The 139,132-nt window shown below is 49.8% G+C and overlaps 8 protein-coding genes and 1 long non-coding RNA gene across 17 annotated transcripts; 1 reads left to right on the plus strand and 8 right to left on the minus strand.

Annotated features, from left to right (window-relative positions):
* Nucleotides 1-4,466: 4,466 nt before the first annotated feature.
* On the minus strand, nt 4,467-8,524 carry LOC307180800 (uncharacterized protein CXorf49 homolog). Of its 3 annotated transcripts, XR_013825785.1 has the most exons (6): nt 7,091-8,524; nt 6,255-6,411; nt 5,662-5,738; nt 5,302-5,394; nt 4,728-4,769; nt 4,568-4,623 (listed from the first exon to the last, which is right to left on the minus strand). XR_013825785.1 is itself a non-coding variant. In XM_079911301.1 (5 exons), exons 1-4 carry the CDS (start codon nt 8,357-8,359, stop codon nt 5,314-5,316), a joined length of 1,584 nt encoding a protein of 527 aa, XP_079767427.1. In that variant the 5' UTR covers nt 8,360-8,524; the 3' UTR covers nt 4,492-4,623; nt 5,302-5,313. The 3 variants fall into 3 exon arrangements, 2 of the variants coding, with proteins under 2 accessions (XP_079767426.1, XP_079767427.1); XM_079911301.1 differs by lacking the exon at nt 4,728-4,769 and having other exon boundaries at nt 4,492-4,623; XM_079911300.1 differs by lacking the exons at nt 4,728-4,769; nt 5,302-5,394 and having other exon boundaries at nt 4,467-4,623.
* Nucleotides 8,525-19,225: 10,701 nt separating this feature from the next.
* On the minus strand, nt 19,226-23,219 carry LOC307180494 (uncharacterized protein CXorf49 homolog). Of its 3 annotated transcripts, XR_013825748.1 has the most exons (6): nt 21,827-23,219; nt 20,991-21,147; nt 20,398-20,474; nt 20,038-20,130; nt 19,464-19,505; nt 19,228-19,359 (listed from the first exon to the last, which is right to left on the minus strand). XR_013825748.1 is itself a non-coding variant. In XM_079910806.1 (5 exons), exons 1-4 carry the CDS (start codon nt 23,096-23,098, stop codon nt 20,050-20,052), a joined length of 1,587 nt encoding a protein of 528 aa, XP_079766932.1. In that variant the 5' UTR covers nt 23,099-23,219; the 3' UTR covers nt 19,226-19,359; nt 20,038-20,049. The 3 variants fall into 3 exon arrangements, 2 of the variants coding, with proteins under 2 accessions (XP_079766932.1, XP_079766933.1); XM_079910806.1 differs by lacking the exon at nt 19,464-19,505 and having other exon boundaries at nt 19,226-19,359; XM_079910807.1 differs by lacking the exons at nt 19,228-19,359; nt 19,464-19,505; nt 20,038-20,130; nt 20,398-20,474 and having other exon boundaries at nt 21,080-21,133.
* Nucleotides 23,220-33,963: 10,744 nt separating this feature from the next.
* On the minus strand, nt 33,964-37,957 carry LOC307180144 (uncharacterized protein CXorf49 homolog). Of its 2 annotated transcripts, XR_013825688.1 has the most exons (6): nt 36,565-37,957; nt 35,729-35,885; nt 35,136-35,212; nt 34,776-34,868; nt 34,202-34,243; nt 33,966-34,097 (listed from the first exon to the last, which is right to left on the minus strand). XR_013825688.1 is itself a non-coding variant. In XM_079910281.1 (5 exons), exons 1-4 carry the CDS (start codon nt 37,834-37,836, stop codon nt 34,788-34,790), a joined length of 1,587 nt encoding a protein of 528 aa, XP_079766407.1. In that variant the 5' UTR covers nt 37,837-37,957; the 3' UTR covers nt 33,964-34,097; nt 34,776-34,787. The 2 variants fall into 2 exon arrangements, 1 of the variants encoding a protein (XP_079766407.1); XM_079910281.1 differs by lacking the exon at nt 34,202-34,243 and having other exon boundaries at nt 33,964-34,097.
* Nucleotides 37,958-39,286: 1,329 nt separating this feature from the next.
* Nucleotides 39,287-45,678, plus strand: LOC307180495. The gene is made up of 3 exons (XR_013825749.1): nt 39,287-39,377; nt 42,109-42,237; nt 44,904-45,678. It is a non-coding gene; the product is annotated as an uncharacterized lncRNA (long non-coding RNA).
* A 2,765-nt stretch (nt 45,679-48,443) lies between these two features.
* LOC307180596 (uncharacterized protein CXorf49 homolog) lies at nt 48,444-54,440 on the minus strand (the record flags this gene model as incomplete). The annotated part of the gene is made up of 7 exons (XM_079910971.1): nt 48,444-48,577; nt 48,682-48,723; nt 49,307-49,352; nt 49,619-49,695; nt 50,225-50,381; nt 51,057-52,612; nt 54,416-54,440. The coding sequence occupies 6 exons, from the start codon at nt 54,438-54,440 to the stop codon at nt 48,683-48,685; spliced, it is 1,902 nt and encodes a 633-aa protein (XP_079767097.1). The 3' UTR covers nt 48,444-48,577; nt 48,682.
* Nucleotides 54,441-63,181: 8,741 nt separating this feature from the next.
* Nucleotides 63,182-69,347, minus strand: LOC307180597 (uncharacterized protein CXorf49 homolog; the record flags this gene model as incomplete). The annotated part of the gene is made up of 6 exons (XM_079910972.1): nt 63,182-63,432; nt 64,016-64,061; nt 64,328-64,404; nt 64,934-65,090; nt 65,766-67,519; nt 69,323-69,347. 6 exons carry the CDS (start codon nt 69,345-69,347, stop codon nt 63,392-63,394), a joined length of 2,100 nt encoding a protein of 699 aa, XP_079767098.1. The 3' UTR covers nt 63,182-63,391.
* An 8,738-nt stretch (nt 69,348-78,085) lies between these two features.
* On the minus strand, nt 78,086-84,056 carry LOC307180598 (uncharacterized protein CXorf49 homolog; the record flags this gene model as incomplete). Its single annotated transcript, XM_079910973.1, has 6 exons — nt 78,086-78,336; nt 78,920-78,965; nt 79,232-79,308; nt 79,838-79,994; nt 80,673-82,228; nt 84,032-84,056. The coding sequence occupies 6 exons, from the start codon at nt 84,054-84,056 to the stop codon at nt 78,296-78,298; spliced, it is 1,902 nt and encodes a 633-aa protein (XP_079767099.1). The 3' UTR covers nt 78,086-78,295.
* An 8,712-nt stretch (nt 84,057-92,768) lies between these two features.
* On the minus strand, nt 92,769-97,234 carry LOC307180496 (uncharacterized protein CXorf49 homolog). 3 transcript variants are annotated; one of them, XM_079910809.1, is made up of 6 exons: nt 95,382-97,234; nt 94,550-94,706; nt 93,944-94,020; nt 93,632-93,677; nt 93,007-93,048; nt 92,769-92,902 (listed from the first exon to the last, which is right to left on the minus strand). In XM_079910809.1, the coding sequence occupies exons 1-5, from the start codon at nt 97,062-97,064 to the stop codon at nt 93,008-93,010; spliced, it is 2,004 nt and encodes a 667-aa protein (XP_079766935.1). In that variant the 5' UTR covers nt 97,065-97,234; the 3' UTR covers nt 92,769-92,902; nt 93,007. The 3 variants fall into 3 exon arrangements, with proteins under 3 accessions (XP_079766935.1, XP_079766934.1, XP_079766936.1); XM_079910808.1 differs by having other exon boundaries at nt 92,798-93,048; XM_079910810.1 differs by lacking the exon at nt 92,769-92,902 and having other exon boundaries at nt 93,005-93,048; nt 93,585-93,677.
* Nucleotides 97,235-107,675: 10,441 nt separating this feature from the next.
* On the minus strand, nt 107,676-110,525 carry LOC307180145 (uncharacterized protein CXorf49 homolog). 2 transcript variants are annotated; one of them, XM_079910283.1, is made up of 6 exons: nt 110,228-110,525; nt 109,457-109,613; nt 108,851-108,927; nt 108,539-108,584; nt 107,914-107,955; nt 107,676-107,809 (listed from the first exon to the last, which is right to left on the minus strand). In XM_079910283.1, the coding sequence occupies exons 2-5, from the start codon at nt 109,575-109,577 to the stop codon at nt 107,915-107,917; spliced, it is 285 nt and encodes a 94-aa protein (XP_079766409.1). In that variant the 5' UTR covers nt 109,578-109,613; nt 110,228-110,525; the 3' UTR covers nt 107,676-107,809; nt 107,914. The 2 variants fall into 2 exon arrangements, with proteins under 2 accessions (XP_079766409.1, XP_079766408.1); XM_079910282.1 differs by having other exon boundaries at nt 107,705-107,955.
* Between the last annotated feature and the right edge of the window lie 28,607 nt (nt 110,526-139,132).

Genomic DNA, 139,132 nt, shown 5'->3' on the forward strand with positions numbered 1-139,132 from the left:
CCTTCCAGGGCAGAGCTTTCCAACTTTTGGACCTGGGACTTTGAGGCCTTGATCTCCAGAGACAGCCAGACAGCAGCCCCTGGACCACTTGGTTCTGGCCCTGAACAATTTTGTCATCTTACTCCTGTATGCCATACAATCATCATTTTCTGTGTGAGCCATAGAATCAAATGGCTGGGAAGCTGTGTTCCAGTGCTCATACTTAGGACTGAAATTGTCATCTCATAGGGAAAGAAGATTTCCAACATTACTAGATCATGCCAGATTTTTTACAATGCGGTCATGCTAATTTCTACTCCTATCAACAGTGTTTAACTGTTCCACATCCTCATCAACATTTGATATTAACAAAGTACAAAATTGTTGTCAATCTTGTGATAGTGAAATGGTGTCTCATTGTAGATTTAATCTGCAATTTCTTGATTAGTAATAATATTAGTAATAATATTGAGCAGCTTTTCATATGCTTGGCCTTGGGGATTTTCTTGTCTATGAGGTGTTCATTTAGTGTCTTTTGCCCATTTTCCCCTTGGGTTGTTTGCATATTTATTTGTGGAAGTTCTTTATGTATTCTATACTTTAATTCTTTGATGATTTCATGTTATGTAAATATCTTCTAGTTTTTAGCTTGCCTTCACTCTTTTTATCACCTTTTTTTTTTTTTTTTTTTTTTTTTTTTGCAGTACGCTGGCCTCTCACTGTTGTGGCCTCTCCCGTTGCGGAGCACAGGCTCCGGACGCGCAGGCTCAGTGGCCATGGCTCACGGGCCCAGCCACTCCGCGGCATGTGGGATCCTCCCAGACCGGGGCGTGAACCCGTGTCCCCTGCATCGGCAGGCGGACTCTCAACCACTGCACCACCAGGGAAGCCCTATCATACCTTTTAACGAACAAAAGCACTTCTTTTTAATTTTTCACAGCACTTTATTATGAAAAGTTCCATACAAGAAGATCACGGGACTTCCCTGGTGGCACAGTGGTTAAGAATCTGCCTGCCAATGTAGGGGACACGGGTTCGATCCCTGGTCCCAGAAGATCCCCTATGCCACGGAGCAACTAAGCCTGTGCGGCACAGCTACTGGAGCCTGTGCTCTAGAGCCTGCGTGCCACAACTGCTGAAGCCTGCGTGCCTAGAGCCCACGCTCCACAACAAGAGAAGCCACTGCAATGAGAAGCCCGCGCACCACAACGAAGAGTAGCCCCTGCTCACCGCAACTAGAGAAAGCCCGCGCGCAGCCACAGAGGCCCAGCGCAGCCAAATAAATAAATAAATAAATAAAATTTTAAAAGAAAGAAGAAGATCACAAGATGATCCGGGAAAGTTGAGGGGGTACTTGCTGATCATGGACCACCTTTGCTCTCACCTGATGACCTTGCTTCCCATTTCATTGAGAGTATACAGGCAATCAGAAACAAACTTCACTCATTCATAAATAGTTTTCTCTATTTTGGATCATTCCTATCAGCATACAAGTATGTTGTCGTTTCTCCCAATTAAAGAAAACCTTCTTTTGATTCCAATTTCCCTTCAAGCGACACCATTTTTCTCTGCTCACCTTCACATAAAAACTCCTTAAGAGTCGGTGTATACTTGCTGTCTCAAATTCCTCTCTTCTCATTCACTCTTTCTCTCCTTTCCATTTAACAATTCTCTATTGAGGGCTGACAAGGTACTGTTCTAACACATGGTGCCGTTCTAACACATGGTGCTACATCACTGAGAAAAACAGATGACGTTCCTTCCCTCAAGAGCTTACATTTCTGTCATAGGCCTATTGGCAATATTTTCTCAATCTTCAACTATGTCCATTCCTTTGTTGTTGGAAATCACTTTCCTGGACCCAGTTTCAATCTTTATCGGTTGCCTAGAGTGTCGCTCCTAGAACACTCCTTTACCAAACCCCTAAGTGGGATCTTCTGCTTCCTAGAACTAATGTCTTCATTGTTCTTGGTTTACCACAGTGTTTTGATGGGACTCATTCTCCAGGTACCATGGGTGATAATTTCTTTTAAGACTTTGCATGAACAAATATTACCTTTAATATTACCTTTAATTTCATGCTTATTTGATAGCTGATATATAATTTCAGGCTGAAAAGTTTTCTGACTTTCAATGTCACTTTTGAGAATGCTGGTACTATTTTGCATGCCATTATGATTCCCAAGCCTTTATGTATGACACATTTAATTTTTTTAGTTACATATATTTTGATTTATTACATAGTAAAATTAACTTTTTTGTTTTCAGTACCATGAGTTTTAACACATGGACAGATTTGTGTAACTATCACCACAATCAGGATACAAAACAGTTCCATCAGCCCCAAAATCTCCCTCATTCTGCTGCTTTGTAGTCAAACCATCTCCCCCATCCCAAACCTCTGATAACTGGTGATCTGTTTCCCATCCCTATAGTTTTACCTTTTCCAAATATTATACAAACACAATCACACAGTATGTAACATTTTGAGACTGGCTTCTTTCATTTAGCCTAATGCATTTGCGATTCATCCAAGTTGTTGCATGTATCAAGAGTTCCTTCCTTTGTATCGTTAAAAAATGTTTCATTTATAGATGTATGGTTTTATTCGTTCATCTGTTGAATAACATCTTGATTGCTTTCAGTTTGGGGTGACTATGAATAAGGTTTCTATGAACATTCTGTTAACATTCTATTAACATCCATAGTGTGCACTGGGAAGCGAGTTCCTGTGATGGCTGTCTCCAGCCTGTAGTTAGCTTCACTCTCTCCAGAGTGTCTGCAGGGACACATGACCTGGAATGACTGTCTCTACTGGTCAGAGGCAGGTCCAAGGTCTAAGCTAGCTCTGTTTCCTCGAAGTGCACACACACTTATTGGTAATGGCCTCAGCTCAGTGGGGAGCAGTGCCGGAGCAAGAGGGGTTAAAACATAAGCCTGGTACAGGCTGGGTGGGGCACTGGGTACATTCTAGGAATCCAGCCAGAGGCCTGGGCTGCAATCAAGCCCACCTTCTCCAGGGAGGGGCTTGAGGGGAAGGATTAAGTCCCACGAACGTTCTTTTCTGACCCTGAGGTCTGTGACTGTCCCATCCCACCTGTGGTTTGTCCACCTGAGCTCATGCCATGGACTCTGGAAGGGAGTCAGGGTGAGAATATGGGGGAAGGGTGGACCCAAGTGCTCCCCATTGTCCAGGTGCAGTCACTCCTTACTTCCCATCCTCACTGCGCCCATCCTGCCCCTGTCCCGGGTAGCTCATGTTGGGTGGCCTCATATATGGGTCCCCTGATTCTAAGATGAGCTACTCTGAGGAGCCACCCTTCCCAATCTCATTCCATCCACACCCACAGTAGTTGTCAGACATCATAGGATCACAGAGTAGGATCGAGAGCCACCTCCAGCGAATCCAACATTTCGAGCATCCCGACAGCCTGTCGTGGGGTTTGGTGACTTCTGCATCATCCCCCTCCTATGTTTTGGGAATTTAACGACAACCTTTGAACAAAACAGATCCGAACCTTGCTTTTGCTCATTCAATGCCTTACAGAACCTGGACCAGCCTCTACTCCCTTTACTCCCTGAATCACATCTTTCTCCCTCAAGGGAGATTACCCCTGATTACATTTATTCACACACAGGGACACACCGTCACCAACCTTGAATAGCCAATCTACCATCATACCCCCTTTTGTGTAGTAAAACACCGGTCTTTCGGGAAGGGTGTCAGGCACAACCACCCTTGCCTCACTCAAACACAAGTCTGTCCCTCTGAGTCTCAGGCTGGTACAGCCCTGGGTCCTGGCTGAGGGAAGGAAGTGCTCCCCAACCTCGAGTGAGGGGGAAATCGAACATGGAGTTCAGACTCAATCTCGTGTGTCCTAAAGAGGCAGTCTGGGAGATTGAGCTGGGACACGGAAATATCATTTCCCGGAAAATCTGTGTCATGGGGCTGGTGGAAGAGTATTTGACGGGGACCATGCAACAACACAGACCTACTAACCACACTCGCCATAGAACCTGACGGGCCAAATTCCACTCAAGGGTGTACAGACGACCCGGCTGGAGGAGGGTGGTCAGCTGGCTAGGGCAGGGAGGATGTGAATGCTTCCAGATTGGAGCTCTGGAAGGGGGTCATGAGTTCCTGCTGATGGGAAGGGTGAATGGCAGAGATGAATGGGAATCGCCAGACCCCAGAGGAGGAGGGGGGTTTGGAGAGAGCTAGAAGAGGGCCTTCGGGGGAAAGGGAGGACGTGCCAATGTGGCCAGGCAGAGCACACACAGGACCCAGACCTGGGACACTCCGCTGGCTTGACTGCAGGGATGGTAACAGAAGCTGGCCCAGAGTCCCCACCACAGGATGCCACAGATACCGTTCTGGAAAAGGCTCTAACGTGGAGCAGCGCCCCGCCCCGGCCCCCTACCCCTACCCTGACCCCAACCCCTACCCCTCCAGAGAGAAGGCAGAACACAGAATATGAGAGGTACTTTAATTGGAAACTGCTGTGAAACTGGGGCGGGGCGGGGGCAAAACAAGGGGGAGAGGAAGCCCTAGCTGAGGCAGAACAGGAGGGAACGAGCTTGGCCACAGCTCCAGGGCCCCAAAGGTACCAGCTGCTCCTCTTGCAGGAAGATGCTGGGCTCGACCTGTGAAACAGCAGAGTCAGGGAAGAGCCTGAAGCCAGGGCCAGGCCCCAGCCCTGCTCAACAGCCAGGACTGTGGGAAGGGGTACGGTGTGTGTAACACTCACTTCAAAGGGTCTGCAACTTGTCAGCCAGGTACTGCATGGCGGCTTCAACAGGGACAGGCATTAGCAGGCGCTCCAGACACAGGGATACAGAAGCCTGTCCCCTATCCCCGTGAGGAACCGCCTAGCCCTGATACCTGAAACCCCTCCAGACCCGATGCAAAGAGCTCTGGGCCTGATCACTCCCCACCACCCAAACTGAATGTGGAACCGGTACCTACAGGGAAACAAAATGTGCCAGCAGCTCTCATGCTGTGGGCCGTGCCACAACCACTCAGAACTTGTCACACACACAAACAAACAATCCAACAAGAACCTTAGAAGCCACACCAAGCAGCAGTTCAAGGGAAAAATCAACGAGGCATCTCTAAAAGTCCTATCAGAAGGACATTCCCTAGGACTGGTCTGGTTGTCAACGTGTGCATGCAGTCCAGACAGTACTTTGCTATTTGTACACATGCCTAGTTGTACATGCACAGCCGGCTGCTGGGCCAGGTCTCAGAGGTTCTCCCCATAGGGATGTTGGTCCCTGCCTGGCCGACTGAACCTGCAGCCCAGCCCCACCCCAGGTGCCCACCTGTGTTCTGCACTATGACACCGCTCTCCGGTCCTGGTTCCTCATACCAAGTTGCTCCTTAAGTTTGACTACTTCTCTCTCTAGCTCGAGACACTAGGCCAGCAGACAGAGGAGGAAGAGAAATGATTAGTATACTCTGGCCTCCTCTCTCCTCCACCTTCTCCTCTCGCCTGGGCCCTCCACCCCAAAGCCGGGGGACCTGACTGGCAAGAGCTCCTCAGTGGAAAGGAGGTGGGCTCCCTCCGTGGGGTACGTGATGGGGGCAGGGGAGGGGGGCGCCCACACATGTCAGCTGAACTTGGACCCAGATCCCACCCTCGAGTTTGGGCCTGCATTTCCAGGATGCAGAGGAAGCATTACCCAAAGACAGCAGGGCATTCCTAGTGGCTGCTGCTGCGTTTCCGGTCTTGGGGGATGGTCAAGTGGCCCCCGGTCACCTGAGAGGGAAAGGACACACAATCCAGCTTCCCAGGCTCCCAGTGAGGTGGAAAGGGCCAAGCGGGCTCTAAAGTGAGGTGAGGCAGCACCATCCTCTGCTGGCAACCAGCCGCCCCTGCTCTGCCCAGCATCCGGAACCTTGTCTCTGGGCCTGCCTCCCCTGTTCCCCGGGGGCAGCCATTTCGCCATTGTGGTCCCCAAACAATGTGGCTCTGGATTCGACCCTCCCAGAGCTGCAGCCACAGCCAGCACGTGGGAGAGCAATGTGGCCGAACAGGACTTAACAGAAAAGGCTGTTCCCCTGCAAGTCTACACCCGGAGCACTGCCAACGATCACCCCGGCCGCACAAACCCCACACAGAGGATGATGTGGCTCAAGGCCAGCCCTGCCAGCACCCCGTCTCCTGTGGGAGAAGCTGCCTGGGAGCAAGGCTGTGCCCCCGGCAGAGACAGAGGCAGAGGTTTCTGTCCTCAACCCCTCTTCCCTCCCCTCATATCAAACCCACGACACTCACCTGAGGGGGCAGGCCCCCTGGGCATGACTTCTCCCTGGTTCAGGGCCAAGGGTTCTGAGTTTCCTGGATCTTGGGGGCCTCTGGTGTTGACGTCGCCACTGCTGGCTTTTCTACGATGCATGCGCAGACAAGATGTCCCTGGCCTGTGAGTTAGCAGCTGAAACAAAAATTTCTCACCGATTTGGACTAAGGAAGTGTGTGTGTGTGTGTGTGTGTGTGTGTGTGTGTGTGTGAGAGAGAGAGAGAGACAGAGAGAGATAGAGACAGAGAGACAGAGACAGAAAGAGAGACAGAGAGAGAGAGTTGTGTGATTCAGGCCAGGGTGAGGCAGGGAATTGGGAAGGGAATTGAAAGGCTGATCTCATTAGCACTTTCTCCCTCAGTCAGCCCCAGGCCAGCAGGCAGAGCTGATCTAGGCACAACAGTGGGACACTGAGAAAGCCCAGGCCCCCTGCAAGGAAGGTCTGGGGAACAGCTAGGAAGGAGGATTCAGGAAGCTGGTGAGTCTAAATACTGAGGCTTTCCGGGGAAGCTTTTAAGGGATCCCCCGACCCAATTCAGCTACCAGCCCTCCCTTCCATCCCAGCCCAAGTCTCTCAGAGGAGGCTGGAAAGAGGCCAAGGGTGGAGAACCGGGCCCAGGACACCCGAAGTGCTACCTTAATGTTTGTCCCTAGGAAAAGGAGCCCGATCTGGCATCGTAATGACCCAGTGACCGAGGGGCACCCAATGCTAACCTCTGAGGGGTGGACAGAGGCAGCATGGGTGTAGACGTGTGCCCTGGGTGCTGTGGGGGGGGGGAAGAGTGGGGAGAGAGGAGGAGCATGGCCTACTCACTTGGCCCTTTGGGGCTGGGTCTCTATTTGGGTCCTTATCTTCTCCCGCCACCGCCTCAGACACCCTTGCCCAGCTGACCACGGATTTCTTCCCAGCGCCGCTGTGCTTGGACTGTTTGGTTCCCGAAAGGACCAAGGTATAACTCTTGGGTCTCCCAGGCAGCGGAATACCAGAGATTGGGGGGAAGGTGGCCGCTTCCACGGGAGTTGCCGAGATTCGCTGCCCCCGGGAACCGAAGGTTCCCCCCAGGGCAAGTTTGGATGCTCCCCCGACGGATTTCTTCTCCTGGGCTCCGTTCTTCCTAGGAGTGACCTGCGGCAGGCCACCTGCAGCAGCAGCAGAAACAGAAGCAGCAGCAGCAGCAGCTCCCGCGTAGCTGGGCTTGCTGCCCCCCTTGCCCCACAGCACGCTCTGCATTTTCTTAGGGGAAGAGATGCCCTGCTCTCCCACGCCCTGCCTTTCCACAACCGAAGAGAGTCCTCGCGGAGCCAAGGACAGGGAAGAGCCTGTCACGTGAAGGAAATTCTCCCTGATTTGGAACTTCGAGTGTCTGGGAGTGTCCCCGGGATCCTCGGGTCTGCTGGGCTTGGCCTGGCCTCCTCCTCTGGGGTAAGTGCTCACCGTCATCAGCTGTGTCTCACTGAATTCATCTGAGGACTCGGAGTCGGACAGCAGCCAGGCCAGGTCTTCCGCGGAGCGCCGCTGGCGATCCGCAGCCACGTTCAACTTACGGTTAGTGCCTCTCTTAGGGTTCCCCAAGGCCCGGCCCGCTTCAGGCCTACCGAGGTCGAGAGGGCCGGCTGGAGCCGTCGGCCCCTCCCCACAGCTCTGGCCGGGCGCTCCTCGACCGCCGGGACCCGCGTCGAGGCGCAGTGTCCACACGGTGGACTCTTTGAAGGCGGTGGAGCTCTTCAGGGTCGGGTACCTGCGGACGCCCAGCACGTCCTGGTCGGTCAGCTGCTGCAGGTTGGCCTCCTCAGACTCCTCGATCAGGTCCAGGAGATCCCTCTTGTGGTAAGCAGGGGAGCCAGGTCGGCCTTCGCGGTCCCACAGCAGGGGCCCTCGCGCTTCCACCATCTCCCGTTTCAACCGGAAGCCCTCGGGGTCTGGGAAGACGCCTGCGCCCTCGCCGCTTCGCGGCTCCCCAGTCTCGGGGCCTGGGGCGGGTCGCCGTTGGACTGCGGGGCCGGCCTCGCGGACGCCGGCCCGCTCCCTGCCCTTTGGGCGGAAAAGCCTTCCCCACACAGACATCTTATTCGGGGAGCTCATGTCGCGACCCGGGCGGCCCCGGAACCGGGGCGACGGTCGATGGCCTGGGTCGCGGTCCCGGTCACGGCGGGCTAGGCGGCCGGCGCTCAGAAGGGAGCGTCAGCCACCTCACGCGCCGCACGAGCTCGCCTCAAAAGAAAGGACGCGCCACTTTCAGCGCGCCTCACACGCCCGCGCCGCGGTCTCCTCATTGGTCCGGCCCCTGCCAACCAGCGGGCGCCTTGTTCGCCAGCCCTCGTCGAGACCTAACCAATGGGGCCGAGGGCCTCTGGTTTGCTCGCAAGCCCCTGGGCGTTCCGGGAAGTTGGCTGGTGAAGGGGATGGTGGGAATGCCTCCCTCTGTCAAGCCTCTGGGCCCGCCTCCTCCTGTCCCGCCTCCCCTTTCTGGTTAGAGTCACAGCTCTGAGCCTCCGTTTCCCATGTGTACAGGGGGTCGAGGGCGTCGGCGAGTGAGGGCGCCGGGCTCCAGGGGTGGTGAGGATGAAACGTCAAGATGGAGGCGCTGGATGCCTAGCACGCGCCGAAAGCATTTGCCAGCCTTCTTTCCACCGCAAGCCTTAAGACCCAACAGGAGAATGGGCACAGGAGTCCCGCAGTCAGTGATCAGGGGTCGGCCAGAGAGCAAAGGGATCGTATTTTCGTTCTGTAAGGTCTCTGTCTCAACTGCTCCATTAAATGTGTTTCAGCAGACGTTATTGGCATGCGGGTGTGGCGGATAGACTTGGGGTTGGCCTCGCTCCATTAGCCCTTCCCCCTCTCTGAGGCAAATTCAAAGAAGAGGAAATCGCAGTGGCCAGTTACACCCCAAAAGGTGCTCCCCACCGCTGATCCTGGAGATGTGAACTAAAACCACGAATCGGGTTTCATACACTAGGTTGACAACCTTCAAAGAGCTTAACCATTCCGAGGGTGGGAGAGGTTAGGAGCAAACCCCTGTGGCGTTGGTGCAAGAGACGCATTGGGGAGGTAATTTGGCAGAATCCATTGAAAGCAACTTAGTGCCGGCACGCACTCTGTGCCTGGCACTCTTCTAAGCGCTGGGCATAAATAATAATGCATCCGCGTGACACGCCTTTAACTATAGTACCAACTATTACTGGCCTCTTCCCAGTGAGGAAACAGGCACTGAGAGGTTCGGCCACTGGCCCAAGGTCATTCGGCTCGTGGGGATCAGCGGCAGGATTGAAACCAATCAATCTGACTCCAGAGTCCTTGCTTTTAGCCCAAGATCTTTAAAAGGAAGGAAGAAAGAACCTATTTCCTCTATGCTCCTGCAAGTCCGATGCCTGGTACTTCTTCTGGAGACACGCTGGTACCTGTAGTGTACAAGAACACATGCACAAGGGAGTCGTTGATGGGAAAAACTGGGAACACTCCAAATTCCCGTCAGTAAGGAAATGGATGAATGCAACGTGGCTTAGCATCCAGTAGCATAAAGCGTGGCAGTCCAACGGAATGCATCAGGCCATTCTCACAGCTTTCGAAAGCATCCGCCTGACTTCCAACTGCAAGTTGCAGAACGATGGCTTTGGATTCACATTTGTAAGTTAAATCACTTGCGTGCGTGGGCACACGCACACACACCAGTCAATCCTATGTAATATATGAGAATTCATTTAAGTATATGTACAAGTATGTTTTAAAGTTTTGAAGGACGCACAACCAAGGCCTACCAGTTGTGATGGCGGTGGGTGTGGATAGCCAGGTGTCCCTCAGTTTTTCTTGGAACTGTCAGTTCTCAGCTTCACTCAGCTGAGCAGTACTGATATCTGGGGAGTGGTGCCTCCCTTGCTTTCTATACGGCCCATGGGTGTTAGAATTTCCCGTGTCTGCCACCCCACTCCTACTCTGACACCGCTCCATTCCTCCCATACCTTCCTTCTGCTCCTTCCCGTTCATACTCCTCTGTCTTCAGTCACCTCTGTCTCCTGCATCCTGGTCTGGCTGACCACCTGGAGAGTCCTGGGGTGTCTGAACCCTCTTGCCTGTGGAACTCAAAGGCCCAGTTTTCTGGGTCTGCACCTGAGAAGCTGGCCGTGCTGGAGAAGTTTCAGAGCAGGGGAGATTGGGTGCACTGTAAATCTGCAATCCTCCTCCTCGAGCCTGCCCCCGATGGTGCCTGCCTGTTTGTGGATACCGCCCTCTTCCACTTCTCCCAGTGACTTTTTAAGTCGTGGTGTGCTATTTCAAATATGTTAAAATGGATAAGGAAGGATATAGCAAAATCTCCTGCATCCACCAGCACCCTAGGAAACATTACCAGTGGATTCAGTGGAAGCCTCCGTCTTCCCTCTCACCATTTCCATTCCCTTCCTCCCTCCCCCAGAGAGAGACTCCCAGAACTTCTTCTCACCTTCTCCACTCTCTTCGTCCCTGTGGCTCTCCTACCTCCTCTTCCCCTGCATCCCATACGTCTCCAATGATGTCACTAATCTCTGCTTTAGCCCCCTATGCTCACCAGGATCCAATACTGCTTTTGACTTACTCTCTTGGCCTGGGGTGGGAGCCAGTGTCAGAGGTTCCTCTTGGCTTTCCCCACCGGGATAGCTCTTACCCCACAGAGCAGTGACCCAATGTGGAAGTCATTGCTCCAACTGCCAAGTGTATCACTTATCATTATCAGCTTGGGTACTGGAGAAATGACCGCTATTTTGGTCCAGGGACCCATTCAGCTCACTGTGAACCGGTCTCTATTCCCAACTCCTTTTAATGTCAGGGCCTCATAAGCCCCATTCTAATGGGGCCCCATCATGACACTTTGGGCCTCCTGGATCAATGTCAGCTCAGATCCTGTGTCCAGTAGTAGTAGAAGTGTCTGGGTCTTTTTCTAGCCTCCGGGTACAGTCACCTGAGAACTGGCAGTCATTCTCTTTAGGGACGGTCATAACCCACTGCCTTGTTTCTGGATCCTTCCTCCTCAGGACTCATCCACCTCTTCAGTGGGGCCAGTCTCTGAATTGGCTGAGGACCAGGAACTGAGCAGGAGACTGTGGCTTTTTAGCGGGATGATGGCCCTCCTTCTCTTGCATTCTTGCCTTTTGCTGGCTGTCGTTGCCCCTAGGGAGCCATGCTGTCTGAGCCATCTTCTCAGCTTTCTGCCGGTCAAGCAGGCACTCTTGACTGCCCCTCTGACCTTGCTGGTCGTTACTGGAAATGTGGTCTGCTGGCATCTCTTGGTTAAGAGCTGCCCTCTGCCCTCTATTATGTCAGAATTCGTTGGCTCCCATGGGTGGTAATGAGCCCAGGTCGGGACCACTTTCCTTCCATCATTGGCATTGGCCTCCAGAGGGGAGCAACCACCAAACTTCTAGTGATGCTGGGGCCCCTCTCACCAGAACACTCCTGATGGCTTTGGTGTCCTCTCAGCCCTACAGTGGGACATGTGTCCTACAGTGGGATGTGTCCTCTCAGCCCTACAGTGGGACATAACCATGAGGCCATGTGACTGGCCTCACCTTTTCTGTCCGTTCTAGCATGTCTGCATCACTCAACCTTTTTGTTCCTTCCTCTGTCATCTGCCAATCCAAGGCAGGCATTTCCACTTCTCTCCTTATGGGCCATCACTTTCTCAAAGTTTCAAAGGGCCAGTCTGGCAGTGAATTTCCTCCATCTCCTGGAGTCCTTGCCCGTGTGTTAAATCCCATGGCATGAGAAAGCGCCTCCACTCAGTAAAACTTGCTTATCCACTCTTATATTCCTGTCCACCTGATCCAGCACCCTGAAAATCCAATCCCAGGGATATTGCCCTGCTCCTGCCAGTACAGGCTTGTTATTTCTTGGTGTATAATTTCTTTTTCCCCTTATCAGGCTCGGCATATCCCAGTGAGTTTATGGGGAAGAGATGAGGGTTTCCCTGGGAGAGGCGTCTGTCACTTTGTGGGGGAGCAGACTCTGTAGCATCTACCGGCACAGGGCATGTGTTAGCTCTTGCTAGGGAAGGAAGGGCCACCCTGCAAGCTTTGAGGCCTCAGGACGTTTGGATCTGATAAGCCAACGTTTGGGGACATCCATGCCAATATACCCGGCCTACATTTCAGAGTCTGAAGTTTTTCCAAAAAGGGCCCTGACCTTCCCATAACAGGCCTGTGTTTGTCAAGGATGTATGCATCTCTGGAGTTCTGCACTTACTGTTATCGCATAATCTGTGAGCTACTCAGCTGTCTCTGCAGGAGGCAAGGGCATTTTGTAAGCCACCAAGAAAACCCCATGAATCTTACACTTGGCCCTTAACTGTTTGGTAATGTCCCTTAGTTTCTCATTATGTCTTTGCAGGGCGCCAGTATAACAGTGATGAACAGCCGCCTCTGCCCTCCCTATAGACATAGTGCCCTCCCTACCATTCAAAGGCCTGAATCATCTCACAGGCCACAAGTAAGACCCTCCACTGGGATATTTTTCAAGGTACGTATGGATAAAACCTTAAGGAATCAGGAGGTAACCTTGTGCTAGAGATTATCCATGCCCCACATAACACCCAAAATGGTACGCTCTTTGTCATTTGGGCAGTGAGTGAGCTGGTCCATAAACCCCATCTTATAGCTAACTTCTCAGACCACTCCTGGTACCACTTTTGTTAGTTTGGGTCCTCCAAAAATACGGACACCAAGGCATGATTGGACATGAACGAACATGATGGGAGAATGGCATGTGAAGGATAAAGGAGAAGGAGCAGGAATGAGTCTTCTTCTTCAGGGTGCGATGCGGGTCTGACGTCTGTAAGAGAGACGCGGGGGAAAGGAGGATCAGATAAGAAGAATCTCAGATGCAGTTTCGTTCTAACAGTAAACTTTAGTTCCGTTTAGTTTAGTTTGTTCAGGCTCATGTGGAGTCCCCACCCTACAGCTGCCATTTAGAGGAGTCCCTGTCCTGAAGCAGTATGCCCCTGCCATGCTCAGTCACTGGCTGGGAGCTACCCAGAGGATGTGGGATCTTGGCACAAACAATGGTGGTGCCAGAGAAGTGGCAGCTGGCACTTGCCAATCTACTATGTTCCCTGCAGTGGATCGGAGGGGCATGTTTCTATGGCCACCACAAGGAAGCAGAAGTCATTTCCGTTTTGAGTGACTTTGTGGTGGGGAGCATAAGGACACAGGAAGTAAAGAAAGATTGGGAGGGAAATGATGGGATTTTGGATACATTAAGGTTGTGTTTCTTATAGGACATGCAGGTGGAATGCACTTAGAAATTTCGTTCTGGAACACCAGTGAGGGGTCAGAGCTAGAGAGAGATACAGATTTGGGAGTCATTCATTCCCTCAGTAAACTTTTATAGCAGTGTTTTTTCAAACGTCACCATAACCTTAGAAGTTCCTTGCATGGAAGCTCCAATTCCTTTCCCTTCACCCTCCTCAGAAGTAACCTCTATCCTTTGTCTTCATCGTTCCCTTCCTTTTCTTTAGTTATTCTCTACATAGGTTCATATTCCTAACAACGTTGGTTTTGCTGCATCCTTTGGTCTTTATGTAAATGGAATCATTTGTGTTATTTCTGACTTCTCCCGTGTGATACTGTGTAACTGAGATTCATCCCTGTTGTCACATGTGGCAGGCACTTGTTCATTTTCATTGCTGTACACTGTTCCACCAAATGAATATACAGTAGACTCTCATTATCATGATAGTTATTTGCAGTCTATAAAGTTGCCATGAACACTGAATTAGGCAATCCTGAAACATTGCTCCTAAGGGAAATATAATTTCAAGTTCCTACCATCCGCTGGTCACAACATTTTCATCGACTGATCGCTGCGTAATCATGTTTCATGTGTGTTTCTGTTTAAAGGCACTCTATTTAATACAAATATTATTGATTCATTAACACTGACCTCACAGCCAACAGCATTATAAATCATGCCTGAACAAGGTTTATGTAACACACATATTTTCTTGAGTGCACGTCATAGTCATTTTGCACTCAAGAACACTAGACAGTACTTCAGCACTAAGCTTGGAGGCCATCTTTAATTATGAAATCACCAACAAAGAAGCACAAAAATGCAAACTATGTGGCACCAAATAAATCATGAAAAGGACACTTGCTTGCAGTATGAGACTGAAACCAGAAGGCAGGGCGTCACCTTGTTTGACCTCAGTTGGGAACATATTCCACCAACTCAAATTTTTCACAGCTCTCTCGAATGAGGAGGAAAGCACTCTGGTACTGATTTGTGGTTAAAAATGAATTTTACCAAATAGGGGAATTTGCAAGTATGGAATCTACAAATAACAAGAATCAACTGTATCTCAAGCTATGTATCCATTCTACTGTCAATGGGTAATTTGGGTTTGTTCCATTTGGGCAGATATTATTCATAGCGCTACTATAAACATTCTGGCACATGTTTCCTGGTGCCCACGTACAAGAGCCTTCCAGGGCAGAGCTTTCCAACTTTTGGACCTGGGACTTTGAGGCCTTGATCTCCAGAGACAGCCAGACAGCAGCCCCTGGACCGCTTGGTTCTGGCCCTGAACAACTTTGTCATCTTACTCCTGTATGCCATACAATCATCATTTTCTGTGTGAGCCATAGAATCAAATGGCTGGGAAGCTGCTTCAGTGCTCATTTTTAAGACTGAAATTGTCATCTCATAGGGAAAGAAGATTTCCAACATTACTAGATCATGCCAGAGTTTTTCAATGGGGTCATGCTAATTTCTACTCCTATCAATAGTGTTTAACTGTTCCACATCCTCATCAACATTTGATATTAACAAAGTACAAAATTGTTGTCAATCTTGTGATAGTGAAATGGCGTCTCATTGTAGATTTAATCTGCAATTTCTTGATTAGTAATAATATTAGTAATAATATTGAGCAGCTTTTCATATGCTTGGCCTTGGGGATTTTCTTGTGTATGAGGTGTTCATTTAGTGTCTTGTGCCCATTTTCCCCTTGGGTTGTTTGCATATTTATTTGTGGAAGTTCTTTATGTATTCTATACTTTAATCCTTTGATGATTTCATGTTATGTAAATATCTTCTAGTTTTTAGCTTGCCTTCCCTCTTTTTATCATACCTTTTTTTTTTTTTTTTTTTTTTTTGCGGTACGCGGGCGTCTCCCTGTTGTGGCCTCTCCCGTTGCGGAGCACAGCCTCCGGACGCGCAGGCTCAGCGGCGATGGCTCACGGGCCCAACCGCTCCGCGGCATGTGGGATCTTCCTGGACCGGGGCACGAACCCGTGTCCCCTGCATCGGCAGGCGGACTCGCAACCACTGCGCCACCAGGGAAGGCCCTATCATACCTTTTAATGAACAAAAGCACTTCTTTTTAATTTTTCACAGCACTTTATTATGAAAAGTTCCATACAAGAAGATCACGGGACTTCCCTGGTGGCACAGTGGTTAAGAATCTGCCTGCCAATGTAGGGGACACGGGTTCGATCCCTGGTCCCAGAAGATCCCATATGCCACGGAGCAACTAAGCCTGTGCGGCACAGCTACTGGAGCCTGTGCTCTAGAGCCTGCGTGCCACAGCTGCTGAAGCCTGCGTGCCTAGAGCCCATGCTCCACAACAAGAGAAGCCACTGCAATGAGAAGCCCGCGCACCACAACGAAGAGTAGCCCCTGCTCACCGCAACTAGAGAAAGCCGGCTCGCAGCCACAGAGGCCCAGCGCCACCAAATAAATAAATATATAAATAAACTTTTAAAAGAAAGAAGAAGATCACAAGATGATCCGGGGAAGTTGAGGGGGTACTTGCTGATCATGGACCACGTTCACTCTCACCTGATGACCTTGCTTCCCATTTCATTGAGAGTGTACAGGCAATCAGAAACAAACTTCCCTCATTCATAAATAGTTTTCTCTATTTTGGATCATTCCTATCAGCATACAAGTATGTTGTCGTTTCTCCTAATTAAAGAAAACCTTCTTTTGATTCCAATTTCCCTTCAAGCGACACCATTTTTCTCTGCTCACCTTCACATAAAAACTCCTTAAGAGTCGGTGTATACTTGCTGTGTCAAATTCCTCTCTTCTCATTCACTCTTTCTCTCCTTTCCATTTAACAATTCTCTATTGAGGGCTGACAAGGTACTGTTCTAACACATGGTGCTGTTCTAACACGTGGTGCTACATCACTGAGAAAAACAGATGACGTTCCTTCCCTCAAGAGCTTACATTTCTGTCATAGGCCTATTTGCAATATTTTCTCAATCTTCAACTATGTCCATTCCTTTGTTGTTGGAAATCACTTTCCTGGACCCAGTTTCAATCTTTATTGGTTGCCTAGAGTGTCGCACCTAGAACACTCCTTTACCAAAACCCTAAGTGGGATCTTCTGCTTCCTAGAACTAATGTCTTCATTGTTCTTCGTTTACCACAGTGTTTTGATGGGACTCACTCTCCAGGTACCATGGGTGATAATTTCTTTTAAGACTTTGCATGAACAAGTATTACCTTTAATATTACCTTTAATTTCATGCTTATTTGATAGCTGATATATAATTTCAGGCTGAAAAGTTTTCTGACTTTCAATGTCACTTTTGAGAATGCTGGTACTATTTTGCATGCCATTATGATTCCCAAGCCTTTATGTATGACACATTTAATTTTTTTAGTTACATATATTTTGATTTATTACATAGTAAAATTAACTTTTTTGTTTTCAGTACCATGAGTTTTAGCACATGGACAGATTTGTGTAACTATCACCACAATCAGGATACAAAACAGTTCCATCAGACCCCAAATCTCCCTGATTCTACTGCTTTGTAGTCAAACCATCTCCCCCATCCCAAACCTCTGATAACTGGTGATCTGTTTCCCATCCCTATAGTTTTACCTTTTCCAAATATTATACAAACACAATCACACAGTATGTAACATTTTGAGACTGGCTTCTTTCATTTAGCATAATGCATTTGCGATTCATCCAAGTTGTTGCATGTATCAAGAGTTCCTTCCTTTGTATTGTTAAAAAATATTTCATTTATAGATGTATGGTTTTATTCGTTCATCTGTTGAATAACATCTTGATTGCTTTCAGTTTGGGGTGACTATGAATAAGGTTTCTATGAACATTCTGTTAACATTCTATTAACATCCATAGTGTGCACTGGGAAGCGAGTTCCTGTGATGGCTGTCTCCAGCCTGTAGTTAGCTTCACTCTATCCAGAGTGTCTGCAGGGACACATGACCCGGAATGACTGTCTCTACTGGTCAGAGGCAGGTCCAAGGTCTAAGCTAGCTCTGTTTCCTCGAAGTGCACACACATTCATTGGTAATGGCCTCAGCTCAGTGGGGAGCAGTGCCGGAGCAAGAGGGGCTAGAACATAAGCCTGGTACAGGCTGGGTGGGGCACTGGGTACATTCTAGGAATCCAGCCAGAGGCCTGGGCAGCAATCAAGCCCACCTTCTCCAGGGAGGGGTTTGAGGGGAAGGATTAAGTCCCACGAACGTTCTTTTCTGACCCTGAGGTCTGTGACTGTCCCATCCCACCTGTGGTCTGTCCACCTGAGCTCATGCCATGGACTCTGGGAGTCAGGGTGAGAATATGGGGGAAGGGTGGACCTTCCCCCCTTCCCCCCACTTCCCAGTGGGAAGTGCTCCCCATTGTCCAGGTGCAGTCACTCCTTACTTCCCATCCTCACTGCGCCCATCCTGCCCCTGTCCCGGGTAGCTCATGTTGGGTGGCCTCATATATGGGTCCCCTGATTCTAAGATGAGCTACTCTGAGGAGCCACCCTTCCCAATCTCATTCCATCCACACCCACAGTAGTTGTCAGACATCATAGGATCACAGAGTAGGATCGAGAGCCACCTCCAGCGAATCCAACATTTCGAGCATCCCGACACCCTGTCGTGGGGGTTGGTGACTTCTGCATCATCCCCCGCTTATGTTTTGGGAATTTAAGGACAACCCTTGAACAAAACAGATCCGACCCTTGCTTTTGCTCATTCAATGCCTTACAGAACCTCGACCAGCCTCTACTCCCTTTACTCCCTGAATCACATCTTTCTCCCTCAAGGGAGATTACCCCTGATTACATTTATTCACACACAGGGACACACCAACCTTGAATAGCCAATCTACCATCATACCCCCTTTTGTGTAGTAAAACACCGGTCTTTCGGGAAGGGTGTCAGGCAGAACCACCCTTGCCTCACTCAAACACAAATCTGTCCCTCTGAGTCTCAGGCTGGTACAGCCCTGGGTCCTGGCTGAGGGAAGGAAGTGCTCCCCAACCTCGAGTGAGGGGGAAATCGAACATGGAGTTCAGACTCAATCTCGTGTGTCCTAAAGAGGTAGTCTGGGAGATTGAGCTGGGACACGGAAATATCATTTCCAGGAAAATCTGTGTCATGGGGCTGGTGGAAGAGTATTTGACGGGGACCATGCAACAACACAGGCCGACTAACCACACTTGCCATAGAACCTGACGGGCCAATTTCCACTCAAGGGTGTACAGATGACCCGGCTGGAGGAGGGTGGTCAGCTGGCTAGGGCAGGGAGGATGTGAATGCTTCCAGATTGGAGCTTTGGAAGGGGGTCATGAGTTCCTGCTGATGGGAAGGGTGAATGGCAGAGATGAGTGGGAACCGCCAGACCCCAAAGGAGGAGGGGGGTTTGGAGAGAACTAGAAGAGGGTCTTCGGGGGAAAGGGAGGACGTGCCAATGTGGCCAGGCAGAGCACACACAGGACCCAGACCTGGGACACTCCGCTGGCTTGACTGCAGGGATGGTAGCAGAGGCTGGCCCAGAGTCCCCACCACAGGATGCCACAGATACCGTTCTGGAAAAGGCTCTGATGTAGAGCAGCGCCCCGCCCCGGCTCCCTACCGCCACCCCGACCCCGACCCCGACCCCTCCAGAGAGAAGGCAGAACACAGAATATGAGAGGTACTTTAATTGGAAACTGCTGTGAAACTGGGGCGAGGCGGGGGCAAAACAAGGGGGAGAGGAAGCCCTAGCTGAGGCAGAACAGGAGGGAACGAGCTTGGCCACAGCTCCAGGGCCCCAAAGGTACCAGCTGCTCCTCTTGCAGGAAGACGCTGGGCTCAACCTGTGAAACAGCAGAGTCAGGGAAGAGCCTGAAGCCAGGGCCAGGCCCCAGCCCTGCTCAACAGCCAGGACTGTGGGAAGGGGTACGGTGTGTGTAACACTCACTTCAAAGGGTCTGCAACTTGTCAGCCAGGTACTGCATGGCGGCTTCAACAGGGACAGGCATTAGCAGGTGCTCCAGACAGAGGGATACAGAAGCCTGTCCCCAATCCCCGTGAGGAACCGCCTAGCCCTGATACCTGAAACCTCTCCAGACCCGATGCAAAGAGCTCTGGGCCTGATCACTCCCCACCACCCAAACTGAATGTGGAACCGGTACCTACAGGGAAACAAAATGTGCCAGCAGCTCTCATGCTGTGGGCCGTGCCACAACCACTCAGAACTTGTCACACACACAAACAAACAATCCAACAAGAACCTTAGAAGCCACACCAAGCAGCAGTTCAAGGGAAAAATCAACGAGGCATCTCTAAAAGTCCTATCAGAAGGACATTCCCTAGGACTGGTCTGGTTGTCAAAGTGTGCATGCAGTCCAGACAGTACTTTGCTATTTGTACACATGCCTAGTTGTACATGCACAGCCGGCTGCCGGGCCAGGTCTCAGAGGTTCTCCCCACAGGGATGTTGGTCCCTGCCTGGCCGACTGAACCTGCAGCCCAGCCCCACCCCAGGTGCCCACCTGTGTTCTGCACTATGACACCGCTCTCCGGTCCTGGTTCCTCATACCAAGTTGCTCCTTAAGTTTGACTACTTCTCTCTCTAGCTCGAGACACTAGGCCAGCAGACAGAGGAGGAAGAGAAATGATTAGTATACTCTGGCCTCCTCTCTCCTCCACCTTCTCCTCTCGCCTGGGCCCTGCACCCCAAAGCCGGGGGACCTGACTGGCAAGAGCTCCTCAGTGGAAAGGAGGTGGGCTCCCTCCGTGGGGTACGTGATGGGGGCAGGGGAGGGGGGCGCCCACACATGTCAGCTGAACTTGGACCCAGATCCCACCCTCGAGTTTGGGCCTGCATTTCCAGGATGCAGAGGAAGCATTACCCAAGGACAGCAGGGCGTTCCCAGTGGCTGCTGCTGCGTTTCCGGTCTTGGGGGATGGTCAAGTGGCTCCCGGTCACCTGAGAGGGAAAGGACACACAATCCAGCTTCCCAGGCTCCCAGTGAGGTGGAAAGGGCCAAGCGGGCTCTAAAGTGAGGTGAGGCAGCACCATCCTCTGCTGGCAACCAGCCGCCCCTGCTCTGCCCAGCAGCCGGAACCTTGTCTCTGGGCCTGCTTCCCCTGTTCCCCGGGGGCAGCCATTTCGCCATTGTGGTCCCCAAACAATGTGGCTCTGGATTCGACCCTCCCAGAGCTGCAGCCACAGCCAGCACATGGGAGAGCAATGTGGCCGAACAGGACTTAACAGAAAAGGCTGTTCCCCTGCAAGTCTACACCCGGAGCACTGCCACCGATCACCCCGGCCGCACAAACCCCACACAGAGGATGATGTGGCTCAAGGCCAGCCCTGCCAGCACCCCGTCTTCTGTGGGAGAAGCTGCCTGGGAGCAAGGCTGTGCCCCCGGCAGAGACAGAGGCAGAGGTTTCTGTCCTCAACCCCTCTTCCTTCCCCTCATATCAAACCCACGACCCTCACCTGAGGGGGCAGGCCCCCTGGGCATGACTTCTCCCTGGTTCAGGGCCAAGGGCTCTGAGTTTCCTGGATCTTGGGGGCCTCTGGTGTTGACGTCGCCACTGCTGGCTTTTCTACGATGCATGCGCAGACAAGATGTCCCTGGCCTGTGAGTTAGCAGCTGAAACAAAAATTTCTCACCGATTTGGACTAAGGATGTGTGTGTGTGTGTGTGTGTGTGTGTGTGTGAGAGAGAGAGAGACAGAGACAGAGAGACAGAGACAGAAAGAGAGACAGAGAGAAAGAGAGAGAGAGACAGAGAGAGAGAGTTGTGTGATTCGGGCCAGGGTGAGGCAGGGAATTGGGAAGGGAATTGAAAGGCTGATCTCATTAGCACTTTCTCCCTCAGTCAGCCCCAGGCCAGCAGGCAGAGCTGATCTAGGCACAACAGTGGGACACTGAGAAAGCCCAGGCCCCCTGCGAGGAAGGTCTGGGGAACAGCTAGGAAGGAGGATTCAGGAAGCTGGTGAGTCTAAATACTGAGGCTTTCCGGGGAAGCTTTTAAGGGATCCCCCGACCCAATTCAGCTACCAGCCCTCCCTTCCATCCCAGCCCAAGTCTCTCAGAGGAGGCTGGAAAGAGGCCAAGGGTGGAGAACCGGGCCCAGGACACCCGAAGTGCTACCTTAATGTTTGTCCCTAGGAAAAGGAGCCCGATCTGGCATCGTAATGACCCAGTGACCGAGGGGCACCCAATGCTGACCTCTGAGGGGTGGACAGAGGCAGCATGGGTGAAGACGTGTGCCCTGGGTGCTGTGGTGGGGGAAGAGTGGGGAGAGAGGAGGAGCATGGCCTACTCACTTGGCCCTTTGGGGCTGGGTCTCTATTTGGGTCCTTATCTTCTCCCGCCACAGCCTCAGACTCCCTTGCCCAGCTGACCACGGATTTCTTCCCAGCGCCGCTGTGCTTGGACTGTTTGGTTCCCGAAAGGACCAAGGTATAACTCTTGGGTCTCCCAGGCAGCGGAATACCAGAGAATGGGGGGAAGGTGTCCAGTTCCACGGGAGTTGCCGAGATTCGCTGCCCTCGGGAACGGAAGGTTCCCCCCAGGGCAAGTTTGGATGCTCCCCCGACGGATTTCTTCTCCTGGGCTCCGTTCTTCCTAGGATTGACCTGCGGCAGGCCACCTGGAGCAGCAGCAGAAACAGAAGCAGCAGCAGCAGCAGCAGCTCCCGCGTAGCTGGGCTTGCTGCCCCCCTTGCCCCACAGCACACTCTGCATTTTCTTAGGGGCAGAGATGCCCTGCTCTCCCACGCCCTGCCTTTCCACAACCGAAGAGAGTCCTCGCGGAGCCAAGGACAGGGAAGAGCCTGTCACGTGAAGGAAATTCTCCCTGATTTGGAACTTCGAGTGTCTGGGAGTGTCCCCGGGATCCTCGGGTCTGCTGGGCTTGGCCTGGCCTCCTCCTCTGCGGTAAGTGCTCACCGTCATCAGCTGTGTCTCACTGAATTCATCTGAGGACTCGGAGTCGGACAGCAGCCAGGCCAGGCCTTCCGCGGAGCGCCGCTGGCGATCCGCAGCCACGTTCAACTTACGGTTAGTGCCTCTCTTAGGGTTCCCCAAGGCCCGGCCCGCTTCAGGCCTACCGAGGTCGAGAGGGCCGGCTGGAGCCGTCGGCCCCTCCCCACAGCTCTGGCCGGGCACTCCTCGACCGCCGGGACCCGCGTCGAGGCGCAGTGTCCACACGGTGGACTCTTTGAAGGCGGTGGAGCTCTCCAGGGTCGGGTACCTGCGGACGCCCAGCACGTCCTGGTCGGTCAGCTGCTGCAGGTTGGCCTCCTCAGACTCCTCAATCAAGTCCAGGAGATCCCTCTTGTGGTAAGCAGGGGAGCCAGGTCGGCCTTCTCGGCCCCACAGCACGGGCCCTCGCGCTTCCACCATCTCCCTTTTCAAATAGAAGCCCTCGGGGTCTGGGAAGACGCCTGCGCCCTCGCCGCTCTGCGGCTCCCCCATCTCGGGGCCTGGGGCGGGTCGCCGTTGGACTGCGGGGCCGGCCTCGCGGACGCCGGCCCGCTCCCTGCCCTTTGGGCGGAAAAGCCTTCCCCACACAGACATCTTATTCGGGGAGCTCATGTCGCGACCCAGGCGGCCCCGGAACCGGGGCGACGGTCGATGGCCCGAGTTGCGGTCGCGGTCACGGCGGGCTAGGCGGGCGGCGCTCAGAAGGGAGCGTCAACCACCTCACGCACCGCACGAGCTCGCCTCAAAAGAAAGGACGCGCCACTTTCAGCGCGCCTCTCACGCCTGCGCCGCAGCCTCCTCATTGGTCCGGCCCCCGCCAACCAGCGGGCGCCTTGTTCGCCCACCCCCTCGAGGCCTAACCAATGGGGTCGAGGGCCTCTGGTTTGCTCGCAAGCCCCTGGGCGGTCCGGGCAGTTGGCTGGTGAAGGGGTTGGTGGGAGTGCCTCCCTCTGTCAAGCCTCTGGGCCCGCCTCCTCCTGTCCCGCCTCCCGTTTCCGGTTAGAGTCACAGCTCTGAGCCTCCGTTTCCCATGTGTACAGGGGGTAGAGGGCGTCAGCGAGTGAGGGCGCCGGGCTCCAGGGGTGGTGAGGATGAAACGTCAAGATGGAGGCGCTGGATGCCTAGCACACGCCGAAAGCATTTGCCAGCCTCCCTTCCACCGCAAGCCTTAAGACCCAACAGGAGAATGGGCACAGGAGTCCCGCAGTCAGTGATCAGGGGTCGGCCAGAGAGCAAAGGGATTGTATTTTCGTTCTGTAAGGTCTCTGTCTCAACTGCTCCATTAAATGTGGTTCAGCAGACGTTATTGGCAGGCGGGTTTGGTGGATAGACTTGGGGTTGGCCTCGCTCCATCAGCCCTTCCCCCTCTCTGAGGCAAATTCAAAGAAGAGGAAATCGCAGTGGCCAGTTACACCCCAAAAGGTGCTCCCCACCGCTGATCCTGGAGATGTGAACTAAAACCACGAATCGGGTTTCACACACTAGGTTGACAACCTTCAAAGAGCTTAACCATTCCGAGGGTGGGAGAGGTTAGGAGCAAACCCCTGTGGCGTTGGTGCAAGAGACGCATTGGGGAGGTAATTTGGCAGAATCCATTGAAAGCAACTTAGTGCCGGCACGCACTCTGTGCCTGGCACTCTTCTAAGCGCTGGGCATAAATAATAATGCATCCGCGTGACACGCCTTTAACTATAGTACCAACTATTACTGGCCTCTTCCCGGTGAGGAAACAGGCACTGAGAGGTTCGGCCACTGGCCCAAGGTCATTCGGCTCGTGGGGATCAGCGGCAGGATTGAAACCAATCAATCTGACTCCAGAGTCCTTGCTTTTAGCCCAAGATCTTTAAAAGGAAGGAAGAAAGAATCTATTTCCTCTATGCTCCTGCAAGTCCGCTGCCTGGTACTTCTTCCGGAGACACGCTGGTACCTGTAGTGTACAAGAACACATGCAAAAGGGTGTTGGTGATGGGAAAAACTGGGAACACTCCAAATTCCCGTCAGTAAGAAAATGGATGAATGCAACGTGGCTTAGCATCCAGTAGCATAAAGCGTGGCAGTCCAACGGAATGCATCAGGCCATTCTCACAGCTTTCGAAAGCATCCGCCTGACTTCCAACTGCAAGTTGCAGAACGATGGCTTTGGATTCACATTTGTAAGTTAAATCACTTGCGTGCGTGGGCACACGCACACACACCAGTCAATCCTATGTAATATATGAGAATTCATTTAAGTATATGTACAAGTATGTTTTAAAGTTTTGAAGGACGCACAACCAAGGCCTACCAGTTGTGATGGCGGTGGGTGTGGATAGCCAGGTGTCCCTCAGTTTTTCTTGGAACTGTCAGTTCTCAGCTCCCCTGAGCTGAGCAGTACTGATGTCTGGGGAGTGGTGCCTCCCTTGCTTTCTATACGGCCCATGGGTGTTAGAATTTCCCGTGTCTGCCACCCCACTCCTACTCTGACACCGCTCCATTCCTCCCATACCTTCCTTCTGCTCCTTCCCGTTCATACTCCTCTGTCTTCAGTCACCTCTGTCTCCTGCATCCTGGTCTGGCTGACCTCCTGGAGAGTCCTGGGGTGTCTGAACCCCTCTTGCCTGTGGAACTCAAAGGCCCAGTTTTCTGGGTCTGCACCTGAGAAGCTGGCCGTGCTGGAGAAGTTTCAGAGCAGGGGAGATTGGGTGCACTGTAAATCTGCAATCCTCCTCCTCGAGCCTGCCCCCGATGGTGCCTGCCCGTTTGTGGATACCGCCCTCTTCCACTTCTCCCAGTGACTTTTTAAGTCGTGGTGTGCTATTTCAAATATGTTGAAATGGATAAGGAAGGATATAGCAAAATCTCCTGCATCCACCAGCACCCTAGGAAACATTACCAGTGGATTCAGTGGAAGCCTCCGTCTTCCCTCTCACCATTTCCATTCCCTTCCTCCCTCCCCCAGAGAGAGACTCCCAGAACTTCTTCTCACCTTCTCCACTCTCTTCGTCCCTGTGGCTCTCCTACCTCCTCTTCCCCTGCATCCCATACGTCTCCAATGATGTCACTAATCTCTGCTTTAGCCCCCTATGCTCACCAGGATCCAATACTGCTTTTGACTTACTCTCTTGGCCTGGGGTGGGAGCCAGTGTCAGAGGTTCCTCTTGGCTTTCCCCACTGGGATAGCTCTTACCCCACAGAGCAGTGACCCAATGTGGAAGTCATTGCTCCAACTGCCAAGTGTATCACTTATCATTATCAGCTTGGGTACTGGAGAAATGACCGCTATTTTGGTCCAGGGACCCATTCAGCTCACTGTGAACCGGTCTCTATTCCCAACTCCTTTTAATGTCAGGGCCTCATAAGCCCCATTCTAATGGGGCCCCATCATGACACTTTGGGCCTCCTGGATCAATGTCAGCTCAGATCCTGTGTCCAGTAGTAGTAGAAGTGTCTGGGTCTTTTTCTAGCCTCCAGGTACAGTCACCTGAGAACTGGCAGTCATTCTCTTTAGGGACGGTCATAACCCACTGCCTTGTTTCTGGATCCTTCCTCCTCAGGACTCATCCACCTCTTCAGTGGGGCCAGTCTCTGAATTGGCTGAGGACCAGGAACTGAGCAGGAGACTGTGGCTTTTTAGCGGGATGATGGCCCTCCTTCTCTTGCATTCTTGCCTTTTGCTGGCTGTCGTTGCCCCTAGGGAGCCATGCTGTCTGAGCCATCTTCTCAGCTTTCTGCCGGTCAAGCAGGCACTCTTGACTGCCCCTCTGACCTTGCTGGTCGTTACTGGAAATGTGGTCTGCTGGCATCTCTTGGTTAAGAGCTGCCCTCTGCCCTCTATCATGTCAGAATTCGTTGGCTCCCATGGGTGGTAATGAGCCCAGGTCGGGACCACTTTCCTTCCATCATTGGCATTGGCCTCCAGAGGGGAGCAACCACCAAACTTCTAGTGATGCTGGGGCCCCTCTCACCAGAACACTCCTGATGGCTTTGGTGTCCTCTCAGCCCTACAGTGGGACATGTGTCCTACAGTGGGATGTGTCCTCTCAGCCCTACAGTGGGACATAACCATGAGGCCATGTGACTGGCCTCACCTTTTCTGTCCGTTCTAGCATGTCTGCATCACTCAACCTTATTGTTCCTTCCTCTGTCATCTGCCAATCCAAGGCAGGCATTTCCACTTCTCTCCTTACGGGCCATCACTTTCTCAAAGTTTCAAAGGGCCAGTCTGGCAGTGAATTTCCTCCATCTCCTGGAGTCCTTGCCCGTGTGTTAAATCCCATGGCATGAGAAAGTGCCTCCACTCAGTAAAACTTGCTTATCCACTCTTATATTCCTGTCCACCTGATCCAGCACCCTGAAAATCCAATCCCAGGGATATTGCCCTGCTCCTGCCAGTACAGGCTTGTTATTTCTTGGTGTATAGTTTCTTTTTCCCCTTATCAGGCTCGGCATATCCCAGTGAGTTTATGGGGAAGAGATGAGGGTTTCCCTGGGAGAGGCGTCTGTCACTTTGTGGGGGAGCAGACTCTGTAGCATCTACCGGCACAGGGCATGTGTTAGCTCTTGCTAGGGAAGGAAGGGCCACCCTGCAAGCTTTGAGGCCTCAGGACGTTTGGATCTGATAAGCCAACGTTTGGGGACATCCATGCCAATATACCCGGCCTACATTTCAGAGTCTGAAGTTTTTCCAAAAAGGGCCCTGACCTTCCCATAACAGGCCTGTGTTTGTCAAGGATGTATGCATCTCTGGAGTTCTGCACTTACTGTTATCGCATAATCTGTGAGCTACTCAGCTGTCTCTGCAGGAGGCAAGGGCATTTTGTAAGCCACCAAGAAAACCCCATGAATCTTACACTTGGCCCTTAACTGTTTGGTAATGTCCCTTAGTTTCTCATTATGTCTTTGCAGGGCGCCAGTATAACAGTGATGAACAGCCGCCTCTGCCCTCCCTATAGACATAGTGCCCTCCCTACCATTCAAAGGCCTGAATCATCTCACAGGCCACAAGTAAGACCCTCCACTGGGATATTTTTCAAGGTACGTATGGATAAAACCTTAAGGAATCAGGAGGTAACCTTGTGCTAGAGATTATCCATGCCCCACATAACACTCAAAATGGTACGCTCTTTGTCATTTGGGCAGTGAGTGAGCTGGTCCATAAACCCCATCTTATAGCTAACTTCTCAGACCACTCCTGGTACCACTTTTGTTAGTTTGGGTCCTCCAAAAATACGGACACCAAGGCATGATTGGACATGAACGAACATGATGGGAGAATGGCATGTGAAGGATAAAGGAGAAGGAGCAGGAATGAGTCTTCTTCTTCAGGGTGCGATGCGGGTCTGACGTCTGTAAGAGAGACGCGGGGGAAAGGAGGATCAGATAAGAAGAATCTCAGATGCAGTTTCGTTCTAACAGTAAACTTTAGTTCCGTTTAGTTTAGTTTGTTCAGGCTCATGTGGAGTCCCCACCCTACAGCTGCCATTTAGAGGAGTCCCTGTCCTGAAGCAGTATGCCCCTGCCATGCTCAGTCACTGGCTGGGAGCTACCCAGAGGATGTGGGATCTTGGCACAAACAATGGTGGTGCCAGAGAAGTGGCAGCTGGCACTTGCCAATCTACTATGTTCCCTGCAGTGGATCGGAGGGGCATGTTTCTATGGCCACCACAAGGAAGCAGAAGTCATTTCCGTTTTGAGTGACTTTGTGGTGGGGAGCATAAGGACACAGGAAGTAAAGAAAGATTGGGAGGGAAATGATGGGATTTTGGATACATTAAGGTTGTGTTTCTTATAGGACATGCAGGTGGAATGCACTTAGAAATTTCGTTCTGGAACACCAGTGAGGGGTCAGAGCTAGAGAGAGATACAGATTTGGGAGTCATTCATTCCCTCAGTAAACTTTTATAGCAGTGTTTTTTCAAACGTCACCATAACCTTAGAAGTTCCTTGCATGGAAGCTCCAATTCCTTTCCCTTCACCCTCCTCAGAAGTAACCTCTATCCTTTGTCTTCATCGTTCCCTTCCTTTTCTTTAGTTATTCTCTACATAGGTTCATATTCCTAACAACGTTGGTTTTGCTGCATCCTTTGGTCTTTATGTAAATGGAATCATTTGTGTTATTTCTGACTTCTCCCGTGTGATACTGTGTAACTGAGATTCATCCCTGTTGTCACATGTGGCAGGCACTTGTTCATTTTCATTGCTGTACACTGTTCCACCAAATGAATATACAGTAGACTCTCATTATCATGATAGTTATTTGCAGTCTATAAAGTTGCCATGAACACTGAATTAGGCAATCCTGAAACATTGCTCCTAAGGGAAATATAATTTCAAGTTCCTACCATCCGCTGGTCACAACATTTTCATCGACTGATCGCTGCGTAATCATGTTTCATGTGTGTTTCTGTTTAAAGGCACTCTATTTAATACAAATATTATTGATTCATTAACACTGACCTCACAGCCAACAGCATTATAAATCATGCCTGAACAAGGTTTATGTAACACACATATTTTCTTGAGTGCACGTCATAGTCATTTTGCACTCAAGGACACTAGACAGTACTTCAGCACTAAGCTTGGAGGCCATCTTTAATTATGAAATCACCAACAAAGAAGCACAAAAATGCAAACTATGTGGCACCAAATAAATCATGAAAAGGACACTTGCTTGCAGTATGAGACTGAAACCAGAAGGCAGGGCGTCACCTTGTTTGACCTCAGTTGGGAACATATTCCACCAACTCAAATTTTTCACAGCTCTCTCGAATGAGGAGGAAAGCACTCTGGTACTGATTTGTGGTTAAAAATGAATTTTACCAAATAGGGGAATTTGCAAGTATGGAATCTACAAATAACAAGAATCAACTGTATCTCAAGCTATGTATCCATTCTACTGTCAATGGGTAATTTGGGTTTGTTCCATTTGGGCAGATATTATTCATAGCGCTACTATAAACATTCTGGCACATGTTTCCTGGTGCCCACGTACAAGAGCCTTCCAGGGCAGAGCTTTCCAACTTTTGGACCTGGGACTTTGAGGCCTTCATCTCCAGAGACAGCCAGACAGCAGCCCCTGGACCGCTTGGTTCTGGCCCTGAACAACTTTGTCATCTTACTCCTGTATGCCATACAATCATCATTTTCTGTGTGAGCCATAGAATCAAATGGCTGGGAAGCTGCTTCAGTGCTCATTTTTAAGACTGAAATTGTCATCTCATAGGGAAAGAAGATTTCCAACATTACTAGATCATGCCAGAGTTTTTCAATGGGGTCATGCTAATTTCTACTCCTATCAATAGTGTTTAACTGTTCCACATCCTCATCAACATTTGATATTAACAAAGTACAAAATTGTTGTCAATCTTGTGATAGTGAAATGGCGTCTCATTGTAGATTTAATCTGCAATTTCTTGATTAGTAATAATATTAGTAATAATATTGAGCAGCTTTTCATATGCTTGGCCTTGGGGATTTTCTTGTGTATGAGGTGTTCATTTAGTGTCTTGTGCCCATTTTCCCCTTGGGTTGTTTGCATATTTATTTGTGGAAGTTCTTTATGTATTCTATACTTTAATCCTTTGATGATTTCATGTTATGTAAATATCTTCTAGTTTTTAGCTTGCCTTCCCTCTTTTTATCATACCTTTTTTTTTTTTTTTTTTTTTTTGCGGTACGCGGGCGTCTCCCTGTTGTGGCCTCTCCCGTTGTGGAGCACAGCCTCCGGACGCGCAGGCTCAGCGGCGATGGCTCACGGGCCCAACCGCTCCGCGGCATGTGGGATCTTCCTGGACCGGGGCACGAACCCGTGTCCCCTGCATCGGCAGGCGGACTCGCAACCACTGCGCCACCAGGGAAGGCCCTATCATACCTTTTAATGAACAAAAGCACTTCTTTTTAATTTTTCACAGCACTTTATTATGAAAAGTTCCATACAAGAAGATCACGGGACTTCCCTGGTGGCACAGTGGTTAAGAATCTGCCTGCCAATGTAGGGGACACGGGTTCGATCCCTGGTCCCAGAAGATCCCCTATGCCACGGAGCAACTAAGCCTGTGCGGCACAGCTACTGGAGCCTGTGCTCTAGAGCCTGCGTGCCACAGCTGCTGAAGCCTGCGTGCCTAGAGCCCATGCTCCACAACAAGAGAAGCCACTGCAATGAGAAGCCCGCGCACCACAACGAAGAGTAGCCCCTGCTCACCGCAACTAGAGAAAGCCGGCTCGCAGCCACAGAGGCCCAGCGCCACCAAATAAATAAATATATAAATAAACTTTTAAAAGAAAGAAGAAGATCACAAGATGATCCGGGGAAGTTGAGGGGGTACTTGCTGATCATGGACCACGTTCACTCTCACCTGATGACCTTGCTTCCCATTTCATTGAGAGTGTACAGGCAATCAGAAACAAACTTCCCTCATTCATAAATAGTTTTCTCTATTTTGGATCATTCCTATCAGCATACAAGTATGTTGTCGTTTCTCCTAATTAAAGAAAACCTTCTTTTGATTCCAATTTCCCTTCAAGCGACACCATTTTTCTCTGCTCACCTTCACATAAAAACTCCTTAAGAGTCGGTGTATACTTGCTGTCTCAAATTCCTCTCTTCTCATTCACTCTTTCTCTCCTTTCCATTTAACAATTCTCTATTGAGGGCTGACAAGGTACTGTTCTAACACATGGTGCTGTTCTAACACGTGGTGCTACATCACTGAGAAAAACAGATGACGTTCCTTCCCTCAAGAGCTTACATTTCTGTCATAGGCCTATTTGCAATATTTTCTCAATCTTCAACTATGTCCATTCCTTTGTTGTTGGAAATCACTTTCCTGGACCCAGTTTCAATCTTTATTGGTTGCCTAGAGTGTCGCACCTAGAACACTCCTTTACCAAAACCCTAAGTGGGATCTTCTGCTTCCTAGAACTAATGTCTTCATTGTTCTTCGTTTACCACAGTGTTTTGATGGGACTCACTCTCCAGGTACCATGGGTGATAATTTCTTTTAAGACTTTGCATGAACAAGTATTACCTTTAATATTACCTTTAATTTCATGCTTATTTGATAGCTGATATATAATTTCAGGCTGAAAAGTTTTCTGACTTTCAATGTCACTTTTGAGAATGCTGGTACTATTTTGCATGCCATTATGATTCCCAAGCCTTTATGTATGACACATTTAATTTTTTTAGTTACATATATTTTGATTTATTACATAGTAAAATTAACTTTTTTGTTTTCAGTACCATGAGTTTTAGCACATGGACAGATTTGTGTAACTATCACCACAATCAGGATACAAAACAGTTCCATCAGACCCCAAATCTCCCTGATTCTACTGCTTTGTAGTCAAACCATCTCCCCCATCCCAAACCTCTGATAACTGGTGATCTGTTTCCCATCCCTATAGTTTTACCTTTTCCAAATATTATACAAACACAATCACACAGTATGTAACATTTTGAGACTGGCTTCTTTCATTTAGCATAATGCATTTGCGATTCATCCAAGTTGTTGCATGTATCAAGAGTTCCTTCCTTTGTATTGTTAAAAAATATTTCATTTATAGATGTATGGTTTTATTCGTTCATCTGTTGAATAACATCTTGATTGCTTTCAGTTTGGGGTGACTATGAATAAGGTTTCTATGAACATTCTGTTAACATTCTATTAACATCCATAGTGTGCACTGGGAAGCGAGTTCCTGTGATGGCTGTCTCCAGCCTGTAGTTAGCTTCACTCTCTCCAGAGTGTCTGCAGGGACACATGACCCGGAATGACTGTCTCTACTGGTCAGAGGCAGGTCCAAGGTCTAAGCTAGCTCTGTTTCCTCGAAGTGCACACACATTCATTGGTAATGGCCTCAGCTCAGTGGGGAGCAGTGCCGGAGCAAGAGGGGCTAGAACATAAGCCTGGTACAGGCTGGGTGGGGCACTGGGTACATTCTAGGAATCCAGCCAGAGGCCTGGGCAGCAATCAAGCCCACCTTCTCCAGGGAGGGGTTTGAGGGGAAGGATTAAGTCCCACGAACGTTCTTTTCTGACCCTGAGGTCTGTGACTGTCCCATCCCACCTGTGGTCTGTCCACCTGAGCTCATGCCATGGACTCTGGGAGTCAGGGTGAGAATATGGGGGAAGGGTGGACCTTCCCCCCTTCCCCCCACTTCCCAGTGGGAAGTGCTCCCCATTGTCCAGGTGCAGTCACTCCTTACTTCCCATCCTCACTGCGCCCATCCTGCCCCTGTCCCGGGTAGCTCATGTTGGGTGGCCTCATATATGGGTCCCCTGATTCTAAGATGAGCTACTCTGAGGAGCCACCCTTCCCAATCTCATTCCATCCACACCCACAGTAGTTGTCAGACATCATAGGATCACAGAGTAGGATCGAGAGCCACCTCCAGCGAATCCAACATTTCGAGCATCCCGACACCCTGTCGTGGGGGTTGGTGACTTCTGCATCATCCCCCGCTTATGTTTTGGGAATTTAAGGACAACCCTTGAACAAAACAGATCCGACCCTTGCTTTTGCTCATTCAATGCCTTACAGAACCTCGACCAGCCTCTACTCCCTTTACTCCCTGAATCACATCTTTCTCCCTCAAGGGAGATTACCCCTGATTACATTTATTCACACACAGGGACACACCAACCTTGAATAGCCAATCTACCATCATACCCCCTTTTGTGTAGTAAAACACCGGTCTTTCGGGAAGGGTGTCAGGCAGAACCACCCTTGCCTCACTCAAACACAAATCTGTCCCTCTGAGTCTCAGGCTGGTACAGCCCTGGGTCCTGGCTGAGGGAAGGAAGTGCTCCCCAACCTCGAGTGAGGGGGAAATCGAACATGGAGTTCAGACTCAATCTCGTGTGTCCTAAAGAGGTAGTCTGGGAGATTGAGCTGGGACACGGAAATATCATTTCCAGGAAAATCTGTGTCATGGGGCTGGTGGAAGAGTATTTGACGGGGACCATGCAACAACACAGGCCGACTAACCACACTTGCCATAGAACCTGACGGGCCAATTTCCACTCAAGGGTGTACAGATGACCCGGCTGGAGGAGGGTGGTCAGCTGGCTAGGGCAGGGAGGATGTGAATGCTTCCAGATTGGAGCTTTGGAAGGGGGTCATGAGTTCCTGCTGATGGGAAGGGTGAATGGCAGAGATGAGTGGGAACCGCCAGACCCCAAAGGAGGAGGGGGGTTTGGAGAGAACTAGAAGAGGGTCTTCGGGGGAAAGGGAGGACGTGCCAATGTGGCCAGGCAGAGCACACACAGGACCCAGACCTGGGACACTCCGCTGGCTTGACTGCAGGGATGGTAGCAGAGGCTGGCCCAGAGTCCCCACCACAGGATGCCACAGATACCGTTCTGGAAAAGGCTCTGATGTAGAGCAGCGCCCCGCCCCGGCTCCCTACCGCCACCCCGACCCCGACCCCGACCCCTCCAGAGAGAAGGTAGAACACAGAATATGAGAGGTACTTTAATTGGAAACTGCTGTGAAACTGGGGCGAGGCGGGGGCAAAACAAGGGGGAGAGGAAGCCCTAGCTGAGGCAGAACAGGAGGGAACGAGCTTGGCCACAGCTCCAGGGCCCCAAAGGTACCAGCTGCTCCTCTTGCAGGAAGACGCTGGGCTCAACCTGTGAAACAGCAGAGTCAGGGAAGAGCCTGAAGCCAGGGCCAGGCCCCAGCCCTGCTCAACAGCCAGGACTGTGGGAAGGGGTACGGTGTGTGTAACACTCACTTCAAAGGGTCTGCAACTTGTCAGCCAGGTACTGCATGGCGGCTTCAACAGGGACAGGCATTAGCAGGTGCTCCAGACAGAGGGATACAGAAGCCTGTCCCCAATCCCCGTGAGGAACCGCCTAGCCCTGATACCTGAAACCTCTCCAGACCCGATGCAAAGAGCTCTGGGCCTGATCACTCCCCACCACCCAAACTGAATGTGGAACCGGTACCTACAGGGAAACAAAATGTGCCAGCAGCTCTCATGCTGTGGGCCGTGCCACAACCACTCAGAACTTGTCACACACACAAACAAACAATCCAACAAGAACCTTAGAAGCCACACCAAGCAGCAGTTCAAGGGAAAAATCAACGAGGCATCTCTAAAAGTCCTATCAGAAGGACATTCCCTAGGACTGGTCTGGTTGTCAAAGTGTGCATGCAGTCCAGACAGTACTTTGCTATTTGTACACATGCCTAGTTGTACATGCACAGCCGGCTGCCGGGCCAGGTCTCAGAGGTTCTCCCCACAGGGATGTTGGTCCCTGCCTGGCCGACTGAACCTGCAGCCCAGCCCCACCCCAGGTGCCCACCTGTGTTCTGCACTATGACACCGCTCTCCGGTCCTGGTTCCTCATACCAAGTTGCTCCTTAAGTTTGACTACTTCTCTCTCTAGCTCGAGACACTAGGCCAGCAGACAGAGGAGGAAGAGAAATGATTAGTATACTCTGGCCTCCTCTCTCCTCCACCTTCTCCTCTCGCCTGGGCCCTGCACCCCAAAGCCGGGGGACCTGACTGGCAAGAGCTCCTCAGTGGAAAGGAGGTGGGCTCCCTCCGTGGGGTACGTGATGGGGGCAGGGGAGGGGGGCGCCCACACATGTCAGCTGAACTTGGACCCAGATCCCACCCTCGAGTTTGGGCCTGCATTTCCAGGATGCAGAGGAAGCATTACCCAAGGACAGCAGGGCGTTCCCAGTGGCTGCTGCTGCGTTTCCGGTCTTGGGGGATGGTCAAGTGGCTCCCGGTCACCTGAGAGGGAAAGGACACACAATCCAGCTTCCCAGGCTCCCAGTGAGGTGGAAAGGGCCAAGCGGGCTCTAAAGTGAGGTGAGGCAGCACCATCCTCTGCTGGCAACCAGCCGCCCCTGCTCTGCCCAGCAGCCGGAACCTTGTCTCTGGGCCTGCTTCCCCTGTTCCCCGGGGGCAGCCATTTCGCCATTGTGGTCCCCAAACAATGTGGCTCTGGATTCGACCCTCCCAGAGCTGCAGCCACAGCCAGCACATGGGAGAGCAATGTGGCCGAACAGGACTTAACAGAAAAGGCTGTTCCCCTGCAAGTCTACACCCGGAGCACTGCCACCGATCACCCCGGCCGCACAAACCCCACACAGAGGATGATGTGGCTCAAGGCCAGCCCTGCCAGCACCCCGTCTTCTGTGGGAGAAGCTGCCTGGGAGCAAGGCTGTGCCCCCGGCAGAGACAGAGGCAGAGGTTTCTGTCCTCAACCCCTCTTCCTTCCCCTCATATCAAACCCACGACCCTCACCTGAGGGGGCAGGCCCCCTGGGCATGACTTCTCCCTGGTTCAGGGCCAAGGGTTCTGAGTTTCCTGGATCTTGGGGGCCTCTGGTGTTGACGTCGCCACTGCTGGCTTTTCTACGATGCATGCGCAGACAAGATGTCCCTGGCCTGTGAGTTAGCAGCTGAAACAAAAATTTCTCACCGATTTGGACTAAGGATGTGTGTGTGTGTGTGTGTGTGTGTGTGTGTGAGAGAGAGAGAGACAGAGACAGAGAGACAGAGACAGAAAGAGAGACAGAGAGAAAGAGAGAGAGAGACAGAGAGAGAGAGTTGTGTGATTCGGGCCAGGGTGAGGCAGGGAATTGGGAAGGGAATTGAAAGGCTGATCTCATTAGCACTTTCTCCCTCAGTCAGCCCCAGGCCAGCAGGCAGAGCTGATCTAGGCACAACAGTGGGACACTGAGAAAGCCCAGGCCCCCTGCGAGGAAGGTCTGGGGAACAGCTAGGAAGGAGGATTCAGGAAGCTGGTGAGTCTAAATACTGAGGCTTTCCGGGGAAGCTTTTAAGGGATCCCCCGACCCAATTCAGCTACCAGCCCTCCCTTCCATCCCAGCCCAAGTCTCTCAGAGGAGGCTGGAAAGAGGCCAAGGGTGGAGAACCGGGCCCAGGACACCCGAAGTGCTACCTTAATGTTTGTCCCTAGGAAAAGGAGCCCGATCTGGCATCGTAATGACCCAGTGACCGAGGGGCACCCAATGCTGACCTCTGAGGGGTGGACAGAGGCAGCATGGGTGAAGACGTGTGCCCTGGGTGCTGTGGTGGGGGAAGAGTGGGGAGAGAGGAGGAGCATGGCCTACTCACTTGGCCCTTTGGGGCTGGGTCTCTATTTGGGTCCTTATCTTCTCCCGCCACAGCCTCAGACTCCCTTGCCCAGCTGACCACGGATTTCTTCCCAGCGCCGCTGTGCTTGGACTGTTTGGTTCCCGAAAGGACCAAGGTATAACTCTTGGGTCTCCCAGGCAGCGGAATACCAGAGAATGGGGGGAAGGTGTCCAGTTCCACGGGAGTTGCCGAGATTCGCTGCCCTCGGGAACGGAAGGTTCCCCCCAGGGCAAGTTTGGATGCTCCCCCGACGGATTTCTTCTCCTGGGCTCCGTTCTTCCTAGGATTGACCTGCGGCAGGCCACCTGGAGCAGCAGCAGAAACAGAAGCAGCAGCAGCAGCAGCAGCTCCCGCGTAGCTGGGCTTGCTGCCCCCCTTGCCCCACAGCACACTCTGCATTTTCTTAGGGGCAGAGATGCCCTGCTCTCCCACGCCCTGCCTTTCCACAACCGAAGAGAGTCCTCGCGGAGCCAAGGACAGGGAAGAGCCTGTCACGTGAAGGAAATTCTCCCTGATTTGGAACTTCGAGTGTCTGGGAGTGTCCCCGGGATCCTCGGGTCTGCTGGGCTTGGCCTGGCCTCCTCCTCTGCGGTAAGTGCTCACCGTCATCAGCTGTGTCTCACTGAATTCATCTGAGGACTCGGAGTCGGACAGCAGCCAGGCCAGGCCTTCCGCGGAGCGCCGCTGGCGATCCGCAGCCACGTTCAACTTACGGTTAGTGCCTCTCTTAGGGTTCCCCAAGGCCCGGCCCGCTTCAGGCCTACCGAGGTCGAGAGGGCCGGCTGGAGCCGTCGGCCCCTCCCCACAGCTCTGGCCGGGCACTCCTCGACCGCCGGGACCCGCGTCGAGGCGCAGTGTCCACACGGTGGACTCTTTGAAGGCGGTGGAGCTCTCCAGGGTCGGGTACCTGCGGACGCCCAGCACGTCCTGGTCGGTCAGCTGCTGCAGGTTGGCCTCCTCAGACTCCTCAATCAAGTCCAGGAGATCCCTCTTGTGGTAAGCAGGGGAGCCAGGTCGGCCTTCTCGGCCCCACAGCACGGGCCCTCGCGCTTCCACCATCTCCCTTTTCAAATAGAAGCCCTCGGGGTCTGGGAAGACGCCTGCGCCCTCGCCGCTCTGCGGCTCCCCCATCTCGGGGCCTGGGGCGGGTCGCCGTTGGACTGCGGGGCCGGCCTCGCGGACGCCGGCCCGCTCCCTGCCCTTTGGGCGGAAAAGCCTTCCCCACACAGACATCTTATTCGGGGAGCTCATGTCGCGACCCAGGCGGCCCCGGAACCGGGGCGACGGTCGATGGCCCGAGTTGCGGTCGCGGTCACGGCGGGCTAGGCGGGCGGCGCTCAGAAGGGAGCGTCAACCACCTCACGCACCGCACGAGCTCGCCTCAAAAGAAAGGACGCGCCACTTTCAGCGCGCCTCTCACGCCTGCGCCGCAGCCTCCTCATTGGTCCGGCCCCCGCCAACCAGCGGGCGCCTTGTTCGCCCACCCCCTCGAGGCCTAACCAATGGGGTCGAGGGCCTCTGGTTTGCTCGCAAGCCCCTGGGCGGTCCGGGCAGTTGGCTGGTGAAGGGGTTGGTGGGAGTGCCTCCCTCTGTCAAGCCTCTGGGCCCGCCTCCTCCTGTCCCGCCTCCCGTTTCCGGTTAGAGTCACAGCTCTGAGCCTCCGTTTCCCATGTGTACAGGGGGTAGAGGGCGTCAGCGAGTGAGGGCGCCGGGCTCCAGGGGTGGTGAGGATGAAACGTCAAGATGGAGGCGCTGGATGCCTAGCACACGCCGAAAGCATTTGCCAGCCTCCCTTCCACCGCAAGCCTTAAGACCCAACAGGAGAATGGGCACAGGAGTCCCGCAGTCAGTGATCAGGGGTCGGCCAGAGAGCAAAGGGATTGTATTTTCGTTCTGTAAGGTCTCTGTCTCAACTGCTCCATTAAATGTGGTTCAGCAGACGTTATTGGCAGGCGGGTTTGGTGGATAGACTTGGGGTTGGCCTCGCTCCATCAGCCCTTCCCCCTCTCTGAGGCAAATTCAAAGAAGAGGAAATCGCAGTGGCCAGTTACACCCCAAAAGGTGCTCCCCACCGCTGATCCTGGAGATGTGAACTAAAACCACGAATCGGGTTTCACACACTAGGTTGACAACCTTCAAAGAGCTTAACCATTCCGAGGGTGGGAGAGGTTAGGAGCAAACCCCTGTGGCGTTGGTGCAAGAGACGCATTGGGGAGGTAATTTGGCAGAATCCATTGAAAGCAACTTAGTGCCGGCACGCACTCTGTGCCTGGCACTCTTCTAAGCGCTGGGCATAAATAATAATGCATCCGCGTGACACGCCTTTAACTATAGTACCAACTATTACTGGCCTCTTCCCGGTGAGGAAACAGGCACTGAGAGGTTCGGCCACTGGCCCAAGGTCATTCGGCTCGTGGGGATCAGCGGCAGGATTGAAACCAATCAATCTGACTCCAGAGTCCTTGCTTTTAGCCCAAGATCTTTAAAAGGAAGGAAGAAAGAATCTATTTCCTCTATGCTCCTGCAAGTCCGCTGCCTGGTACTTCTTCCGGAGACACGCTGGTACCTGTAGTGTACAAGAACACATGCAAAAGGGTGTTGGTGATGGGAAAAACTGGGAACACTCCAAATTCCCGTCAGTAAGAAAATGGATGAATGCAACGTGGCTTAGCATCCAGTAGCATAAAGCGTGGCAGTCCAACGGAATGCATCAGGCCATTCTCACAGCTTTCGAAAGCATCCGCCTGACTTCCAACTGCAAGTTGCAGAACGATGGCTTTGGATTCACATTTGTAAGTTAAATCACTTGCGTGCGTGGGCACACGCACACACACCAGTCAATCCTATGTAATATATGAGAATTCATTTAAGTATATGTACAAGTATGTTTTAAAGTTTTGAAGGACGCACAACCAAGGCCTACCAGTTGTGATGGCGGTGGGTGTGGATAGCCAGGTGTCCCTCAGTTTTTCTTGGAACTGTCAGTTCTCAGCTCCCCTGAGCTGAGCAGTACTGATGTCTGGGGAGTGGTGCCTCCCTTGGTTTCTATACGGCCCATGGGTGTTAGAATTTCCCGTGTCTGCCACCCCACTCCTACTCTGACACCGCTCCATTCCTCCCATACCTTCCTTCTGCTCCTTCCCGTTCATACTCCTCTGTCTTCAGTCACCTCTGTCTCCTGCATCCTGGTCTGGCTGACCTCCTGGAGAGTCCTGGGGTGTCTGAACCCCTCTTGCCTGTGGAACTCAAAGGCCCAGTTTTCTGGGTCTGCACCTGAGAAGCTGGCCGTGCTGGAGAAGTTTCAGAGCAGGGGAGATTGGGTGCACTGTAAATCTGCAATCCTCCTCCTCGAGCCTGCCCCCGATGGTGCCTGCCCGTTTGTGGATACCGCCCTCTTCCACTTCTCCCAGTGACTTTTTAAGTCGTGGTGTGCTATTTCAAATATGTTGAAATGGATAAGGAAGGATATAGCAAAATCTCCTGCATCCACCAGCACCCTAGGAAACATTACCAGTGGATTCAGTGGAAGCCTCCGTCTTCCCTCTCACCATTTCCATTCCCTTCCTCCCTCCCCCAGAGAGAGACTCCCAGAACTTCTTCTCACCTTCTCCACTCTCTTCGTCCCTGTGGCTCTCCTACCTCCTCTTCCCCTGCATCCCATACGTCTCCAATGATGTCACTAATCTCTGCTTTAGCCCCCTATGCTCACCAGGATCCAATACTGCTTTTGACTTACTCTCTTGGCCTGGGGTGGGAGCCAGTGTCAGAGGTTCCTCTTGGCTTTCCCCACTGGGATAGCTCTTACCCCACAGAGCAGTGACCCAATGTGGAAGTCATTGCTCCAACTGCCAGGTGTATCACTTATCATTATCAGCTTGGGTACTGGAGAAATGACCGCTATTTTGGTCCAGGGACCCATTCAGCTCACTGTGAACCGGTCTCTATTCCCAACTCCTTTTAATGTCAGGGCCTCATAAGCCCCATTCTAATGGGGCCCCATCATGACACTTTGGGCCTCCTGGATCAATGTCAGCTCAGATCCTGTGTCCAGTAGTAGTAGAAGTGTCTGGGTCTTTTTCTAGCCTCCGGGTACAGTCACCTGAGAACTGGCAGTCATTCTCTTTAGGGACGGTCATAACCCACTGCCTTGTTTCTGGATCCTTCCTCCTCAGGACTCATCCACCTCTTCAGTGGGGCCAGTCTCTGAATTGGCTGAGGACCAGGAACTGAGCAGGAGACTGTGGCTTTTTAGCGGGATGATGGCCCTCCTTCTCTTGCATTCTTGCCTTTTGCTGGCTGTCGTTGCCCCTAGGGAGCCATGCTGTCTGAGCCATCTTCTCAGCTTTCTGCCGGTCAAGCAGGCACTCTTGACTGCCCCTCTGACCTTGCTGGTCGTTACTGGAAATGTGGTCTGCTGGCATCTCTTGGTTAAGAGCTGCCCTCTGCCCTCTATCATGTCAGAATTCGTTGGCTCCCATGGGTGGTAATGAGCCCAGGTCGGGACCACTTTCCTTCCATCATTGGCATTGGCCTCCAGAGGGGAGCAACCACCAAACTTCTAGTGATGCTGGGGCCCCTCTCACCAGAACACTCCTGATGGCTTTGGTGTCCTCTCAGCCCTACAGTGGGACATGTGTCCTACAGTGGGATGTGTCCTCTCAGCCCTACAGTGGGACATAACCATGAGGCCATGTGACTGGCCTCACCTTTTCTGTCCGTTCTAGCATGTCTGCATCACTCAACCTTATTGTTCCTTCCTCTGTCATCTGCCAATCCAAGGCAGGCATTTCCACTTCTCTCCTTACGGGCCATCACTTTCTCAAAGTTTCAAAGGGCCAGTCTGGCAGTGAATTTCCTCCATCTCCTGGAGTCCTTGCCCGTGTGTTAAATCCCATGGCATGAGAAAGCGCCTCCGCTCAGTAAAACTTGCTTATCCACTCTTATATTCCTGTCCACTTGATCCAGCACCCTGAAAATCCAATCCCAGGGATATTGCCCTGCTCCTGCCAGTACAGGCTTGTTATTTCTTGGTGTATAATTTCTTTTTCCCCTTATCAGGCTCGGCATATCCCAGTGAGTTTATGGAGAAGAGATGAGGGTTTCCCTGGGAGAGGCGTCTGTCACTTTGTGGGGGAGCAGACTCTGTAGCATCTACCAGCACAGGGCATGTGTTAGCTCTTGCTAGGGAAGGAAGGGCCACCCTGCAAGCTTTGAGGCCTCAGGACGTTTGGATCTGATAAGCCAACGTTTGGGGACATCCATGCCAATATACCTGGCCTACATTTCAGAGTCTGAAGTTTTTCCAAAAAGGGCCCTGACCTTCCCATAACAGGCCTGTGTTTGTCAAGGATGTATACATCTCTGGAGTTCTGCACTTACTGTTATCGCATAATCTGTGAGCTACTCAGCTGTCTCTGCAGGAGGCAAGGGCATTTTGTAAGCCACCAAGAAAACCCCATGAATCTTACACTTGGCCCTTAACTGTTTGGTAATGTCCCTTAGTTTCTCATTATGTCTTTGCAGGGCGCCAGTGTAACAGTGATGAACAGCCGCCTCTGCCCTCCCTATAGACATAGTGCCCTCCCTACCATTCAAAGGCCTGAATCATCTCACAGGCCACAAGTAAGACCCTCCACTGGGATATTTTTCAAGGTACGTATGGATAAAACCTTAAGGAATCAGGAGGTAACCTTGTGCTAGAGATTATCCATGCCCCACATAACACTCAAAATGGTGCGCTCTTTGTCATTTGGGCAGTGAGTGAGCTGGTCCATAAACCCCATCTTATAGCTAACTTCTCAGACCACTCCTGGTACCACTTTTGTTAGTTTGGGTCCTCCAAAAATACGGACAGCAAGGCATGATTGGACATGAACGAACATGATGGGAGAATGGCATGTGAAGGATAAAGGAGAAGGAGCAGGAATGAGTCTTCTTCTTCAGGGTGCGATGCGGGTCTGACGTCTGTAAGAGAGACGCGGGGGAAAGGAGGATCAGATAAGAAGAATCTCAGATGCAGTTTCGTTCTAACAGTAAACTTTAGTTCCGTTTAGTTTAGTTTGTTCAGGCTCATGTGGAGTCCCCACCCTACAGCTGCCATTTAGAGGAGTCCCTGTCCTGAAGCAGTATGCCCCTGCCATGCTCAGTCACTGGCTGGGAGCTACCCAGAGGATGTGGGATCTTGGCACAAACAATGGTGGTGCCAGAGAAGTGGCAGCTGGCACTTGCCAATCTACTATGTTCCCTGCAGTGGATCGGAGGGGCATGTTTCTATGGCCACCACAAGGAAGCAGAAGTCAAAGGTGACTAACATTTCCGTTTTGAGTGACTTTGTGGTGGGGAGCATAAGGACACAGGAAGTAAAGAAAGATTGGGAGGGAAATGATGGGATTTTGGATACATTAAGGTTGTGTTTCTTATAGGACATGCAGGTGGAATGCACTTAGAAATTTGGTTCTGGAACACCAGTGAGGGGTCAAAGCTAGAGAGAGATACAGACTTGGGAGTCATTCATTCCCTCAGTAAACTTTTATAGCAGTGTGTTTTCAAACGTCACCATAACCTTAGAAGTTCCTTGCATGGAAGCTCCAATTCCTTTCCCTTCACCCTCCTCAGAAGTAACCTCTATCCTTTGTCTTCATCGTTCCCTTCCTTTTCTTTAGTTAATTCTCTACATAGGTTCATATTCCTAACAACGTTGGTTTTGCTGCATCCTTTGGTCTTTATGTAAATGGAATCATTTGTGTTGTTTCTGACTTCTCCCGTGTGATACTGTGTAACTGAGATTCATCCCTGTTGTCGCATGTGGCAGGCACTTGTTCATTTTCATTGCTGTACACTGTTCCACCAAATGAATATACAGTAGACTCTCATTATCATGATCGTTATTTGCAGTCTATAAAGTTGCCATGAACAGTGAATTAGGCAATCCTGAAATATTGCTCCTAAGGGAAATATAATTTCAAGTTCCTACCATCCGCTGGTCACAACATTTTCATCGACTGATCGCTGCGTAATCATGTTTCATGTGTGTTTCTGTTTAAAGGCACTCTATTTAATACAAATATTATTGATTCATTAACACTGACCTCACAGCCAACAGCATTATAAATCATGCCTGAGCAAGGTTTATGTAACACACATATTTTCTTGAGTGCACGTCATAGTCATTTTGCACTCAAGGACACTAGACAGTACTTCAGCACTAAGCTTGGAGGCCATCTTTAATTATGAAATCACCAACAAAGAAGCACAAAAATGCAAACTATGTGGCACCAAATAAATCATGAAAAGGACACTTGCTTGCAGTATGAGACTGAAACCAGAAGGCAGAGCGTCACCTTGTTTGACCTCAGTTGGGAGTATGTTCCACCAACTCAAATTTTTCACAGCTCTCTCGAATGAGGAGGAAAGCACTCTGGTACTGATTTGTGGTTAAAAATGAATTTTAGCAAATAGGGGAATTTGCAAGTATGGAATCCACAAATAAAAAGAATCAACTGTATCTCAAGCTATGTATCCATTCTACTGTCAATGGGTAATTTGGGTTGTTTCCATTTGGGCAGATATTATTCATAGCGCTACTATAAACATTCTGACGCATGTTTCCTGGTGCCCACGTACAAGAGCCTTCCAGGGCAGAGCTTTCCAACTTTTGGACCTGGGACTTTGAGGCCTTCATCTCCAGAGACAGCCAGGCAGCAGCCCCTGGACCGCTTGGTTCTGGCCCTGAACAACTTTGTCATCTTACTCCTGTATGCCATACAATCATCATTTTCTGTGTGAGCCATAGAATCAAATGGCTGGGAAGCTGCTTCAGTGCTCATTGTTAAGACTGAAATTGTCATCTCATAGGGAAAGAAGATTTCCAACATTACTAGATCATGCCAGAGTTTTTACAATGGGGTCATGCTAATTTCTATTCCTATCAACAGTGTTTAACTGTTCCACATCCTCATCAACATTTGATATTAACAAAGTACAAAATTGTTGTCAATCTTGTGATAGTGAAATGGCGTCTCATTGTAGATTTAATCTGCAATTTCTTGATTAGTAATAATATTAGTAATAATATTGAGCAGCTTTTCATATGCTTGGCCTTGGGGATTTTCTTGTCTATGAGGTGTTCATTTAGTGTCTTTTGCCCATTTTCCCCTTGGGTTGTTTGCATATTTATTTGTGGAAGTTCTTTATGTATTCTATACTTTAATTCTTTGATGATTTCATGTTATGTAAATATCTTCTAGTTTTTAGCTTGCCTTCACTCTTTTTATCATACCTTTTAATGAACAAAAGCACTTGTTTTTAATTTTTCACAGCACTTTATTATGAAAAGTTCCATACAAGAAGATCACGGGACTTCCCTGGTGGCACAGTGGTTAAGAATCTGTCTGCCAATGTAGGGGACACGGGTTCGATCCCTGGTCCCAGAAGATCCCCTATGCCACGGAGCAACTAAGCCTGTGCGGCACAGCTACTGGAGCCTGTGCTCTAGAGCCTGCGTGCCACAACTGCTGAAGCCTGCGTGCCTAGAGCCCATGCTCCACAACAAGAGAAGCCACTGCAATGAGAAGCCCGCGCACTAAAACGAAGAGTAGCCCCTGCTCACCGCAACTAGAGAAAGCCGGCGCGCAGCCACAGAGGCCCAGCGCAGCCAAATAAATAAATAAAATTTTAAAAGAAAGAAGAAGATCACAAGATGATCCGGGAAAGTTGAGGGGGTACTTGCTGATCATGGACCACCTTCGCTCTCACCAGATGACCTTGCTTCCCATTTCATTGAGAGTATACAGGCAATCAGAAACAAACTTCCCTCATTCATAAATAGTTTTCTCTATTTTGCATCATTCCTATCAGCATACAAGTATGTTGTCGTTTCTCCCAATTAAAGAAAACCTTCTTTTGATTCCAATTTCCCTTCAAGCGACACCTTTTTTCTCTGCTCACCTTCACATAAAAACTCCTTAAGAGTCAGTGTATACTTGCTGTGTCAAATTCTTCTCTTCTCATTCACTCTTTCTCTCCTTTCCATTTAACAGTTCTCTATTGAGGGCTTACCACATGCCAGGTACTGTTCTAACACATGGTGCTACATCACTGAGAAAAACAGATGACGTTCCTTCCCTCAAGAGCTTACATTTCTGTCATAGGCCTATTGGCAATATTTTCTCAGTCTTCAACTATGTCCTTTGTTGTTGGAAATCACTTTCCTGGACCCAGTTTCAATCTTTATTGGTTGCCTAGAGTGTCGCTCCTAGAACACTCCTTTACCAAACCCCTAAGTGGGATCTTCTGCTTCCTAGAACTAATGTCTTCATTGTTCTTGGTTTACCACAGTGTTTTGATGGGACTCATTCTCCAGGTACCATGGGTGATAATTTCTTTTAAGACTTTGCATGAACAAATATTACCTTTAATATTACCTTTAATTTCATGCTTATTTGATAGCTGATATATAATTTCAGGCTGAAAAGTTTTCTGACTTTCAATGTCACTTTTGAGAATGCTGGTACTATTTTGCATGCCATTATGATTCCCAAGCCTTTATGTATGACACATTTAATTTTTTTAGTTACATATATTTTGATTTATTACATAGTAAAATTAACTTTTTTGTTTTCAGTACCATGAGTTTTAACACATGGACAGATTTGTGTAACTATCACCACAATCAGGATACAAAACAGTTCCATCAGCCCCAAAATCTCCCTCATTCTGCTGCTTTGTAGTCAAACCATCTCCCCCATCCCAAACCTCTGATAACTGGTGATCTGTTTCCCATCCCTATAGTTTTACCTTTTCCAAATATTATACAAACACAATCACACAGTATGTAACATTTTGAGACTGGCTTCTTTCATTTAGCATAATGCATTTGCGATTCATCCAAGTTGTTGCATGTATCAAGAGTTCCTTCCTTTGTATCGTTAAAAAATGTTTCATTTATAGATGTATGGTTTTATTCGTGCATCTGTTGAATAACACCTTGATTGCTTTCAGTTTGGGGTGACTATGAATAAGGTTTCTATGAACATTCTGTTAACATTCTATTAACATCCATAGTGTGCACTGGGAAGCGAGTTCCTGTGATGGCTGTCTCCAGCCTGTAGTTAGCTTCACTCTCTCCAGAGTGTCTGCAGGGACACATGACCTGGAATGACTGTCTCTACTGGTCAGAGGCAGGTCCAAGGTCTAAGCTAGCTCTGTTTCCTCGAAGTGCACACACACTCATTGGTAATGGCCTCAGCTCAGTGGGGAGCAGTGCCGGAGCAAGAGGGGCTAGAACATAAGCCTGGTACAGGCTGGGTGGGGCACTGGGTACATTCTAGGAATCCAGCCAGAGGCCTGGGCAGCAATCAAGCCCACCTTCTCCAGGGAGGGATTTGAGGGGAAGGATTAAGTCCCACGAACGTTCTTTTCTGACCCTGAGGTCTGTGACTGTCCCATCCCACCTGTGGTCTGCCCACCTGAACTCATGCCGTGGACTCTGGAAGGGAGTCAGGGTGAGAATATGGGGGAAGGGTGGACCCAAGTGCTCCCCATTGTCCAGGTGCAGTCACTCCTTACTTCCCATCCTCACTGCGCCCATCCTGCCCCTGTCCCGGGTAGCTCATGTTGGGTGGCCTCATATATGGGTCCCCTGATTCTAAGATGAGCTACTCTGAGGAGCCACCCTTCCCAATCTCATTCCATCCACACCCACAGTAGTTGTCAGACATCATAGGATCACAGAGTAGGATCGAGAGCCACCTCCAGCGAATCCAACATTTCGAGCATCCCGACACCCTGTCGTGGGGGTTGGTGACTTCTGCATCATCCCCCTCCTATGTTTTGGGAATTTAACGACAACCTTTGAACAAAACAGATCCGAACCTTGCTTTTGCTCATTCAATGCCTTACAGAACCTGGACCAGCCTCTACTCCCTTTACTCCCTGAATCACATCTTTCTCCCTCAAGGGAGATTACCCCTGATTACATTTATTCACACACAGGGACACACCGTCACCAACCTTGAATAGCCAATCTACCATCATACCCCCTTTTGTGTAGTAAAACACCGGTCTTTCAGGAAGGGTGTCAGGCAGAACCACCCTTGCCTCACTCAAACACAAATCTGTCCCTCTGAGTCTCAGGCTGGTACAGCCCTGGGTCCTGGCTGAGGGAAGGAAGTGCTCCCCAACCTCAAGTGAGGGGGAAATCGAACATGGAGTTCAGACTCAATCTCGTGTGTCCTAAAGAGGCAGTCTGGGAGATTGAGCTGGGACACGGAAATATCATTTCCAGGAAAATCTGTGTCACGGGGCTGGTGGAAGAGTATTTGACGGGGACCATGCAACAACACAGACCTACTAACCACACTCGCCATAGAACCTGACAGGCCAATTTCCACTCAAGGGTGTACAGACGACCCGGCTGGAGGAGGGTGGTCAGCTGGCTAGGGCAGGGAGGATGTGAATGCTTCCAGATTGGAGCTCTGGAAGGGGGTCATGAGTTCCTGCTGATGGGAAGGGTGAATGGTAGAGATGAATGGGAACCGCCAGACCCCAGAGGAGGAGGGGGGTTTGGAGAGAGCTAGAAGAGGGCCTTCGGGGGAAAGGGAGGACGTGCCAATGTGGCCAGGCAGAGCACACACAGGACCCAGACCTGGGACACTCCGCTGGCTTGACTGCAGGGATGGTAACAGAGGCTGGCCCAGAGTCCCCACCACAGGATGCCACAGATACCGTTCTGGAAAAGGCTCTGACGTGGAGCAGCGCCCCGCCCCGGCCCCCTACCCCGACCCCGACCCCTACCCCTCCAGAGAGAAGGCAGAACACAGAATATGAGAGGTACTTTAATTGGAAACTGCTGTGAAACTGGGGCGGGGCGGGGGCAAAACAAGGGGGAGAGGAAGCCCTAGCTGAGGCAGAACAGGAGGGAACGAGCTTGGCCACAGCTCCAGGGCCCCAAAGGTACCAGCTGCTCCTCTTGCAGGAAGACGCTGGGCTCAACCTGTGAAACAGCAGAGTCAGGGAAGAGCCTGAAGCCAGGGCCAGCCCCCAGCCCTGCTCAACAGCCAGGACTGTGGGAAGGGGTACGGTGTGTGTAACACTCACTTCAAAGGGTCTGCAACTTGTCAGCCAGGTACTGCATGGCGGCTGCAACAGGGACAGGCATTAGCAGGCGCTCCAGACAGAGGGATACAGAAGCCCGTCCCCCTATCCCCGTGAGGAACCGCCTAGCCCTGATACCTGAAACCCCTCCAGACCCGATGCAAAGAGCTCTGGGCCTGATCACTCCCCACCACCCAAATTGAATGTGGAACCGGTTCCTAAAGGGAAACAAAATGTGCCAGCAGCTCTCATGCTGTGGGCCGTGCCACAACCACTCAGAACTTGTCACACACACAAACAAACAATCCAGCAAGAACCTTAGAAGCCACACCAAGCAGCAGTTCAAGGGAAAAATCAACGAGGCATCTCTAAAAGTCCTATCAGAAGGACATTCCCTAGGACTGGTCTGGTTGTCAAAGTGTGCATGCAGTCCAGACAGTACTTTGCTATTTGTACACACGCCCAGTTGTACATGCACAGCCAGCTCCAGGGCCAGGCCTGAGAGGTTCTCCTCCCCACAGGGATGATCGTCCCTGCCAGGCCCACCGCACCTGCAGCCCACCCCCACCCCAGGTGCCCACCCGGGTTCTTCACTAAGACACCGCTCTCCGGCCCTGGTTCCTCATACCAAGTTGCTCCTTAAGTTCGTCTACTTCTCTCTTTAGCTCGAGACACTAGGCCAGCAGACAGAGGAGGAAGAGAAATGATTAGTATACTCTGGCCTCCTCTCTCCTCCACCTTCTCCTCTCCCCCGGGCCCTCCACCCCAAAGCCGGGTGGTCAGACTGGCAAGGGCTCCTCAGTGGAAAGGAGGTGGGCTCCCTCCGTGGGGTACGTGATGGGGGCAGGGGAGGGGGAGCCCACACATGTCAGCTGAACTTGGACCCAGATCCCACCCTCGAGTTTGGGCCTGCATTTCCAGGATGCAGAGGAAGCATTACCCAAGGACAGCAGGGCGTTCCCAGTGGCTGCTGCTGCGTTTCCGGTCTTGGGGGATGGTCAAGTGGCCCCCGGTCACCTGAGAGGGAAAGGACACACAATCCAGCTTCCCAGGCTCCCAGTGAGGTGGAAAGGGACAAGCGGGCTCTAAAGTGAGGTGAGGCAGCACCACCCTCTGCTGGCAACCAGCCGCCCCTGCTCTGCCCAGCAGCCGGAACTTTGTCTCTGGGCCTGCTTCCCCTGTTCCCCGGGGACAGCCATTTCGCCACTGTGGTCCCCAAACAATGTGGCTCTGGATTCGACCCTCCCAGAGCTGCAGCCACAGCCAGCACGTGGGAGAGCAATGTGGCCGAACAGGACTTAACAGAAAAGGCTGTTCCCCTGCAAGTCTACACCGGGAGCAGCTGTTTGGGGCACTGCCACCGATCACCCCGGCCGCACAAACCCCACACAGAGGATGATGTGGCTCAAGGCCAGCCCTGCCAGCACCCCGTCTTCTGTGGGAGAAGCTGCCTGGGAGCAAGGCTGTGCCCCCGGCAGAGACAGAGGCAGAGGTTTCTGTCCTCAACCCCTCTTCCCTCCCCTCATATCAAACCCACGACACTCACCTGAGGGGGCAGGCCCCCTGGGCATGACTTCTCCCTGGTTCAGGGCCAAGGGTTCTGAGTTTCCTGGATCTTGGGGGCCTCTGGTGTTGACGTCGCCACTGCTGGCTTTTCTACGATGCATGCGCAGACAAGATGTCCCTGGCCTGTGAGTTAGCAGCTGAAACAAAAATTTCTCACCGATTTGGACTAAGGAAGTGTGTGTGTGTGTGTGTGTGTGTGTGTGTGTGAGAGAGAGAGAGAGTGACAGAGAGAGATAGAGACAGAGAGACAGAGACAGAAAGAGAGACAGAGAGAGAGAGTTGTGTGATTCGGGCCAGGGTGAGGCAGGGAATTGGGAAGGGAATTGAAAGGCTGATCTCATTAGCACTTTCTCCCTCAGTCAGCCCCAGGCCAGCAGGCAGAGCTGATCTAGGCACAACAGTGGGACACTGAGAAAGCCCAGGCCCCCTGCAAGGAAGGTCTGGGGAACAGCTAGGAAGGAGGATTCAGGAAGCTGGTGAGTCTAAATACTGAGGCTTTCCGGGGAAGCTTTTAAGGGATCCCCCGACCCAATTCAGCTACCAGCCCTCCCTTCCATCCCAGCCCAAGTCTCTCAGAGGAGGCTGGAAAGAGGCCAAGGGTGGAGAACCGGGCCCAGGACACCCCAAGTGCTACCTTAATGTTTGTCCCTAGGAAAAGGAGCCCGATCTGGCATCGTAATGACCCAGTGACCGAGGGGCACCCAATGCTGACCTCTGAGGGGTGGACAGAGGCAGCATGGATGAAGACGTGTGCCCTGGGTGCTGTGGGGGGGGGGAAGAGTGGGGAGAGAGGAGGAGCATGGCCTACTCACTTGGCCCTTTGGGGCTGGGTCTCTATTTGGGTCCTTATCTTCTCCCGCCACCGCCTCAGACTCCCTTGCCCAGCTGACCACGGATTTCTTCCCAGCGCCACTGTGCTTGGACTGTTTGGTTCCCGAAAGGACCAAGGTATAACTCTTGGGTCTCCCAGGCAGCGGAATACCAGAGATTGGGGGGAAGGTGGCCGCTTCCACGGGAGTTGCCGAGATTCGCTGCCCCCGGGAACCGAAGGTTCCCCCCAGGGCAAGTTTGGACGCTTCCCCGACGGATTTCTTCTCCTGGGCTCCGTTCTTCCTAGGAGTGACCCGCGGCAGGCCACCTGGAGCAGCAGCAGAAACAGAAGCAGCAGCAGCAGCAGCAGCAGCAGCTCCCGCGTAGCTGGGCTTGCTGCCCCCCTTGCCCCACAGCACGCTCTGCATTTGCTTAGGGGAAGAGATGCCCTGCTTTCCCACGCCCTGCCTTTCCACAACCGAAGAGAGTCCTCGCGGAGCCGAGGACAGGGAAGAGCCTGTCACGTGACGGTAATTCTCCCTGACTTGGAACTTCGAGTGTCTGGGAGTGTCCCCGGGATCCTCGGGTCTGCTGGGCTTGGCCTGGCCTCCTCCTCTGCGGTAAGTGCTCACCGTCATCAGCTGTGTCTCACTGAATTCATCTGAGGACTCGGAGTCGGACAGCAGCCAGGCCAGGCCTTCCGCGGAGCGCCGCTGGCGATCCGCAGCCACGTTCAACCTACGCTTAGTGCCTCTCTTAGGGTTCCCCAAGGCCCGGCCCGCTTCAGGCCCACCGAGGTGGAGAGGGCCGGCTGGAGCCGTCGGCGCCTCCCCACAGCTCTGGCCGGGCGCTCCTCGACCGCCGGGACCCGCCTCGAGGTGCAGTGTCGACACAGTGGCCTCTTTGAAGGCAGTGGACCTCTCCGGGGACGGGTACCTGCGGACGCCCAGCACGTCCTGGTCAGTCAGCTGCTGCAGGTTGGCCTCCTTGGCCGCCTCAGACTCCTCGATCAGGTCCAGGAGGTCCCTCGTGTGCTCATGTGGGGAGCCAGGTCGGCCTTCGCGGCCCCACAGCACCGGCCCTCGCGCTTCCAGCATCTCCCGCTCAGACTGGAAGCCCTCGGGGTCCGGGTATCTGCGGACGCCCAGCACGTCCTGGTCGGTCAGCTGCTGCAGGTTGGCCTCCTTGGCCGCCTCAGACTCGTCGATCAGGTCCAGGAGGTCCCTCGTGTGCTCATGTGGGGAGCCAGGTCGGCCTTCGCGGCCCCACAGTACCGGCCCTCGCCCTTCCAGCATCTCCCGCTTCGACTGGAAGCCCTCGGGGTCCGGGAAGCCGCCTCCGCCCTTGCCGCTCCGCGGCTCCCCAGGCTCGGGGCCTGGGTCGGGCCCCGGCGGGACTGCGGGGCCGGCTATGCGAACGCCGGCCCGCTCCCTGACTTTTGGGCGGACACGCCTTCTCAACACATACACCTCATCCGGGGAGCTCATGTCGCGACCCGGGTGGCCCCAGAACCGGGGCGACGGTCGATGGCCCGAGTCGCGGTCGCGGTCACGGCGGGCTAGGCGGCCGGCGCTCAGAAGGGAGCGTCAGCCACCTCACGCGCCGCACGAGCTCGCCTCAAAAGAAAGGACGCGCCACTTTCAGCGCGCCTCTCACGCCTGCGCCGCAGCCTCCTCATTGGTCCGGCCCCCACCAACCAGCGGGCTCCTTGTTCGCCCGCCCCCGTCGAGACCTAACCAATGGGGCCGAGGGCCTCTGGTTTGCTCGCAAGCCCGTGGGCGGTCAGGGCAGTTGGCTGGTGAAGGAGGTGGTGGGAGTGCCTCCCTCTGTCAAGCCTCTGGGCCCGCCTCCTCCTGTCCCGCCTCCCCTTTCTGGTTAGAGTCACAGCTCTGAGCCTCCGTTTCCCATGTATACAGGGGGTCGAGGGCGTCGGCAAGTGAGGGCGCCGGGCTCCAGGGGTGGTGAGGATGAAACGTCAAGATGGAGGCGCTGGATGCCTAGCACGCGCCGAAAGCATTTGCCAGCCTCCCTTCCACCGCAAGCCTTAAGACCCAACAGGAGAATGGGCACAGGAGTCCCGCAGTCAGTGATCAGGGGTCGGCCAGAGAGCAAAGGGATCGTATTTTCGTTCTGTAAGGTCTCTGTCTCAACTGCTCCATCAAATGTGGCTCAGCAGACGTTACTGGCAGGCGGGTGTGGCGGATAGACTTGGGGTTGGCCTCGCTCCATCAGTCCTTCCCCCTCTCTGAGGCAAATTCAAAGAAGAGGAAATCGCAGTGGCCAGTTACACCCCAAAAGATGCTCCCCACCGCTGATCCTGGAGATGTGAACTAAAACCACGAATCGGGTTTCACACACTAGGTTGACAACCTTCAAAGAGCTTAACCATTCCGAGGGTGGGAGAGGTTAGGAGCAAACCCCTGTGGCGGTGGTGCAAGAGACGCATTGGGGAGGTAATTTGGCAGAATCCATTGAAAGCAACTTAGTGCCGGCACGCACTCTGTGCCTGGCACTCTTCTAAGCGCTGGGCATAAATGATAATGCATCCGCGTGACACGCCTTTAACTATAGTACCAACTATTACTGGCCTCTTCCCGGTGAGGAAACAGGCACTGAGAGGTTCGGCCACTGGCCCAAGGTCATTCGGCTCGTGGGGATCAGCAGCAGGATTGAAACCAATCAATCTGACTCCAGAGTCCTTGCTTTTAGCCCAAGAGCTTTAAAAGGAAGGAAGGAAGAATCTATTTCCTCTATGCTCCTGCAAGTCCGCTGCCTGGTACTCCTTCCGGAGACACGCTGGTACCTGTAGTGTACAAGAACACATGCACAAGGGAGTCGGTGATGGGAAAAACTGGGAACACTCCAAATTCCCGTCAGTAAGGAAATGGATGAATGCAACGTGGCTTAGCATCCAGTAGCATAAAGCGTGGCAGTCCAACGGAATGCATCAGGCCATTCTCACAGCTTTCGAAAGCATCCGCCTGACTTCCAACTGCAAGTTGCAGAACGATGGCTTTGGATTCACATTTGTAAGTTAAATCACTTGCGTGCGTGGGCACACGCACACACACCAGTCAATCCTATGTAATATATGAGAATTCATTTAAGTATATGTACAAGTATGTTTTAAAGTTTTGAAGGACGCACAACCAAGGCCTACCAGTTGTGATGGCGGTGGGTGTGGATAGCCAGGTGTCTCTCAATTTTTCTTGGAACTGTCAGTTCTCAGCTCCCCTGAGCTGAGCAGTACTGATGTCTGGGGAGTGGTGCCTCCCTTGGTTTCTATACGGCCCATGGGTGTTAGAATTTCCCATGTCTGCCACCCCACTCCTACTCTGACACCGCTCCATTCCTCCCATACCTTCCTTCTGCTCCTTCCCGTTCATACTCCTCTGTCTTCAGTCACCTCTCTCTCTTGCAACCTGCTCTGGCTGACCTCCTGGAGAGTCCTGGGGTGTCTGAACCCCTCTTGCCTGTGGAACTCAAAGGCCCAGTTTTCTGGGTCTGCACCTGAGAAGCTGGCCGTGCTGGAGAAGTTTCAGAGCAGGGGAGATTGGGTGCACTGTAAATCTGCAATCCTCCTCCTCGAGCCTGCCCCCGATGGTGCCTGCCCGTTTGTGGATACCGCCCTCTTCCACTTCTCCCAGTGACTTTTTAAGTCGTGGTGTGCTATTTCAAATATGTTAAAATGGATAAGGAAGGATATAGCAAAATCTCCTGCATCCACCAGCACCCTAGGAAACATTACCAGTGGATTCAGTGGAAGCCTCCGTCTTCCCTCTCACCATTTCCATTCCCTTCCTCCCTCCCCCAGAGAGAGACTCCCAGAACTTCTTCTCACCTTCTCCACTCTCTTCGTCCCTGTGGCTCTCCTACCTCCTCTTCCCCTGCATCCCATACGTCTCCAATGATGTCACTAATCTCTGCTTTAGCCCCCTATGCTCACCAGGATCCAATACTGCTTTTGACTTACTCTCTTGGCCTGGGGTGGGAGCCAGTGTCAGAGGTTCCTCTTGGCTTTCCCCACTGGGATAGCTCTTACCCCACAGAGCAGTGACCCAATGTGGAAGTCATTGCTCCAACTGCCAAGTGTATCACTTATCATTATCAGCTTGGGTACTGGAGAAATGACCGCTATTTTGGTCCAGGGACCCATTCAGCTCACTGTGAACCGGTCTCTATTCCCAACTCCTTTTAATGTCAGGGCCTCATAAGCCCCATTCTAATGGGGCCCCATCATGACACTTTGGGCCTCCTGGATCAATGTCAGCTCAGATCCTGTGTCCAGTAGTAGTAGAAGTGTCTGGGTCTTTTTCTAGCCTCCGGGTACAGTCACCTGAGAACTGGCAGTCATTCTCTTTAGGGACGGTCATAACCCACTGCCTTGTTTCTGGATCCTTCCTCCTCAGGACTCATCCACCTCTTCAGTGGGGCCAGTCTCTGAATTGGCTGAGGACCAGGAACTGAGCAGGAGACTGTGGCTTTTTAGCGGGATGATGGCCCTCCTTCTCTTGCATTCTTGCCTTTTGCTGGCTGTCGTTGCCCCTAGGGAGCCATGCTGTCTGAGCCATCTTCTCAGCTTTCTGCCGGTCAAGCAGGCACTCTTGACTGCCCCTCTGACCTTGCTGGTCGTTACTGGAAATGTGGTCTGCTGGCATCTCTTGGTTAAGAGCTGCCCTCTGCCCTCTATCATGTCAGAATTCGTTGGCTCCCATGGGTGGTAATGAGCCCAGGTCGGGACCACTTTCCTTCCATCATTGGCATTGGCCTCCAGAGGGGAGCAACCACCAAACTTCTAGTGATGCTGGGGCCCCTCTCACCAGAACACTCCTGATGGCTTTGGTGTCCTCTCAGCCCTACAGTGGGACATGTGTCCTACAGTGGGATGTGTCCTCTCAGCCCTACAGTGGGACATAACCATGAGGCCATGTGACTGGCCTCACCTTTTCTGTCCGTTCTAGCATGTCTGCATCACTCAACCTTATTGTTCCTTCCTCTGTCATCTGCCAATCCAAGGCAGGCATTTCCACTTCTCTCCTTACGGGCCATCACTTTCTCAAAGTTTCAAAGGGCCAGTCTGGCAGTGAATTTCCTCCATCTCCTGGAGTCCTTGCCCGTGTGTTAAATCCCATGGCATGAGAAAGCGCCTCCGCTCAGTAAAACTTGCTTATCCACTCTTATATTCCTGTCCACTTGATCCAGCACCCTGAAAATCCAATCCCAGGGATATTGCCCTGCTCCTGCCAGTACAGGCTTGTTATTTCTTGGTGTATAATTTCTTTTTCCCCTTATCAGGCTCGGCATATCCCAGTGAGTTTATGGAGAAGAGATGAGGGTTTCCCTGGGAGAGGCGTCTGTCACTTTGTGGGGGAGCAGACTCTGTAGCATCTACCAGCACAGGGCATGTGTTAGCTCTTGCTAGGGAAGGAAGGGCCACCCTGCAAGCTTTGAGGCCTCAGGACGTTTGGATCTGATAAGCCAACGTTTGGGGACATCCATGCCAATATACCTGGCCTACATTTCAGAGTCTGAAGTTTTTCCAAAAAGGGCCCTGACCTTCCCATAACAGGCCTGTGTTTGTCAAGGATGTATACATCTCTGGAGTTCTGCACTTACTGTTATCGCATAATCTGTGAGCTACTCAGCTGTCTCTGCAGGAGGCAAGGGCATTTTGTAAGCCACCAAGAAAACCCCATGAATCTTACACTTGGCCCTTAACTGTTTGGTAATGTCCCTTAGTTTCTCATTATGTCTTTGCAGGGCGCCAGTGTAACAGTGATGAACAGCCGCCTCTGCCCTCCCTATAGACATAGTGCCCTCCCTACCATTCAAAGGCCTGAATCATCTCACAGGCCACAAGTAAGACCCTCCACTGGGATATTTTTCAAGGTATGTATGGATAAAACCTTAAGGAATCAGGAGGTAACCTTGTGCTAGAGATTATCCATGCCCCACATAACACTCAAAATGGTGCGCTCTTTGTCATTTGGGCAGTGAGTGAGCTGGTCCATAAACCCCATCTTATAGCTAACTTCTCAGACCACTCCTGGTACCACTTTTGTTAGTTTGGGTCCTCCAAAAATACGGACAGCAAGGCATGATTGGACATGAACGAACATGATGGGAGAATGGCATGTGAAGGATAAAGGAGAAGGAGCAGGAATGAGTCTTCTTCTTCAGGGTGCGATGCGGGTCTGACGTCTGTAAGAGAGACGCGGGGGAAAGGAGGATCAGATAAGAAGAATCTCAGATGCAGTTTCGTTCTAACAGTAAACTTTAGTTCCGTTTAGTTTAGTTTGTTCAGGCTCATGTGGAGTCCCCACCCTACAGCTGCCATTTAGAGGAGTCCCTGTCCTGAAGCAGTATGCCCCTGCCATGCTCAGTCACTGGCTGGGAGCTACCCAGAGGATGTGGGATCTTGGCACAAACAATGGTGGTGCCAGAGAAGTGGCAGCTGGCACTTGCCAATCTACTATGTTCCCTGCAGTGGATCGGAGGGGCATGTTTCTATGGCCACCACAAGGAAGCAGAAGTCAAAGGTGACTAACATTTCCGTTTTGAGTGACTTTGTGGTGGGGAGCATAAGGACACAGGAAGTAAAGAAAGATTGGGAGGGAAATGATGGGATTTTGGATACATTAAGGTTGTGTTTCTTATAGGACATGCAGGTGGAATGCACTTAGAAATTTCGTTCTGGAACACCAGTGAGGGGTCAGAGCTAGAGAGAGATACAGATTTGGGAGTCATTCATTCCCTCAGTAAACTTTTATAGCAGTGTTTTTTCAAACGTCACCATAACGTTAGAAGTTCCTTGCATGGAAGCTCCAATTCCTTTCCCTTCACCCTCCTCAGAAGTAACCTCTATCCTTTGTCTTCATCGTTCCCTTCCTTTTCTTTAGTTATTCTCTACATAGGTTCATATTCCTAACAACGTTGGTTTTGCTGCATCCTTTGGTCTTTATGTAAATGGAATCATTTGTGTTATTTCTGACTTCTCCCGTGTGATACTGTGTAACTGAGATTCATCCCTGTTGTCACATGTGGCAGGCACTTGTTCATTTTCATTGCTGTACACTGTTCCACCAAATGAATATACAGTAGACTCTCATTATCATGATAGTTATTTGCAGTCTATAAAGTTGCCATGAACACTGAATTAGGCAATCCTGAAACATTGCTCCTAAGGGAAATATAATTTCAAGTTCCTACCATCCGCTGGTCACAACATTTTCATCGACTGATCGCTGCGTAATCATGTTTCATGTGTGTTTCTGTTTAAAGGCACTCTATTTAATACAAATATTATTGATTCATTAACACTGACCTCACAGCCAACAGCATTATAAATCATGCCTGAACAAGGTTTATGTAACACACATATTTTCTTGAGTGCACGTCATAGTCATTTTGCACTCAAGAACACTAGACAGTACTTCAGCACTAAGCTTGGAGGCCATCTTTAATTATGAAATCACCAACAAAGAAGCACAAAAATGCAAACTATGTGGCACCAAATAAATCATGAAAAGGACACTTGCTTGCAGTATGAGACTGAAACCAGAAGGCAGGGCGTCACCTTGTTTGACCTCAGTTGGGAACATATTCCACCAACTCAGGTTTTTCACAGCTCTCTCGAACGAGGAGGAAAGCACTCTGGTACTGATTTGTGGTTAAAAATGAATTTTACCAAATAGGGGAATTTGCAAGTATGGAATCCACAAATAACAAGAATCAACTGTATCTCAAGCTATGTATCCATTCTACTGTCAATGGGTAATTTGGGTTGTTTCCATTTGGGCAGATATTATTCATAGCGCTACTATAAACATTCTGGCACATGTTTCCTGGTGCCCACGTACAAGAGCCTTCCAGGGCAGAGCTTTCCAACTTTTGGACCTGGGACTTTGAGGCCTTCATCTCCAGAGACAGCCAGACAGCAGCCCCTGGACCGCTTGGTTCTGGCCCTGAACAACTTTGTCATCTTACTCCTGTATGCCATACAATCATCATTTTCTGTGTGAGCCATAGAATCAAATGGCTGGGAAGCTGCTTCAGTGCTCATTTTTAAGACTGAAATTGTCATCTCATAGGGAAAGAAGATTTCCAACATTACTAGATCATGCCAGAGTTTTTACAATGGGGTCATGCTAATTTCTACTCCTATCAACAGTGTTTAACTGTTCCACATCCTCATCAACATTTGATATTAACAAAGTACAAAATTGTTGTCAATCTTGTGATAGTGAAATGGCGTCTCATTGTAGATTTAATCTGCAATTTCTTGATTAGTAATAATATTAGTAATAATATTGAGCAGCTTTTCATATGCTTGGCCTTGGGGATTTTCTTGTCTATGAGGTGTTCATTTAGTGTCTTGTGCCCATTTTCCCCTTGGGCTGTTTGCATATTTATTTGTGGAAGTTCTTTATGTATTCTATACTTTAATTCTTTGATGATTTCATGTTATGTAAATATCTTCTAGTTTTTAGCTTGCCTTCACTCTTTTTATCATACCTTTTAACGAACAAAAGCACTTGTTTTTATTTTTTCACAGCACTTTATTATGAAAAGTTCCATACAAGAAGATCACGGGACTTCCCTGGTGGCACAGTGGTTAAGAATCTGTCTGCCAATGTAGGGGACACGGGTTCGATCCCTGGTCCCAGAAGATCCCCTATGCCACGGAGCAACTAAGCCTGTGCGGCACAGCTACTGGAGCCTGTGCTCTAGAGCCTGCGTGCCACAACTGCTGAAGCCTGCGTGCCTAGAGCCCATGCTCCACAACAAGAGAAGCCACTGCAATGAGAAGCCCGCGCACCAAAACGAAGAGTAGCCCCTGCTCACCGCAACTAGAGAAAGCCGGCGCGCAGCCACAGAGGCCCAGCGCAGCCAAATAAATAAATAAAATTTTAAAAGAAAGAAGAAGATCACAAGATGATCCGGGAAAGTTGAGGGGGTACTTGCTGATCATGGACCACCTTCGCTCTCACCAGATGACCTTGCTTCCCATTTCATTGAGAGTATACAGGCAATCAGAAACAACTTCCCTCATTCATAAATAGTTTTCTCTATTTTGCATCATTCCTATCAGCATACAAGTATGTTGTCGTTTCTCCCAATTAAAGAAAACCTTCTTTTGATTCCAATTTCCCTTCAAGTGACACCTTTTTTCTCTGCTCACCTTCACATAAAAACTCCTTAAGAGTCAGTGTATACTTGCTGTGTCAAATTCTTCTCTTCTCATTCACTCTTTCTCTCCTTTCCATTTAACAATTCTCTATTGAGGGCTTACCACATGCCAGGTACTGTTCTAACACATGGTGCTACATCACTGAGAAAAACAGATGACGTTCCTTCCCTCAAGAGCTTACATTTCTGTCATAGGCCTATTGGCAATATTTTCTCAATCTTCAACTATGTCCATTCCTTTGTTGTTGGAAATCACTTTCCTGGACCCAGTTTCAATCTTTATTGGTTGCCTAGAGTGTCGCTCCTAGAACACTCCTTTACCAAACCCCTAAGTGGGATCTTCTGCTTCCTAGAACTAATGTCTTCATTGTTCTTGGTTTACCACAGTGTTTTGATGGGACTCATTCTCCAGGTACCATGGGTGATAATTTCTTTTAAGACTTTGCATGAACAAGTATTACCTTTAATATTACCTTTAATTTCATGCTTATTTGATAGCTGATATATAATTTCAGGCTGAAAAGTTTTCTGACTTTCAATGTCACTTTTGAGAATGCTGGTACTATTTTGCATGCCATTATGATTCCCAAGCCTTTATGTATGACACATTTAATTTTTTTAGTTACATATATTTTGATTTATTACATAGTAAAATTAACTTTTTTGTTTTCAGTACCATGAGTTTTAACACATGGACAGATTTGTGTAACTATCACCACAATCAGGATACAAAACAGTTCCATCAGCCCCAAAATCTCCCTCATTCTGCTGCTTTGTAGTCAAACCATCTCCCCCATCCCAAACCTCTGATAACTGGTGATCTGTTTCCCATCCCTATAGTTTTACCTTTTCCAAATATTATACAAACACAATCACACAGTATGTAACATTTTGAGACTGGCTTCTTTCATTTAGCCTAATGCATTTGCGATTCATCCAAGTTGTTGCATGTATCAAGAGTTCCTTCCTTTGTATCGTTAAAAAATGTTTCATTTATAGATGTATGGTTTTATTCGTGCATCTGTTGAATAACACCTTGATTGCTTTCAGTTTGGGGTGACTATGAATAAGGTTTCTATGAACATTCTGTTAACATTCTATTAACATCCATAGTGTGCACTGGGAAGCGAGTTCCTGTGATGGCTGTCTCCAGCCTGTAGTTAGCTTCACTCTCTCCAGAGTGTCTGCAGGGACACATGACCTGGAATGACTGTCTCTACTGGTCAGAGGCAGGTCCAAGGTCTAAGCTAGCTCTGTTTCCTCGAAGTGCACACACACTCATTGGTAATGGCCTCAGCTCAGTGGGGAGCAGTGCCGGAGCAAGAGGGGCTAGAACATAAGCCTGGTACAGGCTGGGTGGGGCACTGGGTACATTCTAGGAATCCAGCCAGAGGCCTGGGCAGCAATCAAGCCCACCTTCTCCAGGGAGGGATTTGAGGGGAAGGATTAAGTCCCACGAACGTTCTTTTCTGACCCTGAGGTCTGTGACTGTCCCATCCCACCTGTGGTCTGCCCACCTGAACTCATGCCGTGGACTCTGGAAGGGAGTCAGGGTGAGAATATGGGGGAAGGGTGGACCCAAGTGCTCCCCATTGTCCAGGTGCAGTCACTCCTTACTTCCCATCCTCACTGCGCCCATCCTGCCCCTGTCCCGGGTAGCTCATGTTGGGTGGCCTCATATATGGGTCCCCTGATTCTAAGATGAGCTACTCTGAGGAGCCACCCTTCCCAATCTCATTCCATCCACACCCACAGTAGTTGTCAGACATCATAGGATCACAGAGTAGGATCGAGAGCCACCTCCAGCGAATCCAACATTTCGAGCATCCCGACACCCTGTCGTGGGGGTTGGTGACTTCTGCATCATCCCCCTCCTATGTTTTGGGAATTTAACGACAACCTTTGAACAAAACAGATCCGAACCTTGCTTTTGCTCATTCAATGCCTTACAGAACCTGGACCAGCCTCTACTCCCTTTACTCCCTGAATCACATCTTTCTCCCTCAAGGGAGATTACCCCTGATTACATTTATTCACACACAGGGACACACCGTCACCAACCTTGAATGGCCAATCTACCATCATACCCCCTTTTGTGTAGTAAAACACCGGTCTTTCGGGAAGGGTGTCAGGCACAACCACCCTTGCCTCACTCAAACACAAGTCTGTCCCTCTGAGTCTCAGGCTGGTACAGCCCTGGGTCCTGGCTGAGGGAAGGAAGTGCTCCCCAACCTCGAGTGAGGGGGAAATCGAACATGGAGTTCAGACTCAATCTCGTGTGTCCTAAAGAGGCAGTCTGGGAGATTGAGCTGGGACACGGAAATATCATTTCCAGGAAAATCTGTGTCACGGGGCTGGTGGAAGAGTATTTGACGGGGACCATGCAACAACACAGACCTACTAACCACACTCGCCATAGAACCTGACAGGCCAATTTCCACTCAAGGGTGTACAGACGACCCGGCTGGAGGAGGGTGGTCAGCTGGCTAGGGCAGGGAGGATGTGAATGCTTCCAGATTGGAGCTCTGGAAGGGGGTCATGAGTTCCTGCTGATGGGAAGGGTGAATGGCAGAGATGAATGGGAACCGCCAGACCCCAGAGGAGGAGGGGGGTTTGGAGAGAGCTAGAAGAGGGCCTTCGGGGGAAAGGGAGGACGTGCCAATGTGGCCAGGCAGAGCACACACAGGACCCAGACCTGGGACACTCCGCTGGCTTGACTGCAGGGATGGTAACAGAGGCTGGCCCAGAGTCCCCACCACAGGATGCCACAGATACCGTTCTGGAAAAGGCTCTGACGTGGAGCAGCGCCCCGCCCCGGCCCCCTACCCCGACCCCGACCCCTACCCCTCCAGAGAGAAGGCAGAACACAGAATATGAGAGGTACTTTAATTGGAAACTGCTGTGAAACTGGGGCGGGGCGGGGGCAAAACAAGGGGGAGAGGAAGCCCTAGCTGAGGCAGAACAGGAGGGAACGAGCTTGGCCACAGCTCCAGGGCCCCAAAGGTACCAGCTGCTCCTCTTGCAGGAAGACGCTGGGCTCAACCTGTGAAACAGCAGAGTCAGGGAAGAGCCTGAAGCCAGGGCCAGCCCCCAGCCCTGCTCAACAGCCAGGACTGTGGGAAGGGGTACGGTGTGTGTAACACTCACTTCAAAGGGTCTGCAACTTGTCAGCCAGGTACTGCATGGCGGCTGCAACAGGGACAGGCATTAGCAGGCGCTCCAGACAGAGGGATACAGAAGCCCGTCCCCCTATCCCCGTGAGGAACCGCCTAGCCCTGATACCTGAAACCCCTCCAGACCCGATGCAAAGAGCTCTGGGCCTGATCACTCCCCACCACCCAAATTGAATGTGGAACCGGTTCCTAAAGGGAAACAAAATGTGCCAGCAGCTCTCATGCTGTGGGCCGTGCCACAACCACTCAGAACTTGTCACACACACAAACAAACAATCCAGCAAGAACCTTAGAAGCCACACCAAGCAGCAGTTCAAGGGAAAAATCAACGAGGCATCTCTAAAAGTCCTATCAGAAGGACATTCCCTAGGACTGGTCTGGTTGTCAAAGTGTGCATGCAGTCCAGACAGTACTTTGCTATTTGTACACACGCCCAGTTGTACATGCACAGCCAGCTCCAGGGCCAGGCCTGAGAGGTTCTCCTCCCCACAGGGATGATCGTCCCTGCCAGGCCCACCGCACCTGCAGCCCACCCCCACCCCAGGTGCCCACCCGGGTTCTTCACTAAGACACCGCTCTCCGGCCCTGGTTCCTCATACCAAGTTGCTCCTTAAGTTCGTCTACTTCTCTCTTTAGCTCGAGACACTAGGCCAGCAGACAGAGGAGGAAGAGAAATGATTAGTATACTCTGGCCTCCTCTCTCCTCCACCTTCTCCTCTCCCCCGGGCCCTCCACCCCAAAGCCGGGTGGTCAGACTGGCAAGGGCTCCTCAGTGGAAAGGAGGTGGGCTCCCTCCGTGGGGTACGTGATGGGGGCAGGGGAGGGGGAGCCCACACATGTCAGCTGAACTTGGACCCAGATCCCACCCTCGAGTTTGGGCCTGCATTTCCAGGATGCAGAGGAAGCATTACCCAAGGACAGCAGGGCGTTCCCAGTGGCTGCTGCTGCGTTTCCGGTCTTGGGGGATGGTCAAGTGGCCCCCGGTCACCTGAGAGGGAAAGGACACACAATCCAGCTTCCCAGGCTCCCAGTGAGGTGGAAAGGGACAAGCGGGCTCTAAAGTGAGGTGAGGCAGCACCACCCTCTGCTGGCAACCAGCCGCCCCTGCTCTGCCCAGCAGCCGGAACCTTGTCTCTGGGCCTGCTTCCCCTGTTCCCCGGGGACAGCCATTTCGCCACTGTGGTCCCCAAACAATGTGGCTCTGGATTCGACCCTCCCAGAGCTGCAGCCACAGCCAGCACGTGGGAGAGCAATGTGGCCGAACAGGACTTAACAGAAAAGGCTGTTCCCCTGCAAGTCTACACCGGGAGCAGCTGTTTGGGGCACTGCCACCGATCACCCCGGCCGCACAAACCCCACACAGAGGATGATGTGGCTCAAGGCCAGCCCTGCCAGCACCCCGTCTTCTGTGGGAGAAGCTGCCTGGGAGCAAGGCTGTGCCCCCGGCAGAGACAGAGGCAGAGGTTTCTGTCCTCAACCCCTCTTCCCTCCCCTCATATCAAACCCACGACACTCACCTGAGGGGGCAGGCCCCCTGGGCATGACTTCTCCCTGGTTCAGGGCCAAGGGTTCTGAGTTTCCTGGATCTTGGGGGCCTCTGGTGTTGACGTCGCCACTGCTGGCTTTTCTACGATGCATGCGCAGACAAGATGTCCCTGGCCTGTGAGTTAGCAGCTGAAACAAAAATTTCTCACCGATTTGGACTAAGGAAGTGTGTGTGTGTGTGTGTGTGTGTGTGTGTGTGAGAGAGAGAGAGAGTGACAGAGAGAGATAGAGACAGAGAGACAGAGACAGAAAGAGAGACAGAGAGAGAGAGTTGTGTGATTCGGGCCAGGGTGAGGCAGGGAATTGGGAAGGGAATTGAAAGGCTGATCTCATTAGCACTTTCTCCCTCAGTCAGCCCCAGGCCAGCAGGCAGAGCTGATCTAGGCACAACAGTGGGACACTGAGAAAGCCCAGGCCCCCTGCAAGGAAGGTCTGGGGAACAGCTAGGAAGGAGGATTCAGGAAGCTGGTGAGTCTAAATACTGAGGCTTTCCGGGGAAGCTTTTAAGGGATCCCCCGACCCAATTCAGCTACCAGCCCTCCCTTCCATCCCAGCCCAAGTCTCTCAGAGGAGGCTGGAAAGAGGCCAAGGGTGGAGAACCGGGCCCAGGACACCCGAAGTGCTACCTTAATGTTTGTCCCTAGGAAAAGGAGCCCGATCTGGCATCGTAATGACCCAGTGACCGAGGGGCACCCAATGCTGACCTCTGAGGGGTGGACAGAGGCAGCATGGATGAAGACGTGTGCCCTGGGTGCTGTGGGGGGGGGGAAGAGTGGGGAGAGAGGAGGAGCATGGCCTACTCACTTGGCCCTTTGGGGCTGGGTCTCTATTTGGGTCCTTATCTTCTCCCGCCACCGCCTCAGACTCCCTTGCCCACCTGACCACGGATTTCTTCCCAGCGCCACTGTGCTTGGACTGTTTGGTTCCCGAAAGGACCAAGGTATAACTCTTGGGTCTCCCAGGCAGCGGAATACCAGAGATTGGGGGGAAGGTGGCCGCTTCCACGGGAGTTGCCGAGATTCGCTGTCCCCGGGAACCGAAGGTTCCCCCCAGGGCAAGTTTGGACGCTTCCCCGACGGATTTCTTCTCCTGGGCTCCGTTCTTCCTAGGAGTGACCCGCGGCAGGCCACCTGGAGCAGCAGCAGAAACAGAAGCAGCAGCAGCAGCAGCAGCAGCAGCTCCCGCGTAGCTGGGCTTGCTGCCCCCCTTGCCCCACAGCACGCTCTGCATTTTCTTAGGGGAAGAGATGCCCTGCTTTCCCACGCCCTGCCTTTCCACAACCGAAGAGAGTCCTCGCGGAGCCGAGGACAGGGAAGAGCCTGTCACGTGACGGTAATTCTCCCTGACTTGGAACTTCGAGTGTCTGGGAGTGTCCCCGGGATCCTCGGGTCTGCTGGGCTTGGCCTGGCCTCCTCCTCTGCGGTAAGTGCTCACCGTCATCAGCTGTGTCTCACTGAATTCATCTGAGGACTCGGAGTCGGACAGCAGCCAGGCCAGGCCTTCCGCGGAGCGCCGCTGGCGATCCGCAGCCACGTTCAACCTACGCTTAGTGCCTCTCTTAGGGTTCCCCAAGGCCCGGCCCGCTTCAGGCCCACCGAGGTGGAGAGGGCCGGCTGGAGCCGTCGGCGCCTCCCCACAGCTCTGGCCGGGCGCTCCTCGACCGCCGGGACCCGCCTCGAGGTGCAGTGTCGACACAGTGGCCTCTTTGAAGGCAGTGGACCTCTCCGGGGACGGGTACCTGCGGACGCCCAGCACGTCCTGGTCAGTCAGCTGCTGCAGGTTGGCCTCCTTGGCCGCCTCAGACTCCTCGATCAGGTCCAGGAGGTCCCTCGTGTGCTCATGTGGGGAGCCAGGTCGGCCTTCGCGGCCCCACAGCACCGGCCCTCGCGCTTCCAGCATCTCCCGCTCAGACTGGAAGCCCTCGGGGTCCGGGTATCTGCGGACGCCCAGCACGTCCTGGTCGGTCAGCTGCTGCAGGTTGGCCTCCTTGGCCGCCTCAGACTCGTCGATCAGGTCCAGGAGGTCCCTCGTGTGCTCATGTGGGGAGCCAGGTCGGCCTTCGCGGCCCCACAGCACCGGCCCTCGCGCTTCCAGCATCTCCCGCTCAGACTGGAAGCCCTCGGGGTCCGGGTATCTGCGGACGCCCAGCACGTCCTGGTCGGTCAGCTGCTGCAGGTTGGCCTCCTTGGCCGCCTCAGACTCGTCGATCAGGTCCAGGAGGTCCCTCGTGTGCTCATGTGGGGAGCCAGGTCGGCCTTCGCGGCCCCACAGTACCGGCCCTCGCCCTTCCAGCATCTCCCGCTTCGACTGGAAGCCCTCGGGGTCCGGGAAGCCGCCTCCGCCCTTGCCGCTCCGCGGCTCCCCAGGCTCGGGGCCTGGGTCGGGCCCCGGCGGGACTGCGGGGCCGGCTATGCGAACGCCGGCCCGCTCCCTGACTTTTGGGCGGACACGCCTTCTCAACACATACACCTCATCCGGGGAGCTCATGTCGCGACCCGGGTGGCCCCAGAACCGGGGCGACGGTCGATGGCCCGAGTCGCGGTCGCGGTCACGGCCGGCTAGGCGGGCGGCGCTCAGAAGGGAGCGTCAGCCACCTCACGCGCCGCACGAGCTCGCCTCAAAAGAAAGGACGCGCCACTTTCAGCGCGCCTCTCACGCCTGCGCCGCAGCCTCCTCATTGGTCCGGCCCCCGCCAACCAGCGGGCGCCTTGTTCGCCCGCCCCCGTCGAGACCTAACCAATGGGGCCGAGGGCCTCTGGTTTGCTCGCAAGCCCGTGGGCGGTCCGGGCAGTTGGCTGGTGAAGGAGGTGGTGGGAGTGCCTCCCTCTGTCAAGCCTCTGGGCCCGCCTCCTCCTGTCCCGCCTCCCCTTTCTGGTTAGAGTCACAGCTCTGAGCCTCTGTTTCCCATGTGTACAGGGGGTCGAGGGCGTCGGCGAGTGAGGGCGCCGGGCTCCAGGGGTGGTGAGGATGAAACGTCAAGATGGAGGCGCTGGATGCCTAGCACGCGCCGAAAGCATTTGCCAGCCTCCCTTCCACCGCAAGCCTTAAGACCCAACAGGAGAATGGGCACAGGAGTCCCGCAGTCAGTGATCAGGGGTCGGCCAGAGAGCAAAGGGATCGTATTTTCGTTCTGTAAGGTCTCTGTCTCAACTGCTCCATCAAATGAGGCTCAGCAGACGTTACTGGCAGGCGGGTGTGGCGGATAGACTTGGGGTTGGCCTCGCTCCATCAGTCCTTCCCCCTCTCTGAGGCAAATTCAAAGAAGAGGAAATCGCAGTGGCCAGTTACACCCCAAAAGATGCTCCCCACCGCTGATCCTGGAGATGTGAACTAAAACCACGAATCGGGTTTCACACACTAGGTTGACAACCTTCAAAGAGCTTAACCATTCCGAGGGTGGGAGAGGTTAGGAGCAAACCCCTGTGGCGGTGGTGCAAGAGACGCATTGGGGAGGTAATTTGGCAGAATCCATTGAAAGCAACTTAGTGCCGGCACGCACTCTGTGCCTGGCACTCTTCTAAGCGCTGGGCATAAATAATAATGCATCCGCGTGACACGCCTTTAACTATAGTACCAACTATTACTGGCCTCTTCCCGGTGAGGAAACAGGCACTGAGAGGTTCGGCCACTGGCCCAAGGTCATTTGGCTCGTGGGGATCAGCGGCAGGATTGAAACCAATCAATCTGACTCCAGAGTCCTTGCTTTTAGCCCAAGAGCTTTAAAAGGAAGGAAGAAAGAATCTATTTCCTCTATGCTCCTGCAAGTCCGCTGCCTGGTACTCCTTCCGGAGACACGCTGGTACCTGTAGTGTACAAGAACACATGCACAAGGGAGTCGGTGATGGGAAAAACTGGGAACACTCCAAATTCCCGTCAGTAAGGAAATGGATGAATGCAACGTGGCTTAGCATCCAGTAGCATAAAGCGTGGCAGTCCAACGGAATGCATCAGGCCATTCTCACAGCTTTCGAAAGCATCCGCCTGACTTCCAACTGCAAGTTGCAGAACGATGGCTTTGGATTCACATTTGTAAGTTAAATCACTTGCGTGCGTGGGCACACGCACACACACCAGTCAATCCTATGTAATATATGAGAATTCATTTAAGTATATGTACAAGTATGTTTTAAAGTTTTGAAGGACGCACAACCAAGGCCTACCAGGTGTGATGGCGGTGGGTGTGGATAGCCAGGTGTCTCTCAATTTTTCTTGGAACTGTCAGTTCTCAGCTCCCCTGAGCTGAGCAGTACTGATGTCTGGGGAGTGGTGCCTCCCTTGGTTTCTATACGGCCCATGGGTGTTAGAATTTCCCATGTCTGCCACCCCACTCCTACTCTGACACCGCTCCATTCCTCCCATACCTTCCTTCTGCTCCTTCCCGTTCATACTCCTCTGTCTTCAGTCACCTCTCTCTCTTGCAACCTGCTCTGGCTGACCTCCTGGAGAGTCCTGGGGTGTCTGAACCCCTCTTGCCTGTGGAACTCAAAGGCCCAGTTTTCTGGGTCTGCACCTGAGAAGCTGGCCGTGCTGGAGAAGTTTCAGAGCAGGGGAGATTGGGTGCACTGTAAATCTGCAATCCTCCTCCTCGAGCCTGCCCCCGATGGTGCCTGCCCGTTTGTGGATACCGCCCTCTTCCACTTCTCCCAGTGACTTTTTAAGTCGTGGTGTGCTATTTCAAATATGTTAAAATGGATAAGGAAGGATATAGCAAAATCTCCTGCATCCACCAGCACCCTAGGAAACATTACCAGTGGATTCAGTGGAAGCCTCCGTCTTCCCTCTCACCATTTCCATTCCCTTCCTCCCTCCCCCAGAGAGAGACTCCCAGAACTTCTTCTCACCTTCTCCACTCTCTTCGTCCCTGTGGCTCTCCTACCTCCTCTTCCCCTGCATCCCATACGTCTCCAATGATGTCACTAATCTCTGCTTTAGCCCCCTATGCTCACCAGGATCCAATACTGCTTTTGACTTACTCTCTTGGCCTGGGGTGGGAGCCAGTGTCAGAGGTTCCTCTTGGCTTTCCCCACTGGGATAGCTCTTACCCCACAGAGCAGTGACCCAATGTGGAAGTCATTGCTCCAACTGCCAAGTGTATCACTTATCATTATCAGCTTGGGTACTGGAGAAATGACCGCTATTTTGGTCCAGGGACCCATTCAGCTCACTGTGAACCGGTCTCTATTCCCAACTCCTTTTAATGTCAGGGCCTCATAAGCCCCATTCTAATGGGGCCCCATCATGACACTTTGGGCCTCCTGGATCAATGTCAGCTCAGATCCTGTGTCCAGTAGTAGTAGAAGTGTCTGGGTCTTTTTCTAGCCTCCGGGTACAGTCACCTGAGAACTGGCAGTCATTCTCTTTAGGGACGGTCATAACCCACTGCCTTGTTTCTGGATCCTTCCTCCTCAGGACTCATCCACCTCTTCAGTGGGGCCAGTCTCTGAATTGGCTGAGGACCAGGAACTGAGCAGGAGACTGTGGCTTTTTAGCGGGATGATGGCCCTCCTTCTCTTGCATTCTTGCCTTTTGCTGGCTGTCGTTGCCCCTAGGGAGCCATGCTGTCTGAGCCATCTTCTCAGCTTTCTGCCGGTCAAGCAGGCACTCTTGACTGCCCCTCTGACCTTGCTGGTCGTTACTGGAAATGTGGTTTGCTGGCATCTCTTGGTTAAGAGCTGCCCTCTGCCCTCTATCATGTCAGAATTCGTTGGCTCCCATGGGTGGTAATGAGCCCAGGTCGGGACCACTTTCCTTCCATCATTGGCATTGGCCTCCAGAGGGGAGCAACCACCAAACTTCTAGTGATGCTGGGGCCCCTCTCACCAGAACACTCCTGATGGCTTTGGTGTCCTCTCAGCCCTACAGTGGGACATGTGTCCTACAGTGGGATGTGTCCTCTCAGCCCTACAGTGGGACATAACCATGAGGCCATGTGACTGGCCTCACCTTTTCTGTCCGTTCTAGCATGTCTGCATCACTCAACCTTTTTGTTCCTTCCTCTGCCATCTGCCAATCCAAGGCAGGCATTTCCACTTCTCTCCTTATGGGCCATCACTTTCTCAAAGTTTCAAAGGGCCAGTCTGGCAGTGAATTTCCTCCACCTCCTGGAGTCCTTGCCCGTGTGTTAAATTCCATGGCATGAGAAAGCGCCTCCGCTCAGTAAAACTTGCTTATCCACTCTTATATTCCTGTCCACTTGATCCAGCACCCTGAAAATCCAATCCCAGGGATATTGCCCTGCTCCTGCCAGTACAGGCTTGTTATTTCTTGGTGTATAATTTCTTTTTCCCCTTATCAGGCTCGGCATATCCCAGTGAGTTTATGGAGAAGAGATGAGGGTTTCCCTGGGAGAGGCGTCTGTCACTTTGTGGGGGAGCAGACTCTGTAGCATCTACCAGCACAGGGCATGTGTTAGCTCTTGCTAGGGAAGGAAGGGCCACCCTGCAAGCTTTGAGGCCTCAGGACGTTTGGATCTGATAAGCCAACGTTTGGAGGCATCCATGCCAATATACCCGGCCTACATTTCAGAGTCTGAAGTTTTTCCAAAAAGGGCCCTGACCTTCCCATAACAGGCCTGTGTTTGTCAAGGATGTATACATCTCTGGAGTTCTGCACTTACTGTTATCGCATAATCTGTGAGCTACTCAGCTGTCTCTGCAGGAGGCAAGGGCATTTTGTAAGCCACCAAGAAAACCCCATGAATCTTACACTTGGCCCTTAACTGTTTGGTAATGTCCCTTAGTTTCTCATTATGTCTTTGCAGGGCGCCAGTGTAACAGTGATGAACAGCCGCCTCTGCCCTCCCTATAGACATAGTGCCCTCCCTACCATTCAAAGGCCTGAATCATCTCACAGGCCACAAGTAAGACCCTCCACTGGGATATTTTTCAAGGTACGTATGGATAAAACCTTAAGGAATCAGGAGGTAACCTTGTGCTAGAGATTATCCATGCCCCACATAACACTCAAAATGGTGCGCTCTTTGTCATTTGGGCAGTGAGTGAGCTGGTCCATAAACCCCATCTTATAGCTAACTTCTCAGACCACTCCTGGTACCACTTTTGTTAGTTTGGGTCCTCCAAAAATACGGACACCAAGGCATGATTGGACATGAACGAACATGATGGGAGAATGGCATGTGAAGGATAAAGGAGAAGGAGCAGGAATGAGTCTTCTTCTTCAGGGTGCGATGCGGGTCTGACGTCTGTAAGAGAGACGCGGGGGAAAGGAGGATCAGATAAGAAGAATCTCAGATGCAGTTTCGTTCTAACAGTAAACTTTAGTTCCGTTTAGTTTAGTTTGTTCAGGCTCATGTGGAGTCCCCACCCTACAGCTGCCATTTAGAGGAGTCCCTGTCCTGAAGCAGTATGCCCCTGCCATGCTCAGTCACTGGCTGGGAGCTACCCAGAGGATGTGGGATCTTGGCACAAACAATGGTGGTGCCAGAGAAGTGGCAGCTGGCACTTGCCAATCTACTATGTTCCCTGCAGTGGATCGGAGGGGCATGTTTCTATGGCCACCACAAGGAAGCAGAAGTCAAAGGTGACTAACATTTCCGTTTTGAGTGACTTTGTGGTGGGGAGCATAAGGACACAGGAAGTAAAGAAAGATTGGGAGGGAAATGATGGGATTTTGGATACATTAAGGTTGTGTTTCTTATAGGACATGCAGGTGGAATGCACTTAGAAATTTGGTTCTGGAACACCAGTGAGGGGTCAAAGCTAGAGAGAGATACAGACTTGGGAGTCATTCATTCCCTCAGTAAACTTTTATAGCAGTGTGTTTTCAAACGTCACCATAACCTTAGAAGTTCCTTGCATGGAAGCTCCAATTCCTTTCCCTTCACCCTCCTCAGAAGTAACCTCTATCCTTTGTCTTCATCGTTCCCTTCCTTTTCTTTAGTTAATTCTCTACATAGGTTCATATTCCTAACAACGTTGGTTTTGCTGCATCCTTTGGTCTTTATGTAAATGGAATCATTTGTGTTGTTTCTGACTTCTCCCGTGTGATACTGTGTAACTGAGATTCATCCCTGTTGTCGCATGTGGCAGGCACTTGTTCATTTTCATTGCTGTACACTGTTCCACCAAATGAATATACAGTAGACTCTCATTATCATGATCGTTATTTGCAGTCTATAAAGTTGCCATGAACAGTGAATTAGGCAATCCTGAAATATTGCTCCTAAGGGAAATATAATTTCAAGTTCCTACCATCCGCTGGTCACAACATTTTCATCGACTGATCGCTGCGTAATCATGTTTCATGTGTGTTTCTGTTTAAAGGCACTCTATTTAATACAAATATTATTGATTCATTAACACTGACCTCACAGCCAACAGCATTATAAATCATGCCTGAGCAAGGTTTATGTAACACACATATTTTCTTGAGTGCACGTCATAGTCATTTTGCACTCAAGGACACTAGACAGTACTTCAGCACTAAGCTTGGAGGCCATCTTTAATTATGAAATCACCAACAAAGAAGCACAAAAATGCAAACTATGTGGCACCAAATAAATCATGAAAAGGACACTTGCTTGCAGTATGAGACTGAAACCAGAAGGCAGAGCGTCACCTTGTTTGACCTCAGTTGGGAGTATGTTCCACCAACTCAAATTTTTCACAGCTCTCTCGAATGAGGAGGAAAGCACTCTGGTACTGATTTGTGGTTAAAAATGAATTTTAGCAAATAGGGGAATTTGCAAGTATGGAATCCACAAATAAAAAGAATCAACTGTATCTCAAGCTATGTATCCATTCTACTGTCAATGGGTAATTTGGGTTGTTTCCATTTGGGCAGATATTATTCATAGCGCTACTATAAACATTCTGACGCATGTTTCCTGGTGCCCACGTACAAGAGCCTTCCAGGGCAGAGCTTTCCAACTTTTGGACCTGGGACTTTGAGGCCTTCATCTCCAGAGACAGCCAGGCAGCAGCCCCTGGACCGCTTGGTTCTGGCCCTGAACAACTTTGTCATCTTACTCCTGTATGCCATACAATCATCATTTTCTGTGTGAGCCATAGAATCAAATGGCTGGGAAGCTGCTTCAGTGCTCATTGTTAAGACTGAAATTGTCATCTCATAGGGAAAGAAGATTTCCAACATTACTAGATCATGCCAGAGTTTTTACAATGGGGTCATGCTAATTTCTACTCCTATCAACAGTGTTTAACTGTTCCACATCCTCATCAACATTTGATATTAACAAAGTACAAAATTGTTGTCAATCTTGTGATAGTGAAATGGCGTCTCATTGTAGATTTAATCTGCAATTTCTTGATTAGTAATAATATTAGTAATAATATTGAGCAGCTTTTCATATGCTTGGCCTTGGGGATTTTCTTGTCTATGAGGTGTTCATTTAGTGTCTTTTGCCCATTTTCCCCTTGGGTTGTTTGCATATTTATTTGTGGAAGTTCTTTATGTATTCTATACTTTAATTCTTTGATGATTTCATGTTATGTAAATATCTTCTAGTTTTTAGCTTGCCTTCACTCTTTTTATCATACCTTTTAATGAACAAAAGCACTTGTTTTTAATTTTTCACAGCACTTTATTATGAAAAGTTCCATACAAGAAGATCACGGGACTTCCCTGGTGGCACAGTGGTTAAGAATCTGTCTGCCAATGTAGGGGACACGGGTTCGATCCCTGGTCCCAGAAGATCCCCTATGCCACGGAGCAACTAAGCCTGTGCGGCACAGCTACTGGAGCCTGTGCTCTAGAGCCTGCGTGCCACAACTGCTGAAGCCTGCGTGCCTAGAGCCCATGCTCCACAACAAGAGAAGCCACTGCAATGAGAAGCCCGCGCACTAAAACGAAGAGTAGCCCCTGCTCACCGCAACTAGAGAAAGCCGGCGCGCAGCCACAGAGGCCCAGCGCAGCCAAATAAATAAATAAAATTTTAAAAGAAAGAAGAAGATCACAAGATGATCCGGGAAAGTTGAGGGGGTACTTGCTGATCATGGACCACCTTCGCTCTCACCAGATGACCTTGCTTCCCATTTCATTGAGAGTATACAGGCAATCAGAAACAAACTTCCCTCATTCATAAATAGTTTTCTCTATTTTGCATCATTCCTATCAGCATACAAGTATGTTGTCGTTTCTCCCAATTAAAGAAAACCTTCTTTTGATTCCAATTTCCCTTCAAGCGACACCTTTTTTCTCTGCTCACCTTCACATAAAAACTCCTTAAGAGTCAGTGTATACTTGCTGTGTCAAATTCTTCTCTTCTCATTCACTCTTTCTCTCCTTTCCATTTAACAGTTCTCTATTGAGGGCTTACCACATGCCAGGTACTGTTCTAACACATGGTGCTACATCACTGAGAAAAACAGATGACGTTCCTTCCCTCAAGAGCTTACATTTCTGTCATAGGCCTATTGGCAATATTTTCTCAGTCTTCAACTATGTCCTTTGTTGTTGGAAATCACTTTCCTGGACCCAGTTTCAATCTTTATTGGTTGCCTAGAGTGTCGCTCCTAGAACACTCCTTTACCAAACCCCTAAGTGGGATCTTCTGCTTCCTAGAACTAATGTCTTCATTGTTCTTGGTTTACCACAGTGTTTTGATGGGACTCATTCTCCAGGTACCATGGGTGATAATTTCTTTTAAGACTTTGCATGAACAAATATTACCTTTAATATTACCTTTAATTTCATGCTTATTTGATAGCTGATATATAATTTCAGGCTGAAAAGTTTTCTGACTTTCAATGTCACTTTTGAGAATGCTGGTACTATTTTGCATGCCATTATGATTCCCAAGCCTTTATGTATGACACATTTAATTTTTTTAGTTACATATATTTTGATTTATTACATAGTAAAATTAACTTTTTTGTTTTCAGTACCATGAGTTTTAACACATGGACAGATTTGTGTAACTATCACCACAATCAGGATACAAAACAGTTCCATCAGCCCCAAAATCTCCCTCATTCTGCTGCTTTGTAGTCAAACCATCTCCCCCATCCCAAACCTCTGATAACTGGTGATCTGTTTCCCATCCCTATAGTTTTACCTTTTCCAAATATTATACAAACACAATCACACAGTATGTAACATTTTGAGACTGGCTTCTTTCATTTAGCATAATGCATTTGCGATTCATCCAAGTTGTTGCATGTATCAAGAGTTCCTTCCTTTGTATCGTTAAAAAATGTTTCATTTATAGATGTATGGTTTTATTCGTGCATCTGTTGAATAACACCTTGATTGCTTTCAGTTTGGGGTGACTATGAATAAGGTTTCTATGAACATTCTGTTAACATTCTATTAACATCCATAGTGTGCACTGGGAAGCGAGTTCCTGTGATGGCTGTCTCCAGCCTGTAGTTAGCTTCACTCTCTCCAGAGTGTCTGCAGGGACACATGACCTGGAATGACTGTCTCTACTGGTCAGAGGCAGGTCCAAGGTCTAAGCTAGCTCTGTTTCCTCGAAGTGCACACACACTCATTGGTAATGGCCTCAGCTCAGTGGGGAGCAGTGCCGGAGCAAGAGGGGCTAGAACATAAGCCTGGTACAGGCTGGGTGGGGCACTGGGTACATTCTAGGAATCCAGCCAGAGGCCTGGGCAGCAATCAAGCCCACCTTCTCCAGGGAGGGATTTGAGGGGAAGGATTAAGTCCCACGAACGTTCTTTTCTGACCCTGAGGTCTGTGACTGTCCCATCCCACCTGTGGTCTGCCCACCTGAACTCATGCCGTGGACTCTGGAAGGGAGTCAGGGTGAGAATATGGGGGAAGGGTGGACCCAAGTGCTCCCCATTGTCCAGGTGCAGTCACTCCTTACTTCCCATCCTCACTGCGCCCATCCTGCCCCTGTCCCGGGTAGCTCATGTTGGGTGGCCTCATATATGGGTCCCCTGATTCTAAGATGAGCTACTCTGAGGAGCCACCCTTCCCAATCTCATTCCATCCACACCCACAGTAGTTGTCAGACATCATAGGATCACAGAGTAGGATCGAGAGCCACCTCCAGCGAATCCAACATTTCGAGCATCCCGACACCCTGTCGTGGGGGTTGGTGACTTCTGCATCATCCCCCTCCTATGTTTTGGGAATTTAACGACAACCTTTGAACAAAACAGATCCGAACCTTGCTTTTGCTCATTCAATGCCTTACAGAACCTGGACCAGCCTCTACTCCCTTTACTCCCTGAATCACATCTTTCTCCCTCAAGGGAGATTACCCCTGATTACATTTATTCACACACAGGGACACACCGTCACCAACCTTGAATAGCCAATCTACCATCATACCCCCTTTTGTGTAGTAAAACACCGGTCTTTCAGGAAGGGTGTCAGGCAGAACCACCCTTGCCTCACTCAAACACAAATCTGTCCCTCTGAGTCTCAGGCTGGTACAGCCCTGGGTCCTGGCTGAGGGAAGGAAGTGCTCCCCAACCTCAAGTGAGGGGGAAATCGAACATGGAGTTCAGACTCAATCTCGTGTGTCCTAAAGAGGCAGTCTGGGAGATTGAGCTGGGACACGGAAATATCATTTCCAGGAAAATCTGTGTCACGGGGCTGGTGGAAGAGTATTTGACGGGGACCATGCAACAACACAGACCTACTAACCACACTCGCCATAGAACCTGACAGGCCAATTTCCACTCAAGGGTGTACAGACGACCCGGCTGGAGGAGGGTGGTCAGCTGGCTAGGGCAGGGAGGATGTGAATGCTTCCAGATTGGAGCTCTGGAAGGGGGTCATGAGTTCCTGCTGATGGGAAGGGTGAATGGTAGAGATGAATGGGAACCGCCAGACCCCAGAGGAGGAGGGGGGTTTGGAGAGAGCTAGAAGAGGGCCTTCGGGGGAAAGGGAGGACGTGCCAATGTGGCCAGGCAGAGCACACACAGGACCCAGACCTGGGACACTCCGCTGGCTTGACTGCAGGGATGGTAACAGAGGCTGGCCCAGAGTCCCCACCACAGGATGCCACAGATACCGTTCTGGAAAAGGCTCTGACGTGGAGCAGCGCCCCGCCCCGGCCCCCTACCCCGACCCCGACCCCTACCCCTCCAGAGAGAAGGCAGAACACAGAATATGAGAGGTACTTTAATTGGAAACTGCTGTGAAACTGGGGCGGGGCGGGGGCAAAACAAGGGGGAGAGGAAGCCCTAGCTGAGGCAGAACAGGAGGGAACGAGCTTGGCCACAGCTCCAGGGCCCCAAAGGTACCAGCTGCTCCTCTTGCAGGAAGACGCTGGGCTCAACCTGTGAAACAGCAGAGTCAGGGAAGAGCCTGAAGCCAGGGCCAGCCCCCAGCCCTGCTCAACAGCCAGGACTGTGGGAAGGGGTACGGTGTGTGTAACACTCACTTCAAAGGGTCTGCAACTTGTCAGCCAGGTACTGCATGGCGGCTGCAACAGGGACAGGCATTAGCAGGCGCTCCAGACAGAGGGATACAGAAGCCCGTCCCCCTATCCCCGTGAGGAACCGCCTAGCCCTGATACCTGAAACCCCTCCAGACCCGATGCAAAGAGCTCTGGGCCTGATCACTCCCCACCACCCAAATTGAATGTGGAACCGGTTCCTAAAGGGAAACAAAATGTGCCAGCAGCTCTCATGCTGTGGGCCGTGCCACAACCACTCAGAACTTGTCACACACACAAACAAACAATCCAGCAAGAACCTTAGAAGCCACACCAAGCAGCAGTTCAAGGGAAAAATCAACGAGGCATCTCTAAAAGTCCTATCAGAAGGACATTCCCTAGGACTGGTCTGGTTGTCAAAGTGTGCATGCAGTCCAGACAGTACTTTGCTATTTGTACACACGCCCAGTTGTACATGCACAGCCAGCTCCAGGGCCAGGCCTGAGAGGTTCTCCTCCCCACAGGGATGATCGTCCCTGCCAGGCCCACCGCACCTGCAGCCCACCCCCACCCCAGGTGCCCACCCGGGTTCTTCACTAAGACACCGCTCTCCGGCCCTGGTTCCTCATACCAAGTTGCTCCTTAAGTTCGTCTACTTCTCTCTTTAGCTCGAGACACTAGGCCAGCAGACAGAGGAGGAAGAGAAATGATTAGTATACTCTGGCCTCCTCTCTCCTCCACCTTCTCCTCTCCCCCGGGCCCTCCACCCCAAAGCCGGGTGGTCAGACTGGCAAGGGCTCCTCAGTGGAAAGGAGGTGGGCTCCCTCCGTGGGGTACGTGATGGGGGCAGGGGAGGGGGAGCCCACACATGTCAGCTGAACTTGGACCCAGATCCCACCCTCGAGTTTGGGCCTGCATTTCCAGGATGCAGAGGAAGCATTACCCAAGGACAGCAGGGCGTTCCCAGTGGCTGCTGCTGCGTTTCCGGTCTTGGGGGATGGTCAAGTGGCCCCCGGTCACCTGAGAGGGAAAGGACACACAATCCAGCTTCCCAGGCTCCCAGTGAGGTGGAAAGGGACAAGCGGGCTCTAAAGTGAGGTGAGGCAGCACCACCCTCTGCTGGCAACCAGCCGCCCCTGCTCTGCCCAGCAGCCGGAACTTTGTCTCTGGGCCTGCTTCCCCTGTTCCCCGGGGACAGCCATTTCGCCACTGTGGTCCCCAAACAATGTGGCTCTGGATTCGACCCTCCCAGAGCTGCAGCCACAGCCAGCACGTGGGAGAGCAATGTGGCCGAACAGGACTTAACAGAAAAGGCTGTTCCCCTGCAAGTCTACACCGGGAGCAGCTGTTTGGGGCACTGCCACCGATCACCCCGGCCGCACAAACCCCACACAGAGGATGATGTGGCTCAAGGCCAGCCCTGCCAGCACCCCGTCTTCTGTGGGAGAAGCTGCCTGGGAGCAAGGCTGTGCCCCCGGCAGAGACAGAGGCAGAGGTTTCTGTCCTCAACCCCTCTTCCCTCCCCTCATATCAAACCCACGACACTCACCTGAGGGGGCAGGCCCCCTGGGCATGACTTCTCCCTGGTTCAGGGCCAAGGGTTCTGAGTTTCCTGGATCTTGGGGGCCTCTGGTGTTGACGTCGCCACTGCTGGCTTTTCTACGATGCATGCGCAGACAAGATGTCCCTGGCCTGTGAGTTAGCAGCTGAAACAAAAATTTCTCACCGATTTGGACTAAGGAAGTGTGTGTGTGTGTGTGTGTGTGTGTGTGTGTGTGAGAGAGAGAGAGAGTGACAGAGAGAGATAGAGACAGAGAGACAGAGACAGAAAGAGAGACAGAGAGAGAGAGTTGTGTGATTCGGGCCAGGGTGAGGCAGGGAATTGGGAAGGGAATTGAAAGGCTGATCTCATTAGCACTTTCTCCCTCAGTCAGCCCCAGGCCAGCAGGCAGAGCTGATCTAGGCACAACAGTGGGACACTGAGAAAGCCCAGGCCCCCTGCAAGGAAGGTCTGGGGAACAGCTAGGAAGGAGGATTCAGGAAGCTGGTGAGTCTAAATACTGAGGCTTTCCGGGGAAGCTTTTAAGGGATCCCCCGACCCAATTCAGCTACCAGCCCTCCCTTCCATCCCAGCCCAAGTCTCTCAGAGGAGGCTGGAAAGAGGCCAAGGGTGGAGAACCGGGCCCAGGACACCCGAAGTGCTACCTTAATGTTTGTCCCTAGGAAAAGGAGCCCGATCTGGCATCGTAATGACCCAGTGACCGAGGGGCACCCAATGCTGACCTCTGAGGGGTGGACAGAGGCAGCATGGATGAAGACGTGTGCCCTGGGTGCTGTGGGGGGGGGGGAAGAGTGGGGAGAGAGGAGGAGCATGGCCTACTCACTTGGCCCTTTGGGGCTGGGTCTCTATTTGGGTCCTTATCTTCTCCCGCCACCGCCTCAGACTCCCTTGCCCAGCTGACCACGGATTTCTTCCCAGCGCCACTGTGCTTGGACTGTTTGGTTCCCGAAAGGACCAAGGTATAACTCTTGGGTCTCCCAGGCAGCGGAATACCAGAGATTGGGGGGAAGGTGGCCGCTTCCACGGGAGTTGCCGAGATTCGCTGCCCCCGGGAACCGAAGGTTCCCCCCAGGGCAAGTTTGGACGCTTCCCCGACGGATTTCTTCTCCTGGGCTCCGTTCTTCCTAGGAGTGACCCGCGGCAGGCCACCTGGAGCAGCAGCAGAAACAGAAGCAGCAGCAGCAGCAGCAGCAGCAGCTCCCGCGTAGCTGGGCTTGCTGCCCCCCTTGCCCCACAGCACGCTCTGCATTTGCTTAGGGGAAGAGATGCCCTGCTTTCCCACGCCCTGCCTTTCCACAACCGAAGAGAGTCCTCGCGGAGCCGAGGACAGGGAAGAGCCTGTCACGTGACGGTAATTCTCCCTGACTTGGAACTTCGAGTGTCTGGGAGTGTCCCCGGGATCCTCGGGTCTGCTGGGCTTGGCCTGGCCTCCTCCTCTGCGGTAAGTGCTCACCGTCATCAGCTGTGTCTCACTGAATTCATCTGAGGACTCGGAGTCGGACAGCAGCCAGGCCAGGCCTTCCGCGGAGCGCCGCTGGCGATCCGCAGCCACGTTCAACCTACGCTTAGTGCCTCTCTTAGGGTTCCCCAAGGCCCGGCCCGCTTCAGGCCCACCGAGGTGGAGAGGGCCGGCTGGAGCCGTCGGCGCCTCCCCACAGCTCTGGCCGGGCGCTCCTCGACCGCCGGGACCCGCCTCGAGGTGCAGTGTCGACACAGTGGCCTCTTTGAAGGCAGTGGACCTCTCCGGGGACGGGTACCTGCGGACGCCCAGCACGTCCTGGTCAGTCAGCTGCTGCAGGTTGGCCTCCTTGGCCGCCTCAGACTCCTCGATCAGGTCCAGGAGGTCCCTCGTGTGCTCATGTGGGGAGCCAGGTCGGCCTTCGCGGCCCCACAGCACCGGCCCTCGCGCTTCCAGCATCTCCCGCTCAGACTGGAAGCCCTCGGGGTCCGGGTATCTGCGGACGCCCAGCACGTCCTGGTCGGTCAGCTGCTGCAGGTTGGCCTCCTTGGCCGCCTCAGACTCGTCGATCAGGTCCAGGAGGTCCCTCGTGTGCTCATGTGGGGAGCCAGGTCGGCCTTCGCGGCCCCACAGTACCGGCCCTCGCCCTTCCAGCATCTCCCGCTTCGACTGGAAGCCCTCGGGGTCCGGGAAGCCGCCTCCGCCCTTGCCGCTCCGCGGCTCCCCAGGCTCGGGGCCTGGGTCGGGCCCCGGCGGGACTGCGGGGCCGGCTATGCGAACGCCGGCCCGCTCCCTGACTTTTGGGCGGACACGCCTTCTCAACACATACACCTCATCCGGGGAGCTCATGTCGCGACCCGGGTGGCCCCAGAACCGGGGCGACGGTCGATGGCCCGAGTCGCGGTCGCGGTCACGGCGGGCTAGGCGGCCGGCGCTCAGAAGGGAGCGTCAGCCACCTCACGCGCCGCACGAGCTCGCCTCAAAAGAAAGGACGCGCCACTTTCAGCGCGCCTCTCACGCCTGCGCCGCAGCCTCCTCATTGGTCCGGCCCCCACCAACCAGCGGGCTCCTTGTTCGCCCGCCCCCGTCGAGACCTAACCAATGGGGCCGAGGGCCTCTGGTTTGCTCGCAAGCCCGTGGGCGGTCAGGGCAGTTGGCTGGTGAAGGAGGTGGTGGGAGTGCCTCCCTCTGTCAAGCCTCTGGGCCCGCCTCCTCCTGTCCCGCCTCCCCTTTCTGGTTAGAGTCACAGCTCTGAGCCTCCGTTTCCCATGTATACAGGGGGTCGAGGGCGTCGGCAAGTGAGGGCGCCGGGCTCCAGGGGTGGTGAGGATGAAACGTCAAGATGGAGGCGCTGGATGCCTAGCACGCGCCGAAAGCATTTGCCAGCCTCCCTTCCACCGCAAGCCTTAAGACCCAACAGGAGAATGGGCACAGGAGTCCCAAAGTCAGTGATCAGGGGTCGGCCAGAGAGCAAAGGGATCGTATTTTCGTTCTGTAAGGTCTCTGTCTCAACTGCTCCATCAAATGTGGCTCAGCAGACGTTACTGGCAGGCGGGTGTGGCGGATAGACTTGGGGTTGGCCTCGCTCCATCAGTCCTTCCCCCTCTCTGAGGCAAATTCAAAGAAGAGGAAATCGCAGTGGCCAGTTACACCCCAAAAGATGCTCCCCACCGCTGATCCTGGAGATGTGAACTAAAACCACGAATCGGGTTTCACACACTAGGTTGACAACCTTCAAAGAGCTTAACCATTCCGAGGGTGGGAGAGGTTAGGAGCAAACCCCTGTGGCGGTGGTGCAAGAGACGCATTGGGGAGGTAATTTGGCAGAATCCATTGAAAGCAACTTAGTGCCGGCACGCACTCTGTGCCTGGCACTCTTCTAAGCGCTGGGCATAAATGATAATGCATCCGCGTGACACGCCTTTAACTATAGTACCAACTATTACTGGCCTCTTCCCGGTGAGGAAACAGGCACTGAGAGGTTCGGCCACTGGCCCAAGGTCATTCGGCTCGTGGGGATCAGCAGCAGGATTGAAACCAATCAATCTGACTCCAGAGTCCTTGCTTTTAGCCCAAGAGCTTTAAAAGGAAGGAAGAAAGAATCTATTTCCTCTATGCTCCTGCAAGTCCGCTGCCTGGTACTCCTTCCGGAGACACGCTGGTACCTGTAGTGTACAAGAACACATGCACAAGGGAGTCGGTGATGGGAAAAACTGGGAACACTCCAAATTCCCGTCAGTAAGGAAATGGATGAATGCAACGTGGCTTAGCATCCAGTAGCATAAAGCGTGGCAGTCCAACGGAATGCATCAGGCCATTCTCACAGCTTTCGAAAGCATCCGCCTGACTTCCAACTGCAAGTTGCAGAACGATGGCTTTGGATTCACATTTGTAAGTTAAATCACTTGCGTGCGTGGGCACACGCACACACACCAGTCAATCCTATGTAATATATGAGAATTCATTTAAGTATATGTACAAGTATGTTTTAAAGTTTTGAAGGACGCACAACCAAGGCCTACCAGTTGTGATGGCGGTGGGTGTGGATAGCCAGGTGTCTCTCAATTTTTCTTGGAACTGTCAGTTCTCAGCTCCCCTGAGCTGAGCAGTACTGATGTCTGGGGAGTGGTGCCTCCCTTGGTTTCTATACGGCCCATGGGTGTTAGAATTTCCCATGTCTGCCACCCCACTCCTACTCTGACACCGCTCCATTCCTCCCATACCTTCCTTCTGCTCCTTCCCGTTCATACTCCTCTGTCTTCAGTCACCTCTCTCTCTTGCAACCTGCTCTGGCTGACCTCCTGGAGAGTCCTGGGGTGTCTGAACCCCTCTTGCCTGTGGAACTCAAAGGCCCAGTTTTCTGGGTCTGCACCTGAGAAGCTGGCCGTGCTGGAGAAGTTTCAGAGCAGGGGAGATTGGGTGCACTGTAAATCTGCAATCCTCCTCCTCGAGCCTGCCCCCGATGGTGCCTGCCCGTTTGTGGATACCGCCCTCTTCCACTTCTCCCAGTGACTTTTTAAGTCGTGGTGTGCTATTTCAAATATGTTAAAATGGATAAGGAAGGATATAGCAAAATCTCCTGCATCCACCAGCACCCTAGGAAACATTACCAGTGGATTCAGTGGAAGCCTCCGTCTTCCCTCTCACCATTTCCATTCCCTTCCTCCCTCCCCCAGAGAGAGACTCCCAGAACTTCTTCTCACCTTCTCCACTCTCTTCGTCCCTGTGGCTCTCCTACCTCCTCTTCCCCTGCATCCCATACGTCTCCAATGATGTCACTAATCTCTGCTTTAGCCCCCTATGCTCACCAGGATCCAATACTGCTTTTGACTTACTCTCTTGGCCTGGGGTGGGAGCCAGTGTCAGAGGTTCCTCTTGGCTTTCCCCACTGGGATAGCTCTTACCCCACAGAGCAGTGACCCAATGTGGAAGTCATTGCTCCAACTGCCAAGTGTATCACTTATCATTATCAGCTTGGGTACTGGAGAAATGACCGCTATTTTGGTCCAGGGACCCATTCAGCTCACTGTGAACCGGTCTCTATTCCCAACTCCTTTTAATGTCAGGGCCTCATAAGCCCCATTCTAATGGGGCCCCATCATGACACTTTGGGCCTCCTGGATCAATGTCAGCTCAGATCCTGTGTCCAGTAGTAGTAGAAGTGTCTGGGTCTTTTTCTAGCCTCCGGGTACAGTCACCTGAGAACTGGCAGTCATTCTCTTTAGGGACGGTCATAACCCACTGCCTTGTTTCTGGATCCTTCCTCCTCAGGACTCATCCACCTCTTCAGTGGGGCCAGTCTCTGAATTGGCTGAGGACCAGGAACTGAGCAGGAGACTGTGGCTTTTTAGCGGGATGATGGCCCTCCTTCTCTTGCATTCTTGCCTTTTGCTGGCTGTCGTTGCCCCTAGGGAGCCATGCTGTCTGAGCCATCTTCTCAGCTTTCTGCCGGTCAAGCAGGCACTCTTGACTGCCCCTCTGACCTTGCTGGTCGTTACTGGAAATGTGGTCTGCTGGCATCTCTTGGTTAAGAGCTGCCCTCTGCCCTCTATCATGTCAGAATTCGTTGGCTCCCATGGGTGGTAATGAGCCCAGGTCGGGACCACTTTCCTTCCATCATTGGCATTGGCCTCCAGAGGGGAGCAACCACCAAACTTCTAGTGATGCTGGGGCCCCTCTCACCAGAACACTCCTGATGGCTTTGGTGTCCTCTCAGCCCTACAGTGGGACATGTGTCCTACAGTGGGATGTGTCCTCTCAGCCCTACAGTGGGACATAACCATGAGGCCATGTGACTGGCCTCACCTTTTCTGTCCGTTCTAGCATGTCTGCATCACTCAACCTTATTGTTCCTTCCTCTGTCATCTGCCAATCCAAGGCAGGCATTTCCACTTCTCTCCTTACGGGCCATCACTTTCTCAAAGTTTCAAAGGGCCAGTCTGGCAGTGAATTTCCTCCATCTCCTGGAGTCCTTGCCCGTGTGTTAAATCCCATGGCATGAGAAAGCGCCTCCGCTCAGTAAAACTTGCTTATCCACTCTTATATTCCTGTCCACTTGATCCAGCACCCTGAAAATCCAATCCCAGGGATATTGCCCTGCTCCTGCCAGTACAGGCTTGTTATTTCTTGGTGTATAATTTCTTTTTCCCCTTATCAGGCTCGGCATATCCCAGTGAGTTTATGGAGAAGAGATGAGGGTTTCCCTGGGAGAGGCGTCTGTCACTTTGTGGGGGAGCAGACTCTGTAGCATCTACCAGCACAGGGCATGTGTTAGCTCTTGCTAGGGAAGGAAGGGCCACCCTGCAAGCTTTGAGGCCTCAGGACGTTTGGATCTGATAAGCCAACGTTTGGGGACATCCATGCCAATATACCTGGCCTACATTTCAGAGTCTGAAGTTTTTCCAAAAAGGGCCCTGACCTTCCCATAACAGGCCTGTGTTTGTCAAGGATGTATACATCTCTGGAGTTCTGCACTTACTGTTATCGCATAATCTGTGAGCTACTCAGCTGTCTCTGCAGGAGGCAAGGGCATTTTGTAAGCCACCAAGAAAACCCCATGAATCTTACACTTGGCCCTTAACTGTTTGGTAATGTCCCTTAGTTTCTCATTATGTCTTTGCAGGGCGCCAGTGTAACAGTGATGAACAGCCGCCTCTGCCCTCCCTATAGACATAGTGCCCTCCCTACCATTCAAAGGCCTGAATCATCTCACAGGCCACAAGTAAGACCCTCCACTGGGATATTTTTCAAGGTATGTATGGATAAAACCTTAAGGAATCAGGAGGTAACCTTGTGCTAGAGATTATCCATGCCCCACATAACACTCAAAATGGTGCGCTCTTTGTCATTTGGGCAGTGAGTGAGCTGGTCCATAAACCCCATCTTATAGCTAACTTCTCAGACCACTCCTGGTACCACTTTTGTTAGTTTGGGTCCTCCAAAAATACGGACAGCAAGGCATGATTGGACATGAACGAACATGATGGGAGAATGGCATGTGAAGGATAAAGGAGAAGGAGCAGGAATGAGTCTTCTTCTTCAGGGTGCGATGCGGGTCTGACGTCTGTAAGAGAGACGCGGGGGAAAGGAGGATCAGATAAGAAGAATCTCAGATGCAGTTTCGTTCTAACAGTAAACTTTAGTTCCGTTTAGTTTAGTTTGTTCAGGCTCATGTGGAGTCCCCACCCTACAGCTGCCATTTAGAGGAGTCCCTGTCCTGAAGCAGTATGCCCCTGCCATGCTCAGTCACTGGCTGGGAGCTACCCAGAGGATGTGGGATCTTGGCACAAACAATGGTGGTGCCAGAGAAGTGGCAGCTGGCACTTGCCAATCTACTATGTTCCCTGCAGTGGATCGGAGGGGCATGTTTCTATGGCCACCACAAGGAAGCAGAAGTCAAAGGTGACTAACATTTCCGTTTTGAGTGACTTTGTGGTGGGGAGCATAAGGACACAGGAAGTAAAGAAAGATTGGGAGGGAAATGATGGGATTTTGGATACATTAAGGTTGTGTTTCTTATAGGACATGCAGGTGGAATGCACTTAGAAATTTCGTTCTGGAACACCAGTGAGGGGTCAGAGCTAGAGAGAGATACAGATTTGGGAGTCATTCATTCCCTCAGTAAACTTTTATAGCAGTGTTTTTTCAAACGTCACCATAACGTTAGAAGTTCCTTGCATGGAAGCTCCAATTCCTTTCCCTTCACCCTCCTCAGAAGTAACCTCTATCCTTTGTCTTCATCGTTCCCTTCCTTTTCTTTAGTTATTCTCTACATAGGTTCATATTCCTAACAACGTTGGTTTTGCTGCATCCTTTGGTCTTTATGTAAATGGAATCATTTGTGTTATTTCTGACTTCTCCCGTGTGATACTGTGTAACTGAGATTCATCCCTGTTGTCACATGTGGCAGGCACTTGTTCATTTTCATTGCTGTACACTGTTCCACCAAATGAATATACAGTAGACTCTCATTATCATGATAGTTATTTGCAGTCTATAAAGTTGCCATGAACACTGAATTAGGCAATCCTGAAACATTGCTCCTAAGGGAAATATAATTTCAAGTTCCTACCATCCGCTGGTCACAACATTTTCATCGACTGATCGCTGCGTAATCATGTTTCATGTGTGTTTCTGTTTAAAGGCACTCTATTTAATACAAATATTATTGATTCATTAACACTGACCTCACAGCCAACAGCATTATAAATCATGCCTGAACAAGGTTTATGTAACACACATATTTTCTTGAGTGCACGTCATAGTCATTTTGCACTCAAGAACACTAGACAGTACTTCAGCACTAAGCTTGGAGGCCATCTTTAATTATGAAATCACCAACAAAGAAGCACAAAAATGCAAACTATGTGGCACCAAATAAATCATGAAAAGGACACTTGCTTGCAGTATGAGACTGAAACCAGAAGGCAGGGCGTCACCTTGTTTGACCTCAGTTGGGAACATATTCCACCAACTCAGGTTTTTCACAGCTCTCTCGAACGAGGAGGAAAGCACTCTGGTACTGATTTGTGGTTAAAAATGAATTTTACCAAATAGGGGAATTTGCAAGTATGGAATCCACAAATAACAAGAATCAACTGTATCTCAAGCTATGTATCCATTCTACTGTCAATGGGTAATTTGGGTTGTTTCCATTTGGGCAGATATTATTCATAGCGCTACTATAAACATTCTGGCACATGTTTCCTGGTGCCCACGTACAAGAGCCTTCCAGGGCAGAGCTTTCCAACTTTTGGACCTGGGACTTTGAGGCCTTCATCTCCAGAGACAGCCAGACAGCAGCCCCTGGACCGCTTGGTTCTGGCCCTGAACAACTTTGTCATCTTACTCCTGTATGCCATACAATCATCATTTTCTGTGTGAGCCATAGAATCAAATGGCTGGGAAGCTGCTTCAGTGCTCATTTTTAAGACTGAAATTGTCATCTCATAGGGAAAGAAGATTTCCAACATTACTAGATCATGCCAGAGTTTTTACAATGGGGTCATGCTAATTTCTACTCCTATCAACAGTGTTTAACTGTTCCACATCCTCATCAACATTTGATATTAACAAAGTACAAAATTGTTGTCAATCTTGTGATAGTGAAATGGCGTCTCATTGTAGATTTAATCTGCAATTTCTTGATTAGTAATAATATTAGTAATAATATTGAGCAGCTTTTCATATGCTTGGCCTTGGGGATTTTCTTGTCTATGAGGTGTTCATTTAGTGTCTTGTGCCCATTTTCCCCTTGGGCTGTTTGCATATTTATTTGTGGAAGTTCTTTATGTATTCTATACTTTAATTCTTTGATGATTTCATGTTATGTAAATATCTTCTAGTTTTTAGCTTGCCTTCACTCTTTTTATCATACCTTTTAACGAACAAAAGCACTTGTTTTTATTTTTTCACAGCACTTTATTATGAAAAGTTCCATACAAGAAGATCACGGGACTTCCCTGGTGGCACAGTGGTTAAGAATCTGTCTGCCAATGTAGGGGACACGGGTTCGATCCCTGGTCCCAGAAGATCCCCTATGCCACGGAGCAACTAAGCCTGTGCGGCACAGCTACTGGAGCCTGTGCTCTAGAGCCTGCGTGCCACAACTGCTGAAGCCTGCGTGCCTAGAGCCCATGCTCCACAACAAGAGAAGCCACTGCAATGAGAAGCCCGCGCACCAAAACGAAGAGTAGCCCCTGCTCACCGCAACTAGAGAAAGCCGGCGCGCAGCCACAGAGGCCCAGCGCAGCCAAATAAATAAATAAAATTTTAAAAGAAAGAAGAAGATCACAAGATGATCCGGGAAAGTTGAGGGGGTACTTGCTGATCATGGACCACCTTCGCTCTCACCAGATGACCTTGCTTCCCATTTCATTGAGAGTATACAGGCAATCAGAAACAACTTCCCTCATTCATAAATAGTTTTCTCTATTTTGCATCATTCCTATCAGCATACAAGTATGTTGTCGTTTCTCCCAATTAAAGAAAACCTTCTTTTGATTCCAATTTCCCTTCAAGTGACACCTTTTTTCTCTGCTCACCTTCACATAAAAACTCCTTAAGAGTCAGTGTATACTTGCTGTGTCAAATTCTTCTCTTCTCATTCACTCTTTCTCTCCTTTCCATTTAACAATTCTCTATTGAGGGCTTACCACATGCCAGGTACTGTTCTAACACATGGTGCTACATCACTGAGAAAAACAGATGACGTTCCTTCCCTCAAGAGCTTACATTTCTGTCATAGGCCTATTGGCAATATTTTCTCAATCTTCAACTATGTCCATTCCTTTGTTGTTGGAAATCACTTTCCTGGACCCAGTTTCAATCTTTATTGGTTGCCTAGAGTGTCGCTCCTAGAACACTCCTTTACCAAACCCCTAAGTGGGATCTTCTGCTTCCTAGAACTAATGTCTTCATTGTTCTTGGTTTACCACAGTGTTTTGATGGGACTCATTCTCCAGGTACCATGGGTGATAATTTCTTTTAAGACTTTGCATGAACAAGTATTACCTTTAATATTACCTTTAATTTCATGCTTATTTGATAGCTGATATATAATTTCAGGCTGAAAAGTTTTCTGACTTTCAATGTCACTTTTGAGAATGCTGGTACTATTTTGCATGCCATTATGATTCCCAAGCCTTTATGTATGACACATTTAATTTTTTTAGTTACATATATTTTGATTTATTACATAGTAAAATTAACTTTTTTGTTTTCAGTACCATGAGTTTTAACACATGGACAGATTTGTGTAACTATCACCACAATCAGGATACAAAACAGTTCCATCAGCCCCAAAATCTCCCTCATTCTGCTGCTTTGTAGTCAAACCATCTCCCCCATCCCAAACCTCTGATAACTGGTGATCTGTTTCCCATCCCTATAGTTTTACCTTTTCCAAATATTATACAAACACAATCACACAGTATGTAACATTTTGAGACTGGCTTCTTTCATTTAGCCTAATGCATTTGCGATTCATCCAAGTTGTTGCATGTATCAAGAGTTCCTTCCTTTGTATCGTTAAAAAATGTTTCATTTATAGATGTATGGTTTTATTCGTGCATCTGTTGAATAACACCTTGATTGCTTTCAGTTTGGGGTGACTATGAATAAGGTTTCTATGAACATTCTGTTAACATTCTATTAACATCCATAGTGTGCACTGGGAAGCGAGTTCCTGTGATGGCTGTCTCCAGCCTGTAGTTAGCTTCACTCTCTCCAGAGTGTCTGCAGGGACACATGACCTGGAATGACTGTCTCTACTGGTCAGAGGCAGGTCCAAGGTCTAAGCTAGCTCTGTTTCCTCGAAGTGCACACACACTCATTGGTAATGGCCTCAGCTCAGTGGGGAGCAGTGCCGGAGCAAGAGGGGCTAGAACATAAGCCTGGTACAGGCTGGGTGGGGCACTGGGTACATTCTAGGAATCCAGCCAGAGGCCTGGGCAGCAATCAAGCCCACCTTCTCCAGGGAGGGATTTGAGGGGAAGGATTAAGTCCCACGAACGTTCTTTTCTGACCCTGAGGTCTGTGACTGTCCCATCCCACCTGTGGTCTGCCCACCTGAACTCATGCCGTGGACTCTGGAAGGGAGTCAGGGTGAGAATATGGGGGAAGGGTGGACCCAAGTGCTCCCCATTGTCCAGGTGCAGTCACTCCTTACTTCCCATCCTCACTGCGCCCATCCTGCCCCTGTCCCGGGTAGCTCATGTTGGGTGGCCTCATATATGGGTCCCCTGATTCTAAGATGAGCTACTCTGAGGAGCCACCCTTCCCAATCTCATTCCATCCACACCCACAGTAGTTGTCAGACATCATAGGATCACAGAGTAGGATCGAGAGCCACCTCCAGCGAATCCAACATTTCGAGCATCCCGACACCCTGTCGTGGGGGTTGGTGACTTCTGCATCATCCCCCTCCTATGTTTTGGGAATTTAACGACAACCTTTGAACAAAACAGATCCGAACCTTGCTTTTGCTCATTCAATGCCTTACAGAACCTGGACCAGCCTCTACTCCCTTTACTCCCTGAATCACATCTTTCTCCCTCAAGGGAGATTACCCCTGATTACATTTATTCACACACAGGGACACACCGTCACCAACCTTGAATGGCCAATCTACCATCATACCCCCTTTTGTGTAGTAAAACACCGGTCTTTCGGGAAGGGTGTCAGGCACAACCACCCTTGCCTCACTCAAACACAAGTCTGTCCCTCTGAGTCTCAGGCTGGTACAGCCCTGGGTCCTGGCTGAGGGAAGGAAGTGCTCCCCAACCTCGAGTGAGGGGGAAATCGAACATGGAGTTCAGACTCAATCTCGTGTGTCCTAAAGAGGCAGTCTGGGAGATTGAGCTGGGACACGGAAATATCATTTCCAGGAAAATCTGTGTCACGGGGCTGGTGGAAGAGTATTTGACGGGGACCATGCAACAACACAGACCTACTAACCACACTCGCCATAGAACCTGACAGGCCAATTTCCACTCAAGGGTGTACAGACGACCCGGCTGGAGGAGGGTGGTCAGCTGGCTAGGGCAGGGAGGATGTGAATGCTTCCAGATTGGAGCTCTGGAAGGGGGTCATGAGTTCCTGCTGATGGGAAGGGTGAATGGCAGAGATGAATGGGAACCGCCAGACCCCAGAGGAGGAGGGGGGTTTGGAGAGAGCTAGAAGAGGGCCTTCGGGGGAAAGGGAGGACGTGCCAATGTGGCCAGGCAGAGCACACACAGGACCCAGACCTGGGACACTCCGCTGGCTTGACTGCAGGGATGGTAACAGAGGCTGGCCCAGAGTCCCCACCACAGGATGCCACAGATACCGTTCTGGAAAAGGCTCTGACGTGGAGCAGCGCCCCGCCCCGGCCCCCTACCCCGACCCCGACCCCTACCCCTCCAGAGAGAAGGCAGAACACAGAATATGAGAGGTACTTTAATTGGAAACTGCTGTGAAACTGGGGCGGGGCGGGGGCAAAACAAGGGGGAGAGGAAGCCCTAGCTGAGGCAGAACAGGAGGGAACGAGCTTGGCCACAGCTCCAGGGCCCCAAAGGTACCAGCTGCTCCTCTTGCAGGAAGACGCTGGGCTCAACCTGTGAAACAGCAGAGTCAGGGAAGAGCCTGAAGCCAGGGCCAGCCCCCAGCCCTGCTCAACAGCCAGGACTGTGGGAAGGGGTACGGTGTGTGTAACACTCACTTCAAAGGGTCTGCAACTTGTCAGCCAGGTACTGCATGGCGGCTGCAACAGGGACAGGCATTAGCAGGCGCTCCAGACAGAGGGATACAGAAGCCCGTCCCCCTATCCCCGTGAGGAACCGCCTAGCCCTGATACCTGAAACCCCTCCAGACCCGATGCAAAGAGCTCTGGGCCTGATCACTCCCCACCACCCAAATTGAATGTGGAACCGGTTCCTAAAGGGAAACAAAATGTGCCAGCAGCTCTCATGCTGTGGGCCGTGCCACAACCACTCAGAACTTGTCACACACACAAACAAACAATCCAGCAAGAACCTTAGAAGCCACACCAAGCAGCAGTTCAAGGGAAAAATCAACGAGGCATCTCTAAAAGTCCTATCAGAAGGACATTCCCTAGGACTGGTCTGGTTGTCAAAGTGTGCATGCAGTCCAGACAGTACTTTGCTATTTGTACACACGCCCAGTTGTACATGCACAGCCAGCTCCAGGGCCAGGCCTGAGAGGTTCTCCTCCCCACAGGGATGATCGTCCCTGCCAGGCCCACCGCACCTGCAGCCCACCCCCACCCCAGGTGCCCACCCGGGTTCTTCACTAAGACACCGCTCTCCGGCCCTGGTTCCTCATACCAAGTTGCTCCTTAAGTTCGTCTACTTCTCTCTTTAGCTCGAGACACTAGGCCAGCAGACAGAGGAGGAAGAGAAATGATTAGTATACTCTGGCCTCCTCTCTCCTCCACCTTCTCCTCTCCCCCGGGCCCTCCACCCCAAAGCCGGGTGGTCAGACTGGCAAGGGCTCCTCAGTGGAAAGGAGGTGGGCTCCCTCCGTGGGGTACGTGATGGGGGCAGGGGAGGGGGAGCCCACACATGTCAGCTGAACTTGGACCCAGATCCCACCCTCGAGTTTGGGCCTGCATTTCCAGGATGCAGTGGAAGCATTACCCAAGGACAGCAGGGCGTTCCCAGTGGCTGCTGCTGCGTTTCCGGTCTTGGGGGATGGTCAAGTGGCCCCCGGTCACCTGAGAGGGAAAGGACACACAATCCAGCTTCCCAGGCTCCCAGTGAGGTGGAAAGGGACAAGCGGGCTCTAAAGTGAGGTGAGGCAGCACCACCCTCTGCTGGCAACCAGCCGCCCCTGCTCTGCCCAGCAGCCGGAACCTTGTCTCTGGGCCTGCTTCCCCTGTTCCCCGGGGACAGCCATTTCGCCACTGTGGTCCCCAAACAATGTGGCTCTGGATTCGACCCTCCCAGAGCTGCAGCCACAGCCAGCACGTGGGAGAGCAATGTGGCCGAACAGGACTTAACAGAAAAGGCTGTTCCCCTGCAAGTCTACACCGGGAGCAGCTGTTTGGGGCACTGCCACCGATCACCCCGGCCGCACAAACCCCACACAGAGGATGATGTGGCTCAAGGCCAGCCCTGCCAGCACCCCGTCTTCTGTGGGAGAAGCTGCCTGGGAGCAAGGCTGTGCCCCCGGCAGAGACAGAGGCAGAGGTTTCTGTCCTCAACCCCTCTTCCCTCCCCTCATATCAAACCCACGACACTCACCTGAGGGGGCAGGCCCCCTGGGCATGACTTCTCCCTGGTTCAGGGCCAAGGGTTCTGAGTTTCCTGGATCTTGGGGGCCTCTGGTGTTGACGTCGCCACTGCTGGCTTTTCTACGATGCATGCGCAGACAAGATGTCCCTGGCCTGTGAGTGAGCAGCTGAAACAAAAATTTCTCACCGATTTGGACTAAGGAAGTGTGTGTGTGTGTGTGTGTGTGTGTGTGTGTGAGAGAGAGAGAGAGTGACAGAGAGAGATAGAGACAGAGAGACAGAGACAGAAAGAGAGACAGAGAGAGAGAGTTGTGTGATTCGGGCCAGGGTGAGGCAGGGAATTGGGAAGGGAATTGAAAGGCTGATCTCATTAGCACTTTCTCCCTCAGTCAGCCCCAGGCCAGCAGGCAGAGCTGATCTAGGCACAACAGTGGGACACTGAGAAAGCCCAGGCCCCCTGCAAGGAAGGTCTGGGGAACAGCTAGGAAGGAGGATTCAGGAAGCTGGTGAGTCTAAATACTGAGGCTTTCCGGGGAAGCTTTTAAGGGATCCCCCGACCCAATTCAGCTACCAGCCCTCCCTTCCATCCCAGCCCAAGTCTCTCAGAGGAGGCTGGAAAGAGGCCAAGGGTGGAGAACCGGGCCCAGGACACCCGAAGTGCTACCTTAATGTTTGTCCCTAGGAAAAGGAGCCCGATCTGGCATCGTAATGACCCAGTGACCGAGGGGCACCCAATGCTGACCTCTGAGGGGTGGACAGAGGCAGCATGGATGAAGACGTGTGCCCTGGGTGCTGTGGGGGGGGGGAAGAGTGGGGAGAGAGGAGGAGCATGGCCTACTCACTTGGCCCTTTGGGGCTGGGTCTCTATTTGGGTCCTTATCTTCTCCCGCCACCGCCTCAGACTCCCTTGCCCACCTGACCACGGATTTCTTCCCAGCGCCACTGTGCTTGGACTGTTTGGTTCCCGAAAGGACCAAGGTATAACTCTTGGGTCTCCCAGGCAGCGGAATACCAGAGATTGGGGGGAAGGTGGCCGCTTCCACGGGAGTTGCCGAGATTCGCTGCCCCCGGGAACCGAAGGTTCCCCCCAGGGCAAGTTTGGACGCTTCCCCGACGGATTTCTTCTCCTGGGCTCCGTTCTTCCTAGGAGTGACCCGCGGCAGGCCACCTGGAGCAGCAGCAGAAACAGAAGCAGCAGCAGCAGCAGCAGCAGCAGCTCCCGCGTAGCTGGGCTTGCTGCCCCCCTTGCCCCACAGCACGCTCTGCATTTTCTTAGGGGAAGAGATGCCCTGCTTTCCCACGCCCTGCCTTTCCACAACCGAAGAGAGTCCTCGCGGAGCCGAGGACAGGGAAGAGCCTGTCACGTGACGGTAATTCTCCCTGACTTGGAACTTCGAGTGTCTGGGAGTGTCCCCGGGATCCTCGGGTCTGCTGGGCTTGGCCTGGCCTCCTCCTCTGCGGTAAGTGCTCACCGTCATCAGCTGTGTCTCACTGAATTCATCTGAGGACTCGGAGTCGGACAGCAGCCAGGCCAGGCCTTCCGCGGAGCGCCGCTGGCGATCCGCAGCCACGTTCAACCTACGCTTAGTGCCTCTCTTAGGGTTCCCCAAGGCCCGGCCCGCTTCAGGCCCACCGAGGTGGAGAGGGCCGGCTGGAGCCGTCGGCGCCTCCCCACAGCTCTGGCCGGGCGCTCCTCGACCGCCGGGACCCGCCTCGAGGTGCAGTGTCGACACAGTGGCCTCTTTGAAGGCAGTGGACCTCTCCGGGGACGGGTACCTGCGGACGCCCAGCACGTCCTGGTCAGTCAGCTGCTGCAGGTTGGCCTCCTTGGCCGCCTCAGACTCGTCGATCAGGTCCAGGAGGTCCCTCGTGTGCTCATGTGGGGAGCCAGGTCGGCCTTCGCGGCCCCACAGCACCGGCCCTCGCGCTTCCAGCATCTCCCGCTCAGACTGGAAGCCCTCGGGGTCCGGGTATCTGCGGACGCCCAGCACGTCCTGGTCGGTCAGCTGCTGCAGGTTGGCCTCCTTGGCCGCCTCAGACTCGTCGATCAGGTCCAGGAGGTCCCTCGTGTGCTCATGTGGGGAGCCAGGTCGGCCTTCGCGGCCCCACAGCACCGGCCCTCGCGCTTCCAGCATCTCCCGCTCAGACTGGAAGCCCTCGGGGTCCGGGTATCTGCGGACGCCCAGCACGTCCTGGTCGGTCAGCTGCTGCAGGTTGGCCTCCTTGGCCGCCTCAGACTCGTCGATCAGGTCCAGGAGGTCCCTCGTGTGCTCATGTGGGGAGCCAGGTCGGCCTTCGCGGCCCCACAGTACCGGCCCTCGCCCTTCCAGCATCTCCCGCTTCGACTGGAAGCCCTCGGGGTCCGGGAAGCCGCCTCCGCCCTTGCCGCTCCGCGGCTCCCCAGGCTCGGGGCCTGGGTCGGGCCCCGGCGGGACTGCGGGGCCGGCTATGCGAACGCCGGCCCGCTCCCTGACTTTTGGGCGGACACGCCTTCTCAACACATACACCTCATCCGGGGAGCTCATGTCGCGACCCGGGTGGCCCCAGAACCGGGGCGACGGTCGATGGCCCGAGTCGCGGTCGCGGTCACGGCCGGCTAGGCGGGCGGCGCTCAGAAGGGAGCGTCAGCCACCTCACGCGCCGCACGAGCTCGCCTCAAAAGAAAGGACGCGCCACTTTCAGCGCGCCTCTCACGCCTGCGCCGCAGCCTCCTCATTGGTCCGGCCCCCGCCAACCAGCGGGCGCCTTGTTCGCCCGCCCCCGTCGAGACCTAACCAATGGGGCCGAGGGCCTCTGGTTTGCTCGCAAGCCCGTGGGCGGTCCGGGCAGTTGGCTGGTGAAGGAGGTGGTGGGAGTGCCTCCCTCTGTCAAGCCTCTGGGCCCGCCTCCTCCTGTCCCGCCTCCCCTTTCTGGTTAGAGTCACAGCTCTGAGCCTCTGTTTCCCATGTATACAGGGGGTCGAGGGCGTCGGCGAGTGAGGGCGCCGGGCTCCAGGGGTGGTGAGGATGAAACGTCAAGATGGAGGCGCTGGATGCCTAGCACGCGCCGAAAGCATTTGCCAGCCTCCCTTCCACCGCAAGCCTTAAGACCCAACAGGAGAATGGGCACAGGAGTCCCGCAGTCAGTGATCAGGGGTCGGCCAGAGAGCAAAGGGATCGTATTTTCGTTCTGTAAGGTCTCTGTCTCAACTGCTCCATCAAATGAGGCTCAGCAGACGTTACTGGCAGGCGGGTGTGGCGGATAGACTTGGGGTTGGCCTCGCTCCATCAGTCCTTCCCCCTCTCTGAGGCAAATTCAAAGAAGAGGAAATCGCAGTGGCCAGTTACACCCCAAAAGATGCTCCCCACCGCTGATCCTGGAGATGTGAACTAAAACCACGAATCGGGTTTCACACACTAGGTTGACAACCTTCAAAGAGCTTAACCATTCCGAGGGTGGGAGAGGTTAGGAGCAAACCCCTGTGGCGGTGGTGCAAGAGACGCATTGGGGAGGTAATTTGGCAGAATCCATTGAAAGCAACTTAGTGCCGGCACGCACTCTGTGCCTGGCACTCTTCTAAGCGCTGGGCATAAATAATAATGCATCCGCGTGACACGCCTTTAACTATAGTACCAACTATTACTGGCCTCTTCCCGGTGAGGAAACAGGCACTGAGAGGTTCGGCCACTGGCCCAAGGTCATTTGGCTCGTGGGGATCAGCGGCAGGATTGAAACCAATCAATCTGACTCCAGAGTCCTTGCTTTTAGCCCAAGAGCTTTAAAAGGAAGGAAGAAAGAATCTATTTCCTCTATGCTCCTGCAAGTCCGCTGCCTGGTACTCCTTCCGGAGACACGCTGGTACCTGTAGTGTACAAGAACACATGCACAAGGGAGTCGGTGATGGGAAAAACTGGGAACACTCCAAATTCCCGTCAGTAAGGAAATGGATGAATGCAACGTGGCTTAGCATCCAGTAGCATAAAGCGTGGCAGTCCAACGGAATGCATCAGGCCATTCTCACAGCTTTCGAAAGCATCCGCCTGACTTCCAACTGCAAGTTGCAGAACGATGGCTTTGGATTCACATTTGTAAGTTAAATCACTTGCGTGCGTGGGCACACGCACACACACCAGTCAATCCTATGTAATATATGAGAATTCATTTAAGTATATGTACAAGTATGTTTTAAAGTTTTGAAGGACGCACAACCAAGGCCTACCAGGTGTGATGGCGGTGGGTGTGGATAGCCAGGTGTCTCTCAATTTTTCTTGGAACTGTCAGTTCTCAGCTCCCCTGAGCTGAGCAGTACTGATGTCTGGGGAGTGGTGCCTCCCTTGGTTTCTATACGGCCCATGGGTGTTAGAATTTCCCATGTCTGCCACCCCACTCCTACTCTGACACCGCTCCATTCCTCCCATACCTTCCTTCTGCTCCTTCCCGTTCATACTCCTCTGTCTTCAGTCACCTCTCTCTCTTGCAACCTGCTCTGGCTGACCTCCTGGAGAGTCCTGGGGTGTCTGAACCCCTCTTGCCTGTGGAACTCAAAGGCCCAGTTTTCTGGGTCTGCACCTGAGAAGCTGGCCGTGCTGGAGAAGTTTCAGAGCAGGGGAGATTGGGTGCACTGTAAATCTGCAATCCTCCTCCTCGAGCCTGCCCCCGATGGTGCCTGCCCGTTTGTGGATACCGCCCTCTTCCACTTCTCCCAGTGACTTTTTAAGTCGTGGTGTGCTATTTCAAATATGTTAAAATGGATAAGGAAGGATATAGCAAAATCTCCTGCATCCACCAGCACCCTAGGAAACATTACCAGTGGATTCAGTGGAAGCCTCCGTCTTCCCTCTCACCATTTCCATTCCCTTCCTCCCTCCCCCAGAGAGAGACTCCCAGAACTTCTTCTCACCTTCTCCACTCTCTTCGTCCCTGTGGCTCTCCTACCTCCTCTTCCCCTGCATCCCATACGTCTCCAATGATGTCACTAATCTCTGCTTTAGCCCCCTATGCTCACCAGGATCCAATACTGCTTTTGACTTACTCTCTTGGCCTGGGGTGGGAGCCAGTGTCAGAGGTTCCTCTTGGCTTTCCCCACTGGGATAGCTCTTACCCCACAGAGCAGTGACCCAATGTGGAAGTCATTGCTCCAACTGCCAAGTGTATCACTTATCATTATCAGCTTGGGTACTGGAGAAATGACCGCTATTTTGGTCCAGGGACCCATTCAGCTCACTGTGAACCGGTCTCTATTCCCAACTCCTTTTAATGTCAGGGCCTCATAAGCCCCATTCTAATGGGGCCCCATCATGACACTTTGGGCCTCCTGGATCAATGTCAGCTCAGATCCTGTGTCCAGTAGTAGTAGAAGTGTCTGGGTCTTTTTCTAGCCTCCGGGTACAGTCACCTGAGAACTGGCAGTCATTCTCTTTAGGGACGGTCATAACCCACTGCCTTGTTTCTGGATCCTTCCTCCTCAGGACTCATCCACCTCTTCAGTGGGGCCAGTCTCTGAATTGGCTGAGGACCAGGAACTGAGCAGGAGACTGTGGCTTTTTAGCGGGATGATGGCCCTCCTTCTCTTGCATTCTTGCCTTTTGCTGGCTGTCGTTGCCCCTAGGGAGCCATGCTGTCTGAGCCATCTTCTCAGCTTTCTGCCGGTCAAGCAGGCACTCTTGACTGCCCCTCTGACCTTGCTGGTCGTTACTGGAAATGTGGTTTGCTGGCATCTCTTGGTTAAGAGCTGCCCTCTGCCCTCTATCATGTCAGAATTCGTTGGCTCCCATGGGTGGTAATGAGCCCAGGTCGGGACCACTTTCCTTCCATCATTGGCATTGGCCTCCAGAGGGGAGCAACCACCAAACTTCTAGTGATGCTGGGGCCCCTCTCACCAGAACACTCCTGATGGCTTTGGTGTCCTCTCAGCCCTACAGTGGGACATGTGTCCTACAGTGGGATGTGTCCTCTCAGCCCTACAGTGGGACATAACCATGAGGCCATGTGACTGGCCTCACCTTTTCTGTCCGTTCTAGCATGTCTGCATCACTCAACCTTTTTGTTCCTTCCTCTGCCATCTGCCAATCCAAGGCAGGCATTTCCACTTCTCTCCTTATGGGCCATCACTTTCTCAAAGTTTCAAAGGGCCAGTCTGGCAGTGAATTTCCTCCACCTCCTGGAGTCCTTGCCCGTGTGTTAAATTCCATGGCATGAGAAAGCGCCTCCGCTCAGTAAAACTTGCTTATCCACTCTTATATTCCTGTCCACTTGATCCAGCACCCTGAAAATCCAATCCCAGGGATATTGCCCTGCTCCTGCCAGTACAGGCTTGTTATTTCTTGGTGTATAATTTCTTTTTCCCCTTATCAGGCTCGGCATATCCCAGTGAGTTTATGGAGAAGAGATGAGGGTTTCCCTGGGAGAGGCGTCTGTCACTTTGTGGGGGAGCAGACTCTGTAGCATCTACCAGCACAGGGCATGTGTTAGCTCTTGCTAGGGAAGGAAGGGCCACCCTGCAAGCTTTGAGGCCTCAGGACGTTTGGATCTGATAAGCCAACGTTTGGAGGCATCCATGCCAATATACCCGGCCTACATTTCAGAGTCTGAAGTTTTTCCAAAAAGGGCCCTGACCTTCCCATAACAGGCCTGTGTTTGTCAAGGATGTATACATCTCTGGAGTTCTGCACTTACTGTTATCGCATAATCTGTGAGCTACTCAGCTGTCTCTGCAGGAGGCAAGGGCATTTTGTAAGCCACCAAGAAAACCCCATGAATCTTACACTTGGCCCTTAACTGTTTGGTAATGTCCCTTAGTTTCTCATTATGTCTTTGCAGGGCGCCAGTGTAACAGTGATGAACAGCCGCCTCTGCCCTCCCTATAGACATAGTGCCCTCCCTACCATTCAAAGGCCTGAATCATCTCACAGGCCACAAGTAAGACCCTCCACTGGGATATTTTTCAAGGTACGTATGGATAAAACCTTAAGGAATCAGGAGGTAACCTTGTGCTAGAGATTATCCATGCCCCACATAACACTCAAAATGGTACGCTCTTTGTCATTTGGGCAGTGAGTGAGCTGGTCCATAAACCCCATCTTATAGCTAACTTCTCAGACCACTCCTGGTACCACTTTTGTTAGTTTGGGTCCTCCAAAAATACGGACAGCAAGGCATGATTGGACATGAACGAACATGATGGGAGAATGGCATGTGAAGGATAAAGGAGAAGGAGCAGGAATGAGTCTTCTTCTTCAGGGTGCGATGCGGGTCTGACGTCTGTAAGAGAGACGTGGGGGAAAGGAGGGTCAGATAAGAAGAATCTCAGATGCAGTTTCGTTCTAACAGTAAACTTTAGTTCCGTTTAGTTTAGTTTGTTCAGGCTCATGTGGAGTCCCCACCCTACAGCTGCCATTTAGAGGAGTCCCTGTCCTGAAGCAGTATGCCCCTGCCATGCTCAGTCACTGGCTGGGAGCTACCCAGAGGATGTGGGATCTTGGCACAAACAATGGTGGTGCCAGAGAAGTGGCAGCTGGCACTTGCCAATCTACTATGTTCCCTGCAGTGGATCGGAGGGGCATGTTTCTATGGCCACCACAAGGAAGCAGAAGTCAAAGGTGACTAACATTTCCGTTTTGAGTGACTTTGTGGTGGGGAGCATAAGGACACAGGAAGTAAAGAAAGATTGGGAGGGAAATGATGGGATTTTGGATACATTAAGGTTGTGTTTCTTATAGGACATGCAGGTGGAATGCACTTAGAAATTTCGTTCTGGAACACCAGTGAGGGGTCAGAGCTAGAGAGAGATACAGATTTGGGAGTCATTCATTCCCTCAGTAAACTTTTATAGCAGTGTTTTTTCAAACGTCACCATAACGTTAGAAGTTCCTTGCATGGAAGCTCCAATTCCTTTCCCTTCACCCTCCTCAGAAGTAACCTCTATCCTTTGTCTTCATCGTTCCCTTCCTTTTCTTTAGTTATTCTCTACATAGGTTCATATTCCTAACAACGTTGGTTTTGCTGCATCCTTTGGTCTTTATGTAAATGGAATCATTTGTGTTGTTTCTGACTTCTCCCGTGTGATACTGTGTAACTGAGATTCATCCCTGTTGTCGCATGTGGCAGGCACTTGTTCATTTTCATTGCTGTACGCTGTTCCACCAAATGAATATACAGTAGACTCTCATTATCATGATAGTTATTTGCAGTCTATAAAGTTGCCATGAACACTGAATTAGGCAATCCTGAAACATTGCTCCTAAGGGAAATATAATTTCAAGTTCCTACCATCCTCTGGTCACAACATTTTCATCGACTGATCGCTGCGTAATCATGTTTCATGTGTGTTTCTGTTTAAAGGCACTCTATTTAATACAAATATTATTGATTCATTAACACTGACCTCACAGCCAACAGCATTATAAATCATGCCTGAACAAGGTTTATGTAACACACATATTTTCTTGAGTGCACGTCATAGTCATTTTGCACTCAAGAACACTAGACAGTACTTCAGCACTAAGCTTGGAGGCCATCTTTAATTATGAAATCACCAACAAAGAAGCACAAAAATGCAAACTATGTGGCACCAAATAAATCATGAAAAGGACACTTGCTTGCAGTATGAGACTGAAACCAGAAGGCAGGGCGTCACCTTGTTTGACCTCAGTTGGGAACATATTCCACCAACTCAGGTTTTTCACAGCTCTCTCGAACGAGGAGGAAAGCACTCTGGTACTGATTTGTGGTTAAAAATGAATTTTACCAAATAGGGGAATTTGCAAGTATGGAATCCACAAATAACAAGAATCAACTGTATCTCAAGCTATGTATCCATTCTACTGTCAATGGGTAATTTGGGTTGTTTCCATTTGGGCAGATATTATTCATAGCGCTACTATAAACATTCTGGCACATGTTTCCTGGTGCCCACGTACAAGAGCCTTCCAGGGCAGAGCTTTCCAACTTTTGGACCTGGGACTTTGAGGCCTTCATCTCCAGAGACAGCCAGACAGCAGCCCCTGGACCGCTTGGTTCTGGCCCTGAACAACTTTGTCATCTTACTCCTGTATGCCATACAATCATCATTTTCTGTGTGAGCCATAGAATCAAATGGCTGGGAAGCTGCTTCAGTGCTCATTGTTAAGACTGAAATTGTCATCTCATAGGGAAAGAAGATTTCCAACATTACTAGATCATGCCAGAGTTTTTACAATGGGGTCATGCTAATTTCTACTCCTATCAACAGTGTTTAACTGTTCCACATCCTCATCAACATTTGATATTAACAAAGTACAAAATTGTTGTCAATCTTGTGATAGTGAAATGGCGTCTCATTGTAGATTTAATCTGCAATTTCTTGATTAGTAATAATATTAGTAATAATATTGAGCAGCTTTTCATATGCTTGGCCTTGGGGATTTTCTTGTCTATGAGGTGTTCATTTAGTGTCTTGTGCCCATTTTCCCCTTGGGTTGTTTGCATATTTATTTGTGGAAGTTCTTTATGTATTCTATACTTTAATTCTTTGATGATTTCATGTTATGTAAATATCTTCTAGTTTTTAGCTTGCCTTCACTCTTTTTATCATACCTTTTAATGAACAAAAGCACTTGTTTTTAATTTTTCACAGCACTTTATTATGAAAAGTTCCATACAAGAAGATCACGGGACTTCCCTGGTGGCACAGTGGTTAAGAATCTGTCTGCCAATGTAGGGGACACGGGTTCGATCCCTGGTCCCAGAAGATCCCCTATGCCACGGAGCAACTAAGCCTGTGCGGCACAGCTACTGGATCCTGTGCTCTAGAGCCTGCGTGCCACAACTGCTGAAGCCTGCGTGCCTAGAGCCCATGCTCCACAACAAGAGAAGCCACTGCAATGAGAAGCCCGCGCACCAAAACGAAGAGTAGCCCCTGCTCACCGCAACTAGAGAAAGCCGGCGCGCAGCCACAGAGGCCCAGCGCAGCCAAATAAATAAATAAAATTTTAAAAGAAAGAAGAAGATCACAAGATGATCCGGGAAAGTTGAGGGGGTACTTGCTGATCATGGACCACCTTCGCTCTCACCAGATGACCTTGCTTCCCATTTCATTGAGAGTATACAGGCAATCAGAAACAACTTCCCTCATTCATAAATAGTTTTCTCTATTTTGCATCATTCCTATCAGCATACAAGTATGTTGTCGTTTCTCCCAATTAAAGAAAACCTTCTTTTGATTCCAATTTCCCTTCAAGCGACACCATTTTTCTCTGCTCACCTTCACATAAAAACTCCTTAAGAGTCAGTGTATACTTGCTGTGTCAAATTCTTCTCTTCTCATTCACTCTTTCTCTCCTTTCCATTTAACAATTCTCTATTGAGGGCTTACCACATGCCAGGTACTGTTCTAACACATGGTGCTACATCACTGAGAAAAACAGATGACGTTCCTTCCCTCAAGAGCTTACATTTCTGTCATAGGCCTATTGGCAATATTTTCTCAATCTTCAACTATGTCCATTCCTTTGTTGTTGGAAATCACTTTCCTGGACCCAGTTTCAATCTTTATTGGTTGCCTAGAGTGTCGCTCCTAGAACACTCCTTTACCAAACCCCTAAGTGGGATCTTCTGCTTCCTAGAACTAATGTCTTCATTGTTCTTGGTTTACCACAGTGTTTTGATGGGACTCATTCTCCAGGTACCATGGGTGATAATTTCTTTTAAGACTTTGCATGAACAAATATTACCTTTAATATTACCTTTAATTTCATGCTTATTTGATAGCTGATATATAATTTCAGGCTGAAAAGTTTTCTGACTTTCAATGTCACTTTTGAGAATGCTGGTACTGTTTTGCATGCCATTATGATTCCCAAGCCTTTATGTATGACACATTTAATTTTTTTAGTTACATATATTTTGATTTATTACATAGTAAAATTAACTTTTTTGTTTTCAGTACCATGAGTTTTAACACATGGACAGATTTGTGTAACTATCACCACAATCAGGATACAAAACAGTTCCATCAGCCCCAAAATCTCCCTCATTCTGCTGCTTTGTAGTCAAACCATCTCCCCCATCCCAAACCTCTGATAACTGGTGATCTGTTTCCCATCCCTATAGTTTTACCTTTTCCAAATATTATACAAACACAATCACACAGTATGTAACATTTTGAGACTGGCTTCTTTCATTTAGCCTAATGCATTTGCGACTCATCCAAGTTGTTGCATGTATCAAGAGTTCCTTCCTTTGTATCGTTAAAAAATGTTTCATTTATAGATGTATGGTTTTATTCGTTCATCTGTTGAATAACATCTTGATTGCTTTCAGTTTGGGGTGACTATGAATAAGGTTTCTATGAACATTCTGTTAACATTCTATTAACATCCATAGTGTGCACTGGGAAGAGAGTTCCTGTGATGGCTGTCTCCAGCCTGTAGTTAGCTTCACTCTCTCCAGAGTGTCTGCAGGGACACATGACCTGGAATGACTGTCTCTACTGGTCAGAGGCAGGTCCAAGGTCTAAGCTAGCTCTGTTTCCTCGAAGTGCACACACACTCATTGGTAATGGCCTCAGCTCAGTGGGGAGCAGTGCCGGAGCAAGAGGGGCTAGAACATAAGCCTGGTACAGGCTGGGTGGGGCACTGGGTACATTCTAGGAATCCAGCCAGAGGCCTGGGCAGCAATCAAGCCCACCTTCTCCAGGGAGGGATTTGAGGGGAAGGATTAAGTCCCACGAACGTTCTTTTCTGACCCTGAGGTCTGTGACTGTCCCATCCCACCTGTGGTCTGCCCACCTGAACTCATGCCGTGGACTCTGGAAGGGAGTCAGGGTGAGAATATGGGGGAAGGGTGGACCCAAGTGCTCCCCATTGTCCAGGTGCAGTCACTCCTTACTTCCCATCCTCACTGCGCCCATCCTGCCCCTGTCCCGGGTAGCTCATGTTGGGTGGCCTCATATATGGGTCCCCTGATTCTAAGATGAGCTACTCTGAGGAGCCACCCTTCCCAATCTCATTCCATCCACACCCACAGTAGTTGTCAGACATCATAGGATCACAGAGTAGGATCGAGAGCCACCTCCAGCGAATCCAACATTTCGAGCATCCCGACACCCTGTCGTGGGGGTTGGTGACTTCTGCATCATCCCCCTCCTATGTTTTGGGAATTTAACGACAACCTTTGAACAAAACAGATCCGAACCTTGCTTTTGCTCATTCAATGCCTTACAGAACCTGGACCAGCCTCTACTCCCTTTACTCCCTGAATCACATCTTTCTCCCTCAAGGGAGATTACCCCTGATTACATTTTTTCACACACAGGGACACACCGTCACCAACCTTGAATAGCCAATCTACCATCATACCCCCTTTTGTGTAGTAAAACACCGGTCTTTCAGGAAGGGTGTCAGGCAGAACCACCCTTGCCTCACTCAAACACAAATCTGTCCCTCTGAGTCTCAGGCTGGTACAGCCCTGGGTCCTGGCTGAGGGAAGGAAGTGCTCCCCAACCTCAAGTGAGGGGGAAATCGAACATGGAGTTCAGACTCAATCTCGTGTGTCCTAAAGAGGCAGTCTGGGAGATTGAGCTGGGACACGGAAATATCATTTCCAGGAAAATCTGTGTCACGGGGCTGGTGGAAGAGTATTTGACGGGGACCATGCAACAACACAGACCTACTAACCACACTCGCCATAGAACCTGACAGGCCAATTTCCACTCAAGGGTGTACAGACGACCCGGCTGGAGGAGGGTGGTCAGCTGGCTAGGGCAGGGAGGATGTGAATGCTTCCAGATTGGAGCTCTGGAAGGGGGTCATGAGTTCCTGCTGATGGGAAGGGTGAATGGCAGAGATGAATGGGAACCGCCAGACCCCAGAGGAGGAGGGGGGTTTGGAGAGAGCTAGAAGAGGGCCTTCGGGGGAAAGGGAGGACGTGCCAATGTGGCCAGGCAGAGCACACACAGGACCCAGACCTGGGACACTCCGCTGGCTTGACTGCAGGGATGGTAGCAGAGGCTGGCCCAGAGTCCCCACCACAGGATGCCACAGATACCGTTCTGGAAAAGGCTCTGACGTGGAGCAGCGCCCCGCCCCGGCCCCCTACCCCGACCCCGACCCCTACCCCTCCAGAGAGAAGGCAGAACACAGAATATGAGAGGTACTTTAATTGGAAACTGCTGTGAAACTGGGGCGGGGCGGGGGCAAAACAAGGGGGAGAGGAAGCCCTAGCTGAGGCAGAACAGGAGGGAACGAGCTTGGCCACAGCTCCAGGGCCCCAAAGGTACCAGCTGCTCCTCTTGCAGGAAGACGCTGGGCTCAACCTGTGAAACAGCAGAGTCAGGGAAGAGCCTGAAGCCAGGGCCAGCCCCCAGCCCTGCTCAACAGCCAGGACTGTGGGAAGGGGTACGGTGTGTGTAACACTCACTTCAAAGGGTCTGCAACTTGTCAGCCAGGTACTGCATGGCGGCTGCAACAGGGACAGGCATTAGCAGGCGCTCCAGACAGAGGGATACAGAAGCCCGTCCCCCTATCCCCGTGAGGAACCGCCTAGCCCTGATACCTGAAACCCCTCCAGACCCGATGCAAAGAGCTCTGGGCCTGATCACTCCCCACCACCCAAATTGAATGTGGAACCGGTTCCTAAAGGGAAACAAAATGTGCCAGCAGCTCTCATGCTGTGGGCCGTGCCACAACCACTCAGAACTTGTCACACACACAAACAAACAATCCAGCAAGAACCTTAGAAGCCACACCAAGCAGCAGTTCAAGGGAAAAATCAACGAGGCATCTCTAAAAGTCCTATCAGAAGGACATTCCCTAGGACTGGTCTGGTTGTCAAAGTGTGCATGCAGTCCAGACAGTACTTTGCTATTTGTACACACGCCCAGTTGTACATGCACAGCCAGCTCCAGGGCCAGGCCTGAGAGGTTCTCCTCCCCACAGGGATGATCGTCCCTGCCAGGCCCACCGCACCTGCAGCCCACCCCCACCCCAGGTGCCCACCCGGGTTCTTCACTAAGACACCGCTCTCCGGCCCTGGTTCCTCATACCAAGTTGCTCCTTAAGTTCGTCTACTTCTCTCTTTAGCTCGAGACACTAGGCCAGCAGACAGAGGAGGAAGAGAAATGATTAGTATACTCTGGCCTCCTCTCTCCTCCACCTTCTCCTCTCCCCCGGGCCCTCCACCCCAAAGCCGGGTGGTTAGACTGGCAAGGGCTCCTCAGTGGAAAGGAGGTGGGCTCCCCCCGTGGGGTACGTGATGGGGGCAGGGGAGGGGGAGCCCACACATGTCAGCTGAACTTGGACCCAGATCCCACCCTCGAGTTTGGGCCTGCATTTCCAGGATGCAGTGGAAGCATTACCCAAGGACAGCAGGGCGTTCCCAGTGGCTGCTGCTGCGTTTCCGGTCTTGGGGGATGGTCAAGTGGCCCCCGGTCACCTGAGAGGGAAAGGACACACAATCCAGCTTCCCAGGCTCCCAGTGAGGTGGAAAGGGACAAGCGGGCTCTAAAGTGAGGTGAGGCAGCACCACCCTCTGCTGGCAACCAGCCGCCCCTGCTCCGCCCAGCAGCCGGAACCTTGTCTCTGGGCCTGCTTCCCCTGTTCCCCGGGGACAGCCATTTCGCCACTGTGGTCCCCAAACAATGTGGCTCTGGATTCGACCCTCCCAGAGCTGCAGCCACAGCCAGCACGTGGGAGAGCAATGTGGCCGAACAGGACTTAACAGAAAAGTCTGTTCCCCTGCAAGTCTACACCCGGAGCAGCTGTTTGGGGCACTGCCACCGATCACCCCGGCCGCACAAACCCCACACAGAGGATGATGTGGCTCAAGGCCAGCCCAGCCAGCACCCCGTCTTCTGTGGGAGAAGCTGCCTGGGAGCAAGGCTGTGCCCCCGGCAGAGACAGAGGCAGAGGTTTCTGTCCTCAACCCCTCTTCCCTCCCCTCATATCAAACCCACGACACTCACCTGAGGGGGCAGGCCCCCTGGGCATGACTTCTCCCTGGTTCAGGGCCAAGGGTTCTGAGTTTCCTGGATCTTGGGGGCCTCTGGTGTTGACGTCGCCACTGCTGGCTTTTCTACGATGCATGCGCAGACAAGATGTCCCTGGCCTGTGAGTGAGCAGCTGAAACAAAAATTTCTCACCGATTTGGACTAAGGAAGTGTGTGTGTGTGTGTGTGTGTGAGAGAGAGAGAGAGAGAGAGTTGTGTGATTCGGGCCAGGGTGAGGCAGGGAATTGGGAAGGGAATTGAAAGGCTGATCTCATTAGCACTTTCTCCCTCAGTCAGCCCCAGGCCAGCAGGCAGAGCTGATCTAGGCACAACAGTGGGACACTGAGAAAGCCCAGGCCCCCTGCAAGGAAGGTCTGGGGAAGAGCTAGGAAGGAGGATTCAGGAAGCTGGTGAGTCTAAATACTGAGGCTTTCCGGGGAAGCTTTTAAGGGATCCCCCGACCCAATTCAGCTACCAGCCCTCCCTTCTATCCCAGCCCAAGTCTCTCAGAGGAGGCTGGAAAGAGGCTAAGGGTGGAGAACCAGGCCCAGGACACCCGAAGTGCTACCTTAATGTTTGTCCCTAGGAAAAGGAGCCCGATCTGGCATCGTAATGACCCAGTGACCGAGGGGCACCCAATGCTGACCTCTGAGGGGTGGACAGAGGCAGCATGGATGAAGACGTGTGCCCTGGGTGCCGTGGGGGGGGGGGAAGAGTGGGGAGAGAGGAGGAGCATGGCCTACTCACTTGGCCCTTTGGGGCTGGGTCTCTATTTGGGTCCTTATCTTCTCCCGCCACCGCCTCAGACTCCCTTGCCCACCTGACCACGGATTTCTTCCCAGTGCCACTGTGCTTGGACTGTTTGGTTCCCGAAAGGACCAAGGTATAACTCTTGGGTCTCCCAGGCAGCGGAATACCAGAGATTGGGGGGAAGGTGGCCGGTTCCACGGGAGTTGCCGAGGTTCGCTGCCCCCGGGAACAGAAGGTTCCCCCCAGGGCAAGTTTGGACGCTTCCCCGACGGATTTCTTCTCCTGGGCTCCGTTCTTCCTAGGAGTGACCCGCGGCAGGCCACCTGGAGCAGCAGCAGAAACAGAAGCAGCAGCAGCAGCAGCAGCAGCAGCAGCAGCAGCTCCCGCGTAGCTGGGCTTGCTGCCCCCCTTGCCCCACAGCACACTCTGCATTTTCTTAGGGGAAGAGATGCCCTGCTGTCCCACGCCCTGCCTTTCCACAACCGAAGAGAGTCCTCGCGGAACCGAGGACAGGGAAGAGCCTGTCACGTGACGGTAATTCTCCCTGACTTGGAACTTCGAGTGTCTGGGAGTGTCCCCGGGATCCTCGGGTCTGCTGGGCTTGGCCTGGCCTCCTCCTCTGCGGTAAGTGCTCACCGTCATCAGCTGTGTCTCACTGAATTCATCTGAGGACTCGGAGTCGGACAGCAGCCAGGCCAGGTCTTCCGCGGAGCGCCGCTGGCGATCTGCAGCCACGTTCAACCTACGCTTAGTGCCTCTCTTAGGGTTCCCCAAGGCCCGGCCCGCTTCAGGCCCACCGAGGTGGAGAGGGCCGGCTGGAGCCGTCGACGCCTCCCCACAGCTCTGGCCGGGCGCTCCTCGACCGCCGGGAGCCGCCTCGAGGCGCAGTGTCGACCCAGTGGCCTCTTTGAAGGCAGTGGACCTCTCTGGGGACGGGTACCTGCGGAAGCCCAGCACATCCTGGTCGGTCAGCTGCTGCAGGTTGGCCTCCTTGGCCGCCTCAGACTCGTCGATCAGGTCCAGGAGGTCCCTCGTGTGCTCGTGTGGGGAGCCAGGTCGGCCTTCGCGGCCCCACAGCACCGGCCCTCGCGCTTCCAGCATCTCCCGCTTCGACTGGAAGCCCTCGGGGTCCGGGTACCTGCGGACGCCCAGCACGTCCTGGTCAGTCAGCTGGTGCAGGTTGGCCTCCTTGGCCGCCTCAGACTCGTCGATCAGGTCCAGGAGGTCCCTCGTGTGCTCATGTGGGGAGCCAGGTCGGCCTTCGCGGCCCCACAGCACCGGCCCTCGCGCTTCCAGCATCTCCCGCTCAGACTGGAAGCCCTCGGGGTCCGGGTATCTGCGGACGCCCAGCACGTCCTGGTCGGTCAGCTGCTGCAGGTTGGCCTCCTTGGCCGCCTCAGACTCGTCGATCAGGTCCAGGAGGTCCCTCGTGTGCTCATGTGGGGAGCCAGGTCGGCCTTCGCGGCCCCACAGCACCGGCCCTCGCGCTTCCAGCATCTCCCGCTCAGACTGGAAGCCCTCGGGGTCCGGGTATCTGCGGACGCCCAGCACATCCTGGTCGGTCAGCTGCTGCAGGTTGGCCTCCTTGGCCGCCTCAGACTCCTCGATCAGGTCCAGGAGGTCCCTCGTGTGCTCATGTGGGGAGCCAGGTCGGCCTTCGCGGCCCCACAGTACCGGCCCTCGCCCTTCCAGCATCTCCCGCTTCGACTGGAAGCCCTCGGGGTCCGGGAAGCCGCCTCCGCCCTTGCCGCTCCGCGGCTCCCCAGGCTCGGGGCCTGGGTCGGGCCCCGGCGGGACTGCGGGGCCGGCTATGCGAACGCCGGCCCGCTCCCTGACTTTTGGGCGGACACGCCTTCTCAACACATACACCTCATCCGGGGAGCTCATGTCGCGACCCGGGTGGCCCCAGAACCGGGGCGACGGTCGATGGCCCGAGTCGCGGTCGCGGTCACGGCGGGCTAGGCGGCCGGCGCTCAGAAGGGAGCGTCAGCCACCTCACGCGCCGCACGAGCTCGCCTCAAAAGAAAGGACGCGCCACTTTCAGCGCGCCTCTCACGCCTGCGCCGCAGCCTCCTCATTGGTCCGGCACCCGCCAACCAGCGGGCGCCTTGTTCGCCCGCCCCCGTCGAGACCTAACCAATGGGGCCGAGGGGCTCTGGTTTGCTCGCAAGCCCGTGGGCGGTCCGGGCAGTTGGCTGGTGAAGGAGGTGGTGGGAGTGCCTCCCTCTGTCAAGCCTCTGGGCCCGCCTCCTCCTGTCCCGCCTCCCCTTTCTGGTTAGAGTCACAGCTCTGAGCCTCCGTTTCCCATGTATACAGGGGGTCGAGGGCGTCGGCGAGTGAGGGCGCCGGGCTCCAGGGGTGGTGAGGATGAAACGTCAAGATGGAGGCGCTGGATGCCTAGCATGCGCCGAAAGCATTTGCCAGCCTCCCTTCCACCGCAAGCCTTAAGACCCAACAGGAGAATGGGCACAGGAGTCCCGCAGTCAGTGATCAGGGGTCGGCCAGAGAGCAAAGGGATCGTATTTTCGTTCTGTAAGGTCTCTGTCTCAACTGCTCCATCAAATGTGGCTCAGCAGACGTTACTGGCAGGCGGGTGTGGCGGATAGACTTGGGGTTGGCCTCCCTCCATCAGTCCTTCCCCCTCTCTGAGGCAAATTCAAAGAAGAGGAAATCACAGTGGCCAGTTACACCCCAAAAGATGCTCCCCACCGCTGATCCTGGAGATGTGAACTAAAACCACGAATCGGGTTTCACACACTAGGTTGACAACCTTCAAAGAGCTTAACCATTCCGAGGGTGGGAGAGGTTAGGAGCAAACCCCTGTGGCGGTGGTGCAAGAGACGCATTGGGGAGGTAATTTGGCAGAATCCATTGAAAGCAACTTAGTGCCGGCACGCACTCTGTGCCTGGCACTCTTCTAAGCGCTGGGCATAAATAATAATGCATCCGCGTGACACGCCTTTAACTATAGTACCAACTATTACTGGCCTCTTCCCGGTGAGGAAACAGGCACTGAGAGGTTCGGCCACTGGCCCAAGGTCATTCGGCTCGTGGGGATCAGCGGCAGGATTGAAACCAATCAATCTGACTCCAGAGTCCTTGCTTTTAGCCCAAGAGCTTTAAAAGGAAGGAAGAAAGAATCTATTTCCTCTATGCTCCTGCAAGTCCGCTGCCTGGTACTCCTTCCGGAGACACGCTGGTACCTGTAGTGTACAAGAACACATGCACAAGGGAGTCGGTGATGGGAAAAACTGGGAACACTCCAAATTCCCGTCAGTAAGGAAATGGATGAATGCAACGTGGCTTAGCATCCAGTAGCATAAAGCGTGGCAGTCCAACGGAATGCATCAGGCCATTCTCACAGCTTTCGAAAGCATCCGCCTGACTTCCAACTGCAAGTTGCAGAACGATGGCTTTGGATTCACATTTGTAAGTTAAATCACTTGCGTGCGTGGGCACACGCACACACACCAGTCAATCCTATGTAATATATGAGAATTCATTTAAGTATATGTACAAGTATGTTTTAAAGTTTTGAAGGACGCACAACCAAGGCCTACCAGTTGTGATGGCGGTGGGTGTGGATAGCCAGGTGTCTCTCAATTTTTCTTGGAACTGTCAGTTCTCAGCTTCCCTCAGTTGAGCAGTACTGATGTCTGGGGAGTGGTGCCTCCCTTGGTTTCTATACGGCCCATGGGTGTTAGAATTTCCCGTGTCTGCCACCCCACTCCTACTCTGACACCGCTCCATTCCTCCCATACCTTCCTTCTGCTCCTTCCCGTTCATACTCCTCTGTCTTCAGTCACCTCTCTCTCCTGCAACCTGCTCTGGCTGACCTCCTGGAGAGTCCTGGGGTGTCTGAACCCCTCTTGCCTGTGGAACTCAAAGGCCCAGTTTTCTGGGTCTGCACCTGAGAAGCTGGCCGTGCTGGAGAAGTTTCAGAGCAGGGGAGATTGGGTGCACTGTAAATCTGCAATCCTCCTCCTCGAGCCTGCCCCCGATGGTGCCTGCCCGTTTGTGGATACCGCCCTCTTCCACTTCTCCCAGTGACTTTTTAAGTCGTGGTGTGCTATTTCAAATATGTTAAAATGGATAAGGAAGGATATAGCAAAATCTCCTGCATCCACCAGCACCCTAGGAAACATTACCAGTGGATTCAGTGGAAGCCTCCGTCTTCCCTCTCACCATTTCCATTCCCTTCCTCCCTCCCCCAGAGAGAGACTCCCAGCACTTCTTCTCACCTTCTCCACTCTCTTCGTCCCTGTGGCTCTCCTACCTCCTCTTCCCCTGCATCCCATACGTCTCCAATGATGTCACTAATCTCTGCTTTAGCCCCCTATGCTCACCAGGATCCAATACTGCTTTTGACTTACTCTCTTGGCCTGGGGTGGGAGCCAGTGTCAGAGGTTCCTCTTGGCTTTCCCCACCGGGATAGCTCTTACCCTGCAGAGCAGTGACCCAGTGTGGAAGTCATTGCTCCAACTGCCAAGTGTATCACTTATCATTATCAGCTTGGGTACTGGAGAAATGACTGCTATTTTGGTCCAGGGACCCATTCAGCTCACTGTGAACCGGTCTCTATTCCCAACTCCTTTTAATGTATCCATTCTACTGTCAATTGGTAATTTGGGTTTTTTCCATTTGGGCAGATATTATTCATAGCGCTACTATAAACATTCTGGAGCATGTTTCCTGGTGCCCACGTACAAGAGCCTTCCAGGGCAGAGCTTTCCAACTTTTGGACCTGGGACTTTGAGGCCTTCATCTCCAGAGACAGCCAGACAGCAGCCCCTGGACCGCTTGGTTCTGGCCCTGAACAACTTTGTCATCTTACTCCTGTATGCCATACAATCATCATTTTCTGTGTGAGCCATAGAATCAAATGGCTGGGAAGCTGCGTCCCAGTGCTCATACTTAGGACTGAAGTTGTCATCTCATAGGGAAAGATTTCCAACATTACTAGATCATGCCAGATTTTTTACAATGCGGTCATGCTAATTTCTACTCCTATCAACAGTGTTTAACTGTTCCACATCCTCATCAACATTTGATATTAACAAAGTACAAAATTGTTGTCAATCTTGTGATAGTGAAATGGTGTCTCATTGTAGATTTAATGTGCAATTTCTTGATTTGTAATAATATTAGTAATAATATTGAGCAGCTTTTCATATGCTTGGCCTTGGGGATTTTCTTGTCTATGAGGTGTTCATTTAGTGTCTTTTGCCCATTTTCCCCTTGGGTTGTTTGCATATTTATTTGTGGAAGTTCTTTATGTATTCTATACTTTAATTCTTTGATGATTTCATGTTATGTAAATATCTTCTAGTTTTTAGCTTGCCTCACTCTTTTTATCATACCTTTTAATGAACAGAAGCCCCTCCTTTTAATTTTGCACAGCACTTTTTTATGAAAAGTTCCATACAAGAAGATCACGGGACTTCCCTGGTTGCATAGTGGTTAAGAATCTGCCTGCCAATGTAGGGGACACGGGTTCGATCCCTGGTCCCAGAAGATCGCATATGCCACGGAGCTACTAAGCCTGTGCGGCACAGCTACTGGAGCCTGTTCTCTAGAGTCTGCGTGCCACAACTGCTGAAGCCTGCGTGCCTAGAGCCCATGCTCCACAACAAGAGAAGCCACTGCAATGAGAGCCCGCGCACCGCAATGAAGAGTAGCCCCTGCTCACCGCAACTAGAAAAAGCCCGCGCGCAGCCACAGAGGCCCAGCGCAACCAAATAAATAAATAAAATAATAAAATTTTAAAAGAAAGAAGAAGATCACAAGATGATCCGGGAAAGTTGAGGGGGTACTTGCTGATCATGGACCCCCTTCGCTCTCACCTGATGACCTTGCTTCCCGTTTCACTGAGAGTATATAGGCAATCAGAAACAAACTTCCCTCATTCATAAATAGTTTTCTCTATTTTGGATCATTCCTATCAGCATACAAGTATGTTGTCGTTTCTCCCAATTAAAGAAAACCTTCTTTTGATTCCAATTTCCCTTCAGGCGACACCATTTTTCTCTGCTCACCTTCACATAAAAACTCCTTAAGAGTCGGTGGATACTTGCTGTCTCAAATTCCTCTCTTCTCATTCACTCTTTCTCTCCTTTCCATTTAACAATTCTCTATTGAGGGCTTACCACATGCCAGGTACTGTTCTAACACATGGTGCTACATCACTGAGAAAAACAGATGACGTTCCTTCCCTCAAGAGCTTACATTTCTGTCATAGGCCTATTGGCAATATTTTCTCAATCTTCAACTATGTCCATTCCTTTGTTGTTGGAAATCACTTTCCTGGACCCAGTTTCAATCTTTATTGGTTGCCTAGAGTGTTGCACCTAGAACACTCCTTTACCAAAACCCTAAGTGGGATCTTCTGCTTCCTAGAACTAATGTCTTCATTGTTCTTGGTTTACCACAGTGTTTTGATGGGACTCATTCTCCAGGTACCATGGGTGATAATTTCTTTTAAGACTTTGCATGAACAAGTATTACCTTTAATATTACCTTTAATTTCATGCTTATTTGATAGCTGATATATAATTTCAGGCTGAAAAGTTTTCTGACTTTCAATGTCACTTTTGAGAATGCTGGTACTATTTTGCATGCCATTATGATTCCCAAGCCTTTATGTATGACACATTTAATTTTTTTAGTTACATATATTTTGATTTATTACATAGTAAAATTAACTTTTTTGTTTTCAGTACCATGAGTTTTAACACATGGACAGATTTGTGTAACTATCACCACAATCAGGATACAAAACAGTTCCATCAGCCCCAAAATCTCCCTCATTCTGCTGCTTTGTAGTCAAACCATCTCCCCATCCCAAACCTCTGATAACTAACTGATGATCTGTTTCCCATCCCTATAGTTTTACCTTTTCCAAATATTATACAAACAAAATCATACAGTATGTAACATTTTGAGACTGGCTTGTTTCATTTAGCATAATGCATTTGCGATTCATCCAAGTTGTTGCATGTATCAAGAGTTCCTTCCTTTGTATTGTTAAAAAGTGTTTCATTTATAGATATATGATTGTATTCATTCATCTGTTGAATAACATCTTGATTCCTTTCAGTTTGGGTGACTATGAATACGGTTTCTGTTAACATTCATGTGGAGTTTTTTGTAAACATAAGTTTTCAGTCCTGTAAGGCAAGTACCGAGGCATGGAATTGCTGGGTCGTATTGTAGTTGTATGTTTACCTTTTGAAGAAATTGGCAAGCTGTTTTCCAGAGTGGCTGTACAATTCTGCATTCCCTCTATCAGTATACAGAAGTTCCAATTTCTCTGCAGACTCATCGGTACTTGGTATCATCAGTGTTTTTAATTTTAGTCATTCAAATAGGGTTACAGTGGTATCTCATTGTGGTTTTAATTTGTATTTTCCTAATAGCTACCAGTGTTGAACATCTTTTCAGGTGCTTATTTGGCATCCTTATATCTTCTTTAGTGGAGTGCCTGTACATGTCCTCTGCCCATTTTTAAAATGAGCAGTTTATTTTCTTATAGTGGAGTTTTGAGAGTTCTTTGTATATTCTGTATATGGTTGTAATTTACAGGTATTTCCTCCCATTCTACAGCTGCCTTTTCATTCTTTTAACAGGGTATTTCTCAGAGAAAAAGAGTATAATTTTGTTGAAATCCAATTTAAGAAATTTTTCCTGGTGTTTCTTACAGACTAGCCTTTTGGTGTTATTTCTAAGAATTCTTTACCTAACCTCAGGTCATGATGATTTTCCTTTATGTTTTCTTCTAAAAAATGTATATTCATATGTTTTACGTTCTGATCCATGATGTATTATGAGTTAAATTTTGAATGAGGTGCAATATTTAGGTTCAGGCTCTTTTTTCTTTTTGCATACAGATACCCAAAAATTGCAATACCATTTGTGAATGGTATGCTTTCTAATGGTATGCTTTCTAATGGTATGCTTTCTAATGGTATGCTTTCTAAATTGAATTTATTTTGCACCTTTATGAAAAAATAGTTGGCATGAATGACATCAGCAAAAATGGTGAAGTAGATACCTCCAAGGGCCAGTCCCTCTACAGGAACATCAAAAAATCAAGCAGGAAGTACAAGAGTCTACTTTGTCAGAATTCTTTACAACAGTCAAAGTTTACAGCAGGCAAACAAATGTAAAACAATAAAAAGGCAACTTAAATGTGGTAGGAAACCTTTGTAGCATTTCTAGTTGTCCTCACCCTGTGCCCCTCCCTAGCTCAGTGGCAATTTGAAGACTGCAGCCCACATTTTCAGTATGGGACGCTTATCCTTGGCTCCCAAGTGAGAAGAGCAGACTAATTCTCAAAGAATTCTGTTTGTCCTGGTCTATATAGCGGCTAAGTGAAGGACTGATATACCTTATTCAGAACTAGCTCAGGGTATCCACAGCTACCTGGGGCAACAGAATATGGTCGAGGCCTTTGATAGCGTGCTGAAAGTCAGGGGGGAAAAGCTGGGGACAGAGGGATGTTAGGGCATTCAAAAGCACTCAAGTTTACTGGGGAATTCAGAAAGCAGTGTGCATGTCTGGGTCAGAATGCATCCCTAGAAAAGTCCTGAGAATACCCTAAGCTTTTACCTCTGGTTGATCTATAGGCTCAGCACAAGCAGATAAGAGAGTTTTAAAAGGCCTCGTTAAGCATTGAAGGAGTGCCGCAGAACAGAGCCAATGAGAGTTTTTGTTGCTGTTGTTGTTTCTTTTTCTTCTTCCTTTTCTTCCTTCCTTCCTTCCTTCCTTCTCTCTTCATCCTCCTCCTTCTTCTTCCCCTTCCCCTTTTTCTTCTCCTCCTTCTCCTTGTCTTTTGCCTCTTCTCTCCCCCCTTCCCTCCATCCCTCCTTCCTGGCTTTCAAGGATATCTCTGTCAAAACACTAGCTTACCACAAGCTACAGAATCAGACAGCACACATGACAAAGAATACAGACTTTACAAAAATAGTTTAGAAGTCATTAAATAAACAAGCAGCGATATAAAACATCAAGGGGGGAAAACCGTCAGAAGGGAAAGAATATGATTTATGACGTTACCACATTATAATATTCAAAATGTCTAGTTTTCAATAAAAATATTAAGTATGCAAAGAAATAAGAAAATATTATGGCTAATTCATAGAAGAAATCAACAGAAACTGTCCTTGAAGAAGCACAGACTTTGGATCTACTAGACAGACATTTTAAATCAATTGTCTTAAATATGCCCAAAGAGAGAGGATCTTCAAGACCGTGGAAGAGTAACACGTGGAGATCACCTTCCTCAACACAAATACATCAGAAATACATGTACATGTGGAACAACTCCTATAGAACACCTACTGAACGCTGTCAGAAGACCTCAGACTTCTCAAAAAGCAAGAAACTCCCCATGTACCTGGGTAGGGCAAAAGAAAAAACAGACAAAAGAATAGGGACGGGACCTGCACCAGTGGGAGGGAGCTGTGAAGGAGGAAAGGTTTCCAAACACTAGGAAGCCCCTTCGTGGGTGGAGACTGCTGTTGGCGGAGGGGGGAAGCTTCAGAGCCACGGAGGAGAGCCCAGCAGCAGGGTTGTGGAGGGCAAAGCGTAGAGATTCCCGCATAGATGATCGGTGCCGACCAGCACTCACCAGCCCGAGAGGCTTGTCTGCTCGCCCGCCCGGGCAGGCGGGGGCTGGAAGCTGAGGCTCAGGCTTCGGTCGGATCGCAGGGAGAGGACTGGCGGCGTGAACACAGCCTGAAGGGGTTAGTGCACCACAGCTAGCCTGGAGGGAGTCCGGGAAAAAGTCTGGAGCTGCCGAAGAAGCAAAAGACTTTATCTTCCTTCTTTGTTTCCTGGTGCACGAAGAGAGGGTATTAAGAGTCCTGCTTAAAGGAGCTCCAGAGATGGGCGCAAGTTGCGGCTATCAGCGTAGACCCCAGAGACAGGCATGAGATGCTAAGGCTGCTGCTGCAGCCACCAAGAAGCCTGTGTGCAAGCACAGGTCACTCTCCATACCTCCCCTCCTGGGAGCCTGTGCAGCCCGCCACTGCCACGGTCCCGTGATCCAGGGAAAACTTCCCTGGGAGAACACACGACATGCCTCAGGCTGGTGCAACGTCATGCCGGCCTCTGCTGCCGCAGGCTTGCCCCGCACTCCATACCCCTCCCTCCCCCCGGCCTGAGTGACCCAGAGCCCACGAATAAGCTGCTCCTTTAACCGCGTCCTGTCTGAGTGAAGAACAGACGCCCTCAGGTGACCTACACGCAGAGGCACGTCCAAATCCAAAGCTCAACCCCAGGAGCTGTGAGAACAAACAGAAAGGGAAATTTCTCCCAGCAGCCTCAGGAGCAGCAGATTAAATCTCCACAATCAACTTGATGTATCCTGCATCTGTGGAATAGCTGAATAGACAATGATTCATCCCATATTGAGTAGGTGGACCCTTTGCAAACAACGATATATATATATATTTCCCCTTTTTCTCTTTTTGTGAATGTGTATGTGTATGCTTCTGTGTGTGACTTTGCCTGTATAGCTTTGCTTTTACCATTTGTCCCAGCGTTCTGTCTGTCCGTTTTTGTTTGTTTTCTTAGTATACTTTTTAGTGCTTGTTATCATTGGTGGATTTGGTTTTTGGTTTGGTTGCTCTGTCCTTTCTTTCTTACTTTTCCTTTTATTACTTAAAAAAAAATTTTTAGTAACTACTTTTATTTTTTATTTTTATAACTATTTTATTTTATCTTCTTTCTTTCTTTTTTTCCTTTCTCCCTTTTATTCTGAGCCATGTGGATGACAGACTCTAGGTGCTCCAGCCAGGTGTCAGAGCTGTGCCTCTGACGTGGGACAGACAAGTTCAGGACACTGGTCCAAAAGAGGCCTCCCAGCTCCACGTAATATCAAACAGCAAAAATCTCCCAGAGATCTCAATCTCAACGGCAAGACCCAGCTTCACTCAACGACCAGCCAGTTACAGTGCTGGACACCCTATGCGAAACAACTAGCAAGACAGGAACACAACACCATCTATTAGCAGAGACGCTGCCTAAAATAATAATAAGGCCACAGACACCCCAAAATACACCACCAGACATGGACCTGCCCACCAGAAACACAAGATCCAGCCTCAGCCACCAGAACACAGACACTAGTCCCCTCCACCAGGAAGCCTACAAAATCCATGGAACCAACCTTAGCTACTGGGGACAGACACCAAAAACAATGGGAACTACAAACCTGCAGCCTGCAAAAAGGAGACCACAAACACAGTAAGTTAAGCAAAATGAGAAGACAGAGAAACTCACAGCAGATAAAGGAGCAAGGCAAACAGCCACCAGACCTAACAAATGAAGAGGAAATAGGCAGTCTACCTGAAAAAGAATTCAGAATAATGATAGTAAAAATGAACCAAAATCTTGGAAATAGAATGGAGAAAAGTTTAACAAGGACCTTGAAGAACTAAAGAGCAAACAAACCATCATGAACATCACAATAAATGAAATTAAAAATTCTCTAGGAGGGATCAATAGCAGAATAAGTGCGGCAGAAGAACGAATAAGTTACCTGGAAGATAAAATAGTGGAAATAACTACTGCAGAGTAGAATAAAGAAAAAAGAAGGAAAAGGATTGAGGACATTCTCAGAGACCTCTGGGACAATATTAAATGCACCAACATTCGAATTATAGGGGTCCCAGAAGAAGAAGAGAAACAGAAAGAGACTGAGAAAGTATTTGAAGAGATTATAGTTGAAAATTTCCCTAATATGGGAAAGGAAATAGTTTATCAAGTCCAGGAAGCACAGAGAGTCCCATACAGGAAAAATCCAAGGAGAAACACGCCAAGACACATATTAACCAAACTATCAAATTAAATACAAAGAAAACATATAAAAGCAGCAAGGGAAAAACAACAAATAACACACAAGTGAATCACGATAAGGTGAAGAGCTGATCTTTCAGCAGAAACTCTGCAAGCCAGAAGGGAGTGGCAGGAAATATTTAAAGTGATGAAGGAGAAAAACCTACAACCAAGATTACTCTAAACAGGAAGGATCTCATTCAGAGTTCATGGAGAAATTAAAACCTTTAGAGACAAGCAACAGCTGAGAGAGTTTAGCACCACCAAATCAGCTTTACAACAAATGCTAGAGGAAGTTCTCTAGGCAGAAAACACAATAGAAGGAAAAGACCTACAATAACAAACCCAAAACAATTAAGAAAATGGTAATAGGAACATACATGTCGATAATTACCTTAAATGTAAATGGATTAAATGCTCCAAGCAAAACATAGACTGGCTGAATGGATACAAAAACAAGACCTGTATATATGGTGTCTAGCAGAGACCCACTTCAGACCTAGGGACACATACAGACAGAAAGTGAGGGGATGGAAAAAGATATTCCATGCAAATGGAAATTAAAAGAAAGCTGGAGAAGCAATTCTCACATCAGACAAAATCAACTTTAAAACAAAGACTATTACAAGAGACAAAAAATGACACTACATAATGATCAAGGGATCAATCCAAGGAGAAAATAAAACAATTGTAAATATATAGGCACCCAATATAGGAGCACCACAATACATAAGGCAAACACTAAAAGCCATAAAAGGGGAAACCGACAGTAACACAGTAATATTAAGGGACATTTACACCCCACTTTCACCAATGGACAAATCATCCAAAATGAAAATAAATAAGGAAACACAAGCTTTAAATGATACATTAAACAAGATGGACTTAATTGATATTTACAGGACATTCCATCCAAAAACAACAGACTACACATTCTTCTCAAGGGGTCATGTAACATTCTCCAGGATAGATCATATTTTGGGTCACAAATCAAGCCTTAGTAAAATTAAGAAAATTGAAATTGTATCAATTGTTTTATTACGATTTCAACTACAACGCTATGAGACTAGATATCAATTACAGGTAAAAATCTGTAAAAAATACAAACACATGGAGGCTAAACAATACACTACTTAATAACCAAGAGATCACTAAAGAAATCAAGGGGGAAATCAAAAAATACCTAGAAACAAATGACAATGAAAACACAACGACGCAAAACCTATGGGGTGCAGCAAAATCAGTTCTAAGAGGAAACTTTATAGCAATACAATCCTACCTTAAGAAACAAGAAACATCTCAAATAAACAACCTAACCGTACACGTAAAGCAATTAGAGAAAGAAGAACAAAAAAAACCCCAAAGTTACCAGAAGGAAAGAAATCATAAAGATCAGATCAAAAATAAATGAAAAAGAAATGAAGGAAATGATAGCAAAGATCAATAAAACTAAAAGCTGGTTCTTTGAGAAGATAAACAAAATCGATAAACCATTAGCCAGACTCATCAAGAAAAAAAGGGAGAAGACTCAAATCTATAGATATGAAATGAAAAAGAAGTAACAACTGACACTGCAGAATTAAAAACGACCATGAGAGATTACTACAAGCAACTATATGCCAATAAAAGGGACAAACTGGAAAAAATGGACAAATTCTTAGAAATGCTCAATGTTCCGAGACTGAACCAGGAAGAAATAGAAAATATGAACAGACCAATCATAAGCACTGTAATTGAAACTGTGATTAAAAATCTTCTAACAAACAAAAGCCCTGGACCTGATGGCTTCACAGGTGAATTCTATCAAACATTTAGAGAAGAGCTAACATTGATCCTTCTCAAACTCTTCCAAAATATAGCAGAGGGAGGAACACTCCCAAACTCATTCTATGAGGCCACAATCACCCTGATACCAAAACCAGACAAAGATGTCACAAAGAAAGAAAACTACAGGCCAATATCACTAATGAACATAGATGCAAAAATCCTCAACAAAATACTAGCAAACAGAATCCAACAGCACATTAAAAGGATCATACACCATGATCAAGTGGGGTTTATCCCAGGAATGCAGGATTCTTCAATATACGCAGATCAATCAATATGATACACCATATTAACAAATTGAAGGAGAAAATCCATATGGTCATTTCAATAGATGCAGAGAAAGCTTTCGACAAAATTCAACACCCTTCAGAAAGTAGGCATAGAGGGAACTTACCTCAACATAATAAAGGCCATATATGACAAACCCACAGCCAACATTGTCCTTAATGCTGAAAAACTCAAACCATTTCCACTAAGAGCAGGATCAAGACAAGGTTGCCCACTCTCACCACTATTATTCAACATAGTTTTGGAAGTTTGAGCCACAGCAATCAGAGAAGAAAAAGAAATAAACGGAAGCCAAGTCGGCAAAGGAGAAGTAAAGCTGTCACTGTTTGAAGATGACGTGATACTATACATAGAAAATCCCAAAGATGCTACCAGAAAATTACTAGAGCTAATCAATGAATTTGGTAAAGTAGCAGGATAGAAAATTAATGCACAGAAATCTATGGCATTCCTATACACTAATGATGAAAAATCTGAAAGTGAAATTAAGAAAGCACTCCCATTTTCCATTGCAACAAAAAGAATAAAATATCTAGGAATAAACCTACCTAAGGAGACAAAAGACCTGTATGCAGAAAACTCTAAGACACTGATGAAAGAAATTAAAGATGATACAAACAGATGGAGAGATATGACATGTTCTTGGATTGGAAGAATCAACATTGTGAAAATGACTCTACTACCCAAAGCAATCTACAGATGCAATGCAATCCTTATCAAACTACCACTCTCCTTTTTCACAGAACTAGAACAAAAAATTTCACAATTTGTATGGAAACACAAAAGACCCTGAATAGCCAAAGCAACCTTGAGAAAGAAAAATGGAGCTGGAGGAATCAGACTCCTGAACTTCAGACTATACTACAAAGCTACAGTAATCAAGACAGTATGGTACTGGCACAAAAACAAATATAGATCAATGGATCTGGATAGAAAGCCCAGAGATAAACCCATGCACATATGGTAACCCTATCTTTGATAAAGGAGGCAAGAATATACAGTGGAGAAAGGACAGCCTCTTCAATAAGTGGTGCTGGGAAAACTGGACAGCTACATGTAAAAGAATGAAATTAGAACACTCCCTAACACCATAAACAAAAATAAACTCAAAATGTATTAAAGACCTAAAAGTAAGGCCAGACACTATCAAACTCTTAGAGGAAAACATAGGCAGAAGACTCTATGACATAAATCACAGCAAGATTCTTTTTGACCCACCTCCTAGAGAAATGGAAATAAAAACAAAAATAAACAAATGGGACCTAATGAAACTTAAAAGCTTTTGCACAGCAAAGGAAACCATAAACAAGACCAAAAGACAACCCTCAGAATGGGAGAAAATATTTGCAAATGAAGCAACTGGCAGAGGATTAATCTCCAAAATTTACAAGCAGCTGATGCAGCTCAATATGAAAAAAACAAACAAAGCAATCCAGAAATGGGCCCAAGACCTAAACAGACATTTCTCCAAAGAAGATATACAGATTGCCAACAAACAAATGAAAGAATGCTCAACATCATTAATCATTAGAGATATTCAAATCAAAACTACAATGAGATATCATTTCACACTGGTCAGAATAGCCATCATCAAAAAATCTAGAAACAAAAAATGCTGGAGGGGGTGTGGTGAAAATGGAACATGCTTGCACTGATGGTGGGAATATAAACTGATTCAGCCACTATGGAGAACAGTACGGAGGTTCCTTAAAAAAGTAAAAATAGAACTACCGTATGACCCAGCAATCCCACTACTGGGCATATACCCTGAGAAAACCATAATTCAAAAAGAGTCATGTACCACAGTGTTCATTGCAGCTCTATTTACAATAGCCAGGACATGGAAGCAACCTAAGTGTCCATCAACAGATGAATGGTAAAGAAGATGTGGCACATATATACAATGGAATATTACTCAGCAATAAAAATATATGAAATTGAGTTATTTTTAGTGAGGTGGATGGACCTAGAGTCTGTCATACAGAGTGAAGTAAGTCAGAAAGAGAAAAACAAATACCACATCCTAACACATATATATGGAATCTAAAGAAAAAAAATATCGTCAAGAAGAATCTAGGAGCAAGACAGGAATAAAGACAGAGACCTACTAGAGCATGGACTTGAGGATAGGGGAGGGGGAAGGGTATGCTGGGGGAAAGTGAGAGCGTGGCATGGACATATATATACTACCAAACGTAAAATAGGTAGCTATTGGGAAGCTGGTGCATAGCACAGGAAGATTAGCTCGGTGCTTTGTGACCACCTGGAGGGGTGGGATTGGGAGGGTGGGAGGGAGGGAGATACAAGATGGAAGAGATATGGAGTCATATGTGTATGTATAATTCACTTTGATTCACTTTGTTATAAAGCAGAAACTAACACACCACTGTAAAGAAATTATACTCCAATAAAGATGTTAAAAAAAAAAGAAGAAGGCTTACCTTAAGGACCATCATCAAGAAAAACGTATCCTACCATTCATTCATGGGATTAACAGGATGATAGATTGCAAAGTAAATTTTATCATGTAATCTAATGCTGTTCTTTAAATCTGGCTTTGGGAGAGAAGGCATTGTCGGTAATTCTGTGCAGATATTGTTGGGTCTTACATAAGGAAGAGGAACAGGACTCTAGGTGCTGAAGGGATTGTGGGGAAGTTATTACTGCTTGATGCTACAATACGCTTAGGTGAAATAAATAGGGTAATAAATTTAATTCATAATGACAGCTTGGTCCTAAATTATTTTATGTCTACAAAACACTAAAACTCCTACCTGGAAAGTAAAAAAAAAAAAAAAAAATTCAGCCAATCTTCCTAAAAATAAATAAGATCCTTACTTGAACAAAAAGAAAAATGCTCAAAGAGCTAAATAAAACCAGGAGAACAATGTATGAACAAATAAATAATATCAATAAAGAATCAAAAATTACAAAAAGGAGTTAAAGCACAATTTTGGAACTGAAAGTGCAATAACTGAAAAAAAATTCACTAGAGGGCTTCAATAGTAGTTTTGAGTAGGTAGATTAAACAATCACTGAACTTGAAGGTTGGTTAAATAAAATTATCCAGTCTAAAGAGCAGAGAGAAAGAAAAAGACACACACACAAAAAGAACAGAGCCTGAGACCTGTGGAACACCATAAAACACACCAACATACACATACTAGGAAATCCATAAGGAAAGGAGAAAGAAAAGGGGCAGGAAGAACATTTGAAGAAAGAATTGTTGGGGGAGCAATCAAAATGGCAGAGCAGGAGGACACAGAACTCACACTCCCACACAAAAACATATCAAAAATACATCCACATGTGGAACAATTCTCACTTTAAACTAACTGGAAACTGGCAGAAAGACTCCTGTACAACCAAGACTGTTATAAAAATCCCCACATATCATATAGGCAGGGAAGAAAAGCAATCAAGTCAGGGCCTGCATCCCCGGCAGGGGACTAAGAGGAAAAGGGGTAATACATGGATGGAGACCCACCCTGGGGAGTGAGCAATGAGAGCCACAGATTGGGTACCCCAGTCCTGAGGTTGTACACAGGGAAAACAAGCTCCCTTAGCTGGTTGGAGGACTGCTAGGACTAATAGTAGAGCTGTGGGAAGCCTCGACTCAACTCATAAGGAGCATGTGTGCTGGCTTGCCCCCAAGGCAGGGTGGAGAGGGCAGAGAGAGGACTGTTCTAGTCCTTTAGAGCAGCCCCCCTAGGAGGGGCTACTGGGTTTCCTGCAATTGCCTTGGCAAATGCCCCAGCCTGAGCTGAGTGAACACTCCAGCCCCGTGTACTGGATCTAGAGCTGCCATGACTGGGGAGAAAAGTCAACCATGGGATGGAGAGGCAACCTGGTCCCAGGTAGGAGCCTGCAGTGGCAGTGGCCATTGTTGACACTTATTCAAGCAGCACATCAAAAGCAGCCCAGAACTCTGACGGCAGCTGTTCCACTACAGCTCATGCACTGATACATGCTGAGAGTCCATGAGGTCCTCACCTGCACTGTAGTGTGGCTCCACAACAAGGTGGAAGAGGCAGAGTTTGGGAGCAGTGATTGGCTGTGAGGGACAAAGGGGACTTGCACCCCAGGCTGTGTCTGAGCAGAGCAAGGGAAACAATTGTGGGTGCCTGTATAGGCAGCATATAGGAGACAGATCAGACCTCTGTCTGAAGCCAACATGAGTTGAGAGCACGTAAGAGCCCCCGTTGCTTCAGCACTACCCACTCTGGGGCAAGGATCCTGGTGCTGGGAGAGGGAAAAACACACACTTAAAGGGAACAGAGCCAGTTCAGGTCTGACTCTCAGGGCTTCTGCTCCAGGAACTTGAGATCAGATTATACCCCCAATAGGGCAGTGATGGCCACTGAGAAGAGGAGAAGTCCTGCCTCACACCCAGCTCCAGCTCTAACCCCTCTATCTCCAGCCCCATCTCCCTACCAATGTGATAGTTGCCAGCACACCCTGAGGAAAGATGTGACTTTTGTCCACATCAAATGCAGCTCTCTCACCAAAGGCATTGAGCACATGTGGTCCATATAGGGATGCTCCCACATAAGAACACCCCTTCAAGACCACAATAGGCAACTGTTTCACCTAAATTCATAGAGACAGAGAAAATTAAACAAAATGAAAAGGCAGAGGAACTGCTCCCAATTGAAAGAGCAAGAGAAAAACTCTCAAAAATAATGAAACAGAAATAAACAATTTACCAGATAAAGAATTCAAAAAATTGGTAATAAAAATGTTAACTGAATTAGGGAAAAGAATAGGTGAACACAGTGAAAAATTTAACAAAGAATAAGAAAATATAAGAAAAGATACAATTAATTCAATAACTGAAATAAAAAACATACAGAAGGACTGAATAGCAGATTAAGTGATACAGAGGAATGCATAAGTGATCTGGAAGACAGAATAATGGAAATCACCCAATCAGAACAACAAAAAGAAAAACAAAATTTAAAAAATGAAAGCAGTTTAAGAGATCTCTGGGATAACATTAAGCATGCCAACATTCGCATTATAGATGTCCCAGAAGGAGAAGAGAGAGAGAAGGAAATAAAAAATGTATTTGAAGAAATTATGGCTGAAAAATTCTCAAACCTGAAGAAGGAAGAGATATCCAGGTACAGGACTAACAGAGGGTCCCAAACAAAATTAACCCAAACACCCACACCAAGACAATTGTTCTTCTAGTACCATTTCAAATAGGAGTGACAAGAGTGGACATCCTTGGGAATTGCCTGGTGGTCCAGTGGTAGGACTTGGCACTTTCACTGCTGAGGCCCAAGTTCAATCCCTGGTTGGGGAACTAAGATCCCACAAGCTGCGTGGCACAGCCAAAAGAAAAAAAGAAGAGTGAACATCTTTGTCTAGTTCCAGAACTTTTGGAGAAAGCATTTAGTTTGTTTACCATTAAGTATGATCTTAGATGTAGGTTTTTTATAGATGCCCTTTATCAGGCTGACAAAGTTCAGCTCTATTCTTAGTTTGCTGAGAGCTTTTATCTTAAATGATGTTGAATTTTGTCAAAGGCTTCTTCTACATCAATTGACACTTCCTGGGATAAACTACACATGAGCTATATTTTTCTTTTTAGACATTGCTATATCAATTTACTAATTTACTAATTGTACTAATTTTTATCAGTTTACTAATTTTTTTTTTTTTGGTACACAGGCCTCTCACTGTTGTGGCCTCTCCTGTTGCGGAGCACAGGCTCCGGACACGCAGGCTCAGGGGCCATGGCTCACGGGCCTAGCCGCTCCGCAGCATGTGGGATCTTCCCGGAACGGGGCACAAACCCGTGTCCCCTGCATTGGCAGGTGACTCTCAACCACTGCGCCACCAGGGAAACCCCTATCAGTTTACTAATTTAGTATCAATTTACTAGTACTTCTGATGGTTTTTGCAATTATGTTCATGAGAGTTATTGGTCTATAGTTTCTTTCTTGCTTAATTCTTTTTGCACTGTCGTTGAATAGTTTTGTTATCAGGGTAATGCGGGTCTCATAAAATGAGTTGGGGAGTGTTCCTTCCTATTCTATTCTATTTGGGGGAAGAGGTATTGTAGAATTGGTGTTAAATCTTCTTTAAATGTATAGTGGAATTTGCCAGTGAAACCATCTGGGCCTGGAGATATCTTTTTTAAGAAGGTAATTAACTATGAATTCAATTTCTTTAAAGGACTATTCAAATTATCTACTTCATATTGGTTGAGTTTTGGTAATCTGTGGCTTTAAAAGAATCGGTCCATTTCACCTAAGTTGTTGAATTTGTGCATACATTTAGTTGTTTGTAGTACTATATCTTTCCCTATTCGCCCATTGATAGAGGCTTTTCTAAATTCCAGAGAATTGGAAATATCTCAATAAGGTGAATTCTTTATGATGTGCATTTTTCTGTATACTTAGTGTGTAATAAGTAAATTTGACTGGGCTTTGTCCTCAGTTCCTAGGAGATAACCTCTAAACCCTTGTAATTTCCCAAGAGATAGTAGTGTCTTTGTTATTCATGGTGGGCACCATGGGCCACACCTCACAGTTTATGCTAATGAGGTGACTCATGGTGGGCCCCTAGATAGCGTATGCTAGTGAGATGGCTCAGAATGGGGCCTGGACATGCCAGAAAAACCAACCACATGACTAGAGAGTTGGGGCTTTGAGCCATGTTAAATCAGCCCAATTACCAGAGAAGGGAAGGTTTGGAGACTGAGTTAGACCATGTGATTCAATCTATTATGCTTACATAATGAAACCCCAATAAAAACTCTGGACACCAAAACTCGGGTGAGATTCCCTAATTGGCAGCATTCTGTGTACTGTCACACATTGATGTGCTGAGAAGGTAACACATCCTTGAGTAAGACAGAAACTTAGTATTTGGTACCCTCCCATACCCTACCCTATGCATCTCTCCCTTTGGCTGGTTCTGATCTTTATCCTTTTGTTAAAATATAACTGTAATCATAGATGTAGTGTTTTCCTGTATTCTGTGAGTCATCCAGTAAATGATCAAACCTGAAGGGATAGCAGGAACCCCTGAATTTGGAGCCAGGTGGTCAGAAGTAAAGGTGGCCTGAGAATCTTCAAACTTGTGGCTGGTGTCTGAAGTGAGGACAGTCTTGCAGATGACTGTGCCCTTTACCTGTGAAGTCTGGCCTAACACCACGTTGCCAGTGTCAGAAGTCATTGCAGTTGGTGTCATAAAAAGTGAGATTTGCTAAAATAAGTCTGACTCACTGAAACACATGGTTTGGGAAGGAAAAGAACGAAATGGCAGGAGAACGAGGAGCCTTTGATTTCTGGATGGTTTTCTTTTTTTTTATACAGCAGGTTCTTACTAGTCACCAATTTTATACATATCAGTGTATACATATCAATCCCAATTGCCCAATTCATCACACCACCACCACCACCCACCACCACCCAGCTTTCCCCCTTTGGTGTCCATACGTTTGTTCTCTACATCTGTCTCTCTATTTCTGCCCTGCAAACCAGTTCATCTGTACCATTTTTCTAGGTTCCACATATATGCATTAATATACGATATTTGTTTTTCTCTTTCTGACTTACTTCACTTTGTATGACAGTCTCTAGATCCATCCACGTCTCAACAAATGACCCAATTTCATTCCTTTTCATGGCTGAGTAATATTTCATTGTATGTATGTACCACATCTCCTTTATCCATTCATCTGTCGATGGGTATTTAGGTTGCTTCCATGACCTGGCTATTGTAAATAGTGCTGCAATGTACATTGGGGTACATGTGTCTTTCTGAATTATGGTTTTCTCTGGGTATATGCCCAGTAGTGGGATTGCTGGATCATATGGTAATTCTATTTTTGGTTTCTGAAGAAACCTCCATACTGTTCTCCATAGTGGCTGTATCAATTTACATTCCCACCAACACTGCAAGAGGGTTCCCTTTTCCCCACACCATCTCCAGCATTTGCTGTTTGTAGATTTTCTGATGATGCCCACTCTAACTGGTGTGCAGTGATACCTCATTGTAGTTTTGATTTGCATTTCTCTAATAATTAGTGATGTTGAGCAGCTTTTCATGTGCTTCTCGGCCCTCTGCATGTCTTCTTTGGAGAAATGTCTATTTAGGTCTTCTGCCCATTTTTTGATTCAGTTGTTTGTTTTTTTAATATTGAGCTGCATGAACTGTTTATATATTTTCGAGATTAATCATTTGTCCATTGATTCTTTTGCAAATATTTTCTCCCATTCTGAGAGTTGTCTTTTCATCTTCTTTATGGTTTCCTTTGCTGTGCAAAAGCATTGAAGTTTCATTAGGTCCCATTTGTTTATGTTTCTTTATACTTCCATTACTCTAGGAGGTGGATCAAAAAGATCTTGCTGTGATTTATGTCAAAGAGTGTTCTGCCTATGTTTTCCTCTAAGAGTTTTATAGTGTCCGGCCTTACATTTAGGTCTCTATTCCATTTTGAGTTTATTATTTTGTATGGTGTTAGGGAGTGTTCTAATTTCATTCTTTTACATGTAGCTCTCCAGTTTTCCCAGCACCAGTTATTGAAGAGACTGTCTTTTCTCCATTGTATATCCTTGCCTCGTTTGTCATAGATTAGTTGACCATAGGTGCATGGGTTTATCTCTGGGCTTTCTATCTTGTTCCATTGATCTATGTTTCTGTTTTTGTGCCAGTACCGTATTGTCTTGATTACTGTAGCTTTGTAGTATAGTCTGAAGTCAGGGAGCCTGATTCCTCCAGCTCCGTTTTTTTCCCCTCAAGACTGCTTTGGCTATTCGGGGTCTTTTGTGTCTCCATACAAATTTTAAGATTTATTGTTCTAGTTCCATAAAAAATGACATTGGTAATTTGACAGGGATTGCATTGAATCTGTAGATTGCTTTGGGTAGTATACTCATTTTCAGCATATTGATTCTTCCAATCCAAGAACATGGTATATCTCTCCATCTGTTGGTATCATCTTTAATTTCTTTCATCAGTGTTTTATAGTTTTCTGCATACATGTCTTTTGTCTCAGCAGGTAGGTTTACTCCTAGGTATTTTATTCTTTTTGTTTCAATGGTAAATGAGAGTGTTTCCTTAATTTCTCTTTCAGATTTTTCACCATTAGTGTATAGAAATGCAAGAGATTTCAATGCATTAATTTTTTATCCTGCAACTTTACCAAATTCATTGATTAACTCTAGGAGTATTCTGGTGGCATCTTTAGGATTCTCTATGTATAGTATCATGTCATCTGTAAACAGTGACAGTTTTACTTCTTCTTTTCCAATTTGTACTCTTTTTATTTCTTTTTCTTTTCTGATTGCCATGGCTACGACTTCCAGAACTATGTTGAATAAGAGTGGTGAGAGTGGACATCCTTGTCTTGTTCCTTGTCTTAGAGGAAATGCTTTCAGTTTTTCTCCCTTGAGAATGATGCTTGCTGTGGGTTTTGTTGTATATGGCCTTTATTATGTTGAGGTAGATTCCCTCTATGCCCACTTTCTGGAGAGTTTTTATCATAAATTGGTGTTGAATTTTGTCAAAAGCTTTTTCTGCATCTATATAGATGATCATATGGTTTTTATTCTTCAATTTGTTAATATGATGTATCACATTTGTTGATTTGCATATATTGAAGAATCCTGGAAGCTGTGGGGTAAATCCCACTTGATCATGGTGTATGATCCTTTTAATGTGTTGTTGGATTCTGTTTGCTAGTATTTTGTTGAGGATTTTTGCATCTATATTCATCAGTGATATTGGTCTGTTATTTTCTTTTTTTGTAGTATCTTTGTCTGGTTTTGGTATCAGCGTGATGGTGGCCTCATAGAAAGAGTTTGGGAGTGTTCCTTCCTCTGCAGTATTTGGAAGAGTTTGAGAAAGATGGCTGTTAGCTGTTTTCTAAATGTTTGATAGAATTCACCTGTGAAGCTATCTGGTCCTGGGCTTTTGTATGTTGGAAGATTTTTAATCACAGTTTCAATTTCATTACTTGTGATTGGTCTGTTCATGTTTTCTGTTTCTTCCTGGGTCCGTCTTAGAAAGTTATACCTTTATAAGAGTTTGTCCATTTCTCCCAGGTTGTCCATTTTATTGGCATAGAGTTGCTTGTAGTAGTCTCTTAGGATGCTTTGTATTTCTGCGGTGTCTGTTGTAACGTCTCCTTTTTCACTTCTAATTTTATTGATTTGAGTCCTCTCCCTCTTTTTCTTGATGTATCTGGCTGAAGGTTTATCAATTCTGTTTATCTTCTCAAAGAACCAGCTTTAGTTCTATTGATCTTTGCTATTGTTTTCTTTGTTTCTATTTCATTTATTGCTGCTCTGATCTTTATGATTTCTTACCTTCTGTTAACTTCACATTTTGTTTGTTCTTCTTTCTCTAGTTCCTTTAAGTGTAACGTTAGATTGTTTATTTGAGATTTTTCTTGTTTCTTGAGGTAGGCTTGTATAGCTATAACGTTCCCTCTTAGAACTGCTTTTGCTGCATCCCATAGGTTTTGGATCGTCGTGTTTTCATTGTCATTTGTCTCTAGGTATTTTTTGATTTCCTCTTTGATTTCTTCAGTGACCTCTTGGTTATTTAGTAACGTACTGTTTAGCCTCCATGTGTTTGTGTTTTTTACATTTTTCCCCCTGTAATTCATTTCTAATCTCATAGCATTGTGGTCAGAAAAGATGCTTGATATCATTTCAATTTTCTTAAATTTACTGAGGCTTGATTTGTCATCCAAGATGTGATCTATCCTGGAGAATTTTCTGTGCACACTTGAGAAGAAAGTGTAATCTGCTGTTTTTGGATGGAATGTCCTATAAATATCAATTAAGTATATCTGGTCTACTGTATCAGTTAAGCTTGTGTTTCCTTATTTATTTTCATTTTGGATGATCTGTCCATTGCTGTAAGTGAGGTGTTAAAGTCCCCCACTATTATTGTGTTACTGTCAATTTCCTCTTTCATAGCTGTTACCACTTGCCTTATGTATTGAAGTGCTCCTATGTTGGGTGCATATATATTTATAATTGTTATAGCTTCTTCTTGGATTGATCCCTTGATCATTATGTAGTGTCCTTCCTTGTTTCTTGTAACATTCTTTATTTTAAAGTCTCTTTTATCTGATAAGAGTATTGCTACTCCAGCTTTCTTTTGATTTCCATTTGCATGGAATATCTTCTTCCATCCCCTCACTTTCAGTCTGTGTGTGTCCCTAGGTCTGAAGTGGGTCTCTTGTAGACAGCATATATATGGGTCTTGTCTTTGTATCCATTCAGCAAGCCTGTGTCTCTTGGTTGGAGCATTTAATCCATTCACGTTTAAGGTAATTATCGATATGTATGTTCCTATAACTGTTTTCTTAATGATTTGGGGTTTGTTTTTGTAAGTCCCTTTCTTCTCTTGTGTGTCCCACTTAGAGAAGTTCTTTTAGCTTTTGTTGTAGACCTGGTTTGGTGGTCCTGAATTCTCTTAGCTTTTGCTTGTCTGTAAAGCTTTTGATTTCTCCATCGAATCTGAATCAGATCCTTACCGGGTAGAGTAATCTTGGTTGTAGGTTCTTCCCTTTCATCACTCTAAGTATATCACGCCCCCCCCTTCTGGCTTGTAGAGTTTCTGCTGATAAATCAGCTGTTAACCTTATGGGAGTTCCTTTGTATGTTATTTGTCATTTTTCCTTTGTTGCTTTCAATAATTTTTCTTTGTCTTTATTTTTTGCCAGTTTGTTTACTGTGTGTCTAGACGTGTTTCTCCTTGGGTTTATCTTGTATGAAACTCTCTGCACTTCCTAGACTTGGGTGTCTATTTCCATTCCCATGTTAGGGACGTTTTTGACTATAATAACTTCAAATATTTTCTCTGGTCCTTTCTCTCTCTCTTCTCCTTCTGGGCCCCCTAAAATGTGAATGTTGTTGTGTTTAATGTTGTCCCAGAGGTCTCTTAGGCTGTCTTCATTTGGTTTCATTCTTTTTTCTTTATTTCGTTCTGCAGCAGTGAATTCCATCATTGTGTCTTCCAGGTCACTTATCCGTTCTTCTGCCTCAGTTATTCTACTATTGATTCCTTCTAGTGTAGTTTTCATTTCAGTTATTGTATTGTTCATCTCTGTTTGTTTGTTCTTTAATTCTTCTAGGCCTTTTTTAAACATTTCTTGCATCTTCTCAACCTTTGGATTCCATTCTTTCTCTGAGGTCCTGGATCATCTTCACTATCATTATTCTGAATTCTTTTTCTGGAAGGTTGCCTGTCTCCCCCTCATATAGTTGTTTTTCTAGGGTTTTATCTTGTTCCTTCATCTGGTACATAGCCCTCTGCATTTTCATCTTTTCTATCTTTCTGTGAATGTGGTTTTTGTTCCACAGGCTGCAGGATTGTGGTTCTTCTTGCTTCAGCTGTCTGCCCTCTGGTGGATAAAGCTATCTAAGTGGCTTGTGCAAATTTCCTGATGGGAGGGACTGGTGATGGGTAGAACTGACTGTTGCTCTGGTGGGCAGAGCTCAGTAAAACTTTAATCCGCTTGACTGCTGATGGGTGGGGCTGGTTTACCTTCCTGTTGGTTCTTTGGCCTGAGGCAGCCCAACAGTGGAGCCTACCTGGGCTCTTTGGTGGGGTTAATGGCAGATTCTGGGAGGGCTCACTTCCCAGAACCTCTGCTGCCAGCGTCCCTGTCCCCACAGTAAGCCACAGTCACCCCCTGCTGTGGCAGGAGACCCTCCACCACTAGTAGATAGGTCTGGTTCAGTCTCCTATGGGGTCACTGCTCCTTACCCTGGGTCCTGATGCACACCCTACTTTGTGTGTGCCCTCCAGGAGTGGAGTCTCTGTTTCCCCCAGTCCTGTCAAAGTCCTGCAATCAAATCCCACTAGGCTTCAAAGTCTGATTCTCTAGGAATTCCTCCTTCTGTTGCTGGATCCCCAGGTTGGGAAGCCTGACGTGGGGCTCAGAACCTTCACTACAGTTGGTGGACTTCTGTGGTATAAGTGTTCACCAGTCTGTGAATCACCCACCCAGCAGTTATGGGATTTGATTTTACTGTGATTGCATCCCTCCTACCGTCTCATTGTGGCTTCTCTTTTGTCTTTGGATGTGGGGTATCTTTTTTGGTGAGTTCCAGTGTCTTCCTGTCAATGATTGTCCAGCAGCTCGTTGTGATTCTGGTGTTCTCACAAGATGGAGTGAGAGCACGTCCTTCTACTCCGTCATCTTGGTTCTAAACCTCCCTGGATGGCTTTCTATTCACGCAAAGCAGGACACTGTAGCTGCACTGTTACTGGTTACTAAAGATAACACTTACCAATGGAATCTAGAAATGATAGACTCAATTTGCAAAGAGTTGGCTAACTAGATACAAAAGGAAACACACTACACATATGATTCTTTGGTTATTGTTATCTGTAATAATTAAAGTGAAAGTAAAAGAGAGTGCTGGGGTAGACCCTGACACTGGGCCAACCTCAGATTTTCATCAGTTTGAGCTATGATGCTAGCCTTAGAGATGCCCCCAAATGGAAAATTTTTATTAAGAAAACCAACAGGCCTCTGGTTGTCTACGACCTCTGGTCACTAAGCAAGTAGTCCAGGTAGAGGGAAGGCAAAACCAAAAATCTACTGAAAACAGGGGGTATAGTGTGAAGGAATTTTCATTTTATGGATCAGTATCATCAGCTTCCTGAAGAACCTTCATTAGAGCAGACTGTGTATTGTTACTAATTTAGGGGTGGTGTCTTTGCTTTGAATGCTGCAGAGTGAAAGAGCATGTTTGGGTTGATACAGGATTCACAGCTCACTATTGAACAATCACATACAGCTGTACGTGATACAGATATACAGTAGGTTATTCCAAGGAAACTGTTAGCCAGATGGACTGGATGTAAGTTGCTGTAAACCTTATTTACCCTGAGAAATGGAACTCTCTACTCTTCCTATAAGTACCAAGTGGAATATCCCAGGTGAAGTGGCTGATGTAATCAGGCAACTCATCCACTGAATACTCCCCTTACAGTATATTAATATACTGTGTATTCTGTTCTCCAAAGAAACAGAACCAATAGGACATATGTGTATATGAAGAGAGAGAGAGAGAGAGAGAGAGAGAGAGAGAGAGAGAGAGAGAGAGAGAGAGAGAGAGAGAGAGAGAGAAAAGAGAGGGAAGGCGGGGATGAGGGGGGAGAGAGAGGAAGAAAAATAATTTTTAATGAATTGGCCAATGTGATTGCAGGTCTGCAGGCTGGAGACCCAGGAAATAGTTGATGCTGCAGCAGACTGTCTGAAGGCAGTCTAGAGGCAGATTTCCCTCTTACTTGGAGACCTCAGCCTTGTTCTCTTAAGACCTTCCACTGACTGGATGAGACCCACTCACATTATGGAAGATAACCTGCTTTACTCAAAGTCCACTGATTTAAATGTTAATCACATCTAAAAAAAAAACCTTCACTGAGATATGTGATGTTTGACCAAATATTTGAGCACTGTGGCCTAGCCAAGTTGACACATAAAATGGACCATCATATGTCCAGTCCTTGTCAACTTGGCACCCATATAAATCTCCTTAATCTCCAAATAATGACAAGAACAAGGTCATAGTTCTGCCTAACATGATACAACCAATCTGCATACAACCAAAAATGCACTAACACTTTCCCCAGAAAAGGAAGCAAAATACTTGGGTTATGTGCACTCTTCTCCTTTATATCCTGTAACTTAAATACTATGATATAAGCTAGCAATATTTAGGGGTGGGAGGTGGTACACCTTTCCAATTATAAGAAAAATAAGTTCTGATGATGTAATATATAACATGACATCTATTGTTATATGTATATTTGAAAGTTGCTAAGAGAGTAGATCTTAAAAGTTCTCATCACAAGAAAAAAATGTAGCTATGTGAGGTGATGGACGTTAACTAAACTTATTGTGGAAATCATTTCACAATATATACATATATCAAGTCACTATGTTGTAGACATTAAACTTAT

This window comes from Stenella coeruleoalba, assembly GCF_951394435.1.
Source record: "Stenella coeruleoalba genome assembly, chromosome: X".
NCBI classification, from domain to species: domain Eukaryota; kingdom Metazoa; phylum Chordata; class Mammalia; order Artiodactyla; family Delphinidae; genus Stenella; species Stenella coeruleoalba.

What these genes read in the sequence shown, in the direction of transcription:
- LOC307180145 (XM_079910283.1), bottom strand. Translation starts at nt 109,577, where the DNA reads ATGCATCGTAGAAAAGCCAGCAGTGGCGACGTCAACACCAGAGGCCCC. An exon ending in GAACGCCCTGCTGTCCTTGG is followed by an intron (nt 108,585 to 108,850) that starts GTAATGCTTCCA and finishes CTGCTGGCCTAG; the next exon opens with TGTCTCGAGCTAAAGAGAGA. An exon ending in CGAACTTAAGGAGCAACTTG is followed by an intron (nt 107,956 to 108,538) that starts GTATGAGGAACC and finishes TCCCTGTTGCAG; the next exon opens with CCGCCATGCAGTACCTGGCT.
- LOC307180494 (XM_079910806.1), bottom strand. Translation starts at nt 23,098, where the DNA reads ATGAGCTCCCCGAATAAGATGTCTGTGTGGGGAAGGCTTTTCCGCCCA. An exon ending in ACCCAGCCCCAAAGGGCCAA is followed by an intron (nt 21,148 to 21,826) that starts GTGAGTAGGCCA and finishes TTTTTGTTTCAG; the next exon opens with CTGCTAACTCACAGGCCAGG. An exon ending in CAGGGGGCCTGCCCCCTCAG is followed by an intron (nt 20,475 to 20,990) that starts GTGAGGGTCGTG and finishes TTTCCCTCTCAG; the next exon opens with GTGACCGGGAGCCACTTGAC.
- LOC307180144 (XM_079910281.1), bottom strand. Translation starts at nt 37,836, where the DNA reads ATGAGCTCCCCGAATAAGATGTCTGTGTGGGGAAGGCTTTTCCGCCCA. An exon ending in CAGGGGGCCTGCCCCCTCAG is followed by an intron (nt 35,213 to 35,728) that starts GTGAGGGTCGTG and finishes TTTCCCTCTCAG; the next exon opens with GTGACCGGGAGCCACTTGAC. An exon ending in GAACGCCCTGCTGTCCTTGG is followed by an intron (nt 34,869 to 35,135) that starts GTAATGCTTCCT and finishes CTGCTGGCCTAG; the next exon opens with TGTCTCGAGCTAGAGAGAGA.
- LOC307180496 (XM_079910809.1), bottom strand. Translation starts at nt 97,064, where the DNA reads ATGAGCTCCCCGGATGAGGTGTATGTGTTGAGAAGGCGTGTCCGCCCA. An exon ending in ACCCAGCCCCAAAGGGCCAA is followed by an intron (nt 94,707 to 95,381) that starts GTGAGTAGGCCA and finishes TTTTTGTTTCAG; the next exon opens with CTGCTCACTCACAGGCCAGG. An exon ending in GAACGCCCTGCTGTCCTTGG is followed by an intron (nt 93,678 to 93,943) that starts GTAATGCTTCCA and finishes CTGCTGGCCTAG; the next exon opens with TGTCTCGAGCTAAAGAGAGA.
- LOC307180800 (XM_079911300.1), bottom strand. Translation starts at nt 8,359, where the DNA reads ATGAGCTCCCCGAATAAGATGTCTGTGTGGGGAAGGCTTTTCCGCCCA. An exon ending in ACCCAGCCCCAAAGGGCCAA is followed by an intron (nt 6,412 to 7,090) that starts GTGAGTAGGCCA and finishes TTTTTGTTTCAG; the next exon opens with CTGCTAACTCACAGGCCAGG. An exon ending in CAGGGGGCCTGCCCCCTCAG is followed by an intron (nt 5,739 to 6,254) that starts GTGAGTGTCGTG and finishes TTTCCCTCTCAG; the next exon opens with GTGACCGGGGGCCACTTGAC.